Below are 144179 nucleotides of genomic sequence, written 5' to 3'. Positions count from 1 at the left end.
AAACATCAGTGGATTAGTACACAGAATATTTGTCCACATTGGTTATACATGTTCTCCCTACTCTTCTGTTGACATAATGGGATGCTGGGCAAAGGAAAGCTCTTTTTTGTTGGTCGTTACTAGACTCCCATTAGTGCTTTTTCGTTGGGCCACTCTTAGTCAGTATAAGCCAATTAAACTCAACTCCATGGTGGAGTTGACCTGCAACTGATGTGGGCGGACTGGATCTCCAACGTCACATAAAATTAAATAAATGTAATGGTAAGGCAGGTTTGGAAAGGAGAGCTCACCTCTTTGCTGTGCTATGGCCAAGATGTACCATAGGGGGGAGCAGCTGGTCGATCCAACTCTGTAATCTCAGGGCCTCTTTCACTACCATGAAAAATACTTCAAGAAGAGCAAACACACACATGTTGTCTTCACAAAAAGTCCTATTCTAGTTTGTAAATTACAATGTAAATCTGTTATGTTGGCTAAAAAACATCAGATCCTTCTCAGGAATCAGGGCTACAAATAGAGTACTATTACCGCTAGTTACCGTAGCTACAATACTGTACGACTGTTAATCTCAGTGTAATAAAAACCAGTTGAAGGAGGTAATAGAACTAGTGAATCTGGTTAAATATAGAGGAGGCCTGATACCTCTATCTATATGGATCTCATTTTGAGTGTCTAGACTCTAGAAACGAGAGAGCGACGTCTGCAGAAAATGTGTCTGTGCGTGCATGTGTGTGAGCTTGCATTTGTGTCGGGTCAAACAGGTGCAGGAGGTAAAAATGAGGACACTTGGCATACTACGGTTTATTGTAGAATGAATGAAAGTTCATATACAGCAGTTACATCTGGTGTATATTTGATCAATGTCTATTGGATCATTGTTATCAAGTAAACATATAGACTTTTAACCTTTCATTCAGAATTGTTTTGCAAACAGCAATACAAATCATACAGATGGGAAGAAGACTTGAACATTCTTAGGTCTCCTTGTCCTGGGATTTACTATGATCTTCTATGTTGCGTCATAGAGCAAAACAGAAAACATGTGCGTGTTTGTGAAAGTCTCAGCTCAAACCTTTCAGATGTTACAGAAGTTTTTGTAAGAATAGCCATTTTTGGGATTCGCCCTTGTCTCACAAACACTGTTCTAGTTCAGCCCCGTCAATCGCACATGCCAATGGTTAGGATTGGTGGATGCAAAAGAAATGGACAAATCCAATGTAAAAACAGGAGTCTGTAGCTCAAACACACAATATTTAAGAGGGGTTACAAGCACTAAATCACACCAGCGTGACCGTGACTCAAAAAAGCTTTCCCACAATATTCTGAAAATGTTGCTTTAAGGTTGTGAACACAAATGTGAACTACTATATTTTCTATCAAACAGCAATATTGGTCATTCATTTTAACATCACTTTATTGTAGGAACAGTGACCTAAAAAGCTGCTTCATTACATCATACGGTAGAGTTCATGCTCTGATGAAATGGTCAAGCCTTAGTACTTTATTGACAGAGTCAATTCATTTAGATTTTCTCAGATATCTTTATCTGTTTTAGCAATGACAGAAGTACTCATTAAGCATCGTTGTTGGTTGGCTGTGTATTGCTTTAACATGAACTGGAGTTAAGGTAGCTGGATCTGCAGCTGTGCTCCAGTACTCAGTGCTGCTGCAGCTGGTCTAGGTCACACACCTGGGCAGAGCGGTTCGGGTTAGGAGAGGTGATCCACACTTGGCAATTGTGCAAACTAGTTACACCAGAAAAAAATGAGGTCTTGATTTTAAATGTGTTGGTATAAAACAATACAATATAGTGCTAAAATAGTGTTGACAAGTACTATTTATACGGACTCTAAATACTTTCGACCTTGACTGAAATTTCTATGCCGGTGGTTCTAGAAGTCCAGAGGTTGGTTGAGACATAAAGTCATTGTTGATATTATGAAATTGTTCACTTTCTGTTGGTCCATGAGTTATACCTTATTCAGAATAGATACATATTTGTGTAGCATCCAGTATATTGCAAAGCAATAGCACTAGGCTATATCCCTGATGAGGGCTATCGTTGGTAGAGTAAGTTTCTCAAAACCAAGTGAAATGTAAAGAAAAAAGTGTCTGAACATTTCTACAGCATGCCTTTTACATCAACAGTAGAGATTTGGTTAAAGAGGAATAGAGGAATATAGAAGAATAGTTAGACATACCGCAATGCAGGTTGTGTTAGGAGTATAAAGTTACCATATACAAGTGACAAATACAGACAACAACTTCCAAACAATCAACAAGAGGATATAAAGAGTATTTCTTATTTGGGGAAAAATTACATATACATTGAATATCATCTCTACATTACAAGTGTGTGTGTGTGGCTCACTCTCTGATAGGCCTGGTGTGTGGCTGTGTGTTGTCACATAGGGGTGTTGATCAGGCAACACTCGGCCATGTTACTTCAGTTCCTCCCGTTCTCTGGCAGATGCTTGAAGGGAAAAGAAAGGACTTTTGCCGACCCTCAACTAACATACACCACAAGTCCACAACCACTCAAGATGACCCCATTGGGACTGGTATGGACAATGGTGTGTTTGATGACAACAGGTAGGACCGCAATATTCTGTCTACCCACTGTCATCAAGTTCTTCTCTGTTGAGTCCTCAGGAACAGCGTTAGACCCACCTTGACAACTAGTGCAAGTCAGAATGTTAAATTTGTGTTATTTATTTGCTTAATGGAGTGTTGAAGAGGCCCCTGTGTTTTCTTTAAGTTTCTTTATATAAAGTTCTTTAAAATATTTAAGTGATATGATGTTTTAGTCTGCGATGATTAAATAACAGTAAATAAACAGTATGCTGGATCAAAATTCACAGACCCTCAATATTGTCTCCAAGGCATGACGGAAATTCAAAAACGACCAAGAGCTATTCTTAAATCCAACGAGAGCTCTGCAGTTAAGATATTTATACATATTTCTGTGATTCATTACATATGGAGAAGCCACGTGAAACAGTTCAGCTGTCACGAACGTCATCAGGGAAATGACCGGACCAAGGTGCAGCGTGGTGAGCATACATTTCTTTTTTATTTTGAATGTAGCCAACAAGAACCAACGAACATGCCACTTACCAGTGCTATGCAGGTCACTAACAAAGACAACTACCCACACCTAACGTGGCAAAACAGGCTGCCTAAGTATGATTCCCAATCAGAGACAACCATAGACAGCGGTCCAAGATTGAGGACCATACCAGGCCAAAACATAGAAATAGAGAACATAGAAATAAAGATACTAGAATGCACACCCTAGTCACACCCTGGCCTAACCAAAACAGAGAATAAAAGCCTCTCTATGGCCAGGGCGTGACATCAGCAGTGTCTCGCACAATGTTTGCTTCATAATATCGCCTTTATAGATAAGTCTCTCCACTAACCTTTCATTTGTGTTTCTTCATGGTTTCAAGGCGCTGTCATTTAACATTTCCACTATTGCAAAACTACTTGTTTGATGATAGTGTTGGTTCGTGCCTGTTCAGGTTATTTGCTTCAAAACACTGGTGAAAGCATATTTATTTAATTACATTATAAGCAGATAATGTTTCAATCTTTTACGGATCTTTGTCAGGTGAAAATATTGTAGGACAGCGTATGTGTTACGGACATCCATCATGTCTTATTATTTTGATCTCTGTCCAGCATACACTTTTATTTTAATTTTATTTCACCTTTATTTCACCAGGTAGGCTAGTTGAGAACAAGTTCTCACACAAATGGCAATAGGACCTCATTCCATCAGTATTGTTTATATACTGTATGTCTCCTTTGATGTGGTGGCAGTTTGTTTAGCCGAACTAAACCTCCATTCACTTCTCCTATCCCAGTGTCCCGCCAGACACGTTCAGAGTCCGACTTCGTCCACTTCCCCCAGATAAACGACACAGAGGTCCTCACCTGTGAGTGTTCCAGCCGCTCCTGCCAGACGGTCTTCTGGTTCCCCACTCTCCACAACAACCTCGACTTCCAGTTCCTTCTCAGCCTCAACAATGCTGGCCGGACCAACCACGAAGCCAGTGTGGACAAACACCGGTTCCAGGCCAGTAAGCGGGACGGGGGAAGCAAGATGACTTTCACACTGCGCCTCATTAACATAAGTTCAGAGGACGCAGGGCTGTACACCTGTATGCTCCAGAACCAGAAAGAGAATGAGCTGTGGAGGCCAGGAGTTCTTCTCAGACCTGGAGGTGAGAGGAACCCATTCCCCTGCATGGCACTGATGCTTCCCATTCTTCTTATGGCTGATTAGAGATGAGAAGATGAGATGAATCCAGAATTCCTACATTTCTGACCTAGAACTAGTTACACAACAATGGAATGCACTCTCTTACACTATACTACTTTATTATTATTTTAATGGCCCGAGAACAGACCAATTTCTTGATTTTCAATATTCTCCCGAAACAGTTTCATTCAGATTTCGCTTTGTATCTCTTCACAGAATTGGGTTGGAATTCATTTAATTTCTAGTGAAGTCAGGACACCAGTGGGCAATTCAGCCTTGTTATCGAAAAGAAAAATCAATTAGAAGTGAATATTCCTCTGTGCCAGTTGAGTTAACGTCTAAGTTTCTTCATCTGTCCAAATCTCTCTCCATGATCTTTTGTGCATTTTGTCTCTCTCACAGTGTTTCTTATATCCATCACATTGTGTAATTTTGTGACCCACCAGAAACTCGGCCAACATTACCCCCGTCACAAAGCCTCAGCCCCAAGGCATCTGTCACGTTCTGACCTTAGTTCCTTTGTTTTGTCTTTTGTTTTAGTATGGTCAGGGCGAGAGTTGGGTGGGTTGTCTATGTTAGTTTGTCTATGATTTTCTATTTCTGTGTTTGGCCTGGTATGGTTCTCAATCAGAGGCAGCTGTCAATCATTGTCCCTGATTGAGAACCATATTTAGGTAGCCTGTTTTCCATTGTGTTTTGTGGGTGGTTGTTTTCAGTCTTTGTACCAGACAGAACTGTTTCGGTTGTTTCTTTGTTGTTCAGTTTTGATTATTATTAAAAATCATGAGCACTTACCATGCTGCGCTTTGGTCCTCACCTTCTTCCACTGACGACAGCCGTTACAGAACCACCCACCAAGCAGCGTGGTAACGGGCAGCAGCAGCAGCGGCCGGAATCGCAGGACTCTTGGACATGGGAGGAGATTCTGGACGGCAAGGGACCATGGGCACAGGCTGGAGAATATTGCCGCCCCAAGGCTGAGCTGGAGGCAGCGAATTGGGGGGGTGGCACACAGGGAGTTTGGCGAAGTCAGGTAGGAGACCTGCGCCAACTCCCCATGCTTACCGTGGAGAGAGAGAGACCGGGCAGGCACCGTGTTATGCCGTGAGGTGCACGGTGTCCCCGGTGCGTGTGCATAGCCCGGTGCGGTACATTGCAGTGCCTCGTATCGGCCGGGCTAGAGTGGGCATCGAGCCAGGTGCCATGAAGCCGGCTCAGCGCATCTGGTCTCCAGTGCGTCTCCTCGGGCCGGTGTACATGGCAGAGTTGCTGCCAGGGAGTCTCCCGTCTGCCCTGAGCTGCCAGGGAGTCTCCCGTCTGCCCTGAGCTGCCGGGGAGTCTCCCGTCTGCCCTGAGCTGCCGGGGAGTCTCCCGTCTGCCCTGAGCTGCCGGGGAGTCTCCCGTCTGCCCTGAGCTGCCGGGGAGTCTCCCGTCTGCCCTGAGCTGCCGGGGAGTCTCCCGTCTGCCCTGAGCTGCCGGGGAGTCTCCCGTCTGCCCTGAGCTGCCGGGGAGTCTCCCGTCTGCCCTGAGCTGCCGGGGAGTCTCCCGTCTGCCCTGAGCTGCCGGGGAGTCTCCCGTCTGCCCTGAGCTGCCGGGGTCTCCCAGTCTGTCCGGTGCTGCCGGGGTCTCCCGTGGCTGGGGTCCCCGGTCCGAGGTCGGCAGCGAGGGTCGCCGCTCTAAAGAGGCCACGGAGGCGGGCTAAGAGGCGGACAAGGACTATGGTGGAGTGGGGTCCACGTCCCGCGCCAGAGCCGCCACCGTGGAAAGACACCCACCCAGACCCTCCCCTATGGGTTCAGGTTTTGCGGCTGGAGTCCGCACCTTTGCGGGGGGGTACTGTCACGTTCTGACCTTAGTTCCTTTTGTTTTGTCTTTTGTTTTAGTATGGCCATGGCGTGAGTTGAGTGGGTTGTCTATGTTCGTTTGTCTATGATTTTCTATTTCTGTGTTTTGGCCTGGTATGGTTCTCAATCAGAGGCAGCTGTCAATTGTTGTCCCTGATTGAGAACCATATTTAGGTAGCCTGTTTTCCATTGTTTTGTGGGTGGTTGTTTTCAGTCTTTGTGTGTTTGCACCAGACAGAACTGTTCCGGTTGTTTTGTTATTCAGTGTTCAGTTTTGATTATTATTATTATTAAAAATCATGAGCACTTACCACGCTGCACCTTAGTCCTCACCTTCTTCCACCGACGGCAGCCGTTACAGCATCCTAAACAGCATCCCAAACGGCCGCTGCACCAAAAGCAACTATCAAACCTCAAAAGGTAAGATTCATAAGTTTAACAAGTCTGTCCAATAAGTTGTTTTATTGTAACAGGTTGAATGTTTTAAGCTAAATCCACAAATATTATCCCATTAATTAGTGGTCTCACTCTCTCTTTTGGAGAACCAGGGCTATGTCTGTAACCCCAATGTTATGTAACTAGTTACGTTGACACGATATACGTCCCAGCAGTTGAAACATTATTTAACAGGTTTTCTGTTGTGTTTCAGGCTGTGCCTCCAAGGTTCTCTGGCCGTTGGTTGGAGTGCTGCTGGCCCTGGCTGTGGCTCCAAGGTTCTCTGGCCGTTGGATGGAGTGCTGCTGGCCCTGGCTGTGGCTTTGATCTTCACACTGTACTACTTCAGCCGTGAGTGTCTTCTCTCCTTCCTTACCTGCCGAAAAAGTAATATAGAATAACCAACAAGGAATGAGCTCCAGTGCTGTTTGTAATTAGCATTGTCAATTATCAAAGATGCTGGTCATACAGGGCCAAAGACATACTTGAGATGCGGATGCTTAACTTGGACTTTTGTATAAAATGTGCATTGTTGTCAAAGGAATATTTGAGTTACAAGTATGGATAACAAATTAGGAACCCAGGCTCAGAGGCCTTAACAGACAAAAACAACATTTCACATGTTTGACAAAGCAAAGGCAATAAAGTTCACTTGGGCGTAAACAACAATATCCAAATGTATGCATTCTGTATGGGATATCGATATACATGGAGGCAGTAATGTATTCTTGTTTAGGACAGTTTTTGTATGTAGCACATAAAAAAGAAAATATATTATAGTTACTCTGCTGTTCTGAATTCGTTTATTGTATGTGCTACCGGACTACCCAAAAAGTGTCGACATCAGTATGCCAAATAAGTTCCCATGTAAACTTCACAAATCTGTGACATCTTCCACTTCTCCTCCCCTTTTCTCACAACACAATAAAATCTATCTTCCTGCTGCTGTATCAATCTCCGGGACTTACTCTTTTTCTCAGAAGTAGATCTGAGCCTGTATTCATAAAGTGTCTCAGAATAAGATCAGTTTGGCCTTTTAGATCACAATGAATACGATTACATGTGATTGATCACTTTCTCTATTTGACAGTGTCTTTGTCCCTGTATTCATCTCTGTGTATTTGACTTTCTTTGACTGTTTGTATCTGCCTCACAGGAAAGGACCAATGGAGTAATTCAGAGCACCCAGACTGCAGACTCAGAGACAGTGCTATATTTACTGTATGTGTCCTTACAGGGATCTCCTTCCACTTTATGAATCTGAAGACTGTTTTATTAGCATCTTACTTTTCTATTCTTTGTTCATTACAACGAAGAAACAGACTGAAGTTCCAACTGTCTAAAAGAAAACCTTTAGGATTCTGTTCACAATGTTAATGTCTCTGGCTATGGATTTGTAATAAAGGGAATGTATCATATATAAAACATTTATACTGAGCAGGTATTACTCTCATATGTGCTAGTATTGCACCAATGCTATGCATTCTGCTGCGGTAGCCTAATGTTATGATTATTGGATGTGTGCAACATGTATTGATGATAAATAAAAGCTGTAAAAAATAGAATTACTTCATGTCTACGTACTGTCATCTTATCACAGGGACCAGAGAAAAGTGTGTCTACAGCATAGTGTGTGTGGTATTTCCTTGTTTAGCTGTTGAGTTGGAGACTTAATCTCTGTTTAAACACAAACATAATCAAGCCTGCTCTCCACTATTTCACTTCACATTGCGGAGAGCAGGGACATTCTGTAACACTGTGTATAAAAAGTATGTATTGATAACCACAATATTAGTCTACAAGAAACACACAAAGATAACGACTGTATAAAACAGCATGCACACCTTTATCATTTGAATGGGGTGATAAAAACATATCTTTGTTGGTTCTTCGGTTCTCGACGAGTGAACAAGACCATTTCCTATGTGACCGAGAGCGCGCGCTGCGCACATTGAGATGCTATTGCTATCTCTCTCGTTCTTTAAACTTTGAGTCCATCTTGACGCTGAAACAAAACAACCGCAGCGCGACCACAGACCACGCCACAGGCAGAGAGCGCGAGATGGAGAGGAAAATAAAGTGAAAAGGCATGTGTACATTTGTCAGACATTACAAAACCCTCAACTTTATTTCAACTCCTGGCATTGCATTGAATGTATGTCACATTGTTTATTTTTTGTGTGTCCTAACAAAATAAATTGACAAAAGTTGACTGCAGTCGTTGATGGTGGAATTGGGCATCAGTAAAAGTGTACTTGTGTCACGTTCGATGGAATAATTACCGGACCAAGCTGCAGCGCGATATGGTTTCCACATATCGCACAAAACGATGTGCAACAAACGCACAAAACAACAAAGAACGAAACAAACAACGAACCGTAACTAAGAGTTGTACCATACACCAACTCAAAACAATATCCCGTAAAACACAGGTGGGAAAAATGCTCCTTAAATATGATCCCCAATTAGAGACAACGATAGACAGCTGCCTCTAATTGGGAATCATACCAAACACCAACATAGAAAAACTAAACTAGAACCCCACATAGAAAAGAATAACTAGAAAACCCCCCCAGTCACGTCCTGACCTACTCTACCATAGAAAATAAGGGCTCTATATGGTCAGGACGTGACAACATGTAATTTTTGTTCATAGTTAGACTTTATTTTACAGTGGTTATTACCTAATCACTTTGTAATAATTACAATTTGGTTTCTTTGGAATTAATTGAAAAAAATCATCACTACGTATTTGATATAGTAGCTGACAAACTGTTTCTTTGGCATTGCTATCATATTATTTTACAGTCCCCTAAACACCAGTAGAAACAGGACTGTCAAATAAAGAATTACTCAGTTCACTTAAATCAAGCATTCTATGTACTCTTTTTATCAACATGTTCTGGTTTAGTGTACACGTTCACAACAGTCCTAAGACATTGCATCTATCTGGAATGGTAAGTGGTTATCCTGAAGAGAGATGTGCTGAACATTGCATAGAATCTGAAGATATTCTAAAAATACCAATACATTTACAAGAAATATTAATGCTTGTTGCCGGAGCATAATAAAACTTGACATTGAAAACTATAACTGAAAAGTAATCCTGTCATTTAATCCATGATTTCTGTTTGAGCATAGTACAAATAATGTATATCACTCATATATATACACTTGAACAAACAATGTAATATCTATCAATGTAATATTAGGATCACATGAAACACAACAGCGCTCCTAAAATGTTTCTCTTTTATTTGATTTGAAAGATATTTGAAAAGAGAATGAAACAATGATATTGTGATCAGAACAATAGTAGTATATTTAGTTAAACACATATATAATATATAGTTAATCCTGTGTACAAAATCTAATGTAACTATGGTTGAAGATATTATTTTTTATATTTCTGCTATTCTCATAATTTGTAGCATTTGTAATCTCATAACTGTATTTATTTATATTTCCTTCTGACAATATAATTGTTAACTTGGGCTCATCCATTTATGTTACTATTGTTACACCAAAAAGCAATCAACAGCAGTTTCAAGAACCACTTTTATTTACATTTGTCATTCTTTCATTTTCCACAAGCTTAAAATCCATACAAATAGCTTTTTGAAAAATAACAATTATTAAAAGCCAATCATAGTACTGTACACAAAAGTCCCCTATATCAAACATTTGGTTAAATACTTTACCAAACATTTTTTTTAAAACATTTAGCAGACACTCTAATACAAAGTGACTTACAGGAGCAAGTTGCTTAAGGACGACACATCGACAGATTTTTCACGTAGTCGGGCTCAGGGATTCAAACCAGTGACATTTCAGTTAATGCCCCAACACTATTTTATTTTAGGGGGTGGACCAGCTTTAATATGCAGATAGATTGTTGCTTCCATCAATGTAATTGTCTGCATCATTTCCAATCCCCCATATATTTTGGGGGTAAATATATATATATAAATATTCATACATATACACATAAATACATACATACATATACACTCTTTTTGGGGGGGAATATACCTATTCCCAGCAAACCCTACCACCTCTCCCCAATTGGAGTAAACTAATAAACAATAACACTTAGGCTTCTACCTTCAGCTCATGCATATTATACACACTTTACAGACATTAATCCATTTTACAATAGTTATATTTTGTTTGTTTTTAGTCCTTCCTCTATTTCTGATGTCCATCCAGTTTGATTTCTATTTTTAACTGTGCTATTTCACCAAATTTCGGAACCTATATACATTTTACAGTCAGTATGCTTTACATTGGTTATATTGTTGTTGTTAGTCCCACCCTTCAGCTCCATTCAACCCGTCCCATCTATCTCAACACCATCCATTTTGGACTTCTATTTGCTATATCTTTTTCAACTGTGCTGTGATGCTTCACAAAAGTACTGAACCGTTCTATTCTCATAGCTACTACAGATTGTAAATTAAAGAAACATTTTTGCTAAAATAATGATTATATTATTGATCGATTGACTGTGCCTTTTCAAATCACCCAGTATTGTTATCTGCAGCTTTGGTTCTAGGAAAATGTTGCAATTCATCAGCCATTCCTGGACCTGTAACATTATATTTGTTGCAAGAATTTTGTAAAATCATCTAAATTTAAAAATTAGAAGTTTTGAATCCGGCGTCGTTTTGCGTGTGAATTCATAAACCGTGGTCCGTGGAGTCGGTTCATCGAAAATCTCTTCCCAACTATTTTGCAATTTATATGGCACATCTGTAAATGTTTTGGTCCTTAAATTAAATTGGTATATATTTTTATTCATCACAATTTTCTTTAACCATTTTTAGTATTTAATGCAGGGCCGACAGACAAGTTGCTTTTCCCCCCTTCCACTTGCATATTTCATTTTTGTGGTAATGCTGCAATTAGTTGGTTGTAATTTTGGGTAGAGCAGACATTTCCATATGTCGCATGTGTGACATAACTCCACCAGTCCAACTTATGATATCATTTACAAAAACTATACCTTTTTAAACATTTTAGCAATTAGCATATTTGAGTCTTTTCAGGTTGATTAAACTGAGATTGCAACCAACTTTCTAAGGCTTGTTTAAAAAAAAAACGATATATTGTTTTCAAATAACCAAATGTTAAGGCCCAACACTCTTAACCACTAGGCTACTTGCTATGATTCATTAAACAATGCTAGATGGAACATGTGTGGAACATGTGTGTGTGTGTGTGTGTGTGTGTGTGTGTGTGTGTGTGTGTGTGTGTGTGTGTGTGTGTGTGTGTGTGTGTGTGTGTGTGTGTGTGTGTGTGTGTGTGTGTGTGTGTGTGTGTGTGTGTGTGCGTGTGCGTGTGTGTGTGTGTGTGTTCTGTGTCTGTCTGTCTGTGCTGATTTATCTAGCTCTAATGATGACAGACAAGGCAAGCTATATCACAGCTAGTCAGCCATTGCTACTTAATGTATGCTTATTTTTGTATATTTTTTTATTTCACCTTTATTTAACCAGGTAGGCTAGTTGAGAACAAGTTCACCCAACTGTAGCTTCTGTCTCTTTCCTTCCCACAATGCATAGAGCCCCTATAAGGGCAGGGGAAATTATCCTTATACTGCTGCTGTTGCATCTCAAATGAGAGGAGCCTTCTTCTAACTACATTTGAATGGCAAGTTACTCACACACTCTGTCTAATGTAGTGCTAAATGTTCAAGGAACTCTCTCTCACAGGCATCCCCGGTCATCCCTCCAGACACAAACAACACACGCACGCACGCACACACACACACACACTGTTTGGGGTCGGAGAGCCCTCGTTGTGAGTGAGACAGGGAAGCCCAGGTAGGGGTAGAGAGAAAGCACTATGGACGGTTAGGTGAGTCAACACAGATACAAAGGAATAGAAACTGTCTGACTGGTTCTTCCTAGATACCCACCTTCTAACTACATGACCCACCAACACATTGCGCAATCTCCCTGTGGTTATGAGTTATTGTGTCACTTATAGTCCTACAGTATTAGGCAATGACATTCAACATGACATTCAGATCTTTTGTTACTTTAGGCTACATTAAAGCAAGTAAAAGTGCTCTTTCCTTTTCCAATGTCAAGGAAGAGCATGAGGTGACACAAGACATTATTGCAACATGAACAAGGTGAGAGGAGCACTTAATTACATCTCTCAAATGGAAACTCAAATGGAACAGTTGTTATGCCCACAGCCACCCCAGCTAGCAAATTTGGTTCCTTGGAAGTTGTGGGAACATATGTTCTTGGTTTCACATTGGTTGAGGGAACAAAGCCTCAGTGGTGTAAAAAATACCCACGTGTCATACTTGAGTAAAAGTAAAGATACCTTCATAGAAAATGACTAAAGTGAAAGTCACCTAGTAAAACACTACTTGAGTAAAAGTCTGAAAGTATTTGGATTTAAATATACTTAAGTATCACAAATAAATTTAAATGTAATAAATGTAATTGCTAAAATGTATCAATTGTAAAAGTATAAATCATTTAAAATTCCTTATATTAAGCAAACCAGACGGAAACATTTTCTTGTTTTTTTTTAAATTTACGGATAGCTAGGGGAACACTCCAACACTCAGACGTAATTTGCAAATGAAGCATTTGTGTTTAGTGAGTCCACCAGATCATAGGCAGTAGGGATGACCAGGGATGTTCTCTTGATAAGTGAGTGAATTGGACCATTTTCCTGTCCTGCTACGCATTCAAAATGTAACGAGTACTTTTTGGGTGTCAGAGAAAATGTATGGAGCTAAAAGTACATCATTTAATTCAGGAATGTAGTGAAGTAAAAGTTGTCAAGAATATAAATAGTCAAGTACAGATACCCCAAAAAACTACTTAAGTAGTACTTTAAAGTATTTTTACTTAAGTACCGGTAAAACGGAGCGTTTTTTTAAAAGTCCTGAGAAATTACAATTTCGCCTGTTCTGGGAATGTTTATTTTTAGGTTGCAGGTAGGCTCTGAGACCGTTTTACTCTGGTTCCTTGAAAGTTTTCCTGTGAGGTTTTATGCTCTGAGAACAGAAATTATGTTATTTTGAGGTTTTTCAATAACTTCCTTAAGACTTTCACTGAATGTTTCAATGAGTATTTTAATAACACTGCTAGCTTATTTGGGGTAAAAAAACAAACAAACATTTTTACTCCAAGCACAGACAGGACACAGAAATTCACTTCCTTAGGCATTAATCATATAAACGCATCTTTAAAAAAAAATTGTGACAAGGCATCAGTGAGATTGGAACTTGTAATTTTCGGTTCTTTATCCATGGAATTTATGGAATTAGTCCACTGCACCAGGATGGAGCTAGCAGGCCATTTTTTTTACGCTTAAGAAGCTGATCATTTTAGTCTATTTTAACTATTTTAACAGAGCCCAACACACTGAACAAGATAGAGGATAGAGAGAGTTTTGTAGAGGGAATTTTTTAAATAACATTCTTAGAATGTCCTCTGAACATTACTAAAGTTTTCTTGTGTTTTTTTTATGAAAAGTTTTCATAACGTTCTCTGAACAATTTGAGAACATTACTTTAAATAGAACCATCACAAAACCTGTAGAAAACCTGTAAAAAAGTTGAAGTACTGAAATTCCCACAGAAGAATGTTGTTTCTTAACATTCTCTGAATTATTTGAGAAAAGTCCCAATGTCAAACCAGTTGTATAACATTCCTAGAACAATACCAAACATTTAAATGAAATGTAACCACGTTTGAACCTTTAGGAAAATGTTTTGTTCAAGTAATGAAATACCAAGAAATTGTATTTTTGTTGTCAAGTTCTTAAATGTGCTGAAAATGTTCCAACGCAACTATCCTGCACGGAAAGGTTGTATGCAAAATAACTTTAGGACAACCACGCTCTCACCAATCTCTAAGAAACATGGTTTTCAGAATGTTATGTGCTAGTGTAATGTCCTTGCTTACATTTGGAGATGTTGGCCAAACTGCTAAATTAATGCGGCCGACAAATTCGACTATGCCAACAAATTGGCAAAAGACAGGTCATTATAACTATAGCCTGTAGGCCAGTAAGACTGACGTAATATCTATGTTGATAGGCATCTAGTCGCATGCGTATAAGGTGGTCAATGTGTCTACAATGAGTCTAGGCTACAATTTAGTTGTTTTTTTGAAAAATGTAAATGCCTCAAAACAAAATATTGGCTTCTGCAGGCGAGTTTCCTTGTTATTTTGACTCGCTTCCTCGTCGAAACCTAGGTCCCCACTGAGTCATTGACAAGAAGTGCAGCCATTTTCATTTTCTCGATTTGAATCATAAATGGAAGTAGACTGTTGGCTATTTTCGCAAAATTAGATTATACTATTTCTTACATTTAGGGGGCAATATAACAAAACATGTATTCACATCATTCAATATCTCCTCGTTATTTTTTTGCCTTTATAGTTTTTGATTGAAATGTTATCAAAATGAATATTTATTATATTTTATTTGCACAAGGGATGAAAACCCTAAATGATCTTATGAGCAGAGCCTCACCCTTTAAAACAAACTCAAACATGTATTTGCATGTTGTCTCAAATCATGTCATAATATTCTATCTATTATTTCTTGACCATCTGCTAAACAAAATTCTTGAGAATCCTCGACTAATACAAAGCCTACTCACAATTTGTGATAAGGAATATGGTGCTGCTGTTTTTTCTATTGTAAAAAAAAAACAGGAAATAGATTTGTTTCAAACCAGCCATACCTGTCTCTTTTTCAAACACCCAGGTTCAAGTCAATATTTAAACCTTTATTGGGAACAACTATGGCTGTGTGAAACGATTCCAGGGATATTTCTAATCTGCTATAGCCTATCTATTAAACTTTGACATAACATTACTGACATAGGCTGTAGATTAGTGAATCACAGCCTACGTTTGGCATGATATAGGCGTAGGCTACTACATCATGAGTACATTATGCTGCAAAAATAATAGTAATAAAACAAATAAATAAAATATACTATTTATTTTGTGTATTTTTGTGTATTTTTGGGGGGGGGGGGATGTATTTCCAAGTATCCAATAGCCTTAATAATTACAGGCCTATTGATAATATTCGGTTATTCTTGCAATATGATGTTTCTCAACAGGTCAGCACAGAGTCAAGTCCTCAAAAGTGTCTGTAATGATCTGTTGCTCTTGGATTAAATTCCCCCATTGAAATGTTGACTGCATTCGTATTTACCTTCATCACCTAGTTTATGTCGCCACATTGTGCTGTGTGAGTGCTCAGAGCGCGTACGGTTTGCACGCAAAACCAGTCGGTCGCGAAGCGCAGCGCGGATTGGTGGGCTCTGCTCGAGCAGCCTTGCAGACCACCTTTGAGTGCACGAGCTCTGTGCAAGACTCCTGCAATGACTTCTTTTTTACCAGTGATGAAAGAAGACTTTGGGCGGGTTTAGGGTCTTGTTGAGCTCCTCATCACACTTGTTTCTACATCCCACGAAGAAGAGCTTGAACGTGTAGCTGTGCAAAAATACATGAAAATGGTCCAAAAGTGGATGCAGACACTTGTTTTACTGTTCTTTTGTCAAGATAAATCAGACTTTTTCATATTACTATCCTGTAGTACGTTCATTCCCTTCAGATGATCTTTTTTAAGTCATCGATTTGATGTTGCCAGAATACTTGAACTCTCACAGGCCTAGTTCATACAGTGTCATTATATAGGCTTGCCATATAGCATTTTATATTCCAGTTTAATTTCCATTTGAATGGTCATTTGTGTCCAAATTAATTCAGTGTTGTAGTTTTGTCTGGAGTGTATTTTTAAAGTAAAAGTTATTGTTTAGGCTATAGCCTGGTAAACCATCATAAAATATATCACGTTCAGCAATTGCACTTTTAATTAATGACACAGGGAAGCAACACATATAGGCACAGACACATGTATACACACGATAACATACACATGTACAGGTAGATTTGGTACTGTATATATGTGGTAGCGGTGGAGTAGGGGCCTGAGGGCACACAGTCTGTGAATGTATTGTAATGTTTTTAAAATGGTATAAACTGCCTTAATTTTGCTGGACCCCAGGAAGAGTGGCAGCAGCTAATGGGGATCCATAATATACAGTGGGGCAAAAAAGTATTTAGTCAGCCACCAATTGTGCAAGTTCTCCCACTTAAAAAGATGAGAGGCCTGTAATTTTCATCATAGGTACACTTCAACTATGACAGACAAAATGAGGGAAAAAAATCCAGAAAATCACATTGTAGGATTTTTAATGAATTTATTTGCAAATTATGGTGGAAAATAAGTATTTGTTCACCTACAAACAAGCAAGATTTATGGCTCTCACAGACCTGTAACTTCTTCTTTAAGAGGCTCCTCTGTCCTCCACTCATTACCTGTATTAATGGCACCTGTTTGAACTTGTTATCAGTATAAAAGACACCTGTCCACAACCTCAAACAGTCACACTCCAAACTCCACTGTGGCCAAGACCAAAGAGCTGTCAAAGGACACCAGAAACAAAATTGTAGACCTGCACCAGGCTGGGAAGACTGAATCTGCAATAGGTAAGCAGCTTGGTTTGAAGAAATCAACTGTGGGAGCAATTATTAGGAAATAGAAGACATACAAGACCACTGATAATCTCCCTTGATCTGGGGCTCCACGCAAGATCTCACCCCGTGGGGTCAAAATGATCACAAGAACGGTGAGCAAAAATCCAAGGAACCACACGGGGGGACCTAGTGAATGACCTGCAGAGAGCTGGGACCAAAGTAAAAAAGCCTACCATCAGTAACACACTACGCCGCCAGGGACTCAAATCCTGCAGTGCTAGACGTGTCCCCCTGCTTAAGCCAGTACATGTCCAGGCCCGTCTGAAGTTTGCTAGAGAGCATTTGGATGATCCAGAAGAAGATTGGGAAAATGTCATATGGTCAGATCAAACCAAAATATAACTTTTTGGTAAAAACTCAACTCGTCGTGTTTGGAGGACAAAGAATGCTGAGTTGCATCCAAAGAACACCATACCTACTGTGAAGCATGGGGGTGGAAACATCATGCTTTGGGGCTGTTTTTCTGCGAAGGGACCAGGACGACTGATCCGTGTAAAGGAAAGAATGAATGGGGCCATGTATCGTGAGATTTTGAGTGAAAACCTCCTTCCATCAGCAAGGGCATTGAAGATGAAACGTGGTTGGGTCTTTCAGCATGACAATGCTCCCAAACACACCGCCCGGGCAACGAAGGAGTGGCTTCGTAAGAAGCATTTCAAGGTCCTGGAGTGGCCTAGCCAGTCTCCAGATCTCAACCCCATAGAAAATCTTTGGAGGGAGTTGAAAGTCTGTGTTGCCCAGCAACAGCCCCAAAACATTACTGCTCTAGAGGAGATCTGCATGGAGGAATGGGCCAAAATACCAGCAACAGTGTGGAAAACCTTGTGAAGACTTACAGAAAACGTTTGACCTCTGTCATTGCCAACAAAGGGTATATAACAAACTATTGAGATAAAGTTTTGTTATTGACCAAATACTTATTTTCCACCATAATTTGGCTGTTTAGCTGTTGAGTTGGAGACTTAATCTCTGTTTAAACACAAACATAATCAAGCCTGCTCTCCACTATTTCACTTCACATTGCGGAGAGCAGGGACATTCTGTAACACTGTGTATAAAAAGTATGTATTGATAACCACAATATTAGTCTACAAGAAACACACAAAGATAACGACTGTATAAAACAGCATGCACACCTTTATCATTTGAATGGGGTGATAAAAACATATCTTTGTTGGTTCTTCGGTTCTCGACGAGTGAACAAGACCATTTCCTATGTGACCGAGAGCGCGCGCTGCGCACATTGAGATGCTATTGCTATCTCTCTCGTTCTTTAAACTTTGAGTCCATCTTGACGCTGAAACAAAACAACCGCAGCGCGACCACAGACCACGCCACAGGCAGAGAGCGCGAGATGGAGAGGAAAATAAAGTGAAAAGGCATGTGTACATTTGTCAGACATTACAAAACCCTCAACTTTATTTCAACTCCTGGCATTGCATTGAATGTATGTCACATTATTTTTTGTGTGTCCTAACAAAATAAATTGACAAAAGTTGACTGCAGTCGTTGATGGTGGAATTGGGCATCAGAAAAGTGTACTTGTGTCACGTTCGCTGGAATAATTACCGGACCAAGCTGCAGCGCGATATGGTTTCCACATATCGCACAAAACGATGTGCAACAAACGCACAAAACAACAAAGAACGAAACAAACAACGAACCGTAACTAAGAGTTGTACCATACACCAACTCAAAACAATATCCCGTAAAACACAGGTGGGAAAAATGCTCCTTAAATATGATCCCCAATTAGAGACAACGATAGACAGCTGCCTCTAATTGGGAATCATACCAAACACCAACATAGAAAAACTAAACTAGAACCCCACATAGAAAAGAATAACTAGAAAACCCCCCCAGTCACGTCCTGACCTACTCTACCATAGAAAATAAGGGCTCTATATGGTCAGGACGTGACAACATGTAATTTTTGTTCATAGTTAGACTTTATTTTACAGTGGTTATTACCTAATCACTTTGTAATAATTACAATTTGGTTTCTTTGGAATTAATTGAAAAAAATCATCACTACGTATTTGATATAGTAGCTGACAAACTGTTTCTTTGGCATTGCTATCATATTATTTTACAGTCCCCTAAACACCAGTAGAAACAGGACTGTCAAATAAAGAATTACTCAGTTCACTTAAATCAAGCATTCTATGTACTCTTTTTATCAACATGTTCTGGTTTAGTGTACACGTTCACAACAGTCCTAAGACATTGCATCTATCTGGAATGGTAAGTGGTTATCCTGAAGAGAGATGTGCTGAACATTTCATAGAATCTGAAGATATTCTAAAAATAATCCTGTTTTAATAATCCTGATATTCTAAAAATAATTTCTATTTTTAACTGTGCTATTTCACCAAATTTCGGAACCTATATACATTTTACAGTCAGTATGCTTTACATTGGTTATATTGTTGTTGTTAGTCCCACCCTTCAGCTCCATTCAACCCGTCCCATCTATCTCAACACCATCCATTTTGGACTTCTATTTGCTATATCTTTTTCAACTGTGCTGTGATGCTTCACAAAAGTACTGAACCGTTCTATTCTCATAGCTACTACAGATTGTAAATTAAAGAAACATTTTTGCTAAAATAATGATTATATTATTGATCGATTGACTGTGCCTTTTCAAATCACCCAGTATTGTTATCTGCAGCTTTGGTTCTAGGAAAATGTTGCAATTCATCAGCCATTCCTGGACCTGTAACATTATATTTGTTGCAAGAATTTTGTAAAATCATCTAAATTTAAAAATTAGAAGTTTTGAATCCGGCGTCGTTTTGCGTGTGAATTCATAAACCGTGGTCCGTGGAGTCGGTTCATCGAAAATCTCTTCCCAACTATTTTGCAATTTATATGGCACATCTGTAAATGTTTTGGTCCTTAAATTAAATTGGTATATATTTTTATTCATCACAATTTTCTTTAACCATTTTTAGTATTTAATGCAGGGCCGACAGACAAGTTGCTTTTCCCCCCTTCCACTTGCATATTTCATTTTTGTGGTAATGCTGCAATTAGTTGGTTGTAATTTTGGGTAGAGCATACATTTCCATATGTCGCATGTGTGACATAACTCCACCAGTCCAACTTGATGATCATTTACAAAAACTATACCTTTTTAAACATTTTAGCAATTAGCATATTTGAGTCTTTTCAGGTTGATTAAACTGAGATTGCAACCAACTTTCTAAGGCTTGTTTAAAAAAAAAAGATATATTGTTTTCAAATAACCAAATGTTAAGGCCCAACACTCTTAACCACTAGGCTACTTGCTATGATTCATTAAACAATGCTAGATGGAACATGTGTGTGTGTGTGTGTGTGTGTGTGTGTGTGTGTGTGTGTGTGTGTGTGTGTGTGTGTGTGTGTGTGTGTGTGTGTGTGTGTGTGTGTGTGTGTGTGTGTGTGTGTGTGTGTGTGTGTGTGTGTGTGTGTGTGTGTGTGTGTGTGTGTGTGTGTGTTCTGTGTCTGTCTGTCTGTGCTGATTTATCTAGCTCTAATGATGACAGACAAGGCAAGCTATATCACAGCTAGTCAGCCATTGCTACTTAATGTATGCTTATTTTTGTATATTTTTTTATTTCACCTTTATTTAACCAGGTAGGCTAGTTGAGAACAAGTTCACCCAACTGTAGCTTCTGTCTCTTTCCTTCCCACAATGCATAGAGCCCCTATAAGGGCAGGGGAAATTATCCTTATACTGCTGCTGTTGCATCTCAAATGAGAGGAGCCTTCTTCTAACTACATTTGAATGGCAAGTTACTCACACACTCTGTCTAATGTAGTGCTAAATGTTCAAGGAACTCTCTCTCACAGGCATCCCCCGGTCATCCCTCCAGACACAAACAACACACGCACGCACGCACACACACACACACTGTTTGGGGTCGGAGAGCCCTCGTTGTGAGTGAGACAGGGAAGCCCAGGTAGGGGTAGAGAGAAAGCACTATGGACGGTTAGGTGAGTCAACACAGATACAAAGGAATAGAAACTGTCTGACTGGTTCTTCCTAGATACCCACCTTCTAACTACATGACCCACCAACACATTGCGCAATCTCCCTGTGGTTATGAGTTATTGTGTCACTTATAGTCCTACAGTATTAGGCAATGACATTCAACATGACATTCAGATCTTTTGTTACTTTAGGCTACATTAAAGCAAGTAAAAGTGCTCTTTCCTTTTCCAATGTCAAGGAAGAGCATGAGGTGACACAAGACATTATTGCAACATGAACAAGGTGAGAGGAGCACTTAATTACATCTCTCAAATGGAAACTCAAATGGAACAGTTGTTATGCCCACAGCCACCCCAGCTAGCAAATTTGGTTCCTTGGAAGTTGTGGGAACATATGTTCTTGGTTTCACATTGGTTGAGGGAACAAAGCCTCAGTGGTGTAAAAATACCCACGTGTCATACTTGAGTAAAAGTAAAGATACCTTCATAGAAAATGACTAAAGTGAAAGTCACCTAGTAAAACACTACTTGAGTAAAAGTCTGAAAGTATTTGGATTTAAATATACTTAAGTATCACAAATAAATTTAAATGTAATAAATGTAATTGCTAAAATGTATCAATTGTAAAAGTATAAATCATTTAAAATTCCTTATATTAAGCAAACCAGACGGAAACATTTTCTTGTTTTTTTTTAAATTTACGGATAGCTAGGGGAACACTCCAACACTCAGACGTAATTTGCAAATGAAGCATTTGTGTTTAGTGAGTCCACCAGATCATAGGCAGTAGGGATGACCAGGGATGTTCTCTTGATAAGTGAGTGAATTGGACCATTTTCCTGTCCTGCTACGCATTCAAAATGTAACGAGTACTTTTTGGGTGTCAGAGAAAATGTATGGAGCTAAAAGTACATCATTTAATTCAGGAATGTAGTGAAGTAAAAGTTGTCAAGAATATAAATAGTCAAGTACAGATACCCCAAAAAACTACTTAAGTAGTACTTTAAAGTATTTTTACTTAAGTACCGGTAAAACGGAGCGTTTTTTAAAAGTCCTGAGAAATTACAATTTCGCCTGTTCTGGGAATGTTTATTTTTAGGTTGCAGGTAGGCTCTGAGACCGTTTTACTCTGGTTCCTTGAAAGTTTTCCTGTGAGGTTTTATGCTCTGAGAACAGAAATTATGTTATTTTGAGGTTTTTCAATAACTTCCTTAAGACTTTCACTGAATGTTTCAATGAGTATTTTAATAACACTGCTAGCTTATTTGGGGTAAAAAAACAAACAAACATTTTTACTCCAAGCACAGACAGGACACAGAAATTCACTTCCTTAGGCATTAATCATATAAACGCATCTTTAAAAAAAAATTGTGACAAGGCATCAGTGAGATTGGAACTTGTAATTTTCGGTTCTTTATCCATGGAATTTATGGAATTAGTCCACTGCACCAGGATGGAGCTAGCAGGCCATTTTTTTTACGCTTAAGAAGCTGATCATTTTAGTCTATTTTAACTATTTTAACAGAGCCCAACACACTGAACAAGATAGAGGATAGAGAGAGTTTTGTAGAGGGAATTTTTTAAATAACATTCTTAGAATGTCCTCTGAACATTACTAAAGTTTTCTTGTGTTTTTTTTATGAAAAGTTTTCATAACGTTCTCTGAACAATTTGAGAACATTACTTTAAATAGAACCATCACAAAACCTGTAGAAAACCTGTAAAAAAGTTGAAGTACTGAAATTCCCACAGAAGAATGTTGTTTCTTAACATTCTCTGAATTATTTGAGAAAAGTCCCAATGTCAAACCAGTTGTATAACATTCCTAGAACAATACCAAACATTTAAATGAAATGTAACCACGTTTGAACCTTTAGGAAAATGTTTTGTTCAAGTAATGAAATTCCAAGAAATTGTGTTTTTGTTGTCAAGTTCTTAAATGTGCTGAAAATGTTCCAACGCAACTATCCTGCACGGAAAGGTTGTATGCAAAATAACTTTAGGACAACCACGCTCTCACCAATCTCTAAGAAACATGGTTTTCAGAATGTTATGTGCTAGTGTAATGTCCTTGCTTACATTTGGAGATGTTGGCCAAACTGCTAAATTAATGCGGCCGACAAATTCGACTATGCCAACAAATTGGCAAAAGACAGGTCATTATAACTATAGCCTGTAGGCCAGTAAGACTGACGTAATATCTATGTTGATAGGCATCTAGTCGCATGCGTATAAGGTGGTCAATGTGTCTACAATGAGTCTAGGCTACAATTTAGTTGTTTTTTTGAAAAATGTAAATGCCTCAAAACAAAATATTGGCTTCTGCAGGCGAGTTTCCTTGTTATTTTGACTCGCTTCCTCGTCGAAACCTAGGTCCCCACTGAGTCATTGACAAGAAGTGCAGCCATTTTCATTTTCTCGATTTGAATCATAAATGGAAGTAGACTGTTGGCTATTTTCGCAAAATTAGATTATACTATTTCTTACATTTAGGGGGCAATATAACAAAACATGTATTCACATCATTCAATATCTCCTCGTTATTTTTTTGCCTTTATAGTTTTTGATTGAAATGTTATCAAAATGAATATTTATTATATTTTATTTGCACAAGGGATGAAACCCTAAATGATCTTATGAGCAGAGCCTCACCCTTTAAAACAAACTCAAACATGTATTTGCATGTTGTCTCAAATCATGTCATAATATTCTATCTATTATTTCTTGACCATCTGCTAAACAAAATTCTTGAGAATCCTCGACTAATACAAAGCCTACTCACAATTTGTGATAAGGAATATGGTGCTGCTGTTTTTTCTATTGTAAAAAAAAAACAGGAAATAGATTTGTTTCAAACCAGCCATACCTGTCTCTTTTTCAAACACCCAGGTTCAAGTCAATATTTAAACCTTTATTGGGAACAACTATGGCTGTGTGAAACGATTCCAGAGATATTTCTAATCTGCTATAGCCTATCTATTAAACTTTGACATAACATTACTGACATAGGCTGTAGATTAGTGAATCACAGCCTACGTTTGGCATGATATAGGCGTAGGCTACTACATCATGAGTACATTATGCTGCAAAAATAATAGTAATAAAACAAATAAATAAAATATACTATTTATTTTGTGTATTTTTGTGTATTTTGGGGGAAAAATGTATTTCCAAGTATCCAATAGCCTTAATAATTACAGGCCTATTGATAATATTCGGTTATTCTTGCAATATGATGTTTCTCAACAGGTCAGCACAGAGTCAAGTCCTCAAAAGTGTCTGTAATGATCTGTTGCTCTTGGATTAAATTCCCCCATTGAAATGTTGACTGCATTCGTATTTACCTTCATCACCTAGTTTATGTCGCCACATTGTGCTGTGTGAGTGCTCAGAGCGCGTACGGTTTGCACGCAAAACCAGTCGGTCGCGAAGCGCAGCGCGGATTGGTGGGCTCTGCTCGAGCAGCCTTGCAGACCACCTTTGAGTGCACGAGCTCTGTGCAAGACTCCTGCAATGACTTCTTTTTTACCAGTGATGAAAGAAGACTTTGGGCGGGTTTAGGGTCGTGTTGAGCTCCTCATCACACCTGTTTCTACATCCCACGAAGAAGAGCTTGAACGTGTAGCTGTGCAAAAATACATGAAAATGGTCCAAAAGTGGATGCAGACACTTGTTTTACTGTTCTTTTGTCAAGATAAATCAGACTTTTTCATATTACTATCCTGTAGTACGTTCATTCCCTTCAGATGATCTTTTTTAAGTCATCGATTTGATGTTGCCAGAATACTTGAACTCTCACAGGCCTAGTTCATACAGTGTCATTATATAGGCTTGCCATATAGCATTTTATATTCCAGTTTAATTTCCATTTGAATGGTCATTTGTGTCCAAATTAATTCAGTGTTGTAGTTTTGTCTGGAGTGTATTTTTAAAGTAAAAGTTATTGTTTAGGCTATAGCCTGGTAAACCATCATAAAATATATCACGTTCAGCAATTGCACTTTTAATTAATGACACAGGGAAGCAACACATATAGGCACAGACACATGTATACACACGATAACATACACATGTACAGGTAGATTTGGTACTGTATATATGTGGTAGCGGTGGAGTAGGGGCCTGAGGGCACACAGTCTGTGAATGTATTGTAATGTTTTTAAAATGGTATAAACTGCCTTAATTTTGCTGGACCCCAGGAAGAGTGGCAGCAGCTAATGGGGATCCATAATATACAGTGGGGCAAAAAGTATTTAGTCAGCCACCAATTGTGCAAGTTCTCCCACTTAAAAAGATGAGAGGCCTGTAATTTTCATCATAGGTACACTTCAACTATGACAGACAAAATGAGGGAAAAAAATGCAGAAAATCACATTGTAGGATTTTTAATGAATTTATTTGCAAATTATGGTGGAAAATAAGTATTTGTTCACCTACAAACAAGCAAGATTTATGGCTCTCACAGACCTGTAACTTCTTCTTTAAGAGGCTCCTCTGTCCTCCACTCATTACCTGTATTAATGGCACCTGTTTGAACTTGTTATCAGTATAAAAGACACCTGTCCACAACCTCAAACAGTCACACTCCAAACTCCACTGTGGCCAAGACCAAAGAGCTGTCAAAGGACACCAGAAACAAAATTGTAGACCTGCACCAGGCTGGGAAGACTGAATCTGCAATAGGTAAGCAGCTTGGTTTGAAGAAATCAACTGTGGGAGCAATTATTAGGAAATAGAAGACATACAAGACCACTGATAATCTCCCTTGATCTGGGGCTCCACGCAAGATCTCACCCCGTGGGGTCAAAATGATCACAAGAACGGTGAGCAAAAATCCAAGGAACCACACGGGGGGACCTAGTGAATGACCTGCAGAGAGCTGGGACCAAAGTAAAAAAGCCTACCATCAGTAACACACTACGCCGCCAGGGACTCAAATCCTGCAGTGCTAGACGTGTCCCCCTGCTTAAGCCAGTACATGTCCAGGCCCGTCTGAAGTTTGCTAGAGAGCATTTGGATGATCCAGAAGAAGATTGGGAAAATGTCATATGGTCAGATCAAACCAAAATATAACTTTTTGGTAAAAACTCAACTCGTCGTGTTTGGAGGACAAAGAATGCTGAGTTGCATCCAAAGAACACCATACCTACTGTGAAGCATGGGGGTGGAAACATCATGCTTTGGGGCTGTTTTTCTGCGAAGGGACCAGGACGACTGATCCGTGTAAAGGAAAGAATGAATGGGGCCATGTATCGTGAGATTTTGAGTGAAAACCTCCTTCCATCAGCAAGGGCATTGAAGATGAAACGTGGTTGGGTCTTTCAGCATGACAATGCTCCCAAACACACCGCCCGGGCAACGAAGGAGTGGCTTCGTAAGAAGCATTTCAAGGTCCTGGAGTGGCCTAGCCAGTCTCCAGATCTCAACCCCATAGAAAATCTTTGGAGGGAGTTGAAAGTCTGTGTTGCCCAGCAACAGCCCCAAAACATTACTGCTCTAGAGGAGATCTGCATGGAGGAATGGGCCAAAATACCAGCAACAGTGTGGAAAACCTTGTGAAGACTTACAGAAAACGTTTGACCTCTGTCATTGCCAACAAAGGGTATATAACAAACTATTGAGATAAAGTTTTGTTATTGACCAAATACTTATTTTCCACCATAATTTGCAAATAAATTAATTAAAAATCCTACAATGTGATTTTCTGGATTTTTTTCTCACATTTTGTCAGTCATAGTTGAAGAGTACCTATCATGAAAATTACAGGCCTCTCTCATCTTTTTAAGTGGGAGAACTTGCACAATTGGTGGCTGACTAAATACTTTTTTTGCCCCACTGTATGCAAATATAAATGAATAAGACATCTTCAATAAGAAATAAAGTAGTTAGTAATTTGTTGAATCTCTAATTTGTACTTTCTTCCCTTCAAAAAAAAAATCACAAACGATATCAGAAACTCTCCAACGGAATTATCTAACAGAGAAAAGGGATGGTGACCATGCACCTTGCTTGGCCAGGTGAGTAGGCTAGCTAGGCTACATTACATAAATCAACTGTATCAGAATAATAAAGTTCTAAACATCAATGTTTTTTTAAATCAGAGGTTCTTTATAGCCTATTAACAGTCTGAAAGTTATCCATGCTAACACATTCACTTTTTAGCCCCTATGACAACAACTACACCAATGACCACAACCATAGAGCTAACCAACTACAACTGCCAAGTCGTGCAAAGGTAGAATATTTGACATTGTCAACATCACAATTATTCTTAATCATTATATAAATGCCCTCATATCTTTGCTAGTGTTGATTTGATTTGGATAATCAAAGTTGAATTTTCCATTATTGAATGGGGTTGAACATTGTAAATCATTTATCCCAAATGTCTTCCGTGTTTGACTTGTGTTTTTGCAGTGGGAAAGGTGGAACCTAGTGCTCCTGTGATTTGATTGTTTGGGCCCCATTTGGCTGCTGGCTGTGGCCTCCTCTTCAACATCACCATATCCCATTGCAACCCTGAGTCCTGCATTCACTCACCAATATAGCCCCATGTACCCATGAAACACACACCCACCAAACAAAACAAGAGTATTGAACCAACTGATGTAAATATGCTGCCTTCATTTTTCTGTTAGAATGTACACTCTATGACCAAAAGAATGTGGACAGCTGCTCGTTGAACATCTCATTCCAAAATCATGGGGATTAATATGGAGTCGGTCCCCCCCTTTGCTGCTACTCTTCTGGGAAAGCTTTCCGCTAGATGTTGGAACATTGCTGCGGGGACTTGCTTCCATTCAGCCACAAGAGCCTTAGTGAGGTCGGGCACTGATGTTGTGCGATTAGGCCTGGCTGTAGCGTTAAGATTTCCCTTCACTGGAACTAAGTGGCCTAGTCCGAACCATGAAAAACAGCCCCAGATCATAATTTCTCCAACACCAAACATTACAGTTGGCACTATGCATTGGGGCAGGTAGCGTTCTCCTGGCATCTGACAAACCCAGTTTAGTCCGGTGGACTGCCAGATGATTAAACGTGATTCATCCGTTTCCACTGCTCCAAAGTCCAGCGGTGGCGAGCTTTCATATAATTTCCACCACTCCAGCCGATGCTTGGCATTGGGCATGGTGATCTTAGGCTTGTGTGGGGCTGCTCGGCCATGGAAACCCATTTTTGGAAGCTCCCCACGAACATTTATTGTGCTGACGTTGCTTCCAGAGGCCGTTTGGAGAAATGTTGAAATGTTGCAACACTCACAGAAGTGTTGCAGAAATGTGACAAACTTACTTTTTGGAAAGGTAGCATCCGATGACAGTGCCACGGTGAAAGTCACTGAGCTCTTAACGCCATTCTACTGCCAATGTTGGTCAAATGAGATTGCATGGCTATACACCTGTCATCAACGGGTGTGGCTGAAATAGCCAAATCCACTAATTTGAAGGGGTGTTCACATACCGTTGTATATATAGTGTATTAACATTTTCATATACATTTCCATATATATATTTTAAATTAATTATAAAAAATATTAAATCAATATTTTTATTTGTTCATTTAAAACGTTACAATTATTTTAATTTAGAACGAAGCAATGCCCACATGACAAAAGACAGGACATTTTCCTTCTTTAATATGTCAAACATGAGTCCTATTATGATGTATGCAGCCTAGAAAATTAGTAGTTGAAAAAAGAGAAGGTCCACACTTTTGGGAGTTTTCTCCCCTAAAAGTCCAACTGAGTTTGTGGTTAAGAAAGACAAGTTTCTCTTATTTTTCTCATGTATTCAGGCCGAGAATGGCAACAACATCCTATAGCCAATAATAGACTTTTATAATCCTGGTTAGTGTTTATTATAAAGTAATTACAAGACAGCCCCCCCCATTGTTTGAGTGATTACATTAAAAAAACAAAACAATTGAACATATGACATTCACAATGTAGTTAGTGATGCTTATAACACAGGTGATTTATGTAGCTTACTACGTTGGTCTATTCTTCTCACAGACACAGAGAGACGGAAGACGGTGCGACGTCTCTACTATCAACCATTTAGTTTGTTCTATTACATACGTTTTTACTGAGACATTTGTTCCGTAACATCATTGAAATAGTAGAATTCTCGCTCTCTTCATTTAATCAACATAATAGCTTTATGGCAGGTTTGTGTAGATGTTTCATGTCGTTACTCAGTCTAATGACGAGATATGTATTGCTTATAGCTTAGTTTAAAATGATGTTATGAGATACTTTTCTCCTTATGACTTTCATGGCCTGTAAATTAAACCAAAGACAAAAGCTCTGCTGTGAAACTTCAATAAAACCAAGGTAACATTTTCTAACTCAAATTGTTGGAATTCTTCCCGATACTCATATTTACTTTCTTCCTAGACTTCTATGAATGTTTGGTAGAAATGTGCCATATAAAGCAATATTTTGGAATACTTGAATGATTGAACCATAGTGTACGTAATTGTGTGTGTTCTTGTTACTGTAGGACCATGTTAGAGTGAACCTCTATCTCCGTTACTCTCGATTAGTAACCTCTTACAAATCTGAATGAAAAGACAGAAATGGTGAAACCACATCGATTTTTATTATGTTTTATTTACGACACTCAAATTCTACTCCTCAAGCGCCGAAGGCCGTTGCACAAACAAAAGACAAAAAAAGAAGACTTGAGTCGAGGTTGAACACACGTTCCAAAACTCAAGAGGTGGAAGGAGCTTTGTCAAATTAAAAATTAAAAACACCTGCGCTGCTTTGTACAAGCGAAAGATGGTCCTAATATTACATGTGAAAATGTTTCTAAAATAGTATAACTTTCTTCCCTTTAACTGCAACACAGATATACAGTAAGTTCCCTATACCGAAAGACCCTCTTACACAAATGTATTATAATACTGTCATGTCTTGTTATAGGCATTCATTTATTTATTGACAATGTACATTTTAGGTTACCCCATGTTAGCTACAAAAAGTATTGTGTTTCTGTTTTCGATTGTTGAGGGTGACACAAGGAGTTACTCCAGACACATGAATGCTGAATACACACAACACAATTATTATAAATATTATTTGTATTTATTTAATTAAAATTCCCATTTCCAAAATATCTCTCAAGTTTAAAGTTTGAGACCTGCACCTAAATATGTAGAATTCTGTGATACCATCTTGGGGAAATAATCCACAAAGCTTTGGACTTTTTGACTAGAAGTGATAGCCCTTTAGACTGTGTAAATGACAGTGTCCTCATATCTAGAGCAAGTCTTTACAGTATACAAACAAAGACAGTTTACAGACATAGTGACTGCATAAGTTAACTTCTGTGTCCACTTTCTGAAACCAATAAATGTTTTTATAAGGCAAAGTACACACATATATAAACCCTTCTTAATATATTGCTTTACAGAAAGTAAATATATAGAATTGCTCACAGATCATTTCCTGTAAATCCTTTTATACGTTTCAATATTGAGCAGACTGTGCTGTACACTAGTGTATTATATGGTGGGTGTCCACTTAAGAGAAAACTCACTCTTCTGTGTACAACAATATTGGACAGACATCCCAATCCTACATAACCCCTATATACTGTTCCTAAACACATGACACTCACTATTACCCCCAACGCTGTAGCAATGTTGCAGCAACATCACTACAACGTTGGGGCAATGCAGACAGTTAGCTAGGATGGACAGTCAGCCACTTGAAAGGCAAAGCCCAGATTTAATATTCCTTACAGGATTGGACAGATTCTCTGTTCAATCCTGGGAAATAAGTCAGGACAAACTCCCTCCCTCGCTCGCTCTCGTTCCCTCTCTTTATTTTGCTCTCCTCGTCTCAAATGAAAGAAACCAAAACTAGTACAATCTTCTGTCATGTGCGAAACCAAGCAGGAAAGGCGTTGCACACTGTGGTGTGTGTGTGTGTGTGTGTGTGTACATGCGCATGTGTGTAAGTGTGTGGTCATGTTTGTTTTTTTATCCAGTATATGTTCTCCACCATTTAGAAAAATAGAATCATTCACAGCAGCTCCCTCGAGTGGCGCCACCATGTGGCAGGGGACATGTAGTGCGCTAGAAACCTGCAATATATCAGAAACGTACATCAGTCAATGTCACAGGAGAAGAATCAAAAACCTGTCATAATAAGTATGCCAGGCCAGTAGATTCAGACTAAAAAGTATGTATGCTAGTAATTTAGGGAATAAGAGACATGCAAGCATGCATTACAGTCACATTGTCTCCCAAGTGGCGCAGCGGTCTAAGGCACTGCATCTCCGCTAGATGCGTCACTACAGACAACCTGGTTCGAATACAGACTGTATCACAACCGGCCGTGATTGAGAGTCCCATAGGGCAGCGCACAATTGACCCAGCGTCGTCTGAGTTTGGCCGGTGTAGGCCGTCATTGTAAATAAGAATGTGTTCTTAACTGACTTGCCTAGTTAAATACAGGTTAAAAAATAAATAAAAACTGTTTCAATAAAGATGGTTGAGACTTGTAGTCCTTACATAGATGTCTAGCTCTTGCCATCCTTATTTGTGGATGCTGACACTACGTCTGAACTCAGCTGTCCAGGCAGATGGTCTATGGATGACGGATCCTCCTTCCTTTGTTTCTGAGGCAAAAGTTCAAGTCAATTAGAGGACATTGATATCAAATCACATGAATTGAGCATGGGCATGTATCTCAAATTATTATTAGGATCTAATTTCATTCATGTTTTCTATAGTATCCTTACCTTTGACTTTGACCTTGACTTGTTCTGCAACAAACAAAGTTGAGACCTTGGTCAGAGTGGATTTAACTTCAGGGGGCACCATGGTCATATGTGATATGGGAGACTTGTAAGAAGTCTGGTTAACACTAGAGGGCGCTGTAAGACAATCAACAACGACTGTCTCTATAACCAAATAATCAATGGTTAGACTAGGTTTCAATTAAATCGAGGGTTATAAGCGATGTATTTTAAATGCAATGTCTGATTGAGCTGACATAAGCAGCTTTTACCGTGAATGCAATCTCCGCGACCGCAGGAACATTGCCTTTTAAAGCTGAATTGCCTATAACCCGCAATTGGATTAAATCTCGGCCTTCGTTTGCTTTTCCTAAACTAGAAGTCTGCATTAGAAAAGTGTGTGAATGTTTTGAGACATAACTAATATGAAAGCCACGGAGACATACAACTACAATGGTAAAATGTTACTATTTTGACATAATTATTCTAATGAGACCATGTTGCTGCTAGATACCCTCCTCACCTTTGGCTTGTCTCCCTTGGATTTGAACTCGGGGGTGTCTGGGAGCAAGGTGCCTGCCAGGTCATCCAGGACAGGGGCAGACATGGGCTGGACAGAGAAACACAAACAGCCAGTCAATTCATTAACCTGCCAACCAACAGAACATCTCAGGGCCTGTATTCAAAAAGCGTCTCAGCGTAGGAGTACTGATTTAGGATTAGGTCTCACCCCTGTCTATATAATCTTATTCATTATGATCTAAAAGGCTAAACTGATCCTAAATCAGCCCTCCTACTCTGAGACTCACTTTAGTGGTCTGTTAGGTTGTTAGTGTGCAGTAGGTAAGTACCTCCAGTCTGGGCTGTCTCTGCTCTGCTGTCACGGCTACGGAGGCTGCAGCTGGACCAGCGGATGAAGACAAGTCTCTAGACAAGAGGTCAAGGGCCTTGCTGTCATCCATTGACGGCTGTAAAGAGAGAGGAAGAAGGTCACTTATGTACTGTACATCTGGTTTACATGACTTAAACATGACCTTTATGAGTTGCAACACAGTATGACATTGAATATGACTTATCTGTGCGTTTATAGATACAATTGGACAGAAACCTCACCTGCTTGGGTCTAACATCAGCCTGGACTTTGGCCTCTGCCATTGCCTTTGAGAATAAAAGAAACATAACCTTATTCAGCCTTGTTTACACCTTATATCCACCTCACATAACTTATTGGCACAGGGAATAAATTGTGTCTTATTATTTAGTCCAAAAGTGATCTGAATGGTACAGTACTATTTATGGTTTATTGCAAAATGTTCTGGGTGTGTAGTGGAGTGTAAATACACAAAGGTTGTTTACCCATTTATTTGCACACCACAGCATTTATGTTAACATTAGCACATTAGATTAGCATGTTCAGGATTCTCCATTTTATTTCCTACTACAACTATGGACATGTTACCTTTCGGTCTTTCTCTGTGGGCCGGTACTCAGCTGGAAGGCTGTCATCCCTCTCCCCCACTTTGGTAAGCTTCTCCTCTATAACCTTTTTCTCCTAGGATGAGCAGAGAGCAGACTGATGTCAAATAGCCAATATGAGCTAATGCTATCTGTTACAGGTTTAGTTGCATTGCGGTAAAGCTTCTATTTTGACCAAGGAATAATCTCGAAAATGCAGATTATTTAGCCTTTGTGCAACAAAACTGCCTAAGGCAATTTTCCGTCACACTTTAAACTAAGTATATCTTATGTAGGCTTAATGAAGCATGCATAAACCCTTTATAAAACCTAAGTACCTTGACGATGTCTCTGACTGAGACAGGAGCAGGCTCTGGGATAGGAGCCTTGTCCATCAGGGAGTCTGACAAGGTATCCAGAGCATCTACTGTCCCTCTAGATAGCTACACACACATACACTGACAAGTTACAATGGGAATCTGACTGACCCGATATCTTGGACGTGAATGAAGCATAAAACAACAATGATATCACATGAAGTGTGTCTCAGTACCTGGCGGTCAACAGCAGATTTGACTGCAGGAGCAACAGCTGGGGCTACAAAGTCCCCTGCCAGGGCATCCAAGGCAAAGTCATCTGAGGCCTGGAGTCAAAAGAGAGAGAAATGAAAAAACAAGAACACAGCATGTACATGTTAATTAAGCTGTTATACTACTGATAATGAAAAAACGAAGAGACGTAAGCAGCTAGACATAAAAACACATATTGGATGATCATAGATCTATACAGAGCAGACCAATCAGCGGATGGTTTGATAAGTGAACGATCAATCGTAGAGAGTGTTGTTCACCTGTGTGGGAAGAGCTGGGGGGCAGAGGACAGGAGCATGGACAGCTGGAGCCACACAGGAAGACATGAAGTCACCTGACAAGATATCCAGAGCCTCACCAGAGTCCAGGGAGGGCTGGGGGGAGAGAGAGAGAGAGATTCCCTCGCTTCAATAATTCCTGGTTCTCTTTAGTGCTGGTTCCTTCTGGTTCTTCTAAAAGTGATACAGAATTTGTCCTCTTATCTCCCAATGACTTGCATTCTGCCAATATGAGACTCACCTCTGGCTTCAGAGGAGGCAGGTCTTTGACTTTGTTTTCTGTGAACCTGTACTTTGGTGGGAGTGTGTCATCTCGCTCACCCACAAAAACTCCCTTCTTCGATGTGAGTTTGCCCTCCTGAAGAGCAGAAATTAACACAAAATAATGTCACACACAAGTTTCGCACCTGTGGCCATACGAAATACCACATTAACTCTATCCATCACAGCAGGAGTTTCTGTCATCTTCAGGCTAAACAATTCAGCTATGAGCCCCATAAATAAAGAATAAAGAAAGGGAATACAAGTCCGTGTGAGTATACCGTGACTATGTCCTCATGTCTGATCTTGGGAGGTTCAGGTGCTGGTTCTGGAGCAGGCAGAGAGTGTCCCAGAGCACTGAGAGCATCCAGGGACATGGAGCCACCCTGGAGACACACAGACAGAGGGGACAGAGAGAGAGACACACAGACAGAGAAAGGAACACAGAGGCAGAGAGGGGGGAAGTGGGACATAAGGAGGGAGATTAGATCATGTGATCAACAGTACACTGGTGGTGCATAGAACATGAACAACTGCAATACATCTCTACTGGTCTTCCGTAAAATACTAGTATTTCATTGGTTGTTAGATAGAAACTTTAGCCCTCAAATGACAAACCTCATCTGTCTTGGGCTTGGTGGCCAGTGGGGAGTCCAATCCTGACATCAGAGAGAAGTCATCAGCAAACTGAAACACAAACACAAGTCAATAGATAACAGCTTCACAACCCGACATAAGTATAACATAGAATAGTTGAAGAGTTTGTTGTCTATTTGCATGAATGTAGCATTTTTGATGACAAAGTACTCAACACAACAGTAGCACAGCGTCAGCTGCAACATAGGACATCCCAGTTTAACACTGGACATAAGCGTTTGTCACTGTTTATTGTGTGTTATGCATGGCTTATGTTATGTAGTCATGCAGGATGTAGGACCTACTTTCTTTGGTGTTATTTACCTTTTCCACCTTAGCTTTCTTGTCAACGGGGGGAGCAGGAGACTTGGTCACAGGTGCAGACTTAAACTCTTCAGCTTTCTAGAAAAAGAGAAAGATTATTTGGTTTGTTAAATACTGTTTCTTAGGTTCTAGTTGAGAGGAACAGGGTCCAGCTAATTTCAAGCTTTCACTAGAAAGCTGTCTTTACAGAACGTTAGCATGACATATCAGTTGTCATAAGCTATTACAGCTGACACTGTGTTAAAATTATATGTCATGGTCATCTTGTATGTATCATAAATACAACATGGCATTAGCATTAGCAGTAGGTGGCTAGCAAGTTAGCTGTCCAACAAGCTAGGCTACATTGTGCTATGTCAGTTGACATTGGTTCTCATAACAGTTTACCATCTCATGCTAATGACAGTTCTACGATGAAGGGTTGAAGAACAATAATTATCAGTCTTTCTTTACCTTGATGGGAGCAGGTGGAGGTGGAGCAAAGTTGGAAAAGCCAGCAGACAAGGCATCAACGGCAGCCAAATCCTCAACTTTCTGTCAACAGATGAAATATTATCAAGTTATAATGACCTCTCACTTTAGGGCTTGGCGATACATTGAAGTCATTCGATTAATTCGATTTTTTGTTCTTGCGCGATATTCCAAATGCCTGTACCGCAAGAATCGAGGTTGTTATTTATCTTTTTTAAGAGCGTTTACTTCCGCTTGTTCTCGTGTTGTATTTTTGGTCTCTTTCGCTCCTTCTGTGCGGTGTGCATCTCCCCATTTACACCAGAGGTCTATATATAATGAAGAGATGCACGTCTCTGCCTTAACAAGCTTAGGTCCAAAATAAACCCATAGAAACGCATTGATTGGGCTTATTTTGGACAGATTTGATCGAGAGCGAACCCTTTCGCTTTGCCTCTCTCTCTATGATTTACACACCTGTCCTCTCACGCCAACAAAGTTGAGAGATCACATCTTCCTCTCTGACAAGCGGTTTCAACTCGCCATTTGCATTTTAGTTTTGGTGCAACAGAATCGTCATATGGACACCAAAACACATTGAAACATTATTTTACTGTAATAGGGGATAAGTTAACTTTTCTAATGATATCCTTTTTATGTCTCAACTACTCAAATTGCGCGCAGAGCCGACACGTCTAAAACTAGACTATGAAAGAAATTGATTGAGCTCACGCATTGGGTACCGCTAGCAGCATTTAGCCACATTCTGTTGTACTCGCGGTCTCGCCAGTGTTTTATAAATGTACAATAAGCATAACAAACTATTATATACGGAATTGGCAATTCGTTCTCATTCTGAGAAATAAGGTAGACCATTTGAATTCAACATCTGAACAAAGTGGACAGGCTAACATGCTTTAAAAAAAGGTTGGAGACAGACAAAAGGGTGTGTTCATAACAGTTAAACTGTTCAACCTTGTTACCTAGCAAATAGATCCAAGCTGGCTAAACTTGAAATATAAAAAGATTAGCTAAAGATTAGATATTGAGACCTGTGCTCATTTTATTTAGCCTAATGCCTACTACAAGAAGTTAGTCATTATTAGTGAATGTGCATTATGCTTGGTTCTACTTACATTTGTAACAAAAAAGGGCATTTTCACAGACAGACTTGAAAGTCAGATCAGTAATTATAGCAAAAAAAGCAGGTTAAACTATTTTGATAAAATAATTAAATTATTAGTTGGTCTTATGGTTGTGGAAGGCTTATACACTATATACAGTGCATTCGGGAAGAATTCAGACCCTTTGCCTTCTTCCACATTTTGTTACGTTACAGCCTTATTCTAAAATGGATTACATAATTTCTCCCCTTATTAATCTACACACAATACTCCATAATGACAAAGTGAAAACAGGTTGGTTTTTTTGTTGCTAATTTCTAAAAAATAAATACCGTATTTACATAAAAATGTAAAATGGTACAGTAGACATCCTTCACTGCGTCCAATGCACTTTGAGTCTCTGTTACTGTGCCCATCTGTTAATTCATGATCTTGGATACATTGTGTGAAAACAGCGAAAAAATTACAATGACACAAACAAGTGATCAATGATAGCCCCCTAACCCCAGGGATAGCCCCACCCTCAAGAGCCTTGTACTGTAGCGTGGTTAATACACCTAAGTAAACTGGAGTCTACCTTAGTCTGTGGCCCCTTCAGAAAGGCATCTCCAGCTGCGGCAGCTGGTGCAGCAACAGCCGCAACCAACTTAGCAGGATCCTTTTTAGCCATGTCAACTTTGCTTGATGTGGTGGGCACACTCTATAAACGCATATGGTTCAAGCCATTAGACGAGGTGCAGAGAAGAGTTCAGAGTGCTGCGCATAATCTCACAGTCAGTTTACTGGAGTGATAGGATGATTGTTAGCAGCTTGTCTGTTATTGGTAATGTAAAGGAAAGGAGCCATGAGAAGAGAAGTACCTGACCAGAATTTGTTTTCACAGTTTAGTTGAGTAATAGGAAGGTAAACAAACCGCATCAACCTAAACCAGGTAAACAAACCCTGTCAACCTAAACCAGGAAAACAAACCCAGAAGTAATACTAGATATGGTGTGCTGCAACCAGAAGAAAAAGTAAAAGTGGAAATATATTGTGGCTTCTCTGTGGTGACAACAGATGTGACAGACATGGTTTGTCTTGACGTGTTGAGCGCAACAAAGTGTGGGCATGCTGGGAAGACTCAGTCATTGAGCTTAAAAGTAAAAGTGCCTGTTCACTTCCCACTTAGACACACAGACACCTCTAGGCCAGAAGTAAGGAAGTCCAAAGCAGAGATATGTTTTGAAATATATCGGCAGAGAGAAGAGGAAGATAGAATACCATATAAAGGGGTGGAAGAAAGACTAAAACCTCAAGATCACGGGAGAGATGAGGAAGACATAACACATGGAATAATGACCCAGGAAGAGTGTGTTGAATGGGGAAGTGAGCGTAAAGAGAGCCAGGTCGGGTAAAGAATAAAGATCCAAAGAGAGGCCCCACACTCCTCGACTGTCAGCCATCTACCTTGGCTGTCTGTTCCGGACACTCTTGAAGCTTTGGTACTTCAGCTTTCCATGGCGTTGTCACCTCCCCTACAATATTGCCTCCTCCTGTGGTAAGAGGTGTAGCTTTGGCTGGGTGCATGGGTGCTGGCTACAATCAAGGATGAGTTAATACTCAATGTATACAACAGAAAAATAACAAATTCAATGTATTGACACCCTGTAACAACGGTTAATGCAATAACACTGGTTAATGTAATAACTTATCTAAATGTAATAAATATAGATGTTTAATGTAATAAAATTGGTAAACTTAATAACTAATAATAGAGAGAAAAAGCAAGAGATGTTTTACCTCTTTGGCTGCCTTAGCTCCTGGGGGAACTACTTCCACCTGTACCTGTAACCCAGAGCAAGAGAGGTTAGTGAATATAACACTAGGCTACTATCTGTGATACTGCTCAGCTCCTATACCCAACTGAGCTTCTGGATGGCTGTGGGCTCAATTCAACCAAACCTACATAGGTAGAACTCATGCAGGAACAAGAGCACCCTCTTTCTAATGTAGTCAAAAAGAATTGCAGAATGGTAAATCAGGTGGCAGGTAGCTGAGCGGTTAAGAGCTTTGGGCAAGTAACCGAAAGGTTGCTGATTCGAATCCCTGAGCCGACTAGGTGAACAATCTGTCGATGTGCCCTTGAGCAAGGTACTTAACTCTAATTTGTCCTGTAAGTCCCTCTGGATAAGAGCGTCTGCTAAATGGCTAAAATGGTTCAGTAGACATCCTTCACTGCATCCAATGCACTGTGAGTCTCTGTTACTGTGTCACTGTTAATTCATGATCTTGGCTACATTGTGTGAAAACAGCGAAAGAATGACAAGGAAACGAATAAGTCATCAATGATAGCCCCCTAACCCCAGGGATAGCCCCACCCTCAAGAGGCTTGTACTGTAGCGTGGTTAATACACCAAAGTAAACTGGAGTCTACCTTAGTCTGTGGCCCCTTCAGAGAGGCATCTCCAGCCGCGGCAGCTGGTGCAGCAACAGCCGTAACCAACTTAGCAGGATCCTTTTTAGCCATGTCAACTTTGCTTGATGTGGTGGGCACACTCTATAAACGCATATGGTTCAAGCCATTAGACGAGGTGCAGAGAAGAGTTCAGAGTGCTGCGCATAATCTCACAGTCAGTTCACTGGAGTGATAGGATGATTGTTAGCAGCTTGTCTGTTACTGGTAATGTAAAGGAAAGGCGCCGTGAGAAGAGAAGTACCTGACCAGAATTTGTAGTCACAGTTTAGCAGAGTAAAAGGAAGGGAAACAAACCCCATCAACCAAAACCAGGTAAACAAATCCCATCAACCTAAACCAGTTAAACAATCCCAGAAGCAATACTATATCTGGTGTGATGCAACCAGAAGAAAAAGTGGAAATGTATTGTGGCTTTTCTGTGGTGACAACAGATGTGACAGACATGGGTTGTCTAGACCTGTTGAGCGTACCACAAATGTGGGCATGCTGGGAAGACTCTTAAAAGTAAGCATAAGAGTGTCTGTCCACTTCCCACTTAGACACAGACACCTTCTAGACCAGAAGTAAGGAAGTCCAAAGCAGAGATATGTTTTGAAATATATCGGCAGAGAGAAGAGGAAGATAGAATACCATATAAAGGGGTGGAAGAACGACTAAAACCTCAAGATCACGGGAGAGATGAGGAAGACATAACACATGGAATAATGACCCAGGAAGAGTGTGTTGAATGGGGAAGTGAGCGTAAAGAGAGCCAGGTCAGGTAAAGAATAAAGATCCAAAGAGAGGCCCCACACTCCTCGACTGTCAGCCATCTACCTTGGCTGTCTGTTCCGGAGATTCTTGAAGCTTTGGTACTTCAGCTTTCCATGGCGTTGTAACCTCCCCTACAATATTGCCTCCTCCCGTGGTAAGAGGTGTAGCTTTGGCTGGGTGCATGGGTGCTGGCTACAATCAAGGATGAGTTAATACTCAATGTATACAACAGAGAAAGAGCAAATTCAATGTATTGACACCCTGCAACAACGGTTAATGCAATAACACTGGTTAATGTAATAACTTATCTGAATGTAATAAATATAGATGTTTAATATAATAAAATTGGTAAATTTAATAACGAATAATAGAGAGAAAAGCGAGAGATGTTTTATCTCTTTGGCTGCCTTAGCTCCTGGGGGAACTACTTCCACCTGTACCTGTAACCCAGAGCAGGAGAGGTTAGTGAATACAACACTAGGCTACTATCTGTGATACTGCTCAGCTCCTATACCCAACTGAGCTTCTGGATGGCTGTGGGCTCAATTCAACCAAACCTGCATAGGTAGAACTCATGCAGCACCCTCTTTCTAATGTAGTCAAAAAAAAATGCAGAATGGTAAATCAGGTGGCAGGTAGCCGAGCGGTTAAGAGCTTTGGGCAAGTAACCGAAAGGTTGCTGATTCGAATCCCTGAGCTGACTAGGTGAACAATCTGTCGATGTGCCCTTGAGCAAGGTACTTAACTCTAATTGCTCCTGTAAGTCCCTCTGGATAAGAGCGTCTGCTAAATGGCTAAAATGGTACAGTAGACATCCTTCACTGCATCCAATGCACTGTGAGTCTCTGTTACTGTGTCACTGTTAATTCATGATCTTGGCTACATTGTGTGAAAACAGCGAAAGAATGACAAGGAAACGAACAAGTGATCAATGATAGCCCACTAACCCCAGGGATAGCCCCACCCTCAAGAGGCTTGTACTGTAGTGTGGTTAATACACCAAAGTAAACTGGAGTCTACCTTAGTCTGTGGCCCCTTCAGAGAGGCATCTCCAGCCACGGCAGCTGGTGCAGCAACAGCCGTGACCAACTTAGCAGGATCCTTTTTAGCCATGTCAACTTTGCTTGATGTGGTGGGCACACTCTATAAACGCATATGGTTCAAGCCATTAGACGAGGTGCAGAGAAGAGTTCAGAGTGCTGCGCATAATCTCACAGTCAGTTTACTGGAGTGATAGGATGATTGTTAGCAGCTTGTCTGTTACTGGTAATGTAAAGGAAAGGAGCCATGAGAAGAGAAGTATCTGACCAGAATTTGTTTTCACAGTTTAGTTGAGTAATAGGAAGGTAAACAAACCGCATCAACCTAAACCAGGTAAACAAACCCTGTCAACCTAAACCAGGTTTTAAAAAACCATGTCAACCTAAACCAGATAAACAAACCCTGTCAACCTAAACCTGTCAACCTAAACCAACTTAAACCATCAAACTAGAAACTGTAGCCCTCATATGACAAACCTCATCTGTCTTGGGCTTGGTAGCCAGTGGGGAGTCCAATCCTGACATCAGAGAGAAGTCATCAGCAAACTGAAACACAAACACAAGTCAATAGATAACAGCTTCACAACCCGACATAAGTATAACATAGAATAGTTGAAGAGTTTGTTGTCTATTTGCATGAATATAGCATTTTTGATGACAAAGTACTCAACACAACAGTAGCACAGCGTCAGCTGCAACATAGGACATCCCAGTTTAACACTGGACATAAGCGTTTGTCACTGTTTATTGTGTGTTATGCATGGCTTATGTTATGTAGTCATGCAGGATGTAGGACCTGCTTTCTTTGGTGTTATTTACCTTTTCCACCTTAGCTTTCTTGTCAACGGGGGGAGCAGGAGACTTGGTCACAGGTGCAGACTTAAACTCTTCAGCTTTCTGGAAGAAGAAGAAAGATTATTTGGTTTGTTAAATACTGTTTCTTAGGTTCTAGTTAAGAGGAACAGGGGAACGTTAATTTAAAGCCTTCACTAGAAAGCTGTCTTTACAGAAATTTAAAATGACATCACAGTTGTGATAAACTATTACAGCTGACACTGTCAAAATGATATGACATAGTCATCTTGTAAGCATCATTAATATGTCATGACATGATCAGCAGTAGGTGGCTAGGAAGTTAGCTGTCCAACAAGGTAGCCTACATTGTGCTTGTCATTATGACTGTGTTATGTCAGTTGACACAACTTGATATTGGTTCTCATAACAGTTTACCATCTCATGCTAATAACAGTTTTCCAATGAAGGGTTGAAGAAAAATATTATCAGTCTTTGTTTACCTTGATGGGAGCGGGTGGAGGCGGAGCAAAGTTTGAGAAGCCAGCAGACAAGGCATCAATGGCAGCCAAGTCTTCCACTTTCTGTCAACAGATGAAATATCATTGGGTTATAATGACACCTCACTTCTTCTTTACAGTATCACTGGTCGGGACCTCAGTCTCACCCAAAAGACTATGGGACTAATAATCATTCTGTAACCTTATGCATGATTTAGGGAACAGGGCTCTAATTGATTTATAAGTGATTATAACCTGTTAATAGTGCAAAGTCTCACCTTCTCCTGTTTCTGAGGGATGGGAGCCATAGAGCTTGTGAACCCAAAGGACAGGGAGTCCAGAGCCTCATCGGTGCTCATGGGTTTCTGATACAAGTAAACAAACAAGCAAACAAATAACCTCAGTTATACACAAAGCCTTACAGTAACAGTTTTGTCTTCAACTGCACCACTAGAGGGTGAGTCAAAATAACTCCAACCATTTAAAAGAGACCAGGAGCAAAATAACCGACACACCCACCAATCACATTTCCTAGAATCTAAATCACAACAAAGCACTCCGCAAAGGACTCCGAGCAGAATCTCTTTACAAAACATCAGATTTGGCAGGAAGCCTAGTGGTTAAGAGCATTGGGCTAGTAGGTTGCTGGTTCAAATCCCTGAAGTGGACTAAAATGTAACTGTAATTTAAAAAAAACGCTTTATGTCTAAAGTTGCCCGTTTGGTTAACTCACTTATTTTTTTTGACAACTCACACAACATACTTCAGGGGTAAAAGAGTTTGCCTTCTGTCCTAACAAGCGCTTAGAAGCAGAGGTATACTACACAGAGAACTGCAGTACAAAACAAGGTGTGGCCCAGAGGGTGAATGTGTGTGCAAGTGTGTATAAGTGAATAGGTGTGGAGTAATGAGTGATTGTGTGTTGACTATTTATCTGTTGTTAGTGTGTGGGTGTGTTTATAAAGGATGGGTTTAGCAGAACTAGAGCCAGCTGGTTGAGGTGGGTCTAATGTAGTTTGCAAATCCAACATCCCACAGAGCAATGCAACATTCCACACTGTAGGAGGTACCCAAAACTGTCAGCAGAGACCATGGGATGGCCTATGGTTTGTTTAGTGTGTGTGTGTGTGTGTGTGTGTGTGTGTACGCACATGCATTAGTATGTGGGTATGTGAGAAAGATTGAGAGGAGAAAGTCAATATCTCAATATTTCTCCCCAGCATACAGTGTATTCCCTAGCAGTAAATACAATGACTTACCGGGACATCTTTTGGCTTGACATCTGCAACTGGGGACTATTAAAAGTAAAATATACATTTTAATTCAATATAATAAAAGTTCATTAATGACATTTTAATTGAGTAAGCCTAGATTTAAGTAAAAGCTGATAATTTTCTCAAAATAATATTAAAGAGTGGTAACTATATACAGGCCTAGTCCAGAAATAAACACTAGTCCAAACCCTCTAGGGTTAAAGCCTTATTCGGAAATTGATTAAATTATTTTTTTCCCTCATCAATCTACACACAATACCCCATAATGACAAAGTGAAGATGTTTTTAGATTTTTTTGCGAATGAAAAAAACCCAGAAGTACCTTATTTACAAAAGTATTCAGACAATTTGCTTTAAGACCCGAAATTGAGCACAGGTACATCCTATTTCCATTGATCCTCCTTGAGATGTTTCTACAACTTGATTGGAGTCCACCTGTGGTAAATTCAATTGATTGGACATGATTTGGAAAGGCACACACCTTTCTATATAAGGTCCCACAGTTGACAGTGCATGTCAGAGCAAAAACCAAGCTATGAAGTCGAAGGAATTGTCTGTAGAGCTCCGAGACAGGATTGTGTCGAGACACAGATCTGAAGAAGGGTACCAAAACATTTCTGCAGCATTGAAGGTCGCCAAGAACACAGTGACCGCCATCATTCTTAAAATGGAAGAAGTTTGGAACCACCAAGACCCTTCCTAGAGCTGGCCGCCGTGCCAAACTGAGCAATCGGGGTGAGAAGGGCCTTGGTCAGGGAGGTGACCAAGAACCCAATGGTCACTCTAACAGGGATCCAGAGTTCCTCTGTGGAGAAGGGAGAACTTTCCAGAAGGACAAGCATCTCTGCAGCGCTCCACTAATCAGGCCTTTATGGTAGTGGCCAGACAGAAGCTACTCCTCAGTACAAGGCACATGACAGCCCGCTTGGAGTTTGACAAAAGGAATCTAAAGGACTCTCAAACCATGAGAAACAACATTCTCCGGTCTGATGAAACCAAGACTGAACTCTTTGGCCTGAATGCCAAGAATCACGCCTGGAGGAAACCTGGCACCATTCCTATGGTGAAGCATGGTGGAGGCAGCATGCTGTGGAGATGCTTCTCAGCTGCAGGGACTGAGAGACTAGTCAGGATCGAGGGAAAGATAAACGGAGCCAAGTACAGAGAGATTCTTGATGAAAACCTGCTCCAGAGCACTCAGGACCTCAGACTGGGGCAAAGGTTCACCTTCAAATAGAACAATGACCCTAAGGACACAGCCAAGACAATGCAGGAGTGGCTTTGGGACAAGTCTCTAAGTGGCCCTGCCAGAGCATGGACTTCTACCCGATCAAACATGTCTGGAGAGACCTGAAAATAGCTGTGCAGCGACGCTCCCCATCCAACCTGAGAGAGCTCGAGAGAATCTGCAGAGAGTGGGAGAAACACCCAAAATACAGGTGTGCCAAGCTTGTAGCATCATACCCAAGAAGATGGTCAAGACTGTAATCGCTGTCAAAGGGGCATCAACAAAGTACAGAGTAAAGGGTCTGAATACTTATGTAAATGTAATATTTCATTTTTTTAAATGTTCAGACATGTCTAAAAACCTGTTTTTGCTTTCTCATTATGGAGTATTGTGTGTAGATTGATGAGGGGGAAAAACAATTTAATCAATTTTAGAAATATGATGTAATGTATCAAAATGTGGAAAAAGTCAAGGATTCTGAATACTTTCCAAATGCACGGTATCTCTCTGTTGGAAGACCTGATAACCAAGGGGTTCCAGTCAAATGTCTCATGTCAAAGGGAGTACTGCAGTACAAAGCTAAAGATGCATGCAAACTCAAAGCTCTCTAACAGCAGAAGGCTGAGGGTTGGATTAAGATGCAGAAGTGATGATGATGATGAGGAAGAAGAACACTGGAGGGGGAGGGTGATTTAAAGACTGACCATGTCTTCAAATCGGTATCCTGGGGGCAGTGGGCAGTCGTTCCCCCCACAGATCACTCCCTTCTTTGAGGATAATCCATGCTGTGAGACATATACAACAACACACACTGTTTTACATGGTGACCGGGTGCACACACACAACCCATTCTAAATTGCACTGTGCACACACACACTCTGTGAAGGTTCTGTACCTCTATCACCTCTGGCCCGGTGTATACATGGGCTGCAGGGGCGAAAGACTCTGATGAGGGTAAGGAATCAGCCAGGGCATCGAACGGGTCCACAGCAAGCTCCTACACATGATGCAACAAAACTCAAACACAAGCAATGCAACTCCATGCCAATCAATTTAGTGAAAAATCAAACCCACATAGAGAAAAGATACATGGATGATTTACCTTTTTGGCTGCCTTAGCTCCTTGGGGAACTACTTCCACCTGTACCTGTAACCCAGAGCAGGAGAGGTTAGTGAATATAACACTAGGCTACTATCTGTGATACTACTCAGCTCCTATACCCAACCGAGCTTCTGGATGGCTGTGGGCTCAATTCAACCAAACCTACATAGGTAGAACTCATGCAGGAACAAGAGCAACCTCTTTCTAATGTAGTCAAAAAGAATTGCAGAATGGTAAATCAGGTAGCAGGTAGCTGAGCGGTTAAGAGCTTTGGGCAAGTAACCGAAAGGTTGCTGATTCGAATCCCTGAGCCGACTAGGTGAACAATCTGTCGATGTGCCCTTGAGCAAGGTACTTAACTCTAATTGCTCCTGTAAGTCCCTCTGGATAAGAGCGTCTGCTAAATGGCTAAAATGGTTCAGTAGACATCCTTCACTGCATCCAATGCACTGTGAGTCTCTGTTACTGTGTCACTGTTAATTCATGATCTTGGCTACATTGTGTGAAAACAGCGAAAGAATGACAAGGAAACGAACAAGTCATCAATGATAGCCCCCTAACCCCAGGGATAGCCCCACCCTCAAGAGGCTTGTACTGTAGCGTGGTTAATACACCAAAGTAAACTGGAGTCTACCTTAGTCTGTGGCCCCTTCAGAGAGGCATCTCCAGCCGCGGCAGCTGGTGCAGCAACAGCCGTAACCAACTTAGCAGGATCCTTTTTAGCCATGTCAACTTTGCTTGATGTGGTGGGCACACTCTATAAACGCATATGGTTCAAGCCATTAGACGAGGTGCAGAGAAGAGTTCAGAGTGCTGCGCATAATCTCACAGTCAGTTTACTGGAGTGATAGGATGATTGTTAGCAGCTTGTCTGTTATTGGTAATGTAAAGGAAAGGCGCCGTGAGAAGAGAAGTACCTGACCAGAATTTGTAGTCACAGTTTAGCAGAGTAAAAGGAAGGGAAACAAACCCCATCAACCAAAACCAGGTAAACAAATCCCATCAACCTAAACCAGGTAAACAATCCCAGAAGCAATACTATATCTGGTGTGATGCAACCAGAAGAAAAAGTGGAAATGTATTGTGGCTTTTCTGTGGTGACAACAGATGTGACAGACATGGGTTGTCTTGACCTGTTGACCGTACCACAAATGTGGGCATGCTGGGAAGACTCTTAAAAGTAAGCATAAGAGTGTCTGTCCACTTCCCACTTAGACACAGACACCTTCTAGACCAGAAGTAAGGAAGTCCAAAGCAGAGATATGTTTTGAAATATATCGGCAGAGAGAAGAGGAAGATAGAATACCATATAAAGGGGTGGAAGAACGACTAAAACCTCAAGATCACGGGAGAGATGAGGAAGACATAACACATGGAATAATGACCCAGGAAGAGTGTGTTGAATGGGGAAGTGAGCGTAAAGAGAGCCAGGTCAGGTAAAGAATAAAGATCCAAAGAGAGGCCCCACACTCCTCGACTGTCTGCCATCTACCTTGGCTGTCTGTTCCGGAGATTCTTGAAGCTTCGGTACTTCAGCTTTCCATGGCGTTGTAACCTCCCCTACAATATTGCCTCCTCCCGTGGTAAGAGGTGTAGCTTTGGCTGGGTGCATGGGTGCTGGCTACAATCAAGGATGAGTTAATACTCAATGTACACAACAGAGAAAGAGCAAATTCAATGTATTGACACCCTGCAACAACGGTTAATGAAATAACACTGGTTAATGTAATAACTTATCTGAATGTAATAAATATAGATGTTTAATGTAATAAAATTGGTAAATTTAATAACGAATAATAGAGAGAAAAGCGAGAGATGTTTTACCCCTTTGGCTGCCTTAGCTCCTGGGGGAACTACTTCCACCTGTACCTGTAACCCAGAGCAGGAGAGGTTAGTGAATACAACACTAGGCTACTATCTGTGATACTGCTCAGCTCCTATACCCAACTGAGCTTCTGGATGGCTGTGGGCTCAATTCAACCAAACCTGCATAGGTAGAACTCATGCAGCACCCTCTTTCTAATGTAGTCAAAAAAAATGCAGAATGATAAAGCAGGTGGCAGGTAGCCGAGCGGTTAAGAGCTTTGGGCCAGTAACCGAAAGGTTGCTGATTCGAATCCCTGAGCTGACTAGGTGAACAATCTGTCGATGTGCCCTTGAGCAAGGTACTTAACTCTAATTGCTCCTGTAAGTACCTCTGGATAAGAGCGTCTGCTAAATGGCTAAAATGGTACAGTAGACATTCTTCACTGCATCCAATGCACTGTGAGTCTCTGTTACTGTGCCACTCTGTTAATTCATGATCTTGGATACATTGTGTGAAAACAGAAAAAATTACAATGTCACAGTTTAGTAGAGTAATAGGAAGGTAAACAAACCCCATCAACCTAAAGAAAATAAACAAACCCCATCAAGCTAGAAACTGTAGCCCTCATATGACAAACCTCATCTGTCTTGGGCTTGGTGGCCAGTGGGGAGTCCAATCCTGACATCAGAGAGAAGTCATCAGCAAACTGAAACACAAACACAAGTCAATAGATAACAGCTTCACAACCCAACATAAGTATAACATAGAATAGTTGAAGAGTTTGTTGTCTATTTGAATGGATATAGCATTTTGATGACAAAGTACTCAACACAACAGTAGCACAGCGTCAGCTGCAACATAGGACATCCCAGTTTAACACTGGACATAAGCGTTTGTCACTGTTTATTGTGTGTTATGCATGGCTTATGTTATGTAGTCATGCAGGATGTAGGACCTACTTTCTTTGGTGTTATTTACCTTTTCCACCTTAGCTTTCTTGTCAACGGGGGGAGCAGGAGACTTGGTCACAGGTGCAGACTTAAACTCTTCAGCTTTCTAGAAAAAGAAGAGAGATTATTTGGTTTGTTAAATACTGTTTCTTAGGTTCTAGTTGAGAGGAACAGGGGAACGTTCATTTGACGACTTCACTAGAAAGCTGTCTTTACAGAACATTAAAATTACATCACAGTTGTGATAAACTATTACAGCTGACACTGTCAAAATGATATGACATGGTCATCTTGTAAGCATCATTAATATGTCATGACATGATCAGCAGTAGGTGGCTAGGAAGTTAGCTGTCCAACAAGGTAGCCTACATTGTGCTATGTATCATTATGACTGTGTTATGTCAGTTGACACAACTTGATATTGGTTCTCATAACAGTTTACCATCTCATGCTAATAACAGTTTTCCAATGAAGGGTTGAAGAAAAATATTATCAGTCTTTGTTTACCTTGATGGGAGCGGGTGGAGGCGGAGCAAAGTTTGAGAAGCCAGCAGACAAGGCATCAATGGCAGCCAAGTCTTCCACTTTCTGTCAACAGATGAAATATCATTGGGTTATAATGACACCTCACTTCTTATTTACAGTATCACTGGTCAGGACCTCAGTCTCACCCAAAAGACTATGGGACTAATAATCATTCTGTAACCTTATGCATGTTTCAGGGAACAGGGCTCTAATTGATTTATAAGTGATTATAACCTGTTAATAGTGCAAAGTCTCACCTTCTCCTGTTTCTGAGGGATGGGAGGCATTGAGGTTGTGAACCCAAAGGACAGGGAGTCCAGAGCCTCATCGGTGCTCATGGGTTTCTGATACAAGTAAACAAACAAGCAAACAAATAACCTCAGTTATACACAAAGCATTACAGTAACAGTTTTGTCTTCAACTGCACCACTAGAGGGCGAGTCAAAATAACTCCAACCATTTAAAAGAGACCAGGAGCAAAAGAACCGACACACCCACCAATCACATTTCCTAGAATCTAAATCACAACAAAGCACTCCGCAAAGGACTCCGAGCAGAATCTCTTTACAAAACATCAGATTTGGCAGGAAGCCTAGTGGTTAAGAGCATTGGGCTAGTAGGTTGCTGGTTCAAATCCCTGAAGTGGACTAAAATGTAACTGTAATTTAAAAAAAACGCTTTATGTCTAAAGTTGCCCGTTTGGTTAACTCACTTATTTTTTTTGACAACTCGCACAACATACTTCAGGGGTAAAAGAGTTTGCCTTCTGTCCTAACAAGCTCTTAGAAGCAGAGGTATACAACACAGAGAACTGCAGTACAAAACAAGGTGTGGCCCAGAGGGTGAATTTGTGTGCAAGTGTATATAAGTGAATAGGTGTGGAGTAATGAGTGATTGTGTGTTGACTATTTATCTGTTTTTAGTGTGTGGGTGTGTTTATAAAGGATGGGTTTAGCAGAACTAGAGCCAGCTGGTTGAGGTGGGTCTAATGTTGTTTGCAGAGCCAACACCCCACAGCGCAAAGCAACATTCCACACTGTAGGAGGTACCCAAAACTGTCAGAAGAGACCATGGGATGACCTATGGTTTGTTTAGTACGTTTAGTGTGTGTGTGTGTGTGTGTGTGTACGCACATGCATAGGTATGTGGGTATGTGAGAAAGATTGAGAGGAGAAAGTCAATATCTCAATATTTCTCCCCAGCATACAGTGTATTCCCTAGCAGTAAATACAATGACTTACCGGGACATCTTTTGGCTTGACATCTGCAACTGGGGCCTATGAAAACATAATTTATCATTGTAATTCAATGTAATAAAAGTATATGAATGATATATTCTAATTGAGTAAGCCTAGATTTAAATAAAATCTGATCATGTTCTGACAAAAGAATGACAAAAGAATATTAAAGTGTGGTAACTATATACAGGCTTTTTTGGCAAAGTCCAGAAACAAACCCTAGTCCATCATATAAATCCAAAATAAAAGGATAGACATGGTAGTAACTTCATCTTGTCATCTGATCAGCTTGGTGAAAATGTGCCCATATCGCTAAAACCTATCCATTCGTCTCAGATTAACACAAGTGTGCAGGGGATAGGACATGGTCTATGGGCTGTTTCTGGATGGGGTGTATCTCTCTGTTGGAAGACCTGATAACCAAGGGGTTCCAGTCAAATGTCTCATGTCAAAGGGAGTACTGCAGTACAAAGCTAAAGATACATGCAAACTCAAAGCTCTCTAACAGCAGAAGGCTGAGGGTTGGATTAAGATGCAGAAGTGATGATGATGATGAGGAGGAAGAACACTGGAGGGGGAGGGTGATTTAAAGACTGACCATGTCTTCAAATCGGTATCCTGGGGGCAGTGGGCAGTCGTTACCCCCACAGATCACTGCCTTCTTTGAGGATAATCCATGCTGTGAGACATATACAACAACACACACTGTTTTACATGGTGACCGGGTGCACACACACAACCCAATCTAAATTGCACTGTGAACACACACACTTTGTGAAGGTTCTGTACCTCTATCACCTCTGGCCCGGTGTATACATGGGCTGCAGGGGCGAAAGACTCTGATGAGGGTAAGGAATCAGCCAGGGCATCGAACGGGTCCACAGCAAGCTCCTACACATGATGCAACAAAACTCAAACACAAGCAATGCAACTCCATGCCAATCAATTTAGTGCAAAATCAAACCCACATAGAGAAAAGATAAATGGATGATTTACCTTTTTGGCTGCCTTAGCTCCTGGGGGAACTACTTCCACCTGTACCTGTAACCCAGAGCAGGAGAGGTTAGTGAATACAACACTAGGCTACTATCTGTGATACTGCTCAGCTCCTATACCCAACTGAGCTTCTGGATGGCTGTGGGCTCAATTCAACCAAACCTACATAGGTAGAACTCATGCAGGAACAAGAGCACCCTCTTTCTAATGTAGTAAAAAAAATGCAGAATGGTAAATCAGGTGGCAGGTAGCCGAGCGGTTAAGAGCTTTGGGCAAGTACCTGAAAGGTTGCTGATTCGAATCTCTGAGCCGACTAGGTGAACAATCTGTCGATGTGCCCTTGAGCAAGGTACTTAACTCTAATTGCTCCTGTAAGTCCCTCTGGATAAGAGCGTCTTATAAATGGCTAAAATGTAAAATGATACAGTAGACATCCTTCACTCTTTCCAAGATCTGTGAGTCTCTATTACTGTGCCATTCTGTTAATTCATGATCTTGGCTAGATTGTGTGAAAACAGCAAAAGAATGACAAGGAAACAAACAAGTGATCAATGATAGCCCCCTAACCCCAGGGATAGCCCCACCCCCAAGAGCCTTGTACTGTAGCGTGGTTAATACACCAAAGTAAACTGGAGTCTACCTTAGTCTGTGGCCCCTTCAGAGAGGCATGTCCAGCCGCGGCAGCTGGTGCAGCAACAGCCGTAACCAACTTAGCAAATCAAATCAAATGTATTTATATAGCCCTTCGTACATCAGCTGATATCTCAAAGTGCTGTACAGAAACCCAGCCTAAAACCCCAAACAGCAAGCAATGCAGGTGTAGAAGCACGGTGGCTAGGAAAAACTCCCTAGAAAGGCCAAAACCTAGGAAGAAACCGAGAGAGGAACCAGGCTATGAGGGGTGGCCAGTCCTCTTCTGGCTGTGCCGGGTGGAGATTATAATAGAACATGGCCAAGATGTTCAAATGTTCAAAAAAGACCAGCATGGTCAAATAATAATAATCACAGTAGTTGTCGGGTGCAGCAAGTCAGCACCTCAGGAGTAGATGTCAGTTGGCTTTTCATAGCCGATCATTAAGAGTATCTCTACCACTCCTGCTGTCTCTAGAGAGTTGAAAACAGCAGGTCTGGGACTCCAGTTTACTGGAGTGATAGGATGATTGTTAGCAGGTTGTCTGTTATTGGTAATGGAAAGGAAAGGCGCCGTGAGAAGAGAAGTATCTGACCAGAATGTGTAGTCACAGTTTTGTAGAGTAATAGGAAGGTAAACAAATCCCATCAACCTAAACCAGGTAAACAATCCCAGAAGCAATACTATATCTGGTGTGATGCAACCAGAAGAAAAAGACGAAATATATTGTGGCTTTTCTGTGGTGACAACAGATATGACAGACATGGGTTGTCTTGACATGTTGAGCGTACCACAAATGTGGGCATGCTGGGAAGACTCTCAAAAGTAAGCGTAAGAGTGTCTGTCCACTTCCCACTTAGACACACAGACACCTTCTAGACCAGAAGTAAGGAAGTCCAAAGCAGAGATATGTTTTGAAATATATCGGCAGAGAGAAGACGAAGATAGAATACCATATAAAGGGGTGGAAGAACGACTAAAGCCTCAAGATCACGGGAGAGATGAGGAAGACATAACACATGGAATAATGACCCAGGAAGAGTGTGTTGAATGGGGAAGTGAGTGTAAAGAGAGCCAGGTCGGGTAAAGAATAAAGATCCAAAGAGAGAGGCCCCACACTCCTCGACTGTCTGCCATCTACCTTGGCTGTCTGTTCCGGAGACTCTTGAAGCTTTGGTACTTCAGCTTTCCATTGCGTTGTAACCTCCCCTACAATATTGCCTCCTCCCGTGGTAAGAGGTGTAGCTTTGGCTGGGTGCATGGGTGCCGGCTACAATCATGGATGAGTTAATACTCAATGTATACAACAGAAAAATAACAAATTCAATGTATTGACACCCTGTAACAACGGTTAATGCAATAACACTGGTTAATGTAATAACTTATCTAAATGTAATAAATATAGATGTTTAATGTAATATAATTGGTAAATGTAATAACTAATAATAGAGAGAAAGGCAAGAGATGATTTACCTCTTTGGCTGCTTTAGCTCCTGGGGGAACTACTTCCACCTGTACCTGTAACCCAGAGCAGGAGAGGTTAGTGAATATAACACTAGGCTACTATCTGTGATACTACTCAGCTCCTATACCCAACTGAGCTTCTGGATGGCTGTGGGCTCAATTCAACCAAACCTACATAGGTAGAACTCATGCAGGAACAAGAGCACCCTCTTTCTAATGTAGTCAAAAAAAATTGCAGAATGGTAAATCAGGTGGCAGGTAGCTGAGCGGTTAAGAGCTTTGGGCAAGTAACCGAAAGGTTGCTGATTCGAATCCCTGAGCCGACTAGGTGAACAATCTGTCGATGTGCCCTTGAGCAAGGTACTTAACTCTAATTGCTCCTGTAAGTCCCTCTGGATAAGAGCGTCTGCTAAATGGCTAAAATGGTTCAGTAGACATCCTTCACTGCATCCAATGCACTGTGAGTCTCTGTTACTGTGTCACTGTTAATTCATGATCTTGGCTACATTGTGTGAAAACAGCGAAAGAATGACAAGGAAACGAACAAGTGATCAATGATAGCCCCCTAACCCCAGGGATAGCCCCACCCTCAAGAGGCTTGTACTGTAGCGTGGTTAATACACCAAAGTAAACTGGAGTCTACCTTAGTCTGTGGCCCCTTCAGAGAGGCATCTCCAGCCACGGCAGCTGGTGCAGCAACAGAAGTAACCAACTTAGCAGGATCCTTTTTAGCCATGTCAACTTTGCTTGATGTGGTGGGCACACTCTATAAACGCATATGGTTCAAGCCATTAGACGAGGTGCAGAGAAGAGTTCAGAGTGCTGCGCATAATCTCACAGTCAGTTTACTGGAGTGATAGGATGATTGTTAGCAGCTTGTCTGTTATTGGTAATGTAAAGGAAAGGCGCCGTGAGAAGAGAAGTATCTGACCAGAATTTGTAGTCACAGTTTAGCAGAGTAAAAGGAAGGGAAACAAACCCCATCAACCAAAACCAGGTAAACAAATCCCATCAACCTAAACCAGGTAAACAATCCCAGAAGCAATACTATATCTGGTGTGATGCAACCAGAAGAAAAAGTGGAAATGTATTGTGGCTTTTCTGTGGTGACAACAGATGTGACAGACATGGGTTGTCTTGACCTGTTGAGCGTACCACAAATGTGGGCATGCTGGGAAGACTCTTAAAAGTAAGCATAAGAGTGTCTGTCCACTTCCCACTTAGACACAGACACCTTCTAGACCAGAAGTAAGGAAGTCCAAAGCAGAGATATGTTTTGAAATATATCAGCAGAGAGAAGAGGAAGATAGAATACCATATAAAGGGGTGGAAGAACGACTAAAACCTCAAGATCATGGGAGAGATGAGGAAGACATAACACATGGAATAATGACCCAGGAAGAGTGTGTTGAATGGGGAAGTGAGCGTAAAGAGAGCCAGGTCGGGTAAAGAATAAAGATCCAAAGAGAGAGGCCCCACACTCCTCGACTGTCTGCCATCTACCTTGGCTGTCTGTTCCGGAGATTCTTGAAGCTTTGGTACTTCAGCTTTCCATGGTGTTGTAACCTCCCCTACAATATTGCCTCCTCCCGTGGTAAGAGGTGTAGCTTTGGCTGGGTGCATGGGTGCTGGCTACAATCAAGGATGAGTTAATACTCAATGTATACATCAGAAAAAGAGCAAATTCAATGTATTGACACCCTGTAACAACGGTTAATGAAATAACACTGGTTAATGTAATAACTTATCTGAATGTAATAAATATAGATGTTTAATGTAATAAAATTGGTAAATTTAATAACGAATAATAGAGAGAAAAGCGAGAGATGTTTTACCTCTTTGGCTGCCTTAGCTCCTGGGGGAACTACTTCCACCTGTACCTGTAACCCAGAGCAGGAGAGGTTAGTGAATACAACACTAGGCTACTATCTGTGATACTGCTCAGCTCCTATACCCAACTAAGCTTCTGGATGGCTGTGGGCTCAATTCAACCAAACCTGCATAGGTAGAACTCATGCAGGAACAAGAGCACCCTCTTTCTAATGTAGTCAAAAAAAATTGGAGAATGGTAAAGCAGGTGGCAGGAGCTTTAAGAGCTTTGGGCCAGTAACCGAAAGGTTGCTGATTCAAATCCGAGCTGACTAGGTGAACAATCTGTCGATGTGCCCTTGAGCAAGGTACTTAACTCTAATTGCTCCTGTAAGTCCCTCTGGATAAGAGCGTCTGCTAAATGGCTAAAATAGTACAGTGCATCCAATGCACTGTGAGTCTCTGTTACTGTGCCACTCTGTTAATTCATGATCTTGGATACATTGTGTGAAAACAGAGAAAAAATTACAATGTCACAGTTTAGTAGAGTAATAGGAAGGTAAACAAACCCCATCAACCTAAACCAGTTAAACAAACCCCATCAACCTAGAAACTGTAGCCCTCATATGACAAACCTCATCCGTCTTGGGCTTGATGGCCAGTGGGGAGTCCAATCCTGACATCAGAGAGAAGTCATCAGCAAACTGAAACACAAGTCAATAGATAACAGCTTCACAACCCGACATAAGTATAACATAGAATAGTTGAAGAGTTTGTTGTCTATTTGCATGAATGTAGCATTTTTGATGACAAAGTACTCAACACAACAGTAGCACAGCGTCAGCTGCAACATTGGACATCCAAGTATAACACTGGACATAAGGGTTTGTCACTGTTTATTGTGTATTATGCATGGCTTATGTTATGTAGTCATGCAGGATGTAGGACCTACTTTCTTTGGTGTTATTTACCTTTTCCACCTTAGCTTTCTTGTCAACAAGGGGAGCAGGAGACTTGGTCACAGGTGCAGACTTAAACTCTTCAGCTTTCTAGAAAAAGAGAAAGATTATTTGGTTTGTTAAATACTGTTTCTTAGGTTCTAGTTGAGAGGAACAGGGGCCAGCTCATTTCAAGCTTTCACTAGAAAGCTGTCTTTACAGAACGTTAGCATGACATATCAGTTGTCATAAGCTATTACAGCTGACACTGTGTTAAAATTATATGTCATGGTCATCTTGTATGTATCATAAATACAACATGGCATTAGCATTAGCAGTAGGTGGCTAGCAAGTTAGCTGTCCAACAAGCTAGGCTACATTGTGCTATGTCAGTTGACATTGGTTCTCATAACAGTTTACCATCTCATGCTAATGACAGTTCTATGATGAAGGGTTGAAGAACAATAATTATCAGTCTTTCTTTACCTTGATGGGAGCAGGTGGAGGTGGAGCAAAGTTGGAAAAGCCAGCAGACAAGGCATCAACGGCAGCCAAATCCTCAACTTTCTGTCAACAGATGAAATATTATCAAGTTATAATGACCTCTCACTTTAGGGCTTGGCGATACATTGAAGTCATTCGATTAATTCGATTTTTTGTTCTTGCGCGATATTCCAAATGCCTGTACCGCAAGAATCGAGGTTGTTATTTATCTTTTTTAAGAGCGTTTACTTCCGCTTGTTCTCGTGTTGTATTTTTGGTCTCGTCCGCTCCTTCTGTGCGGTGTGCATCTCCCCATTTACACCAGAGGTCTATATATAATGAAGAGATGCACGTCTCTGTTTGAATGTTAAATGACGAGACAGAGGCATTGATGCGAGTAACCAGTCTTGTTCAGTACATGACAACACATCCGGGTATCTCAAGCACCCCGGTAAAACACAAGAGTTGCAGTAATGAACATTTACCAACAGAAGGCATCACTGTGCCATCTTACACCCATAACATCTTCCATTTAATAAAATAGGAAAGGAGGTGTCAATTCACTAACAAAACAAACCTAGTAACAATTTCCAACATGAACAGTTTAGTAATTATTTTATTAATTTTTTTCCCAGGTAACAACACATTTTGATATTCTCTTCACTTTTATCTCTGTCAACAATCCCTGATGGGAAACCTACAGATGAAGTCTTTTTGGTGGCTGGGACAGACGCCCGCAGCGTGAAAAAACAGGGGGCTTGTCTGCGAGGACTGTGGGTTCCCGCACAGGCGTGTCACCTGAATGTCTAAGGGGAGAATTGATGGGCAAGGGAGCGGCCGACCTGTGATCCCCTGGCTCTTCGCCCAGTGCCTCAGGCCCCATGTGACTTGCTGGGGTTCTGTCTTTTGTCATGCGACCCCTTTGACCATCAGGGTTCTGAGTAGGTGCTGGCTCAGCAATCCGAAGGTACAGTGATCCATTCACTTCGACCAAGTAGGAGCAGAGGTTTTTTGCAGAGGTTCTTTGAGATTTTTACTGCGGACTCCAGCCAGACTCCTTCCCATTAGCTTTTGGGTGTCGTGGTGATGAAGTGACGTGCTCGAAATCCCATGCTGCAGCAAATTTTCGGAACTCAACTCCGGAGAATTGGGGTCCATTGTCTGAAATTACCCTATCTGGCTGGCCATAGCGGGCAAACTGAGCCTTGCAGCGTTTGATCGTTGTCTCTGCTGAGAGGTTGGGGAGGAGGTCGATCTCCCAAAAGTCTGAGTAATGATCAACTACCAGCAGAAAGTCTTTGCCACTGTGCTGGAAGAGATCTAGACTTACTATCTGCCAGGGGCGCATCGGTAGCTCGTGGGACATCATCGTCTCTCTCTGTTGCTCAATGGCATATTCATTGCAGATTGTGCATTTACTGACATAGTCTTTGATTTCACTCTGCATTCCTGGCCAATACAGTGTGTCACGTGCTTGTGTGTAACAAGCCTCACCTCCTATGTGACTTGAGTGCACGCGTGCCAACATCTCAGGGCGCAGAGACCGGGGAATAACGACTCTCTGACTCTTGAATATTACTCCGTTTTGAACACTGAGCTCCTCTTTGACTGGCCAATAATCTCTGACGGCTAAAGCAGTTTCTTCCTTGCAGTCGGGCCAGCCCATCAGAATCACAGACCTCAATGACTGGAGTTGCCCGTCCCTGTCTGTGTGCTGTCTGATTTGTATAAGGCGCTGGTCCGTAACATTAAGGTAGTCAGCCTGGTTGATGTGTTCAACATCCACTTGCTCTGTTTGTAAGCTGCACACTGCGTGTTGTTCATGCATGGAGCGTGTGTGAGTGCCTGATGCAGTAGCCCTGCTGAGCGTGTCACTCACATACATCTCTGGCCCTGGCTTATACACCACCTTGAGGTTGTAGTTTTGTAGGGCCAGTAGCATGCTCTGCAGTCGTTTTGGGGCATTCAGGAGAGGCTTGCTGAATATAGCAATAAGGGGCTTGTGATCTGTCTCTGCGGTAATATTGTCGCGCCTGTACAGGTAGTGGTGGAAGCGTTGGCATGCAAACACAATGCTGAGGCACTCCTTCTCTATCTGGGCATAGTTCTGCTCTGTTGGGGTGAGTGCCCTGGAGGCGAATGCCACAGGCTGGCCCTCCTGCATGAGGCAACAGCCAAGTCCATACTGGCTTGAGTCACTCTGAATCGTGACAGGTTTTGACACATTGTAGTATCGCAGTACAGGTGTCTGGGTGACCAGTTGTTTTATTTCCCTCATCGCTGCGTCATGTTTTGGGAGCCAATGCCAGATGGTGTCCTTGTCCATGAGCCTCCTCAGTGGCTCACACACTTCAGAGAGCCGCGGTAGGAATTTGGCCAGGTAGGTGACGAATCCGACGAAGCGCTGCACTCCCTTCACGTCAGATGGGTGGGGCATTTCCAAGACAGCCTTCACTTTTTCAGGATCCGCCTTCAATCCGGTGGAGGACAAGATGTGCCCATGAAAGCGGACCTCTGGCACTTTAAACTGAAGCTTTTTTATGCTTAGCCTTAGCTTGACCTGTCTGCATCTGACCATCAGGGCCAGCAGCTTGGCGTCATGGTCACATTCTGCCTCCTCATCACTGTCCCCACAGCCGACTACGAGGATGTCATCTGCTATGGGTTCCACGCCACTGAGTCCCATCAACAGCTCATGCTGTTTCCGCTGATACACCTCTGGAGCCACGGAGACGCCAAACGGAAGCTTCAACCACCTCTTCCTGCCCCAGGGTGTTCAAAAGGTGGTCATGTAGCTGCTGGGCTCCTCGAGCTTGCACTGCAGGAAGGCATCTCTGGCATCCACGAGCGTGAAGACTCTGGCCTTTGGGAGCTTGTAAAGAACATCCTCCAACGTGGGCATAATGTAATGTGAACGTCGCAGAGCCCGGTTGAGGTGTTTAGGATCAATGCATATCCGTAGCTTGTCTGGTTTCTTGACGATAACCATATTACTTATCCAGTCCGTAGGCTCGGTGACGGATATGATGTGGCCATCTGCTTCGTATTTGTCAAGCTGAGCCTTCGTAGCTGCTTTCATGGCCACTGGTACATTGCGGGGTGCACACTGGACAAGCTGGATTGCTGCATCCAACTCAAAGTGGACTTCCCCAGGAACTGACTCGACCGGACTCGACACCCATAACAGTCTCTGCCTTAACAAGCTTAGATCCAAAACCCATAGAAACGCATTGATTGGGCTTATGTTGGACAGATTTGATCGAGAGCGAACCCTTTCGCTTTGCCTCTCTCTCTATGATTTACACACCTGCCCTCAGACGCCAACAAAGTTGAGAGATCACATCTTCCTCTCTGACAAGCGGTTTCAACTCGCCATTTGCATTTTAGTTTTGGTGCAACAGAATCGGTCATATGGACACCAAAACACATTGAAACATTATTTTACTGTAATAGGGGATAAGTTAACTTTTCTAATGATATCCTTTTTATGTCTCAACTACTCAAATTGCGCGCAGAACCGACACGTCTAAAACTAGACTATGAAAGAAATTGATTGAGCTCACGCATTGGGTACCGCTAGCAGCATTTAGCCACATTCTGTTGTACTCGCGGTCTCACCAGTGTTTTATAAATGTGCAATAAGCATAACAAACTATTATATGCGGAATTGGCAATTCGTTCTCATTCTGAGAAATAAGGTAGACCATTTGAATTCAACATCTGAACAAAGTGGACAGGCTAACATGCTTTAAAAAAAGGTTGGAGACAGACAAAAGGGTGTGTTCATAACAGTTAAACTGTTCAACCTTGTTACCTAGCAAATAGATCCAAGCTGGCTAAACTTGAAATATAAAAAGATTAGCTAAAGATTAGATATTGAGACCTGTGCTCATTTTATATAGCCTAATGCCTACTACAAGAAGTTAGTCATTATTAGTGAATGTGCATTATGCTTGGTTCTATTTACATTTGTAACAAAAAAGGGCATTTTCACAGACAGACTTGAAAGCCAGATCAGTAATTATAGCAAAAAAAGCAGGTTAAACTATTTTGATAAAATAATTAAATTATTAGTTGGTCTTATGGTTGTGGAAGGCTTATACCCTATACACAGTGCATTCGGAAAGAATTCAGACCCTTTGCCTTCTTCCACATTTTGTTACGTTACAGCCTTATTCTAAAATGGATTACATCATTTCTCCCCTTATTAATCTACACACAATACCCCATAATGACAAAGTGAAAACAGGTTGTTTTTTTTGTTGCTAATTTCTAAAAAATAAATACCGTATTTACATAAAAATGTAAAATGGTACAGTAGACATCCTTCACTGCGTCCAATTCATGATCTTGGATCCATTGTGTGAAAACAGCGAAAAAATGACAATGACACAAACAAGTGATCAATGATAGCCCCCTAACCCCAGGGATAGCCCCACCCTCAAGAGCCTTGTACTGTAGCGTGGTTAATACACCTAAGTAAACTGGAGTCTACCTTAGTCTGTGGCCCCTTCAGAGAGGCATATCCAGCCGCGGCAGCTGGTGCAGCAACAGCCGTGACCAACTTAGCAGGATCCTTTTTAGCCATGTCAACTTTGCTTGATGTGGTGGGCACACTCTATAAACGCATATGGTTCAAGCCATTAGACGAGGTGCAGAGAAGAGTTCAGAGTGCTGCGCATAATCTCACAGTCAGTTTACTGGAGTGATAGGATGATTGTTAGCAGCTTGTCTGTTATTGGTAATGTAAAGGAAAGGAGCCATGAGAAGAGAAGTACCTGACCAGAATTTGTAGTCACAGTTTAGTTGAGTAATAGGAAGGTAAACAAACCGCATCAACCTAAACCAGGTAAACAAACCCTGTCAACCTAAACCAGGTAAAAAAAAAAAAAAAAACTGTCAACCTAAACCAGGTAAACAAACCCAGAAGTAATACTAGATATGGTGTGCTGCAACCAGAAGAAAAAGTAAAAGTGGAAATATATTGTGGCTTCTCTGTGGTGACAACAGATGTGACAGACATGGTTTGTCTTGACGTGTTGAGCGTACCACAAATGTGGGCATGCTGGGAAGACTCTTAAAAGTAAGCATAAGAGTGTCTGTCCAATTCCCACTTAGACGCACAGACACCTCTAGGCCAGAAGTAAGGAAGTCCAAAGCAGAGATGTGTTTTGAAATATATCGGCAGAGAGAAGAGGAAGATAGAATACCATATAAAGGGGTGGAAGAACAACTAAAACCTCAAGATCACGGGAGAGATGAGGAAGACATAACACATGGAATAATGACCCAGGAAGAGTGTGTTGAATGGGGAAGTGAGCGTAAAGAGAGCCAGGTCGGGTAAAGAATAAAGATCCAAAGAGAGAGGCCCCACACTCCTCGACTGTCAGCCATCTACCTTGGCTGTCTGTTCCGGACACTCTTGAAACTTTGGTACTTCAGCTTTCCATGGCGTTGTAACCTCCCCTACAATATTGCCTCCTCCTGTGGTAAGAGGTGTAGCTTTGGCTGGGTGCATGGGTGCTGGCTACAATCAAGGATGAGTTAATACTCAATGTATACAACAGAGAAAGAGCAAATTCAATGTATTGACACCCTGTAACAACGGTTAATGCAATAACACTGGTTAATGTAATAACTTATCTAAATGTAATAAATATAGATGTTTAATGAAATAAAATTGGTAAACTTAATAACTAATAATAGAGAGAAAAAGCGAGAGATGTTTTACCTCTTTGGCTGCCTTAGCTCCTGGGGGAACTACTTCCACCTGTACATGTAACCCAGAGCAGGAGAGGTTAGTGAATACAACACTAGGCTACTATCTGTGATACTGCTCAGCTCCTATATCCAACTGAGCTTCTGGATGGCTGTGGGCTCAATTCAACCAAACCTACATAGGTAGAACTCATGCAGGAACAAGAGCACCCTCTTTCTAATGTAGTCAAAAAGAATTGCAGAATGGTAAATCAGGTGGCAGGTAGCTGAGCGGTTAAGAGCTTTGGGCAAGTAACCGAAAGGTTGCTGATTCGAATCCCTGAGCCGACTAGGTGAACAATCTGTCGATGTGCCCTTGAGCAAGGTACTTAACTCTAATTGCTCCTGTAAGTCCCTCTGGATAAGAGCGTCTGCTAAATGGCTAAAATGGTTCAGTAGACATCCTTCACTGCATCCAATGCACTGTGAGTCTCTGTTACTGTGTCACTGTTAATTCATGATCTTGGCTACATTGTGTAAACAGCGAAAGAATGACAAGGAAACGAACAAGTGATCAATGATAGCCCCCTAACCCCAGGGATAGCCCCACCCTCAAGAGCTTTGTACTGTAGCGTGGTTAATACACCAAAGTAAACCGGAGTCTACCTTAGTCTGTGGCCCCTTCAGAGAGGCATCTCCAGCCGCGGTAGCTGGTGCAGCAACAGCCGTAACCAACTTAGCAGGATCCTTTTTAGCCATGTCAACTTTGCTTGATGTGGTGGGCACACTCTATAAACGCATATGGTTCAAGCCATTAGACGAGGTGCAGAGAAGAGTTCAGAGTGCTGCGCATAATCTCACAGTCAGTTTACTGGAGTGATAGGATGATTGTTAGCAGCTTGTCTGTTATTGGTAATGTAAAGGAAAGGAGCCATGAGAAGAGAAGTACCTGACCAGAATTTGTTGTCAGTTTAGTAAAGTAATAGGAAGGTAAACAAACCCAATCAACCTAAACCAGGTTTTAAAAAACCATGTCAACCTAAACCAGATAAACAAACCCTGTCAACCTAAACCATCAACCTAGAAACTGTAGCCCTCATATGACAAACCTCATCTGTCTTGGGCTTGGTAGCCAGTGGGGAGTCCAATCCTGACATTAGAGAGAAGTCATCAGCAAACTGAAACACAAACACAAGTCAATAGATAACAGCTTCACAACCCGACATAAGTATAACATAGAATAGTTGAAGAGTTTGTTGTCTATTTGCATGAATATAGCATTTTTGATGACAAAGTACTCAACACAACAGTAGCACAGCGTCAGCTGCAACATAGGACATCCCAGTTTAACACTGGACATTTGTTACGCGCGTTTGTCACTGTTTATTGTGTGTTATGCATGGCTTATGTTATGTAGTCATGCAGGATGTAGGACCTGCTTTCTTTGGTGTTATTTACCTTTTCCACCTTAGCTTTCTTGTCAACGGGGGGAGCAGAAGACTTGGTCACAGGTGCAGACTTAAACTCTTCAGCTTTCTGGAAGAAGAAGAGAGATTATTTGGTTTGTTAAATACTGTTTCTTAGGTTCTAGTTAAGAGGAACAGGGGAACGTTCATTTAAAGCCTTCACTAGAAAGCTGTCTTTACAGAACATTAAAATTACATCACAGTTGTGATAAACTATTACAGCTGACACTGTCAAAATGATATGACATGGTCATCTTGTAAGCATCATTAATATGTCATGACATGATCAGCAGTAGGTGGCTAGGAAGTTAGCTGTCCAACAAGGTAGCCTACATTGTGCTTGTCATTATGACTGTGTTATGTCAGTTGACACAACTTGATATTGGTTCTCATAACAGTTTACCATCTCATGCTAATAACAGTTTTCCAATGAAGGGTTGAAGAAAAATATTATCAGTCTTTGTTTACCTTGATGGGAGCGGGTGGAGGCGGAGCAAAGTTTGAGAAGCCAGCAGACAAGGCATCAATGGCAGCCAAGTCTTCCACTTTCTGTCAACAGATGAAATATCATTGGGTTATAATGACACCTCACTTCTTATTTACAGTATCACTGGTCAGGACCTCAGTCTCACCCAAAAGACTATGGGACTAATAATCATTCTGTAACCTTATGCATGTTTTAGGGAACAGGGCTCTAATTGATTTATAAGTGATTATAACCTGTTAATAGTGCAAAGTCTCACCTTCTCCTGTTTCTGAGGGATGGGAGGCATTGAGGTTGTGAACCCAAAGGACAGGGAGTCCAGAGCCTCATCGGTGCTCATGGGTTTCTGATACAAGTCAACAAACAAGCAAACAAATAACCTCAGTTATACACAAAGCATTACAGTAACAGTTTTGTCTTCAACTGCACCACTAGAGGGCGAGTCAAAATAACTCCAACCATTTAAAAGAGACCAGGAGCAAAATAACCGACACACCCACCAATCACATTTCCTAGAATCTAAATCACAACAAAGCACTCCGCAAAGGACTCTGAGAAGAATCTCTTTACAAAACATCAGATTTGGCAGGAAGCCTAGTGGTTAAGAGCATTGGGCTAATAGGTTGCTGGTTCAAATCCCTGAAGTGGACTAAAATGTAATTGTAATAAAATAAAAAAAACGCTTTATAACCAAACGGGCAACTTTAGACAACTCACTTTTCTTTTTTTTGACAACTCACACAACATACTTCAGGGGTAAAAGAGTTTGCCTTCTGTCCTAACAAGCGCTTAGAAGCAGAGGTATACTACACAGAGAACTGCAGTACAGAACAAGATGTGGCGCAGAGGGTGAATGTGTGTGCAAGTGTGTATAAGTGAATAGGTGTGGAGTAATGAGTGATTGTGTGTTGACTATTTATCTGTTGTTAGTGTGTGGGTGTGTTTATAAAGGATGGGTTTAGCAGAACTAGAGCCAGCTGGTTGAGGTGGGTCTAATGTTGTTTGTAGAGCCAACACCCCACAGCGCAAAGCAACATTCCACACTGTAGGAGGTACCCAAAACTGTCAGAAGAGACCATGGGATGACCTATGGTTTGTTTAGTACCTTTAGTGTGTGTGTGTGTGTGTGTGTGTGTGTGTGTGTGTGTGTGTGTGTGTGTGTGTGTGTGTTTGTACGCACATGCATTGGTATGTGGGTATGTGAGAAAGATTGAGAAGGAGAAAGTCAATATCTCAATATTTCTCCCCAGCATACAGTGTATCGCCTAGCAGTAAATACAATGACTTACCGGGACATCTTTTGGCTTGACATCTGCAACTGGGGCCTATGAAAACATAATTTAACATTGTAATTCAATGTAATAAAAGTATATGAATGATATATTCTAATTGAGTAAGCCTAGATTTAAATAAAATCTGATCATGTTCTGACAAAAGAATGACAAAAGAATATTAAAGTGTGGTAACTATATACAGGCTTTTTTGGCAAAGTCCAGAAACAAACCCTAGTCCATCATATAAATCCGAAATAAAAGGATTTTATTTATTTATTTAACCTTTATTTAACCAGGAAGGCAAGTTGAGAACAAGTTCTCATTTACAATTGCGACCTGGCCAAGATAAAGCAAAGCAGTTCGACAGATACAACGACACAGAGTTACACATGGAGTAAAACAAACATACAGTCAATAATACAGTATAAACAAGTCTATATACGATGTGAGCAAATGAGGTGAGAAGGGAGGTAAAGGCAAAAAAGGCCATGGTGGCAAAGTAAATACAATATAGCAAGTAAAACACTGGAATGGTAGTTTTGCAATGGAAGAATGTGCAAAGTAGAAATAAAAATAATGGGGTCCAAAGGAGCAAAATAAATAAATAAATTAAATACAGTTGGGAAAGAGGTAGTTGTTTGGGCTAAATTATAGGTGGGCTATGTACAGGTGCAGTAATCTGTGAGCTGCTCTGACAGTTGGTGCTTAAAGCTAGTGAGGGAGATAAGTGTTTCCAGTTTCAGAGAATTTTGTAGTTCGTTCCAGTCATTGGCAGCAGAGAACTGGAAGGAGAGGCGGCCAAAGAAAGAATTGGTTTTGGGGGTGACTAGAGAGATATACCTGCTGGAGCGTGTGCTACAGGTGGGAGATGCTATGGTGACCAGCGAGCTGAGATAAGGGGGGACTTTACCTAGCAGGGTCTTGTAGATGACATGGAGCCAGTGGGTTTGGCGACGAGTATGAAGCGAGGGCCAGCCAACGAGAGCGTACTGGTCGCAATGGTGGGTAGTATATGGGGCTTTGGTGACAAAACGGATTGCACTGTGATAGACTGCATCCAATTTGTTGAGTAGGGTATTGGAGGCTATTTTGTAAATGACATCGCCAAAGTCGAGGATTGGTAGGATGGTCAGTTTTACAAGGGTATGTTTGGCAGCATGAGTGAAGGATGCTTTGTTGCAAAATAGGAAGCCAATTCTAGATTTAACTTTGGATTGGAGATGTTTGATATGGGTCTGGAAGGAGAGTTTACAGTCTAACCAGACACCTAAGTATTTGTAGTTGTCCACGTATTCTAAGTCAGAGCCGTCCAGAGTAGTGATGTTGGACAGGCGGGTAGGTGCAGGTAGCGATCGGTTGAAGAGCATGCATTTAGTTTTACTTGTATTTAAGAGCAATTGGAGGCCACGGAAGGAGAGTTGTATGGCATTGAAGGTTGCCTGGAGGGTTGTTAACACAGTGTCCAAAGAAGGGCCAGAAGTATACAGAATGGTGTCGTCTGCGTAGAGGTGGATCAGGGACTCACCAGCAGCAAGAGCGACTTCATTGATGTATACAGAGAAGAGAGTCGGTCCAAGAATTGAACCCTGTGGCACCCCCATAGAGACTGCCAGAGGTCCGGACAGCAGACCCCCCGATTTGACACACTGAACTCTATCAGAGAAGTAGTTGGTGAACCAGGCGAGGCAATCATTTGAGAAACCAAGGCTGTCGCGTCTGTCAATCACCACATCCTCATCGGCAGAGTCGAAAGCCTTGGCCAGATCAATGAATACGGCTGCACAGTAATGTTTCTTATCGATGGCGGTTAAGATATCGTTTAGGACCTTGAGCGTGGCTGAGGTGCACCCATGACCAGCTCTGAAACCAGATTGCATAGCAGAGAAGGTATGGTGAGATTCGAAATGGTCGGTAATCTGTTTGTTGACTTGGCTTTCGAAGACCTTAGAAAGGCATGGTAGGATAGATATAGGTCTGTAGCAGTTTGGGTCAAGAGTGTCCCCCCCTTTGAAGAGGGGGATGACCGCAGCTGCTTTCCAATCTTTGGGAATCTCAGACGACACGAAAGAGAGGTTGAACAGGCTAGTAATAGGGGTGGCAACAATTTCGGCAGATAATTTTAGAAAGAAAGGGTCCAGATTGTCTAGCCCGGCTGATTTGTAGGGGTCCAGATTTTGCAGCTCTTTCAGAACATCAGCTGAACGGATTTGGGAGAAGGAGAAATGGGGAAGGCTTGGGCGAGTTGCTGTTGGGGGTGCAGTGCTGTTGACCGGGGTAGGAGTAGCCAGGTGGAAAGCATGGCCAGCCGTAGAAAAATGCTTATTGAAATTCTCAATTATGGTGGATTTATCAGTGGTGACAGTGTTTCCTATCTTCAGTGCAGTGGGCAGCTGGGAGGAGATGTTCTTATTCTCCATGGACTTTACAGTGTCCCAGAACTTTTTTGAGTTAGTGTTGCAGGAAGCAAATTTCTGCTTGAAAAAGCTAGCCTTGGCTTTTCTAACTGCCTGTGTATAATGGTTTCTAGCTTCCCTGAACAGCTGCATATCACGGGGCTGTTCGATGCTAATGCAGAACGCCATAGGATGTTTTTGTGTTGGTTAAGGGCAGTCAGGTCTGGGGAGAACCAAGGGCTATATCTGTTCCTGGTTCTAAATTTCTTGAATGGGGCATGTTTATTTAAGATGGTTAGGAAGGCATTTAAAAAAAATATCCAGGCATCCTCTACTGACGGGATGAGATCAATATCCTTCCAGGATACCCCGGCCAGGTCGATTAGAAAGGCCTGCTCGCTGTGGGAGCAGTGTTTCAGGGAGCGTTTTACAGTGATGAGTGGAGGTCGTTTGACCGCTGACCCATTACGGATACAGGCAATGAGGCAGTGATCGCTGAGATCTTGGTTGAAGACAGCAGAGGTGTATATGATATCTATGAGGGTGCCTGTGTTTAAGGCTTTGGGGAGGTACCTGGTAGGTTCATTGATAATTTGTGTGAGATTGAGGGCATCAAGTTTAGATTGTAGGATGGCTGGGGTGTTAAGCATGTTCCAGTTTAGGTCGCCTAGCAGCACGAGCTCTGAAGATAGATGGGGGGCAATCAGTTCACATATGGTGTCCAGAGCACAGCTGGGGGCAGAGGGTGGTCTATAGCAGGCGGCAACGGTGAGAGACTTGTTTTTAGAGAGGTGGATTTTTAAAAGTAGAAGTTCAAATTGTTTGGGTACAGACCTGGATAGTAGGACAGAACTCTGCAGGCTATCTTTGCAGTAGATTGCAACACCGCCCCCTTTGGCAGTTCTATCTTGTCTGAAAATGTTGTAGTTTGGAATTTAAATTTCAAAATTTTTGGTGGTCTTCCTAAGCCAGGATTCAGACACAGCTAGAACATCCGGGTTGGCAGAGTGTGCTAAAGCAGTGAATATAACAAACTTAGGGAGGAGGCTTCTAATGTTAACATGCATGAAACCAAGGCTATTACGGTTACAGAAGTCGTCAAAAGAGAGCGCCTGGGGAATAGGAGTGGAGCTAGGCACTGCAGGGCCTGGATTCACCTCTACATCGCCAGAGGAACATAGGAGGAGTAGAATAAGGGTGCGGCTAAAAGCAATAAGAATTGGTCGTCTAGAACGTCTGGAACAGAGAGTAAAAGGAGGTTTCTGGGGGCGATAAAATAGCATCAAGGTATAATGTACAGACAAAGGTATGGTAGGATGTGAATACAGTGGAGGTAAACCTAGGTATTGAGTGATGAAGAGAGAGATATTGTCTCTAGAAACATAATTGAAACCAGGAGATGTCATTGCATGTGTGGGTGGTGGAACTAATAGGTTGGATAAGGTATAGTGAGCAGGACTAGAGGCTCTACAGTGAAATAAGCCAATAAACACTAACCAGAACAGCAATGGACAAGGCATATTGACATTAAGGAGAGGCATGCTTAGTCGAGTGATCAAAAGGGTCCGGTGAATGGAGAGGTTGGTTGGGGGTCACGGCGATTTAGACAGCTAGCCAGGCCATCGGTAGCAAGCTAGCATAGGATGGAGGTCTGTTATTAGCCACCTCTTGCTTTCCGTCAGTAGATTAGTGGGGTTCCGTGTGGTAGAGGGGATTAATCCAAATCACACAACAACAACAAAAATAAAAACAATAGATATAGTTATAGAGGCCCAAGAAGAAAACATAATAATAATAAAAATAATTAAATAAATTGTCCGATTGTCTATTCAGATAGCAGCCGATAAGACAGCTAACGGTTAGCAGGCCGCAGATGGGCGTTCAGGTAACGTCGTGACGGAGGAGCCAGCCGGATAACTCCTTCGGGTAGATAACGTCGGCAGTCCAGTTGTGAAGGCCCGGTGGGGCTCCGCGTAGGCAGTAAAATGGGTCCGGATAAGTGACTGCAGCCCAGGAGTGATTGATGGAACTCGGGAGTGATTGACGGAGCTGGCTAGCTCCGGAATAATTGATGTTTGCTCCGCAATCGACGAAAGCCGATAGTCACACGGATAGCAGCTAGCTAGCTGTGAGATCCAGGTATGAATGTCCAGAGAGCGGTTGAAATCCAGGGACATGGAGAGAAAAATTGGTCCGGTATGTTCCGTTCTGAGCCGCGCTGCGCCGTACAAAACTAGCGATAGATTTTCGAGCTAAAGGATAGCTGATGACCACAAACCGTGGTTAGCTGAATACTAACAATTTGCCAGTAAAGAAGCTAACTAGCTTCTGAACTAGCTTCTGATTAGCTTCTGGATTAGCTTCTGGGCTAGCTTCTGGCTAGCTCCTGGCTAGCTTCTGGCTAGTTTCTTGGAGTTTCTGGCTAGCTTCTTGGAGGATTACAGATTTGAGGTAAATAATACTTTTTTATAAATATAAATTGTTGAGGCGGGTTGCAGGAGAGTGTTTTGAAGATGAGTTGATGGAAAATTTAAAAAATGTATGTGAAAAAAGTTGTAAATATATATATATACGGGACACGACAAGACGAGGACAAAAGACGTCTGAACTGCTATGCCATCTTGGAATTAAGGATAGATATGGTAGTAACTTCATCTTGTCATCTGATCAGCTTGGTGAAAATGTGCCCATATTGCTAAAACCTATCCATTTGTCTCAGATTAACACAAGTGTCCAGGGGATTGGACATGGTCTAGGGGCTGTTTCTGGATGGGGCGTATCTCTCTGTTGGAAGACCTGATAACCAAGGGGTTCCAGTCAAATGTCTCATGTCAAAGAGAGTACTGCAGTACAAAGCTAAAGATACATGCAAACTCAAAGCTCTCTAACAGCAGAAGGCTGAGGGTTGGATTAAGATGCAGAAGTGATGATGATGGTGAGGAGGAAGAACACTGGAGGGGGAGGGTGATTTAAAGACTGACCATGTCTTCAAATCGGTATCCTGGGGGCAGTGGGCAGTCGTTCCCCCCACAGATCACTCCCTTCTTTGAGGTTAATCCATGCTGTGAGACATATACAACAACACACACTGTTTTACATGGTGACCGGGTGCACACACACAACCCATTCTAAATTGCACTGTGCACACACACTCTGTGAAGGTTCTGTACCTCGATCACCTCTGGCCCGGTGTATACATGGGCTGCAGGGGCGAAAGACTCTGATGAGGGTAAGGAATCAGCCAGGGCATCAAACGGGTCCACAGCAAGCTCCTACACATGATGCAACAAAACTCAAACACGAGCAATGCAACTCCATGCCAATCAATTTAGTGAAAAATCAAACCCACATAGAGAAAAGATACATGGATGATTTACCTTTTTGGCTGCCTTAGCTCCTTGGGGAACTACTTCCACCTGTACCTGTAACCCAGAGGAGGAGAGGGTAGTGAATACAACACTAGGCTACAATCTGTGATACTGCTCAGCTCCTATACCCAACTGAGCTTCTGGATGGCTGTGGGCTCAATTCAACCAAACCTACATAGGTAGAACTCATGCAGGAACAAGAGCACCCTCTTTCTAATGTAGTCAAATCTCAAAAGGCACTTGCACATCTGAGCTAACTTTGTTGCAGGTGCATTGTAACAATTGAATAACATGAGAAAAAATAAGAAACCCGCACACTGCTCTTCATAGAATCACTGCTCTTTATTAAGCTTTTAAGCATCGGCCTCAAGGCCTTCGTCAGAGCAGTATGCAGGTTTCTTCTTTATTCTCCTGTAGTCAAAAAAAAATGCAGAATGGTAAATCAGGTGGCAGGTAGCCGAGCGGTTAAGAGCTTTGGGCCAGTAACCGAAAGGTTGCTGATTCGAATCCTTGAGCCGACTAGGTGAACAGTCTGTCGATGTGCCCTTGAGCAAGGTACTTAACTCTAATTGCTCCTGTAAGTCCCTCTGGATAAGAGCGTCTGCTAAATTGTAAAATGGTACAGTAGAAATCCTTCACTGCGTCCAATGCACTGTGAGTCTCTGTTACTGTGCCCCTCTGTCAATTCATGATCTTGGATACATTGTGTGAAAACAGCAAAAGAATGACAAGGAAACGAACAAGTGATCAATGATAGCCCCCTAATCCCAGGGATAGCCCCACCCTCAAGAGCCTTGTACTGTAGCGTGGTTAATACACCAAAGTAAACTGGAGTCTACCTTAGTCTGTGGCCCCTTCAGAGAGGCATATCCAGCCGCGGCAGCTGGTGCAGCAACAGCCGTAACCAACTTAGCAGGATCCTTTTTAGCCATGTCAACTTTGCTTGATGTGGTGGGCACACTCTATAAACGCATATGGTTCAAGCCATTAGACGAGGTGCAGAGAAGAGTTCAGAGTGCTGCACATAATCTCACAGTCACCGTCTAGTAGAGTGATAGGAAGAAAGTTAGCAGTTTGTCTGTCATTGGTAATGGAAAGGAAAGGTGCCGTGAGAAGAAGTACCTGACCAGAATTTGTTGTCACAGTTTAGTAAGCTAATAAGAAGGTAAACAAACCCCATCAACCTAAACCAGGTAAACAAACCCTGTCAACCTAAACCAGGTAAACATACCCAGAAGCAATACTATATATGGTGTGAAGCTACCAGAAGACAAAGAGGAAATGTATTGTGGCTTTTCTGTGGTGACAACAGATGTGACAGACATGGTTTGTCTTGACGTGTTGAGCGTACCACAAGTGTGGGCATGCTGGGAAGACTCTTAAAGAGTAAGCTTAAGAGTAAGAGTGTCTGTCCACTTCCCACTTAGACACACAGACACCTTCTAGGCCAGAAGTAAGGAAGTCCAAAGCAGAGATATGTTTTGAAATATATCGGCAGAGAGAAGAGGAAGATAGAATACCATATAAAGGGGTGGATGAACGACTAAAATCTCAAGATCACGGGAGAGATGAGGAAGACATAACACATGGAATAATGACCCAGGAAGAGTGTGTTGAATGGGGAAGTGAGCGTAAAGAGAGCCAGGTCGGGTAAAGAATAAAGATCCAAAGAGAGAGGCCCCACACTCCTCGACTGTCAGCCATCTACCTTGGCTGTCTGTTTCGGAGACTCTTGAAGCTTTGGTACTTCAGCTTTCCATGGAGTTGCTGCCTCCACTACAATATTGCCACCTCCCGTGGTAAGAGGTGTAGCTTTGGCCAGGTGCATGGGTGCTGGCTACAATCAAGGATGAGTTAAAACTCAATGTATTCAACAGTATTCAATGTATTGACACACTGGAACAACGGTTAACGTAATAACACTGATTAATGTAATAACTTCACATTCAGTATATCACATAGAACAAGTTTTTAAAAACATACAGTCAATAATACAAACATATAGTCAATAATACAGTAGAAAAATAAGTATATATACAATGTGAACAAATGAGGTGAGATAAGGGAGGTAAAGGCAAAAGAAAAGGCCATGGTGGCAAAGTAAATACAATATAGCAAGTAAAACACTGGAATGGTAGATTTGCAGCGGAGGAATGTGCAAAGCAGAGATAGAAATGATGGGGTGCAAAGGAGAAAAATAAATAAATACAGTAGTGTGTCGAGGTAGTTGTTTGGGCTAAATTCGAGATGGGCTATGTACAGGTGCAGTAATCTGTGAGCTGCTCTGACAGCTGGTGCTTAAAGCTAGTGAGTGTTTCCAATTTCATACATTTTTGTAGTTTGTTCCAGTCATTGGCAGCAGAGAACTGGAAGGAGAGGCGGCCAAAGGAAGAATTGGTTTTGGGGATGACCAGAGAGATATACCTGCTGGAGCGTGTGCTACAGGTGGGTGCTGCTATGGTGACCAGCGAGCTGAGATAAGGAGGGACTTTACCTAGCAGGGTCTTGTAGATGACCTGGAGCCAGTGGGTTTGGCGACGAGTATGAAGCGAGGGCCAGCCAACGAGAGCGTACAGGTCGCAGTGGTGGGTAGTATATGGGGCTTTGGTGACAAAACGGATGGCACTGTGACAGACTGCATCCAATTTATTGAGTAGGGTATTGGAGGTTATTTTGTAAATGACATTGCTGAAGTCGAGGATCGGTAGGATGGTCAGTTTTACAAGGGTATGTTTGGCAGCATGAGTGAAGGATGCTTTGTTTGCGAAATAGGAAGCCAATTCTAGATGCAATTTTGGATTGGAGATGCTTGATGTGAGTCTGGAAGGAGAGTTTACAGTCTAACCAGACACCTAGGTATTTGTAGTTGTCCACATATTCTAAGTCAGAACCACCCAGAGTAGTGATGTTGGACGGGCGGGCAGGTGCAGGCAGCGATCGGTTGAAGAGCATGCATTTAGTTTTACTTGTATTTAAGAGCAATTGGAGGCCACGGAAGGAGAGTTGTATGGCATTGAAGCTTGCCTGCAGAGTTGTTAACACAAAGAAGGGCCAGAAGTATACAGAATGGTGTCGTCTGCGTAGAGGTGGATCAGAGATTCACCAGCAGCAAGAGTAACATCATTGATGTATACAGAGAAGAGAGTCGGTCCAAGAATTGAACTCTGTGGCACCCCCATAGAGACTGCCAGAGGCCTGGACAACAGGTCCTCCAATTTGACACACTGAACTCTATCAGAGAAGTAGTTGGTGAACCAGGCGAGGCAATCATTTGAGAAGCCAAGGCTATAGAGTCTGCCGATGAGGATCTGGTGATTGACAGAGTCGAAAGCCTTGGCCAGGTCAATGAATATGGCTGCACAGTATTGTTTCTTATCGATGGCGGTTAAGATATCGTTTAGGACCTTGAGCGTGGCTGAGGTGCACCTATGACCAGCTCTGAAACCAGATTGCATAGGGGAGAAGGTATGGTGGCATTCGAAATGGTCGGTAATCTGTTTGTTGACTTGGCTTTCAAAGACATTAGAAAGGCAGGGTAGGATAGATATAGGTCCGTAGCAGTTTGGGTCAAGAGTGTCCCCCCCTTTGAAGAGGGGGATGACCGCAGCTGCTTTTTATGCTTGTGAGGGTGACTGTATGATGTGCATGAGTTTGTCGGTGTTTGTAATTGCTGGTGGTTGGTGGTTTGTGCATCGAATTAAGGGAAGTCAATCAAAACATTGATTTTGGTATGTTATTACATGATTATTGAAGTTATTCATTAAAATAAGTTGACTCACCTGACAGTGTAATAACCACAGTATAACCTAATAATTTATTAGACTAAAAAAAATTTTTTTTTTACGTTATCCAGCAAGTTATTACATTAACCGGCTGCATTACATGAAAAAAAATAATTAACCGGTGTTATTACTTACATTGACCGTTGTTTAACATTCCTTAAATTCAATTATGTAAAGGTGAAAGGGGTCCAGTGAGGGTGAGGTGCAGGGGTTGTAAAAATGTAAAGTAGGGTCAAGTTGGCCCTGGACACTGCTTTAGGATCATTTTTGCATTTCCTTCTCCTAAGATTAAAATTACTTTATTGGTCAATTGCACATGAGGTCCAATCGAAATTTGACTTCTGCTTTTAACCCTACCACTCCAAAAGAGAGACATACATACAAATACAGTTTCTTTTTCCTCAAAAGAATGGCGCTGGAAGGTATAGCAGCCGTTTTACAGGCTATTGACCAATTGTGCGATTTTGTATATTTTGTAGCTTATCTTTATTTTTTTTTGTACATAATGTTTCCACTATCGCTTCCAATTACTGAAAAAGAGCTTCTGGACATCAAAACAGCGATCACTAACCTCGATTTGGATGAGGCTTTCTACTTCAATTAATAGGAGGTAAATGACATACTGCTCATCCCAGACCAGGCCCAAATCCCCCAACACTCAGAAGAGGAAGGCGTCATAGAGGCCGGCGTGAGGGATACTTGACGAGACTACGTCGGTGACTGGTAAACCGCGTCTACCATCCGTTCTATTAGTGAACAAGCAATCACTGGACAATAAACTGGATGAGCTCTTTTCGAGACTATCCTATCAATGTGATATGAAGAACTGTAATATCCTACGTTTCACTGAGTCGTGGCTGAACAAGGACATGGAAAATATAAATCAAGCTGATTTTTCTATACATCGGCAGGACAGAACAGCAGCGCCGCCGGGTAAGCTCGGGGGTGGTTAACAACAGCTGGTGTGCATTCTCTAATATTAAGGAAGTCTCAAGGTTCTGCTCCCCTGAGTTAGAATACCTCATGATAAGCTGTAGACCATGGTATTTACCAAGAGTTTTTATCTATATTTTACTTACCTGTCTATTTACCACCACAAACCAATGCTGGTACTAAGTCCGCAAACAACGAGCTGTATTGGGCCATAAGAAAACAAGAAAATTCTCACCCAGAGGAAGCGCTCTTAGTGGCCAGTGATTTTAATTCAGGGAAACTGAAATCTGTCTTCAAAATTTCTACCAGCATGTCACCTGTGCAACTAGAGTTGCGAATAAAAACTTTAGATCAATGTTACGCCACACCCACAGAGATGCATACAAAGCTCTCCATCGCCCTCCATTTGGTAAATCTGAAAATAACTATCCTCTGGATTCCTGTTGACAAGCAAAAACTCAAAACAGGAAGTACCAGTCACACACTCAATACGGAAGTGGACCGATGAGGCAGATGTTAAACTACAGGACTGTTTCACTAGCAGACTGAAATATATTCCAGTATTTATCAGATGGCATTGAGGAATTTACCACATCAGTCACTGGCTTCACTAATAAGTGACAATGTCGTCCCCACAGTGATCGTTTTCATCCTCTCCCTGATCCAGTCTGTAATACCTACATGTTTCAAGCAGACCACCATAGACCCACAAGGTAACCTGTCTAAATGACTATCACCCCGTAGCACTCACATCTGTAGCCATGAAACGCTTTGATAGGCTGGTCATGGCTCACATCAACACCATCATCCCAGACACCCTGGATCAATTCCAATTCGCATATTCCATGACGCAATCTCTAATTACACTCCACACTGCCCTTACCCACCTGGACAAAAGGAACACCTCTGTGAGGAGGCTATTCGTTGACTACAGCTCAGCCACAGCGGCCTCCAAGCTCATCAACAAACTAAGGACCCTGGGATTAACACATCTGCCATGCTGACCCTCAACACGGGGGCCACTCAGGGGTGCGTGCTTAGTCCTCTCCTGTACTCCCTGTTCACCCATGACTGAGTGGCAACGCACAACTCCAACATTAAGTTTGCCGACGACACAATGGTGGTACGCCTGATCACCGATGACGGTGAGACAGCCTACAGGGAGGTCAGACACCTGGCGGTGTGGTGCCAGGACAACAACCTCTCCCTCAATGTGAGAAGACTAAGGAGCTGATCATGGACTACAGGAAACTTAGAACCAAGGAAACCCCCATTTACATTGACAGGGCTATAGTGGAGCAGGTTGAAATCTTCAAGTTCCTCTGTCTCCACATCTCAAGGGACCCATCATGGTCCAAACACACCAACACAGTCGTGAAGAGGGAATGGCAATGCTTGTTCCCCATCATGAGGCCAATTTTTTTGGGGCATGGGCCCTCAAATTCTCAAAAAGTTATACAGCTGCACCATTGAGAGCATCTTGACTGGCTGCATCTCCACTTGGTATGGCAACTGCTTGGCATCCGACCGCATGGCGCTACTGAGGATAGTGAGTAAGGCCCAGTACATCGCTGTGGCCGAGCTCCCTGCCCTCCAGAACCTCTATACCAGGCGGTGTCAGAGGAAGGCCCTAAAAATTGTCAAAAGACTCTAGTCACCCAAGTCATAGACTGTTCTCTGTGCTACCGCACAGCAAGCGTTACCGGAGCGACAAGTCTGGGACCAAAAGGATCCTGAACAGCATCTACCCCTAAGCCATAAGGCTGCTGAACAGTTAATCAAATGGCTACCTGAACTACTTGCATCGACCAGCTTTTTTAAAAACTGACTCCCTTGCAATGGCCCTATGCACACTCACTGGACTACCCACACGCTCACACATACTACACTCACACACAAACTACGCTCACGCACATACTACACTCACACACATACTACACTCACACACATACTACACTCACACACATACTACACTCACACACATACTACACTCACACACATACTACACTCACACACATACTACACTCACACACAGAGTACCACTCAAAAGTATGGACACACCTACTCATTCAAGGGTTTTTCTTTATTTTTTATTATTTTCTACATTGTAGAATAAGAGTGAAGACAACACTACTATGAAATAACACATATGGAATCATGTAGTAACCAAAAAAGTGTATAACAAATGTTATATTTGAGGTTCTTCAAAGTAGCTACCCTTTGCCCCGATGACAGCTTTGCACACTCTTGCCATTATCTCAACCAGCTTCATGAGGTAGTCACCTGGAATGCATTTCAATTAACAGCTGTGCCTTCTTAAAAATTAATTTATGGAATTTATTTCCTTCTTAATGCGTTTGAGCCAATCAGCCAATCAGTTGTGACAAGGTAGGGGTGGTATACAGAAGATAGCCCTATTTGGTAAAATACCAAGTACATATTATGGCAAGAACAGCTCAAATAAGCAAAGTGAAATGACATTCCATCATTACTTTAAGACATGAAGTTCAGTCAATGTGGAAAAGTTCAAGAATTTTGAAAGTTTCTTCAAGTGCTGTCATCAAGCGCTAAGATAAAACTGGCTCTTATGAGGACCGCCACAGGAAAGGAAGACCCAGAGTTACCTCTGCAGCAGGGGATAAGTTGGAGTTAACAGCCGCAGGAATTGCAGCCCAAATAAATGCTTCAATGAGTTCAAGTAACAGACACATCTCAACATAAACTGTTCAGAGGAGACTGTGTGAATCAGGACTTCATGGTCAAATTGCTGCAAAGAAACCACTACTAAAGGACACCAATAATAATAAGAGAATTGCTTGGGCCACGCAGCACGAGCAATGGACATTCGACCAGTGGAAATCTGTCTTTTGGTCTGATGAGTCCAAATTTTAGATTTCTGGATCCAACCGCCGTATCTTTGTGAAAAAAAAAGAGTAGGTGAACGGATGATCTGCACATGTGTAGTTCCCACCGTGAAGCATGGAGGAGGTGGTGTGATGGTGTGGGAGTTACTTTACCATGCACTTAACCAGTATGGCTACCACAGCATTCTGCAGTAATATCTATCCCGTCTGGTTTGCGCTTAGTGGGACTATCATTTGTTTTTCAACAGGACAATGACCCAACACATCTCCAGGCTGTGTAAGGGCTATTTGATAAAGGAGAGTGATGGAGTGCTGCATCAGATGACCTGGCCTCCACAATCAACCAACCTCAATCCAATTGAGATGGTTTGGGATGAGTTGGACTGCAGAGTGAAGGAAAGGCAGCCAACAATTGCTCAGCATATGTGGGAACTCCTCCTAGACTGTTGGAAAAGCATTCCAGGTGAAGCTGTTTGAGAGAAAGCCAAGTGTGTCCAAAGCTGTCATCAAGGCAACGGGTGGCTATTTTGAAGAATCTAAAATATCAAATATACTTTGATAGTTTTAATATTTTTTTGGTTACTACATGATTCCATGTTTTATTTCATAGTTTTGATGTCTTCACTATTATTCTAAAATGTAGAACATAGTAAAAATAAAGAAAAACCCTTGAATGAGTAGGTATCCAAACTTTTGACTGGTACTATATATTGATGCCACACACCCACTCACACTTTCACACTCTTCACACACACTGTTACTATTCTGTTTATTATCTTTCCTGATTGCCTTGTCATTTTTACCCCTACCTACATGTACATATTATCTCAATCACCTCAACCACATCGTAACCCAGCCCATTAACTTGGTACCAGTACTCCCTGTATATAGCCTCGTTATTATCTTATTGTGTTACAATTTCCTTTTTTCCCAGCACATTGTCTTACTTTCTAACTCTGCATTGTTTGGAAAGGGCTCGTAAGTAAGAAGTTCACGGTTCACCCATTGTATTCGGAGCATGCAACACAACAAATTCTATTTGATTTGGATTGCTTTGACAGCTTTTGGAGAGGTGCGGGGAGCTGCCACACACGCCTCAATTTGCCAGCTCACTTCCCGCCAGATTTTTCCCCTCGCCCACGGCAGTTAAGGTTAAATTATGTGAGGAGAGTAAGTTGATCCTAGATATGTGTATACGGGAAACATCTACCCGTAACTTAAAACCCAACAGCCATTCAAATCAAATCACATTTTATTGGTCACATAGACATGGTTAGGGAATGTTAATAGACTGTAGCGAAATGCTTGTGCTTCTAGTTCTGACAGTGCGGTAATATCTAACAAGTCATCTAACAATTCCACAACAACTACCTAATGCACACAAATCTAAAGGGATAAAATAAGAATATGTACATATAAATATATGGATGAGTAATGACCGAGGGGCTTAGGCAAGATGCAATAGATGGTATAAAATACAGTATATACATATAAGATGAGTAATGTAAGATATGTAAACATTAATTAAGTACCATTATTTAAAGTGACCCATTTATTAAAATGGCCAATGATTCGAGTCTGTATGTAGGCAGCATCTTCTCTGTGTTAGTGATTCAGAAGATACATACACAATAAGATTCAGAGGATGAAACCATGAACTATATTTAGGGGAGGGGTGTTTTGAGTTACCTTTGGGGTGTCTTTAGGGCTGCCTTTGGTCCCAGATGTTGGTATGTCAATAATAGTAGCACCTGCTGGAGAGACGAATGCCGTCTACAAACCAAGAAGCAGGCGCAGAACATATTATGGAAATGTGGTTGAGAAAGCGAGGCAACAACACATTTATGCACCATTCCAATGGACAGTGAAGAGTCCTAATCCCATTCTCCAGCATGTAAAATAGCACAATCAATAAGCTCTTTGCGGTCATGGTGAAGGTTGAAGTAAGCATATCTGAATGCACCATAGGTAAAGCTAAGAAGAAGTCAATGGTAGAGAGCCCAAGCAGCTGCAGACTTTGTGAATTAAGTGTTTCAGAAGATGAAACTGAGCATGAAGAGAAGAGAGGGATAAGAGAGGTTCCATGTAACAGAGTACACTACACCCATGTTAATGAGGGAAGGGGGTTAAGAACATCAGAATGCGCCAAGGTTGTCCCAAAGGAATCTCCAAAGACCCAGCTAAGACAGTCAGTCTACCTCTGGCATTGCCACTTTGGCCGTTCCTCTTTGTGTTGTCCCTGCTGTAGTAGGACTTCCTCCCGCTGTGGCACCACTTGCTGTGGCACCACCCATTGTCACGGACACCGCCCCTGGCTTTGTAGCCATGGTGGAGGCAGCAGATGCACTCTGTAATGCAACGAAGCTAGGTTACATTTGATTACTTTCAGCTTGCCTTATCCAATTGCTTACCGATTTCATTATGTGCCTTGTGATCGAACAACAAACGACTGATCATCAAGTATGTACAGATGCATACGGTACTATACATAATCGTGTGCGTACAGATGTAAGATCTTAATTTGAGCCAGTTTGCTACAGCAGGATAATAATCCTGCGGCAACAGAAAATTTGAATTATAATGTGGATTCCATTACATTTTTGGAGGGGTTGATCTGAAAAATGTTAGGGAAAATCAAGTCAGAAATGTAAAAGTAGAAATTACAAACTTCAGAACCCTTTTTAAACCTCAAATACACGACAAGTCTTAAATGTTCTGCATTGCAGAAAAGTTAACCTGCAACAGGGTGATCAAATTAAGATCCTACATCTGTAGATACAGTGGGGCGAAAAAGTATTTAGTCAGCCACCAATTGTGCAAGTTCTCCCACTTAAAAAGATGAGAGAGGCCTGTAATTTTCATCATAGGTACACTTCAACTATGACAGACAAAATGAGAAGAAAAAAAATCCAGAAAATCACATTGTAGGATTTTTAATGAATTTATTTGCAAATTATGGTGGAAAATAAGTGTTTGGTCACCTACAAACAAGCAAGATCTCTGGCTCTCACAGACCTGTAAACTTCTTCTTTAAGAGGCTCCTCTGCCCTCCACTCGTTACCTGTCTTAATGGCACCTGTTTGAACTTGTTATCAGTATAAAAGACACCTGTCCACAACCTCAAACAGTCACACTCCAGACTCCACTGTGGCCAAGACCAAAGAGCTGTCAAATGACACTAGAAACAAAATTGTAGACCTGCACCAGGCTGGGAAGACTGAATCTGCAATAGGTAAGCAGCTTGGTTTGAAGAAATCAACTGTGGGAGCAATTATTAGGAAATGGAAGACATACAAGACCACTGATAATCTCCCTCGATCTGGGGCTCCACGCAAGATCTCACCCCGTGGGGTCAAAATGATCACAAGAACGGTGAGCAAAAATCCCAGAACCACACGGGGGGACCTAGTGAATGACCTGCAGAGAGCTGGGACCAAAGTAACAAAGCCTACCATCAGTAACACACTACGCCGCCAAGGACTCAAATCCTGCAGTACCAGACGTGTCCCCCTGCTTAAGCCAGTACATGTCCAGGCCCGTCTGAAGTTTGCTAGAGAGCATTTGGATGATCCAGAAGAAGATTGGGAGAATGTCATATGGTCAGATCAAACCAAAATATAACTTTTTGGTAAAAACTCAACTCGTCGTGTTTGGAGGACAAAGAATGCTGAGTTGCATCCAAAGAACACCATACCTACTGTGAAGCAAGGGGATGGAAACATCATGCTTTGGGGCTGTTTTTCTGCAAAGGGACCAGGACGACTGATCCGTGTGAAGGAAAGAATGAATGGGGCCATGTATCGTGAGATTTTGAGTGAAAACCTCCTTCCATCAGCAAGGGCATTGAAGATGAAATGTGGCTGGGTCTTTCAGCATGACAATGATCCCAAACACACCACCCGGGCAACGAAGGAGTGGCTTCGTAAGAAGCATTTCAAGGTCCTGGAGTGGCCTAGCCAGTCTCCAGATCTCAACCCCATAGAATATCTTTGGAGGGAGTTGAAAGTCCGTGTTGCCCAGCAACAGCCCCAAAACATCACTGCTCTAGAGGAGATATGCATGGAGGAAGGGGTCAAAATACCAGCAACAGTGTGTGAAAACCTTGTGAAGACGTACAGAAAACGTTTGACCTCTGTCATTGCCAACAAAGGGTATATAACAAAGTATTGAGATAAACTTTTGTTATTGACCAAATACTTATTTTACACCAAATAAATTCATTAAAAATCCTACAATGTGATTTTCAGGATTTTTTTTCTCATTTTGCCTGTCATAGTTGAAGTATACCTATGATGAAAATTACAGGCCTCTCTCATCTTTTTAAGTGGGAGAACTTGCACAATTGGTGGCTGACTAAATACTTTTTTGCCCCACTGTAGGTATGCAGTGCATGCCTGTGTATGATACAAGTGAAACCTGATTAGCTCAGTAGGTCAAGCCAAAGGAATTGAGTAGCTCAAGCCAAAGGAATTTTAAGGGCACCTCAAGGTCAAGTTCTTATAAGGGGTAACTATAAAAGCTCTAGTCTAGGGGAATGGTATTTGACTCAAATAACCTTAAAACACCCTATTCAATCAGCATTATCCCATACACTCAATAATGTATGTCAGCTTAGGTGACATACAGTGCCTTGCGAAAGTATTCGGCCCCCTTGAACTTTGCGACCTTTTGCCACATTTCAGGCTTCAAACAGAAAGATACAAAACTGTATTTTTTTGTGAAGAATCAACAACAAGTGGGACACAATCATGAAGTGGAACGACATTTATTGGATATTTCAAACTTTTTTAACAAATCAAAAACTGAAAAATTGGGCGTGCAAAATTATTCAGCCCCCTTAAGTTAATACTTTGTAGCGCCACCTTTTGCTGCGATTACAGCTGTAAGTCGCTTGGGGTATGTCTCTATCAGTTTTGCACATCGAGAGACTGAAATTTTTTCCCATTCCTCCTTGCAAAACAGCTCAAGCTCAGTGAGGTTGGATGGAGAGCATTTGTGAACAGCAGTTTTCAGTTCTTTCCTCAGATTCTCGATTGGATTCAGGTCTGGACTTTGACTTGGCCATTCTAACACCTGGATATGTTTATTTTTGAACCATTCCATTGTAGATTTTGCTTTATGTTTTGGATCATTGTCTTGTTGGAAGACAAATCTCCGTCCCAGTCTCAGGTCTTTTGCAGACTCCATCAGGTTGTCTTCCAGAATTGTCCTGTATTTGGCTCCATCCATCTTCCCATCAATTTTAACCATCTTCCCTGTCCCTGCTGAAGAAAAGCAGGCCCAACCCATGATGCTGCCACCACCATGTTTGACAGTGGGGATGGTGTGTTCAGGGTGATGAGCTGTGTTGCTTTTACGCCAAACATAACGTTTTGCATTGTTGCCAAAAAGGTCCATTTTGGTTTCATCTGACCAGAGCACCTTCTTCCACATGTTTGGTGTGTCTCCCAGGTGGCTTGTGGCAAACTTTAAACGACACTTTTTATGGATATCTTTAAGAAATGGCTTTCTTCTTGCCACTCTTCCATAAAGGCCAGATTTGTGCAATATACGACTGACTGTTGTCCTATGGACAGAGTCTCCCACCTCAGCTGTAGATCTCTGCAGTTCATCCAGAGTGATCATGGGCCTCTTGGCTGCATCTCTGATCAGTCTTCTCCTTGTATGAGCTGAAAGTTTAGAGGGACGGCCAGGTCTTGGTAGATTTGCAGTGGTCTGATACTCCTTCCATTTCAATATTATCGCTTGCACAGTGCTCCTTGGGATGTTTAAAGCTTGGGAAATCTTTTTGTATCCAAATCCGGCTTTAAACTTCTTCACAACAGTATCTCGGACCTGCCTGGTGTGTTCCTTGTTCTTCATGATGCTCTCTGCGCTTTTAACGGACCTCTGAGACTATCACAGTGCAGGTGCATTTATACGGAGACTTGATTACACACAGGTGGATTGTATTCATCATCATTAGTCATTTAGGTCAACATTGGATCATTCAGAGATCCTCACTGAACTTCTGGAGAGAGTTTGCTGCACTGAAAGTAAAGGGGCTGAATAATTTTGCACACCCAATTTTTCAGTTTTTGATTTGTTAAAAAAGTTTGAAATATCCAATAAATGTCGTTCCACTTCATGATTGTGTCCCACTTGTTGTTGATTCTTCACAAAAAAATACAGTTTTATATCTTTATGTTTGAAGCCTGAAATGTGGCGAAAGGTCGCAAAGTTCAAGGGGGCCGAATACTTTCGCAAGGCACTGTAACTATCATGGTTAAATGTGACTATGTTGACATAACATACCACATTGAAGCACATAGTCTGCTTTGAAAAATAGCTTTGCATGTTCAACCAAAGCCTCTCCCTGGGTTACACGCAGAGGCAGAAACCAGGATAATAGACATTTTATGTTGCATTGTCATGGAAAAGGCCCAAAAGGGTAGTTGAGCGACACATGAATACGCCACCACAGGTTGGCATCTCTGCCCTGTGCCGTCACCATGGCATTGTCTGGGCATAGAAGATAGGACTTTTGGAATAAATTCAGGGAAGAGATTCAGGCAACTGACAACATCTCTGGGGAAACCAGTTCTGCAATCCCTTTGTCCCGAGTGGTCAACGACACAACGAACACAACATTGAAGCCAACATAATGGAATTCTTTGCCCTTGACAATCAACCGTTCTCTGTCGTGGGTGATGTTGGCTTTCACCGACTGGTTGAGCACCGGTACACACTACCGAGTGCGCTATTTTTCAGATGTTGCCCTACCGGAGTTACACAGCAATAGCATCACTGCTATTAGCTTCACGACATACATACTATGGAACGCCGATTGTGTCTTTGCGTGTCAAAAAAGATACAGTAGCACTGTCAAAGCTGTACAAAAAAGTCTGGAAACAAGCGAACAGCGGCCACGAACGATGTGTTTACAATACCGCGCAGGTAATAAAGCATAATTTGTCTGACCTCAACTTCTGGGGTAGCTAGCTTCAGCTTGGTACCTAGCTAGCATCAATACAACCAGCCTGAAAACAATAACCAGTAGAAACTGCAGTCATTTTCATTATTCTTAGCAAAGATTTAGGAATCCTTGTGAGTAAGTATTAGCTAGGTTGGCACTTGTTGTTCGCCTATTGAAATTGAACTTCAGTTCATGAAAATAAATAGCAGGCCAGCTTCTCTGTATATATCAATGATGTCGTTCTTGCTGCTGGTGATTCTCTGATCCACCTCTACGCAGACGACACCATTCTGTATACATCTGGCCCTTCTTTGGACACTGTGCTAACAAACCTCCAAACGAGCTTCAACGCCATACAACACTCCTTCAGTGACCTCCAACTGCTTTTAAATGCTAGTAAAACTAAATGCATGCTCTTCAACCTATTGCTGCCTGCACCCTCCCGCCCGACTAGCATCACTACTCTGACCTAGAATATGGGCGGTTCTGACCTAGAATATGTGGACAACTACAAATACCTAGGTGTCTGGTTAGACTGTAAACTCTCATTCCAGACTCACATTAAGCATCTCCAATCCAAAATTAAATCTAGAATCGGTTTCCTATTTTGCAACAAAGCCTCCTTCAGTCATGCCTCCAAACATACCCTCGTAAAACTGACTATCCTACCGATCCTTGACTTCGGCGATGTCATTCACAAAATAGCCTCCAACACTCTACTCAGCAAACTGGATGCAGTCCATCACAGTGCCATCCGTTTTATCACCAAAGCACCATATACTACCCACCACTGTGACCTGTATGCTCTCGTTGGCTGGCTCTCACTACATATCCGATGCCAAACCCACTGGCTCCAGGTCATCTATAAGTCTTTGCTAGGTAAAGCCCCGCCTTATCTCAGCTCACTGTTCACCAAAGCAACACCCACCCGTAGCACACACACTAGCAGGTATATTGCACTGGTCATCCCCAAAGCCAACACCTCCTTTGGCCGCCTTTCCTTCCAGTTCTCTGCTGCCAATGATTGGAACAAATTGCAAAAATCTATGAAGCTGGAGTCTTATATCTCCTTCTCTAACTTTAAGCATCAGCTGTCAGAGCAGCTTACCGATCACTGTACATGTACACAGCCAATCTGTAAATAGCACACCAGACTACCTCATCACCATATTATTACTTACACTCTTGCTCTTTTGCACCCCAGTATATCTACTTGCACATCATCATCTGTACATCTATCACTCCAGTATTAATGCTACATTGTAATTATTTTTGCCTCTACGGCCTATTTATTGCCTACTCTTCTACATTTGCACACACTGTACTTTTGTGTTATTGACTGTATGTTTGTTTATGTGTAACTCTGTTGTTGTTTTTGTCGCACTGCTTTGCTTTATCTTGGCCAGGTCGCAGTTGTAAATGAGAACTTGTTCTCAACTGGCCTACCTGGTTAAATAAACGTGAAGTAAATAAATAAATAAAACTAAACACTGTTGCCCAAAGCTAACATTATAAGCAGCCAGCTAGCTTAATCTGGCTAGTGAGGCTGGAACGGAATAGGTTGTGTTGTGAAGCTAGCCACAATAAGGATTAGGCACAATAGTGGAATTTGTGGTTTGTCTTCAAAATAAAAGTATGTAATTGACAGTGATGCAAATGAATAAAAGTAGTAGAATTATGCAATACTTTTATCTTGAAGGCTAACTGCAAAGTCCTGTATCGTCGCTAATCCTTATTCTGGCTAGCTTCACATAGATGGGTCCGACCACCATTAATCAAATAAGAGTGGTCTTATAAATTGGGGTTATTTAAGAGCTATATAGTAGCTAACTATAGATACTGAAACGTGTCGTTTTGCTATGTTTTTGGGGAAGAACATTGTTTGCAACCATGAGCTAGCTATCTTTTTTTTATGACCAGCAAGCACTGTAGGTGCACGAGACAACTTTACCATCATCATTGCATACATATCGATGAATCGTTGAGACATATGAAATACGAGTGATTGTGTAATCAATGTGTAATAACTACGTAAAAAATTAATGAACGCGTTAAATTATTATGTGACGTGCAGTCATATTCAGGTCCTGATTGGTCAACAAGCTAATTTGACACATCAAATAGTGTTACTTGCCTAGTGGTTAGAGCGCTGGGCCAGTAACTGAGAGGTTGTGGATCAAATCCCCGAGCTGACAAGGTAAAAATCTGTCGTACTGCCCCTGAAAAAGGAAGTTAACCTACTGTTCCTAGGTCGTCATTGTAAATAAGAATGTGTTCTTAACTGACTTGCCTAGTTAAATAAAGGTAAAATAAAAAATTCTAAGTGTTATTTGAGGTGTATCTTTTTTGACATGCAAAGACCCAAACGGCGTTCCATAGAAATCCTGGTTGAGAATGAAACGACTAAACAAATGAAACAGCACAGCAAGTAAGTGAAACAAATAGGTTTTGATTATGTTTTATTGGTAATGGGGACATACGTAAATGCCAACTAAATAACTTTTGTGTGTGTGTGTGTGTGTGTGCTTGTAGCTTTTATTGAACTAAGCAAGTCAGTTAAGAAAAAAATCTTATTTACAATGACGGCCTATCTCGACCAAACCCCGGACGACGCTGGGCCAATTGTGCGCCGCCCTATGTGACTCCCAATCACGGCCGGATGTGATACAGCCTGGATTCGAACCAGGGACTTTAGTGACGCCTCTTGCGCTGCGATGCAGTGCCTTAGACTGCTGCGTCATTGTGTGTGTTAACTATTTAACTGTACTAGAAAGCTTAAAAGGCCACAAAAAAATGTAATATCTGTTATCAGTATCATTTTTTGGCAAGGAAAATATTGGATATTGGTATCGGCCAAAAATATAATATCGGTGCCTCACAAGTTCCACTCCCTGCAGATTTGGGTGTGACCAATCCTTTGCCTGATTAGGCCACACTGAACAACACTACTCTGTTGAAACAGGAAAGACATTAACAGTACCAAATATGGCCCAAAGAAGGGGTCAAATAGACTAGAAGCCAGATTGGACTAAGACCTATCCCAAAGAAAAGGTGACTGCAGGCTATGGACTGAGCAAAGGAAGAGGTGTGTATGTGTGTGTTGACGTTACCTCAAATTGTGCTGGATTCACAGCCACCTGTGCCACTGAAGTGGGTGAATACTGTCTAGGCTGTGACTGGAGAGAGAGAAAAAAACCCACAATTAACAGGAATCGTTATCACTCATAGCAGAAAACACAGACTTGATCATTGTCAGAATCATTGATACCATAATGCATAATCCTGGCTTGAAATAACTCTGAGCAAAACAAAACAAAAAGCATTCCATGCTGCTCAAATGTCTGGAGAAAATAATGAATGATGCAGTACCATTTCCTCAAACACATTCTCCATGACAAGAGAAACATCACATGAAGCAATCCTGTTCCATTGATAAACTGACCAATGATTCTACGTACAGTATATTCACTAGCGGTGGGCCACCGATGCTAAATGAATAAGGGAAACACTGGTGTGTGTGTGTGTGTGCCATATAATTTGATCAAAACAGTTTGTCTAAAGACTTCTATACAGCTGTTTCTCATAATATTACATAACCAGGTGGATCCCATTTCCCACTGTGTTTTGTATATGGAATGTACACATTGTGGCTGAAGCAGTGATAGTTAGTTACAAACATTACAGGTTTAAGAAATGCAGTAAACAAGGTGGAATATGTTAAACAGTGCCCTTTCAGTGGTGGTGAGCCACAGGGCAAGAAGCCTACACCCTCTCCACCCATACTGGCTAGCAGAATGTATTTCTTATTCCCAAGAATGTGTGTGAGTGTGTCATGCCCTGAAAAGTACTGTATCTTTAAGTTTCAGAGCCAACCAACCAGTCATGCCGGCTCAGAATAATTCTACATGTTACAGAGAGATGGCTGGGAGATAAAGACAGTCAGACAGAGAGACAGATTGAGAGAGAGAGTAAGTATGACAGAGAGGTTGTGGCCTTACTAGTCAAACTGCATACTACATTCTTACTAGTGAAATACTGTACTATAGTATTCAGACAAACTTTATTTTGCCATACTACACTACTTGGAGACGATTACTGTTGTTCACTCTGACGATATTACTTAATCTATGTCCAGTGGGAGGACAGTGGTGTTGACATACTTGACAAAAACCTTGTTAAAACCTAGTTAAGAGCTTTAGCAAGGCTGTGACCTTGCCCTTCAGCCAATACTAAGCCAAATTAGGCCTAGGCCAAGTTCAAATACCTTATAAGTGCTTTCCTCCCTCCTTTTCCTTGAGGCAATCACTGATTTGTTCAGGATTAAATAAGTGAAATCATGATTAACAGCCTGCTGTTTTTCACCAGCCCAATCGTGTGTTGATCAGTTAGTGATGATCAGTAATGAACATCAAAGAAGGAAGGGAAGGAAGGAAAGAAGGAAGGATGCATGTTTAAAATATTGGAACAAGTCCCCACTCGGGTTTGGAGAAAGTAGCAAGGGAGGGGCGGAAAGTAGGCTGACGAGTCACGCTGCCCTCCTTTCTGATAAATATTTGGGCGCTAGGCAACACACCAGAATCCGCAGGCAAATGAAAGGATAGACAAAGAAAGAGTGGTGTTTTGGCATGGCACATGGGCATACTGACTGGCTCATCTTTTGGAAACCAAAGAGATAATACTAATTATATCTGTGTCTATCTCTATGTTGACTAAATATCCCAGAGACCTCTATTTAAATGCTGTTGAAATATTACCCATGTTTACTTTAAATTGAATTGCAGACTATGGTTGATAAAAACAAATACTTTGTTGAGGTGGAAAACAAACACAAACCAAAGATTTTTTATGAAAGGCATTTGGCTGCACTTGAAGTCATTTGATCATGGCAGCCAAGGAACATGGCAGTCTCACTGCCAGCTTTCTCCTCTTGTCTTTCAACCAACAGCACACAACACAGGAAGTGTTTTTTTTTGTGTGTAAAAACAAACCACACTTCTCATTTCTAATGTAACACAAACTCTTTATGTAGTATCAAAAAGTACACGCTCAAAAGACATATTTGTCAAGTCAAGTGAAAGATCAGTTAGACTCACTAAACAACGGTAATGATGAACAGCATTTAGGTTTTATTTATTTCCCCAAGACAAAACAAGATTATTATTATTGTTTACATTGCACACTTGGCCAATATCCATGCATTTTCACCTCTGGTGAGTGAACTATCAATCAATCAAATGTATTTATAAAGCCCTTTTTACATCAGCAGATGTCACAAAGCACTATACAGAAACCCTGCCTAAAACCCCAAACAGCAAGCAATGTAGATGTAGAAGCAGTGGCTAGGAAAAACTAGGAACCTAGGAAGAAACCTAGAGAGGAACCAGGCTCTGAGGGGTAACTACTAGCTAGACAGGTTAGGCTAGCTCACCTAACTACCCAGACACTATATTAGAGGCAGATAGATTAACAACAATCAATCTTACAGCACACACCCATGAAGAACCACGCAATGCATTGGGAGGGTAGAGAATACAGGGCAGGTACCAGTCAGCATGAGAGCATGCACTCAGGCATCGTCTCCGTGACAACCGGGAAAGTGCAGATGAAACCAGCCAACCACATCAATGCAACTATCAGACTCCAACCTAAACAGTGTCATAAAATGCCAGTAGCAGTAACTTTTACTGCTGATTGTGATAGGAGACTGAGTCTAAACTATTGAAGGTAGGCATACTTCATTAGTCTAACCCAGTATTGACATTTTTACTGACTAGACATTGTTGTTACTGCTGCTAAAACACTACTGACGTTAAAGGCCAAACATTGTTACCATAACAAAAGTGGCAAAACTTCTGTATTACTGCTTATCAGTTAGTAGAAAAATACAACTATTGTTTAGCAATGAGCTAACCAGACATTATTCCATCAAAACAAATAGTAGCAAAACCGCTATCATTGCTAATCAGAGAGTACCAAAACACTGTTACTGAAGTCCAACCAATCCAAAACGGCATAACCTTATCTGAGGGTAAAACATGGTTTATTTTGCTCACCAGATTCTGATCAAGAGTTCCTCCAACTCACACCTGAGACTCACCAAAAGTCTCAGTGTTAATCTATCTGCGTCAGAGAACGACCAAGCTCCTTTTCGGTCTGATATTGGCCTTTTCTAATCTATCAGCCCACTACATAGCAAAACTACTGGTATGCCAGCCACCACTCACTGCCTGAGCATTACACAATGCAGAATGTCTAGCTGGGAAAATCAACAGCAAGCTAGCTCATTCTCAAAAAGTATTGCACCACATGCACCATTTTTGGCAACGAGCCATTTGACTTGAGGTGTAACGCTAGATATTATACTGGAGTGCTGACCTGGCCAGCAGCAACTGTATCCGTAAATTGAAAGTTTATTGTCGGAATATATATAGGCAATAGGTTTAGCTCTCTAAGAATCTTCCTGTATGTTTATGGACCAAGAACGCTATAGATCAGCGTGAATGTGTGCGTTTTTACTTCTCAAACTATGTTTGGGCAGATTTGAGTCATTCAGCTTGAACGTGCATCGTCGTTTCATCTTTTTTTCGAATAAAAATAATATATACGATCACGATAAACAAAAAAAATACTACTTTCAGAAGCATCCGTGATCACAAGTCATGTAGTTATGTTGGACTCATTTGCATTGAATTGGTGTTATTTTATATTCTCAAACTAACAGCAGTGCCTATACAGTATGATGTCATACAGGCGTGACATGTTGGAGTGACGTTTCTATGCAAATGTTTATTTATTTATTTATTATTTCACCTTTATTTAACCAGGTAGGCCAGTTGAGAACAAGTTCTCATTTACAATTGCGACCTGGCCAAGATAAAGCAAAGCAGTTCGACACATACAACGACACAGAGTTACACATGGAGTAAAACAAACATACAGTCAATAATACAGTTGAAAGAAGTCTATATACGATGTGAGCAAAATGTTGTTGATCAGTAGGCTAATATAAGTCCCAATGGAAGGCAAACAGATTGTTTATCACCAAGCACCATAGACTCAATACCTCAATGCATGCACACACTCCTATTGAATATACATCCACCTGTATTGTGAGTAGGCCTATGCCATCTTCATTGACCCAGTTAATCAAGAGTGTACCATTCAAATAAAAGTACTAACATTATGTTATGCAGTTAGCTCACCAGATGTAATCTATCTATCTATATATATATATATATACATATATATATATAAATAAATATTGATGTTGATGATCCAGGTCTAATGCTTTATAACTTGTGTATGAGCCTTTGTAATGTGTAATAATAATAATAACAAGGTTGTATATGTCATTATAATTGATCAAATGTCTCAAACTGGCTGTTATTTTGTCCGGGTCATTATGTGATGCTTATATGACATTATAAAGGGGTCATGACAAGTCATAATGCATTATACCTGGATGCACAAGTCTTACTATGATTTCTTCTCAAGAACTGCTACGCTGCTGGGTTTTTCACACTCAACAGTTTGCGTGTAGATCAAGAATGGTCCACCACCTAAACGAAATCCAGCCAACGTGACAACTGTGGGAAGCACTGGAGTCAACATGGGCCAGTATCCCTGTGGAATACTTTTGACACTTTGCAGAGCAGCAATACTCAACTGGTGGGTCACTGGAGGTTTTGACTGGGCTGCGTGAGTTTTTAGCAGTGTTATTTAGTGGATTTGGTTGATGTTCTGGTATCAAACCAGTGCGCTTAACATTCTTCATCAAGAATATGGGCAAAATGAAATTATTATTGACAATGAAAAGGTGGGACTGTTGTTCCCTTGTCATATGATTGGTAAATTTACTATCAACATAGCATTAAAAATAATTGTCCAGATTCCATTTTGGCAAATAAAAAAAATCTTGAATATTGGATCACGACCTAAACAACCTGGTTAAATTTGGGTACAGAGGCAAACCCAGTTGAGAACCACAGTTGTAAAGTCCATGCCCCAACGAACTGAGGCTGTTATGAGGGCAGGGGGTAATGTATAATTACTGTTTAAGTACATACATATGTACATACTAGTGATGCGCAGGTTGACTCAACCTGGAGTCTGCGCCGGCGGGTTTAGGGTCATGAAATATTGTGTGAATGAAGGGCGGACGGTTGGCGGCCTGGTTGAATAAAGAGAAAACAATGCATTGAAAATCCATAAGTCTATAATTCCTATCTATAGGCTACTTTGAAGATTTTCTTTCATTATTTTTATCTGGCATCAGTGTGTAAGCCTAAGCTTTAGGGCCTAACTGTACGCGCAGCAAATACACGACAAATGCTTTTGGGAACTTGGGCAGAAAAAATGTACGTTGATCCACTGAGGCAAAAAAGTACAATGTTGGAGTTTAATTCAATATGAGAAAATCTGCGAAATGGAGTTGAAAATAAAGAAAAGGTGGCCAGAACAATAGCCTAATGTTGGATAAAGATGTTGTGTGATGATTGTGAGGCGCTGTACAAATTTGACAGTCACAAGATGGGACGTCAATGGTACACTAATGTTCAGATTGGTTAAATGGAACAGTAACTAACAAATGCACACTGACTGTAGGTCTATAACATCTCACATAGCCTTAATATTATCTCCTGCAGAATTAAGCATTTCTTGCAGTAAAATTATACACCAAATGTACATTTGGACTCGGGAACAGGAGTGAAGAAATATGATTTATTTTTTCAGCATCAATGAGAGAATTAATGCGCAGTTAGGGACCAAATGTAAAGATTGTGGTGCTATCTATATCAGCATCATAAAAGCTATTTCAACCACATAAAATATGCATCCAGGCCGAATGGAAATCTTATCAGAAACAAGTTGGGTCGTTTACACAGCTTTTAATTCCCTTCAAACTGCCATCTGGAATTTTTGTACAGAAAACCTTTCCGTTTCTTTTGTTATTGCATTTTCTCCCTGGTCCCTAAACGTTTTTGCTGTGTGAGAGAAGCAGAGATGAAAGAGAACTTCATTGATGTCAACTAAATTCAAACAATAATTATATTGATGTATGTACATTGATGAACATATTTTCTGGTGAGCAAGGATTTATTTTGTCTTCTAGGGCAATAAGTAGGCTGATAACAGAAGAGAAGCTGCATGTATGTAATTCACAGGAGGCTGCTGAGGGGAGGACGGCTCATAATAATGGCTGGAATAGAGTTAATGGAATGGTAAAAACCACCTGGAAACCATGTGTTTGATGTGTTCAATACCATTCCATTTATCCCGTTACAACCACCCATCCTCCCCAATTATGGTGCCACCGGCCACCTGTGATCGAATTATAGACAAGTTGACTACCAAATAGCCTACCAAATGTCGGACATTATGAACAGAAACATAGTCTTATCTAAATTAGGCTTAAAAAAAGAAATAATCCCACACCCCGTCAAAAAATTGTTCCAGCACCTGACTGTACAGCTCATTTTCTATTTTAGCGGGCCTCAGAATTTCACTTTAAATCACATATAGTCGGGCGATTGCGGGCAAACAAACAGATGAACAAGTACACACACACAGCAGTGAACCGCAGTGTAAAGCTAAGGGTTATAGTTACTGTGGATAGCAGTAACAACAAGCATACAGTTCCAGCTGATAACTAGACACCAATATCAGCGAATAGAGATAGTTATAGGACATAACATTGTATCGGTCCCATTATGGCGTGTGTAAGAGCCTGGGCAGCAACATTGAGGCCATCTCCATTTTGAGGCAGTACATTTTCTTCTTCTTCTACTTCTATGGTCTTGGTAAACAAACTGAAAGGGTGCATACTGCCACCTGGTGTGTAGTCATAAGTCAAATGTTTGCAATGGAAACTATTTACTCAAAACTGAAAATATTTGTGACCCATTTCAGGAAGCTAGGCATATGTCGCACGTCACTACTTCATAGGAGATTTTTGGCATTTTTGGGCAGAAATGTCTTCTCTGAACTTTCATGTGTCTTAATAACAAACTTGTATTTAATCTGTAAATACAAATACAATTGTTAAAGTACGAGACTAGTTGTTTTAGCCACGGAAAAAGTCAGGAACCTTCCGCTAGCAATGATTGGCTGAGATAATGGACGAGCTGAATTTGGATTGGTCTGCCATGTAGCATGCTTTTGCCTATAATGTGAGCTGCTCAGTATGTATTGATAATCCTTTCTACCGCAGATTTTTTGAAAGATATAACGTTAGCCATCTAGAACTACAAAAGGTTTTATTACTTTTCTCAACTACATTGATGCTCTGAATTTAGCAGGTGCTATCGACACAACAAATCAGTTGGAAAAAGTTGTGATGGGCTACTTTCTGCACAAGCCACGGTCAGTGTGAACCGGTGTGACTTGACACAATGCTTTCCAAATAAGCTGTAGCTAGAAACAAAACTGTGTTAAATGGTTCCAGTCTGCCGTGAAGCGTTCATCCATGTATACGGGCATTATACGTTTCAAATTTGGTCAGAAAGTTGTTTTCATTGCAAGTTAAAATGTACTGATAGCTAGCTAGCGAATGTTAGTTTGCTTGTTCGCTAGCTAACATTACATGTATGATCCATGTAGTAATATTATTCAAATCAGAAATCCATTTGCATTGCTAGTTATAACCTAATGTTAGCTAGCTAGCTAACATTGAACCTAGTTGGTTAGTTTTAGCTACCTGCAGATTCATATGACAGTTTGACAATCAGTTTTTATTGGAAGTAGTATGAGTCGGGTTAATGCCCGTTCATTGTTTAGCTAGCTAGCTACATGACTAAACAAAAGACTCTACTTCGCCAGATGATTACATGACTCATCAAGTTAGCCTGGTGTGCTTAATATTAGGACAGTTGAGAAATAAATATATTAGGCCTAGCCTATAGAAAGCTGATGGGATCCTCCTCTTTTTAATAGAGGCCATCACTCTTATCTTGGACAATTGCATAGCCTATAGAAATGTGCAACATGAGCTCATGAAGTGTTTAATTAGATTTTTGAATATATTTGCATTCATGTCAGAGTGATTAGGGACAATAGAGTGCTGAGTACCAGGCAGTTAGCAAGTATGGTAGGCTACTAATGACCATCAACAGCATCAGAGCTTGGAGAAGCCTAATTACCGTGACTAAATGGTCACATGGAATTTCACTGCCTTCATGACTCGTGACCGCCGGTGTGGCGGTAATATGGTCACCGCAACAGCCCTAGTGTAGACAAAGAAGAGCTCTCCAGTAAGTGTACCAAAACAAAAATGGGGTTGCAAGTTTATCAACTTTCAAAGCAGAATGACTTTCCCATTGTTCCTCAACTGCAGTGTATGATGTATAATTTTCTAGCTCTGAGTTTCTACTTTTATGCAATGTAAAAAAACATTTTAAATGTTGGTACATTGGACCGAATCCTGGTGGTGGGTCACATTTTGCAACGGAAACGAGAGTTTCTATTGGACAAATTCAGGTAGGTCCCTCCCCGTTTTGTTCCTAATGAATACACCACTGGAGTGTATTGTTTGAACAGGTATAAAGCCAAGGTTGGCAATTTACTGCCACCTGCAGTTATGGAATGTTTGCTCACAAGTATAATTCTTTGACCGATCCCTCCAGAATTATGCGATCCTTCCTCAACCCACAGGAAGTCCCACCCAGTTGACTACTTCAAAATGGTAAAAGTCCTCAATGGTTCTGTCCATGCTAAAACAGACTTTCGGGCACTAGAGTGCTCAATCTCTATGGTTTGTTCCTCCTAGTGGTTTAATTGGAGCTTATTCAACAATAGGCTTGTTCCTCCTAGGGGTTTTATAGGAGCTTATTAAACAATAGAGTTGAAAGAGGTTGTCTTTGCTCTACTGAGCTGAGTTATGAAAACTGATTACTAATACTGGGCCCCACCCAACAGAACGACACGTGAAAAGGGCTGGGCTTGGCAATGCGGCTAGCTGGGCTCCCGAGTGGCGCAGCGTTGTAAGGCACTGCATCTCCGTGCAAGAAGCGTCACTACAGTCCCTGGTACGAATCCAGGCTGTATCACATCCGGCCGTGATTGGGAGTCAAATAGGGCGGCCCACAATTGGCCCAGCATCATCCGGGGTAGGACATCATTGTAAATAAGAATTTGTTCTTAACTGACTTTCCTAGTTATAAATAAAGGTTACATGTACACTTACAATTCCAAAGCAGTTGGCTAACCTGGGCACAATGTACGTCATTACTTTGATATTGACCCAAACCCTAATCACAACTAGGCTAGCTGCTACAGTGATCTCAAAGGAGTTGGCTAACCAGCATAGGCTACAAAGTACTGACCTAGCTAAATTATTTAGGGACAATGATGTCTAGTTGTGTCATATACTAGTTTGGTTGGTGTTATAGCTATAGTGCAGTAAATTGGAAAATAGACATCAATGGCTAGAATGCACTCCAAAGGTCACATGCATTCAACATGTGAGACCTCATGACATGGCCTATGACTGCCTGTCTAACAGTATAACTTTAGAGCGTCCCCTCGCACATACCCGGGCGCGAACCAGGGACCCTCTGCACACATCAACAACAGCCACCCACAAAGCATCGTTACCCATCGCTCCACAAAAGCCGCGGGCCTTGCAGAGCAAGGGGAACTATTTTTTTTTATTTTTTTATTATTTTTATTAACAACAAATCAATACATAAAGCACATGAGGGAACACAAGCATACACAGATTACAAACAATGGACAATCGAGCTAGGGGGTACAATATCACATTACAATTACACAAGGACCTTAAGGGACATGCATATACTTACAATTCTAACAGCTTTTTTGTTAGTAGAGCATTTAACCGTCTTAAAATACAGTTCAATTTTTTTTTGTAGGGTACGAAAATGTGGTTTTCTGTTTGTAAATGTACATTTGTGTATATGAAATTTGGCCAAAAGAATAATGAAATTAATTACATAAAAATGATTCCGCTTATTTCTATTGCACAACTGTTTCTGGGTGGTCATTACAAAAGGAGCAATTTGAGCTGATGTTTTCTTTAAACTTCTTCATATAGTGGTTGACAGGATAATATTTATGAATAATTTTAAAGGAAACTTTTTTATTTTACCTTTATTTTACTAGGCAAGTCAGTTAAGAACAAATTCTTATTTTCAATGACGGCCAAGGAACAGTGGGTTTTAAAGATAAGTCCCTCTGTAGACATTGATTTAGTTTCTTCTGGGTTTTTTTAATAAGAGGGTTAAAATTTAGTAAGCCTCTAGACTTCTGATCCTTTGTAATGGTTATGCCTAAATATGTAAGTTCTTCTTTTACTGGAATACCATAATATGAAGGTGTCACACAATCTTTGACAGCTATGAGTTCACATTTATTAATGTTAAGATATAGACCAGACGCTTTGGAAAAGGATTGTATCACATTGATCGATATTGGAATTTGGTTAGCGTCTTTCAGAAAAAGTGTAGTATCGTCAGCCAGCTGGCTTATAATAATTTCTTTACCAGCTATGGAAATACTTGTACAGGACTATTATTTAAAGAATTTGCAAGAAGTTGAGTGATTAATAAAAACAGGTACGGAGAGATAGGACAACCTTGCCTAATTCCTCTCTTTAACTCAAATCTAGGTGAGGTGCCATATTTCAATTTGATAGCGCTGTTACCATTTGCATAGAGAGTCTTAATAGCCTTACAGAAAAAATCCCCAAAGCCAAGTCTCTCAAGGGAGTGGAAGAGAAACTGATGCTCTACTGTGTCAAATGCTTTATAAAAATCTAAAAAATAATATGAAGCTATCCTCAGTTATTAGGTCTGAGTAGTCAAGTACGTCTAATACTAGTCTGACATTGTTAGAAATATGTCTGTTCCTCATGAAGCCAGACTGTGTTTCATCAATGATTGCATCCAGGACTTCTTTAATTATTTTTGCAAGTAGTGAGGCTAATATCTTATAGTCATTATTAAGAAGACAAATTGGACGCCAGTTATCGATGAGCAGCACTTCTTTTTTAGGTTTAGGTATCAGTGATATTAACCCCTGACTCATTGTAGGAGGGAGAACATTGTTTTTAATACTCTCTAAAAAGACTTCAAATAGGAAGGGAGCTACTTGTTCAGAAAATAATTTGTAAAATTCTGATGTAATTCCATCAACACCTGGTGATTTATTGTTCTTTAGATGTTTGATAGACTCTATAATCTCTTCAACTTTGATGGGTTCATCACACTGATTAGATTCTATATCACTGATAGAGTGAACATTATTCAGTGAGTTAAAAAACATATCTGTGGATTCCTGACGGTACGTAGAGCTATACTATTTTCTGTAAAAATTGCTGCAGTATTTAGCGATTAATTTTTGGTCATCTGTAATAACACCATCAATGATTAAACTTATGGATAGTGTTATTTTCAGAGTGAAATTTCTCAAGTCTAAAGAAATAGGATGAATTCTGTTCTCCCTCCTCAATCCATTTTTTCCTAGATCTAATAAAGGCTCCTTCTGCTTTTAATTTATATATATTATCCAGTTTATTTTGTAACTCAATTAGTTCCATCTTCTCCTCCCCCAAGAGGTCAGCTGGGGACCTCTGAGAAAGGGAAGTTATCTTAATGATCACCTTTTCCTCCTTAGCTCTTCTGGTCTTAGCAAGATTACTACCATATTTTCTAAGATATCTGGACACCTCAAATTTAAAGAGCTCCCAGTTCTTGCAATAAGATTTTTCTTCACAAGCCCTTTCCCAAAAGTGTGAGAGCAGATCTTTAACCTCAAATGTAACTATATCATTATTTAATAATGAGCTATTTAGCTTCCAGTAGAATGCTCTACCAAGGTTCGTATCAGGGGTAAATATTTTGATATCAATGTAAATAGCCTTATCGTCTGTGAGGGTAGTAGTACAAATATTTGTAGTAACACACTCACTATCAATACATTTGGATATAAGCCAAAAATCTATTCTGGATTGTCTGGAGCCTGTTTTGTTACTCCAAGTGAATGATCTTTCGGCCGGAAACCTCTCTCTCCATATATCAGTAAGATCAAACTTTTCCATAAAAAGTATTAAACCCAAATTCTGATTGGTTGGCCTACCTGGGGGCCATCTATCAGTTGAATTATCTATTGTAATGTTAAAGTCCACTCCTATCAATAATAACGAATTGGGAAATTTAGATAACCAATGAAGTATATGTTTCTCTATAGAAGCAAGGGGAACTACTACTTCAAGGTCTCAGAGCAAGTGACGTCACCGATTGAAACGCTATTTAGCGCACACCACCGCTAACTAAGCTAGCCGTTTCACATCCGTTACACCTGGACGTATGCTTTGTCTTGCAAAGATGTCATTCAGTAATATTTGACTCTGTCAAACACCGCATACTTCCTGGGGTGGGTATAATTTTTGTTACATTCCAACAAGAATGTTCCAAAAAACTTCGTAAATAACAAGGATGCCAGCAAACATCGCATACAAAGTAACATGATCAATTCACCTAGCTAACTACCTGCCGAATAGGCATCAACTCACCACGTTGCTTATTCTTAATGTTTGTCCATAGGCTACCAGAGTGAGGACAGACAATTTTCGGAATAAACGCGGTGAGTGAAAAACTTAACAAAATTGCCCACTCCCTACCCGGTATCTTATTCTGCCGCTATACAATTTTGTATGCGTTGTTTGTTGGCAACCTTGTTATTTACGAGGTTTTTGGAACGGATTCCGGTTAGAACGTTTCACAGATTATAACCACCCTACTTCCTGTTGTCATAAGCATAATTAATATTATTTTTCACAATGGATCGTCTCGTATTTCAAAATGTCACATCAGCAATATGGTAATTGACTCAGGCAGAATGTGTGTGTGTGTAAATAAAATTATGTTCGCTCTTAGTTTCAAAGGCTCCAGTTGTCTCTGCCCTGTCTGAATTTCTAGAATCTGTGAATGTTGAGAATGTTTTTGAGTGTAAATAAAATCGACACCTTCAGTAGTACTCTGATGACAGCAAGTCTAATTGAATGACTAAGCAATTTGCCTCCAAGCAATGCATACACATCTCTGTATTTTCCCCTAGGTCACGTACAGCTGTATTGAGCTCTTTGCCAAGTTTCTTCGATAACATGTAAAGGACATGTACAGATCAGAAGCCCCATGGTCTCGTCTGAGTGATTTAAGTAACATATGTGGTGGATATGTCTGCTCATGAAAGATAAAACAGAACGTCACTCATCAGAAGTGTCTGCCACTTCGGTGATATTACAAACCCTCAAACTAAATCGATAGAGTGGCACCAAGAGAGAAAACCACAACACATACACAGGAAAACTGTGTTTAGGTACATACCATAGATTTGAGTGTATCCTGTATTTATCTGGGTAATCCCAAACTGTCCCGGGGCCAGGTTAATTTAGATTCACTTTGGATTAAGTATACGATTGACACACAAAACACAGACTAGAGAAAACAAACTTCTGCTCCTCCGACTAGGATAAACCCGAAAGGTCAATTCTGTTCAATCCCCTCCCCCTTTTCCAACAAGGAAGTGACGCTCCCTGAAAGTGACTCAGCCTGGACCTGATTGGTCGAAAGAGGACACTGCCCTCCTTTCATAAGGATAGCCAAGCAAGACCCGTCAATTTCCATTTGTAAGGGAACGTTTGGGTTGAGTCTTCTGACTGGGGGTGTGTGCGTATATGGAGGTAGGCGCAGCAGCACAGAAATACAGATACAACAGCCTACATGTAGAAACAAGTAATGAGGTCACTTCCAGGTAAAAGGTCCCTTGAGCAGCAACGTGAAGTTCATGGGAGCATGTCAAATTGGGTGTCAAATGAGAGCTAAGAGTCTATTTCTTTATTTCTAATTAAGGTATATATATATATAAATAAACCATTTTCCTTCCTAAAAATAAGGAACAGCAAAGGCTTTGAGTTTGGGTCAGATTTAAAAGGGGTCTTAGAAAACATCTATCAGAAAAAAAGTGTTAAGGTTTTAGAAATACATCAAAACGCGATAATGTTGAAAGACCCCTGCCAACTAATATCAACACTTATATTTAGTTTTGGATAAATGTTTTTGCCTTCTGTAAGTGAAACATTGTCTTGTGCCTTGAAATTCCGTTACCAAAAACCCACATTTACAGATATTTTCTCATGTCTCTCTCATGAGGGAGGATAATGAAAGTTCACAGTAGTAACAAGTAAAGGTAAACCTAGCAATTAATTAGTGTTTTTACTGATATCAATTTTGTTTATTAATTTTTAACTGATTAAGACTCAATTCGTTACCATTGTTTTTGAAAAATAGGTAACGTAATTTCTGCAATTGAATTGGCTACAATGGGAAATCATAGTAATCACAACAGTCGGGTTAACAAGTTTGGACAGCAGAGTACAGTAAAGAAAAGTAGAGTATAGTACACAGTAGAGCACACGAGCTGAGTACACTATAAGGTACTGTGTTGTACTGAACTATGCTCTACTTTACTGTACTTTACTAAACTCTACTGTACTATACTCTACTGTAATCTACTGTACTGAACTCTAATCTACTTTACTGTTATATGCTGTGATGTACTCTACTGTGCTGTACTTTGATGTCCAAACTTGTGAAACTTGGTTCCGATTTGGTCCAGTCCGAACCAACCAAATTTGGTCTTGTTTGGAACAGAGCTCATTAATATAATAGCCAGTGTTTAGAATAATACTGAAATATGCACAAAGTAGGATATTGCATATTTACACCTTTGTGTACCTATTTAGGATACATCACCATGAAGAGAATGACATTCATTTGCATAATTATGCATTTCTGCGTAGTACAGATCAAGGACCCATGATGTCATTTTGTTACAGCAACTCTGTTACCAGGTGTAAATCCAATTCACTTACTGTAGTTCAATGACCAATGTATATTTTTTCACAGTCCATTTGTCATGTCATAGCTGACCCCAATTCTATCTACAGACATTGTTGAATCTTAGTTTGGAGCAGATATTTACGTTTTTGGAAAACGTGGACACAAAAAAAACTGAGGGAGATTTGAACAAATTTCGGTTACCAAACTTTGCACCTAAACACTTCTTCCAGTAAATGTGCTCTTGTAAAATGTTCTGTGTATTGTTAAAAGTAGTCATTGTGTGTAGAGTTGTATGCTTTGTTAAACTTTGAAATCAATGTTTTTTGTTTGGTATACATTTTTAAGTGAAAAATCTGAACAGTTACTGTGGAATTGCCCATGATGATAAAGTAATAAAATATGATATGCTATTTAGCTGACACTTTTATCCAAAGCAGTCTTACATGCATACATATTTCATATAGGTTGCCTAAGCAGGAACTGAACCGACGACCCTGGTGTTGCCTGGCCATGCTCTACCAACTAAGCTACAGAGGACCAAATCCTATGTGGAGTGAAGGTAATCGACATATAGTTGATGGTGATAGAGATGGGTATAGCCAAAGCAGTCTGGGCAGAGGTGGTTTGCTGCAAGGTCTGTCTGTCTGGCAGCAATAGGGTGTGTCTGATACACTCACTGCTTAGGAATCTGAACTGCAGTGTCTAAAAAACAGCCAGAGCGAGAAAAGTGGGAGAAAGTGAGAGAACATGATGAGGGAGAAAAGAGAGGCATATAAATACAGACAGAAAGATATTAAGAACGAGACAAAAGGAGAGAGAAATAGGGAGTGAAAGAGAGAGAGGGAGCATCGCATGCAGCCTCTAGCACAAACTGCACCCTTTATACAGAGAAGCAATGGTTGGGGGGAGAGAGAAAGAGCAGAGCTAAGTGTATGCTAAGGAAAAGCGGGAGGAGGGAGGAAGGGGAAAGAGAGCAAGGGGACTGGAGGGGGGATGAGAGAGAGGACATTTTAGAAAATAATGGAGACCCAAACACAAGCACAGCCACGCTGTCTCTCTATGCAAAACAATTGTCAAAGACCTTATTGTAGCTACTATGAAAACACACAGAAAAATGTAGCAATGGGACATTAGCCAAGCCTTAAGTAAGAGTGTGGAACAACATGTTTACACACTACCATGTCATATGAGCTTTGATTTAATTGATTCATAAACATATTGCAAAACTTGTTTGCTTGACTCCTCAGATAGAAGGCAACTTCTTAAACAATCTATTTTCTAAGATGAGGAACCACTATATGTAAAAGTGTTAAACTGAGTAGAGCCTGTCTAGCAGGGTGGCTCCCCCTAGTGTCCAGACACAGTATGGCACCTGGGCAAAATGAGTGGAAGTTATTGTAAACTACAGATCTGAGTGTGTTTTAAAGTGAACAAATTCTATTTCATTCTAAGGGGAAATCCTCAGAACCATTGTAGTGTGACATCCCTTCAATGCACCTTATCCCTTCAAGCTTAATTTGTTATTGTTACTTTGTATCTGTGAAGGTGTTTTAATGACAATTATACAACGGGTGGGTCTAATCCTAAATGCTGATAGGTTAAAACCACATTCCAGACAGAGTCTATTCTACAAGTTACCACCAGCTAAAAAATCTATGATGTTAAAATGCCTATTTACTCTGTTCCATCTGACCAATATATCCTCCAAACACCAGCTTCTCGGGCATTTTCACTTAAAGATATAATCTAAAGTACAATACATGTAATGTTCTCAGCCAACGTTTGTTGACAATGAAACATGGAAGATAGAAAGGGCTAGATGAAAATGAACAGATCAGGCAGAACTTGTTTTGGGTGGTCCATGTTGCTCTGGGCGGTTTTATGATGACGCAGCTACAGACAGGGGACCTGATGAAAGGTTCCACCCAAGTAAAGCTCACACCCTGATGAGTTGTTTGCTGTTGCCATGCCTTTCACTTGTTTTATGTAATAACATCATGTAATACCTATGCAGTGTTTCCCAGACGTTTGTCCTGGATCTGAAGGCTCTGCATTGTGTCTGTAGTCCTCCAACCGGATTGGATCTAAAAAAAACATCCTTAAAGGAAAACTGAACAGACCACTGAACTCTCTTCTTGCTATGTACTCGCTGCCCTTAGCATTTATTTGTGTTTTATTTGTGTTGAGGGATCTGAGGAAAAATCGCCTCCATTTTTATCTTCCCTACTGACTCTAGCGTTTTACACAGTGCGTGCATTTCCACTAGTGTGTGTGCATGCGTGCATGTGTGTAGGCGTGGCATGCTTACACTGGGGTGGAACAACTCGGGTGGGAACGACTCACTCGGTAACTCTTGGTAACCTTTGGGCGCTTTCTTAAAGCATTGACAGCAGTCAAAAGCAGGCTGTTGCAGTCAAGGGAGAAACAAAAAGTTGCTGGTTAGTTGTATTCTAGGCTCACAAAATGGCAGTGGTAATATGCTTCCATTGTTTCTAAAAGTTTTTTGTTAGAATGTCAAAATAAACTCTAACCTCCATATTATCCTTACACACTCACAAACTGGATATCCCAATGGTTGGCGAGAGAGCTTTCTTATTTGAATCTGTCATAACTTGTAAATCTCGCTAGAAAGTTTGCTCCGTTTCAGTCACATCCACGTGAGTTGAGCAAACCCCCTAGTTATTGGTAGACAATTGTGTTCGAGAGCATAAAATTCATGATGGATACATGAGTCAGTCCGCAGTCGACCTCGACCATGGCCATTATGTAGGCGATGGATGCATGGTGCTGTTGATGAGGAACAACTGCAGAAACTTGCAGCAAACATAAAAAACTGCATTACCCTCGATCATGTGGTTCTTGTAACGCTCATGCAGATGTAGTTCAATAACTTTTATCCTCATAATGCAACACACATTGAAAGTTGCTGATTAGCAACTGCACAATATTGATGCTCTCCAATGCACCCCTTATCTCTGTTGACAACTGAGTGGTTGGCCAAAGTATGGCCCACCCATCCCAGGGGAGTAGACAAATCAGATTACTTGGCCTGCATCAGGAACAAATCAGTGCAGGTGAGAGGGTCCAGTCGATAAGGTTTTGTTTCTAGGGAGACACTAGGCAAACAGTGTGTACTCAGCAACGTTATACCCTAGCTAACAATCATGGGCCGGAACAAAGCACAGTCAATGAGGGTCTAAACAGAATAAAATACAACAAAACACAGAATAAACTACAATATATGTATAATATATCTAATATATGTATCTCTACAGGTCAAAATGTGTGTTTGGAACAAAGGGATGAGCCTTCTCATAGAGAAAACTGGAAGTTACTCAATCTGTTCAGGAGACCAGCCTTGTTCAACAATAGATAAAAGCTGTCCTATATCTCTCTCCTACAGTACAGAGTACAGCCAATCAGGCCACTATATGTAGTTCATGTACATTCAACACCATAAATAACAATAAGTATGTTGTCTGTCAGGTAGTGCCACCCTAAATACACACAAAGAATCCCAATTTCACGATGGAGACACATATACTTTCAAACAGATAAGTACACATAAGTATACTTTTTATTGAATAATATCACAAAATACACACATGTAAACACACAAATGTGTGTCAGGGCGGCAGGTAGACTAGTGGTTAGTGTTGGGCCAGTAACCGAAAGGTTGCTAGATTGAATCCCTGAGCTGACAAGGTACAAATATGTTGTTCTGCCTCTGAACAAAGCAGTAAACCCACTGTTCCTAGGCCGTCATTGTAAATAAGAATTTGTTCTTAACTGACTTGCCTAGTTTTTAAATAAAGGTTAAAAAAATGTACACACACTAGTCAGTCTTCACATTGTCACAGCTGTCAAGTCATTTATCTCTGATAAGTAAATAAAACACAGATGTGTAGTTCTGTCATGCAGGTGAATACTCAAAAGACAATTGTCTTGAAAAATCTCCTTCTGTTGAACATGCATTGACTGACTGGCTACATAAGTGTCAATGTCTCTCTCTCTCTCTCTCTCTCTCTCTCTCTCTCTCTGTCTGTCTGTCTGTCTGTCTGTCTGTCTGTCTGTCTGTCTGTCTGTCTGTCTGTCTGTCTGTCTGTCTGTCTGTCTGTCTGTCTGTCTGTCTGTCTGTCTGTCTGTATGTATGTATCGTGTCTTTGGAATCCATAATTTGAAGACTGTTATTTTTATCAAATAAATTCTCTGTAATTATTATTATGTGATTAAACTAATCAATAAAAACTCATATGTAATTAAGTAGGAAGTCGGGGCACCAAGGAAAATCTTCAGATTGCCAAGTTAGAATTTTCCTAATATAACTTTTCAGATATTTTAATATCTGATCAATTAGTCTTCTAATTAATGAATTATTCTTTACCTCACGTTAGTCTCATTGTCACACCCTGACCATAGTTTGCTTTGTATGTTTCTATGTTTTGTTTGGTCAGGGTGTGATCTGAGTGGGCATTCTATGTTGTGTGTCTAGTTTGTCTGTTTCTGTGTTTGGCCTGATATGGTTCTCAATCAGAGGCAGGAGTTTGTCCTTGTCTCTGATTGGGAACCATATTTAGGTAGCCTGTTTGGTGTTGGGTGTTGTGGGTGATTGTCTCCTGTGTCAGTTTTTGTACCACACGGGACTGGTTGCGGGTTTTCACATTTATTGTTTTGTAGTTTGTTCATGTATAGTTTTTCTTATTAAAAAAACCATGAACTTGAACCACGCTGCGTATTGGTCCGCCTCTCCTTCGACGGAAGAACCCCGTTACAGAATCACCCACCACAACAGGACCAAGTGGCGTGGTGACAGGCAGTTGCAGCAGGAGCAGTGCGAGGAGTACTGGACATGGGAGGATGAGTTGGATGGAAAAGGACCCTGGGCACAGCCTGGAGAATATCGCCGCCCCATAGAAGAGCTGGAGGCGGCGATGGCGGAAAGGCGCTGGTATGAGGAGGCAGCACGGCGACGTGGATGGAAGCCCGAAAGTTAGCCCCACAAATTTCTTGGGAGGGGGGGGGCACACAGGAAGTGTGGCAAAGCCAGGTAGGAGACCTGCGCCAACTTCCTGTGCTTACCGGGGGCCTAGAGAGACGGGGCAGGCACCGTGTTATGCTGTGAAACGCACGGTGTCCCCAGTGCGGGTGCATAGCCCGGTGCGGTACATTCCAGCTCCGTGTATCGGCCGGGTTAGAGTGGGCATCGAGCCAAGTGCTATGAAGCCGGCTCTACACATCTGGTCTCCAGTGTGTCTCCTTGGGCCGGCTTACATGGCACCAGCCTTGCGCATGGTGTCCCCGGTTCGCCTGCATAGCCCAGTGCGGGCTATTCCACCTCGCCGCACTGGCAGGGCGACCGGGAGCATTCAACCAGGTAAGGTTGGGCAGGCACGGTGCTCAAGAGCTCCAGTGCGCCTGCACGGTCCGGTTTATCCGGTACCACCTCCACGCACCAGCCCTCCGGTGGCAGCCCCCCGCACCAGGCTGTCTCTCCGTTTCATCCCTACAGCTGCTCCCGCCTGTCCGGCGCTTCCGGAGTCTCCCGCCTGTCCGGCGCTGCCGGAGTCTGAGGCACCAGAGCCCCTCAGCCCTGAGGCGCCAGAGCTTCCGCCCCTCTGTCCCGAGCTGCTCCTCTGTCCCGAGCTGCCCCTCTGTCCAGTGGGTTCATTTAGAGGGGTCGCCGTGGGTAGGAGGCCACGGAAGCGGACAATGGGGCGGACTAAGACTATGGTGAAGTGGGGGCCACGTCCAGCACCAGAGCCGCCACCGCGGACAGATGCCCACCCAGACCCTCCCCAATAGGTTCAGGTTTTGAGGCCAGAGTCCGCAGCTTGGGGGGGGGGGTGTACTGTCACACCCTGACCATAGTTTGCTTTGTATGTTTCTATGTTTTGTTTGGTCAAGGTGTGATCTGAGTGGGCATTCTATGTTTTTTGTCTGTTCCTGTGTTTGGCCTGATATGGTTCTCAATCAGAGGCAGGTGTTAATCATTGTCTCTGATTGGGAACCATATTTAGGTAGCCTGTTTGGTGTTGTGGGTGATTGTCTCCTGTGTCAGTGTTTGTACCACACGGGACTGGTTTCGGGTTTTCACATGTATTGTTTTGTAGTTTGTTCATGTATAGTTTCTCTTATTAAAAAAACCTTGAACTTCAACCACGCTGCGTATTGGTCCGTCTCTCCTTCGACGGAAGAACCCCGTTACACTCATTCCAAACGTTTTAAATTGTTGGTTATCTGCACGAACCCAGCCTTTACTATGAATCATCCATACATCAATTGTCTTAATTTATTTACTAACTAAATAATCACAGAAATGCATAAACAAACAACAATTATGGTTTCAAGGAAATGATAGGGGAGGTTCCCCAGTGGGCTAAGCCGATTTGGTGGACAAAGGGAAGTGTGTGTGGACTGAGAAGGGCGGGAATTACAAGAGTCACTACACAGTTGATAATTATTAATTGAAATGCTAATCCTTTGCACATTAACGCTCACTCATTTGGGAATAATTGGGATCATATATATTTACGTTCAGTGTGTCGTCGTGATCCCTGTTTGAATCGTCCGTCTTTCTGTTGGGAAGTTCATCTGATCGTCTCTGCTCCCATGAAGTCTCTCGTGATATCGATAGTCTCAGAGTTTAACCATTTCCAACCGTGTAGCCAATGCTCCACGTGGTTTGGTTAGGAATTCAACAACCATAGCATATATTGAGGTTTTTGGTGGTCTCTACTCAAACCTTTGCTCCCTCAGCTGACCGAGAGTATGCATGGCCTAAAGAGGATTTCTTCAGGTGGGGATTTTATTCGGAACAGTAGAAAAGGGCTGTCCCATGAGCCAGATCATGTCTGTGCTCACAGGGGCGGGCCAATGACTTAGTTAAACTTTGAAGGGAATACAATTATCTTACATTAATGGTTCAACATCACCATACATCATTTCACAAATAGTTTCATCTTTACTCATTCATTTTATACAATAATTAGATGCAAACATAACGGAAGGTCCTGTATAAACAGAGTTCTGGTAATGTGGCTGTATTGTCTTTCAATGAGGTCACAACATGAAACAAAACGGACTGGGTCGTAGCAGGCTTCTCCACCGAACAGTCACCAAAACATGGATATTGTTCAGTTCTCAAGTTCTGTGATGTAGAAGAAGTTCCTTTGTTCTACTGTGAAACTCTCTCTCTATATATACTGCCTGGCAATGAGGAGAGAGTCTCCTCTAGGAATTTAGACCTGAGATAACAGAACCTGGGTGTAGGGGGAAGAGAGAGTTGGTGAGAGAGAGGGGGATGGTACTCGCTATACTCATGATATATGTCTGTCTGTCTGTCTGCCTTAATTTAATTCAGGGTTAGCAGTGTGGTTAAGTTTAAAATCAGATTTTATGACTTTGTGGCTGTGCCAGCTAGTGACCACTCCACATAGCTGCCTCCAGTGCATGAGTAATTTCAATAAATGCCAACCTGCATTACCTCAACACTTTACAGGGCGTGTGATTACTCAGGACATTGCCTGTCCATTCCTGTTAAATTAAAATATATCTGGTACCAGCAAATAGAGCTGTCCTTTTGCCAAGATCACCTATCAGTGGCAATGAAGGAAAGGAACAAGGGAAGGATGCGAAAGGAAGCAAGGAAAGGAAGTTATCTTAGAGTATTGGGACAGAGCCAGGGTTTGCCTCAACCATAATAGATGGAAATAGACAAGAGAACAAACGAGCAAGTGAAGTCAAATGCCATGTTGTTCAACGCCCTGGTAAACAGCACATTCTCAGGTAAGCCCAAAGGCTTGGAAACCCTCCCAGAGGTGCTTTTATACAACCAGAGCATGAGAGAGCCACTGAGCATGTCATTATTGGATCATCAGTCAGGCTCAAGCCAAACTGACGGTGGAACGAGAAATCTAAAGGCTGGACTGTCTTTCTGATGCACACAGAAACACATAGTACTGAATGTATTCAAAGGGAAACACAAAAACACACACACACACACCTCAGGATATCACAGATATTTCCACATGCTGGAATACAGATCCCTCCCCTCTTTACAGCTCTGGTCAGCACAACAGACAGACACATCCACACATTAGAGCTCTGGTCAATACAACAGACACATCCACACATTAGAGCTCTGGTCAATACAACAGACACATCCACACATTAGAGCTCTGGTCAATACAAGACACATCCACACATTAGAGCTCTGGTCAAATCAACAGACACATCCACACATTGCCACAAAACGGGCCTTTACTTAACTGGATCTATAATAGGCCTTTACATTTTTGGTGTGAATATGTTCCTATATTCATTGTGTAACATGACTTGAGATCCATGTAAACAATACTGTGTCGATATATTAGATGTTAGAGAAGCAACAGATTTAAATACATACAGCATATATTGTGAAAAGCATGTTTTGTACAGCTTAAAGTTATATAGTTACATGCTGAATGTGTGATTAGGAAATGTATTGGGTATGTGTATCACAGACACATTTCCCCTGTGGCTGTTTCCTGTGTGTGTGATGAAAGCAGCAGATGATTCTGAGCCTGAATGGCAGAGGGCACAGTCAGTATGTTGACAACAAAAGTCTGGGAAAGTACCCCAACTAGCCCAAAGCAGAGCCAAGAATCCCCCCAAAACACAAGAAACAGAGCAAGCAAATAGTCAAATGCCATGTTGTTCAATGCCCTGGTAAACAGCACATTCTCAGGTAAGCCCAAAGGCTTGGAAACCCTCCCAGAGGTGCTTTTATACAACCAGAGCATAAGAGAGCCACTGAGCATGTCATTATTGCAAATTTATAACACAAAACTGATACTTGTGTTATCATACAAATACTACCAGAACACATGCACAAATACTAACATACCCAACTCATAAGCAACTGTAACTAAAAAAAAACATGGGAACTATTTTCAAAAACATGCCTGAACATATTCCACTATTAGAATTATACACATGTAACAGGGTTGGTCATGTTTCCACTCCCCACTGCAGAAATATGTATTCAATGTTCTTGTATTTCTATTGGTTAATGTGTCTATCATAATAAACACCTATTCAATGTTGCACCATGACAAATAACCAAACATTAAGGAATAGAACATTATCTGCTCATACTGGCCCTTAAGTCACAAAGTAAACCCATAATGCATGACCAGGTAATTTATTTATATTTTACCTTTATTTAGCTAGGCAAGTCAGTTAAGAAGAAATTCTTATTTGCAATGACAGCCTAGGAACTGGATTAACTGGTTAACTGCCTTGTTCAGGGGCAGAACAACATATTTTTACCTTGTCAGCTTGGGGATTTGATCTAGCAACCTTCCCGTTTCTAGTCCCAACTCCTTAACCGCTAGGCTACCTGCCACCCCAATAATAATAATGTATGACCAGGTAATGTATTACCAGGTAATAATCCATCTGCAGGTAATAATGTATGTCCAGGTAATAATGTATGACCAGGTAATAGTGTATGACCAGATAATAATGTATGATCAGGTAATAATGTATGTCCAGATAATAGTGTATGACCAGGTAATAATGCATGATCAGGTAATAATGTATGTCCAGGTAATAATGTATGACCAGGTAATAGTGTATGACCAGATAATAATGTATGATCAGGTAATAATGTATGTCCAGATAATAGTGTATGACCAGGTAATAATGCATGATCAGGTAATAATGTATGTCCAGATAATGGTGTATGACCAGGTAATAATGTATGTCCAGGTAATAATGTATGTCCAGATAATGGTGTATGTCCAGGTAATAATGTATGTCCAGATAATGGTGTATGTCCAGGTAATAATGTATGTCCAGGTAATGGTGTATGACCAGGTAATAATGTATGTCCAGATATAATGTATGACCAGATAATGGTGTATGACCAGGTAATAATGTATGTCCAGATAATGGTGTATGTGCAGGTAATAATGTATGTCCAGATAATGGTGTATATCCAGGTAATAATGTATGTCCAGATAATGGTGTATGACCAGGTAATAATGTATGTCCAGATATAATGTATGACCAGATAATGGTGTATGACCAGGTAATAATTTATGATCAGGTAATAGTGTATGACCAGGTAATAATAATAATGATGGTAAAAATAGTTAAATATATTTGATTGGTTGATTGTATCATACCCTAACCAACACAAACACACACACACACACACACACACACACACAAAAATGGGCAAATGAATAAACTACAGAGACTGACGCATTGACATAACTGGAAGCAACACACTTTGCTGGGCCATGTGAAGAGCACAGACCTTGTCTTCGCCTTGGTGCAATATCCTCTATCCATGACAACAGTACAGACTGTACTGTTCTTCTGTTCAGAGGTTGACAGACTTCAACTACCATGACTTTCAATGCTTCAGACATAGACACACTGACACAACTGGAAGCAACACATACTTTTGCTGGTGCTATGTGAAGAGCACAGCAAAGCTTTTGTCTTTGTCTCAGTTTAATATAATACAGACTGTTCTGTATTCCAACGCCACTTCTCTTCCCTCCTCCTCTAAGCTCGAGCAGGGTGTATTCATTACGTCTTGCAACAGAAACCTTTTACCATTTAATTAAGAACCAAATGGAAGCAAATAGAGAAAACGTAACAAAACGGGGAGGTACTTACCTGAATTTATCCAATAGAAACTCTTGTTTTAGTTGCAAAACATTTTCCATTCGGAGTAAACGGTTTCTGTTGCAAAACGTTTAATGAATACACCCCAGGGAAAGATGTCTGACTTGGATTAATGCCAGCAAAACTTTTTGCCTTCCCATGTAAGCACGCTACTAAACATACAAAACAATACACACACACACACACACACATTAAAGAGCTCTCATTCACAAATACAGACACGCACGCATCCATGGACACCTTTTCACGGACGTAAACTTTCTTTATGCTAAAAACACACTTGCTCCAACTTGTGCACACACACACACACAGACACCTCTCTAACCTGTGAGCAGAGTTGCATTATGAAAGCTCACCTGTTGTTCCACGGCCACATCCTGTAAGGCTTGATTGTCCCGAGGAGCTCGGATCACGCTGAGTAACTGGCCCATGTTCACCGTCTGTCTGTGTGAGTGTATGTGTCTGACTGTTCCTACTCTGTACCTACTCTGTGAACTGCAGCATGGTTCCCAGCCTTGATCAGGGAAGGGGAGGGAACAGGGAGAAGGGGCAGGGAGCAGAACAGGGGTAAGGGGAAGGGGAGGGAACAGGGAGAAAAGGGGAGGGACAGGGAGCAGAGCAGGGGTAAAGGGAAGGCACACATAGCAGTCAGTAAGACCTGGGTTCAAATCATTTCAAATCATTTTTCAATCCTTTTTTTTATAGCTTGCATGGCTTAAAGAACCAATGAAAAAAGTCAGACTGCAAACCCTGCCCATCTGGCACTCAGTTAGACAAAATAAACGCTCAAAAGTATTTAAAAGATGACAGATAGTATTTGAACCCAGGTCTGCATTTAGTAGAGCTTGAGCTATAAAGAGAAAGAATCTGATAGAGGAGTGACACCACCTGACAACCGGCCACATCTGAGTACCTTCTCAGAGAAGACCGACATGTGTGAGCACACACATACACCAATAAATAAAAATGCACATACATGAACACACCCAAACACACAAATGTGCATACACGCACTGTGCTAAAATGCACTGACAGGAAAGAAACCCATAAAACCATAAATTCACACATAAACCTATACAGCAAACAGCCTTATCCACAGAGGAAAAGCACACGCCCTCTTCCACATGGAATACAACTTATACAATCACTAAGCAACAAGAGATAAGTTGTGCAAACAACAGGACAAGCTCATTACGTGGAGGAGGAGGAGGAGGCAGGGGCATTTTTTCTATCAAAATATGGCCAAGTTCAACTTGGACTTTCTAGACTGTGTTATCATAACCACCAATGGTTAGAGGCTCCTGGAAGAGGATAGCATTCCACTGTCGGGAGACTAGCACACAGAATCAAAACAAAGAAGTCACATAGCTTCTATTGCAGCTTCTCAGTAGCTATGCTTAGTTCTTGGGTGTGCAAAGATCTGCGACAAATAGCTCTGTGAGGACTGGAGGTATGGGTGTTTCCTTTACCTGTCTTCATTCGACTCGCTTGTCTTAAACCAACAACTTTTAATTTGATGTGAGTCCTCAATGTGACGCCTATTCACAAAATTTGAATAGTTCGTATGTCAAAAACATGGTGTTCGTCCATAGTCCTGGTCTATATACAATGCAATGTGCTTTGAGTGGACTGTAGATAAAGGGAACGCAAACAAGTTCGACATAAATGTAAATATCCACCTGCCTTGCATGCAGGTATTGCACGTGAAGGCATCCGTTCTAGTATCTATTATCTTTCCGTCATGCCAAAAGCAGAATTTAAGACAAGATTGTGGTGTAATTATAACTGCTGAGAGTGCACAGAACAATCCCCTCACTCCATTTTATCGCAGAGAAATATACCTAATCCATGACCTCACTATGTTCCTGTGGGTAATCTTTGGGTGGGGAGGGTAGACAATGCAGTCTCTGAGTGAGTCATTGTGACAGAATGACAGAACACTTGATCTGTGTCCTTTGTCCCTCAGAAGTGAATTACCAGGTGTAGTCTCCGTATTAAACTACTAGCTAGGTGTAGTCTCAGTATTAAACTACTAGCTAGGTGTAGTCTCAGTATTAAACTACTAGCTAGGTGTAGTCTCTGTATTAAACTACTAGCTAGGTGTAGTCTCCGTATTAAACTACTAGCTAGGTGTAGTCTCCGTATTAAACTACTAGCTAGGTGTAGTCTCCGTATTAAACTACTAGCTAGGTGTAGTCTCTGTATTAAACTACTAGCTAGGTGTAGTCTCCGTATTAAACTACTAGCTAGGTGTAGTCTCTGTATTAAACTACTAGCTAGGTGTAGTCTCCGTATTAAACTACTAGCTAGGTGTAGTCTCTGTATTAAACTACTAGCTAGGTGTAGTCTCCGTATTAAACTACTAGCTAGGTGTAGTCTCAGTATTAAACTACTAGCTAGGTGTAGTCTCAGTATTAAACTACTAGCTAGGTGTAGTCTCCGTATTAAACTACTAGCTAGGTGTAGTCTCAGTATTAAACTACTAGCTAGGTGTAGTCTCCGTATTAAACTACTAGCTAGGTGTAGTCTCCGTATTAAACTACTAGCTAGGTGTAGTCTCTGTATTAAACTACTAGCTAGGTGTAGTCACTGTATTAAACTACTAGCTAGGTGTAGTCTCCGTATTAAACTACTAGCTAGGTGTAGTCTCCGTATTAAACTACTAGCTAGGTGTAGTCTCTGTATTAAACTACTAGGAGCAGTTCTAATACTGACCACGAGGCACCTTAGTCAATAGTTACAGTGCCTTGCGAAAGTATTCGGCCCCCTTGAACTTTGCGACCTTTTGCCACATTTCAGGCTTCAAACATAATGATATAAAACTGTATTTTTTTGTGAAGAATCAACAACAAGTGGGACACAATCATGAAGTGGAACGACATTTATTGGATATTTCAAACTTTTTTAACAAATCAAAAACTGAAAAATTGGGCATGCAAAATTATTCAGCCCCCTTAAGTTAATACTTTGTAGCGCCACCTTTTGCTGCGATTACAGCTCTAAGTCGCTTGGGGTATGTCTCTATCAGTTTTGCACATCGAGAGACTGAAATTTTTTCCCCATTCCTCCTTGCAAAACAGCTCGAGCTCAGTGAGGTTGGATGGAGAGCATTTGTGAACAGCAGTTTTCAGTTCTTTCCACAGATTCTCGATTGGATTCAGGTCTGGACTTTGACTTGGCCATTCTAACACCTGGATATGTTTATTTTTTAACCATTCCATTGTAGATTTTGCTTTATGTTTTGGAACATTGTCTTGTTGGAAGACAAATCTCCGTCCCAGTCTCAGGTCTTTTGCAGACTCCATCAGGTTTTCTTCCAGAATGGTCCTGTATTTGGCTCCATCCATCTTCCCATCAATTTTAACCATCTTCCCTGTCCCTGCTGAAGAAAAGCAGGCCCAAACCATGATGCTGCCACCACCATGTTTGACAGTGGGGATGTTGTGTTCAGGGTGATGAGCTGTGTTGCTTTTACGCCAAACATAACGTTTTGCATTGTTGCCAAAAAGGTCCATTTTGGTTTCATCTGACCAGAGCACCTTCTTCCACATGTTTGGTGTGTCTCCCAGGTGGCTTGTGGCAAACTTTAAACTACACTTTTTATGGATATCTTTAAGAAATGGCTTTCTTCTTGCCACTCTTCCATAAAGGCCAGATTTGTGCAATATACGACTGATTGTTGTCCTATGGACAGAGTCTCCCACCTCAGCTGTAGATCTCTGCAGTTCATCCAGAGTGATCATGGGCCTCTTGGCTGCATCTCTGATCAGTCTTCTCCTTGTATGAGCTGAAAGTTTAGAGGGACGGCCAGGTCTTGGTAGATTTGCAGTGGTCTGATACTCCTTCCATTTCAATATTATCGCTTGCACAGTGCTCCTTGGGATGTTTAAAGCTTGGGAAATCTTTTTGTATCCAAATCCGGCTTTAAACTTCTTCACAACAGTATCTCGGACCTGCCTGGTGTGTTCCTTGTTCTTCATGATGATCTCTGCGCTTTTAACGGACCTCTGAGACTATCACAGTGCAGGTGCATTTATACGGAGACTTGATTACACACAGGTGGATTGTATTTATCATCATTAGTCATTTAGGTCAACATTGGATCATTCAGAGATCCTCACTGAACTTCTGGAGAGAGTTTGCTGCACTGAAAGGAAAGGGGCTGAATAATTTTGCACGCCCAATTTTTCAGTTTTTGATTTGTTAAAAAAGTTTGAAATATCCAATAAATGTCGTTCCACTTCATGATTGTGTCCCACTTGTTGTTGATTCTTCACAAAAAAATACAGTTTTATATCATTATGTTTGAAGCCTGAAATGTGGCAAAAGGTCGCAAAGTTCAAGGGGGCCGAATACTTTCGCAAGGCACTGTACCTCGAACCCACGCCACTCCCATTGCACCATATACCTCAGGACACAGGAGTGTGAGAAACGAAGTAAGACCAGATGACTGAGATTGTGAAAGAACTCTATGGTACCTGTAAAATGATATTGAACGAACCAAGCAGTGAATTATATCTTCAGTGCATTGGTCAGGCAATAGATACAGTATGTAAACACATAGGCTGGGTTTAGACCAATGACGTATATAAACTCTGAATAGTATGCATTGGCCATTGAGAGGAATGAATGGAATTCTACAGTATTTAAATTACATTTTTCAAAGATAAATGTACCTGTATTTTTGTTGTTGTCATGGGGACAGTAACATTAGTACTCTCAACAACAAAAATACTTTAGCTCACATGATATGATTTAAAAGTGTGCATTAAGGTGTCTAATGTTTTTTTAAAGTGTCAAAAACGAATGTAGACGAATGTAAATGCATTTCTATAGCTTTCAAAATATTTTTTTTTACAATTGAGGAGTGCTAATATCACTGCGTGGTGGCTTCAATACAGCACCCCCTGTCAGTCATCCAGAGTTTTATACACAATTGTTTTTATTTCCAATAATTGGTATTTTGACCAATAACATCAGATAATTTCACATCAGATCCTTTTCATAGCTGATCTAAGTGGTCAAAAGACCAATTAGTGAAAGAAAGATCAGAAGTGGGATGCCTGTTTAAATGCAGCCAGAGTAACCATTTTAGAACCTGGAGGCACCTGTTGCTATTGCAGATCCCACTTCTGCCACCAGTTGCATCTAAATGTGGCCTCACTACTCTTACAGCTTACATATTCAAACATACATAGATAGACACTGAGACACACAAACACACATTCCAGACTTGTCTTGTCCACACATCATCAAGCACACTCACGCTTTCAGACATACCTTTAAAGATTTGTTGTGTAAGATCACCAAGCCTGTAAAACCAGCTGTTGCACCTAGGGGAACAACATAGACATACTGGAACCTGTTTTGTTTTTACTTTATTTTCCCTTTATTTAAGCAGGGAGTCACCATTGAGACCAGGGTCTCTGTCACAAGGGAGCCTTGCCTACACAATTTCTTATACAAAATGTAAAATCAAATACAATATAAAACAATTAAAATACATCACAACACAAATATTCAACAAAAACAATTACATTCCTTAATTAGAAGGTCCCCAATCTATATTTTAAATTTTCAGAGTGGCACCAGAACATCCAATTTAAATGTATTTTTTAGTTGGTTCCAGAAATGAGGTGCTTTAAAACGGATTTACCTAGTTCAGTGGAGACCCGAGGAACCTCAAGAGTTATACCAAATCTGTTCACAAGGTTGGTTCTTTTATATCTTAACAGAGAAGTTAGCTAAGACGGTAGCTTGTGTAGTCGAGTTCTGTAAACAAAAAGGGAATAATGAAGTGATCTACGGGACTTTAATGAGGACCAGCCAACCTTTTAATACAGGATGCAGGGTTGAGTATTAAACCTGTAACCTGTGATAAAGTGAAGGGCGCTATGGCAGATGGATTCCAAAGGTCTAAGGCTGCTGCAATCTGATAAATGGTGTCACTATAGTCAAGAACTAGCAGGAAAGTTGACTGTAAATTTTGCTTCCTGCTATTTAGGGACAGGCAAGATCTCTTTAAAAAAAATCCCCACTTGAATTCTTAGCTTATTAACTAGCTCAGCTGTTTTTTAGTTTTTACATAAAGTCTGTCAATCCAAATGCCGAGATATTTATAGGCGGGAACCCAATCGATGGAAAAACCATCTAATGAATAAATATGTAGTCCATTTGAAACATTTTTTGCAAGAATTACAGAACAATGTGTTTTTAGTCTTGCCCGCATTAAATACAACTTCTAAACCAACCAGGGCTTTCTGTACGGCAACAAAGTCAGATTGCAGCTCGAACATTTTTTTTCTCTTCACATTTTCAAACAGTCCATTTAAATTGTCCAACGGTGCTATACATTTGGGTGAGGTTTTTTTTCTTGCCTGAGTAGCCTCATTTCACTGCCAAAAATAAAATTAAACCATATAGTGTTCAGCGAAATAAAAGCACAATGTCAAATACAGGGGGCCTAGTCAAATAATTAACGTCCATTCACATTAACCTTTACTCTTTCACGGGAATTCCACGGACGGTCTGTATGTAGTCAAACGTAGCTGCTGCTCATGTGGGTATCTGTACTGATGGCGCAAAAGCCAAGACAGGGAGACATAGTGGAGTGGTAACGCGTGTGGAAGCAAATACACTGAGAGGCTCTTGCTGCCAGGGGAAGGCCTGACAGCTTGAAAGACGTTTTGGACACTACAGTGAACATTTTTTACTTTGTTAAAGCAAGGCCCCTGAATTCTCTTGTATTTTCTGCACTATGCAATGATATGGGCAGCGACCACGTACCGCTGTTACAACATACTGAAGTGCGCTGGTTATCAAGTGGCAAAGTATTGACACGTTTTTTTTGGAATTGAGAGACGAGCTTTAAGTTTTTTTTACTGACCATAATTTTTACTTGTCTATACTGCTTGCATGATGACGAGTTTCTCATACAACTGGCCTGTCTGGGTGATGTTTTTTCTCGCCTGAATGATCTGAATCTAGGATTTACAGGGACTTTCCGCAACTACAGTGCCTTGCGAAAGTATTCGGCCCCCTTGAACTTTGCGACCTTTTGCCACATTTCAGGCTTCAAACATAAAGATATAAAACTGTATTTTTTTGTGAAGAATCAACAACAAGTGGGACACAATCATGAAGTGGAACGACATTTATTTAGATTTGCAGTGGTCTGATACTCCTTCCATTTCAATATTATCGCTTGCACAGTGCTCCTTGGGATGTTTAAAGCTTGGGAAATCTTTTTGTATCCAAATCCGGCTTTAAACTTCTTCACAACAGTATCTCGGACCTGCCTGGTGTGTTCCTTGTTCTTCATGATGCTCTCTGCGCTTTTAACGGACCTCTGAGACTATCACAGTGCAGGTGCATTTATACGGAGACTTGATTACACACAGGTGGATTGTATTTATCATCATTAGTCATTTAGGTCAACATTGGATCATTCAGAGATCCTCACTGAACTTCTGGAGAGAGTTTGCTGCACTGAAAGTAAAGGGGCTGAATAATTTTGCACGCCCAATTTTTCAGTTTTTGATTTGTTAAAAAAGTTTGAAATATCCAATAAATGTCGTTCCACTTCATGATTGTGTCCCACTTGTTGTTGATTCTTCACAAAAAAATACAGTTTTATATCTTTATGTTTGAAGCCTGAAATGTGGCAAAAGGTCGCAAAGTTCAAGGGGGCCGAATACTTTCGCAAGGCACTGTATATTCAACGCGCGGGACAAAATTGAGGCTATGATTAAGAAGTTGGTGCTCTTCTCTGTCTGCATTAACAAGGACAACACACAGGTCTTTCCATCATTGTATGATTTTTTGTGTGCAAATGAACTCAACCTTATGTAAAATGTGATAAAGCGAAGCACCTTAGTGAGTTGTGTGCGCAATTACACAGGTACTTTCCCAAAACGGATGACACAAACAACTGGATTTGTTATCCCTTTCATGCCCTGCTTCCAGTCCGCTTACCGATATCTGAACAAGAGAGCCTCATCGAAATTGCAACAAGTTCTGTGAAAATTTAATCAGAAGCCACCTCCAGATTTCTGGATTGGGCTGCGCTCAAAGTATCCTGCCTTGGCAAATCGCGCTGTTAAGACACTGATCCCCTTTGCAACCACGTACCTATGTGAGAGTGGATTCTCGACCCTCAATAGAATGAAAACTAAATACAGGCACAGACAGTGTGGAACATGATTTAAGACAGACTTTTTCCAATACAACCCAACATTGCAGAGTTATGTACATCCTTTAAAGCACACCCTTTTCATTAACCTGTGGTGATTTATTCACAATTTGGGTTTTATGTAAGGTTTTATGTAAGATGGTTAAATAAAGAGCAAAATTATTGATTATTATTTGTGCGCTGGTCCTATAAGAACTCTTTGTCACTTCCCACAAGCCGGGTTGTGACAAAAACGCACTCATTCTTATGTTTAATAAATGTATAGTATAGTGTGTGTGGCAGGCTTACAATGATGGCAAAAAAAACATTTGAGTGCGGGCTGACCCTAGTGCGAGAGGGGGTACGCAGCTGGAGGTTGAATGTTTGAAGGGGTACGGGACGATAAAAAGTTTGGGAACCAATGATCTAGAACAAGCGTAGCAGCTGAAACTATGCAATGTCCAGGTCTAAATCCAGACTGGTGAACATTTAGAATAGAATTAGAAGTTTAAAGTTATTAGCTGAGAGTTGGCCAAGGATTCTAAAACTTTGGAAAAGCAAGATAACTAACGTCCAATTTCTCTAAGTCAGAATGATCTCCTAATTTGTGTAGGGGGGACATGAGCCATTTCCTAAATCTTAGGGATAACACCAGAAACAATTGTCAAGTTAATATAGGTTAAGTATTCTGCAATAAGTAGGGATCAAGATAATCATTGATTTTTGCAAGGCACTTAGTACATCATATACATAAAATGGTTAAAATGAAACTAGAGAATGTGTATCTGGGATTGCATAATTTAATATAGTCTGTTTTGAGGTGAATAAGGTACTCCCAGAAACTATTCTTTCAAATTGATGGCCAGCTGAGGCAAAATGGTCATTTAAAAACCCCAAATGGTGGCGTTTTGTTTCAGAGATTTGACTACTTTTGTCCACCAAGTGTCGGTAATAATCATTGTGAACTACCACCAGCTCGATTTGAATCACTTGATAAGATATATTTAAATTAAAGTCAATAACATGAAGCAAATCTAAATTCTCTGAAGGGAATTAGTGTGCACATATTTGAATGTTGTGCATGTATGTACTTTTGTATGTGCCCTCCATGCATGTCTGGGTGCATTATTGAAAGCTAGAAGATTGTGACAGTCTGCTCTGGGGCAGGTTAGTGTCCACCCTGGTTCTATAAGGGCACAAGGTGAGACCCAGATGCAAACACGGGAGGCAGATGGTTAGAGTCTTTGTAGTTTATTTATAATCCAAAAGGAGTAGGCAAGAGAATGGTCGTGGACAGGCAAAAGGTCAAAACCAGATTCTGAGTCCAAGAGGTAAATAGTGGAAGACAGGCTCGATGTCAGGGCAGGCAGGTTGGTATGGTGTCCAGGAAAACAGGCAAGGGTCAAAACCGGGAAGACAAGAAAAAGAGAATAGAAAACACGCTGGTTGACATGAAAACATACAAGACGATCGAACTGGCATAGAGAGACAGTAAACACAGGAATAAATACACTCTGGAAAATAAGCAACACCTGGAGGAGGTGGAGACAATCACAAGAACAGGTGAAACAGATCCGTGTGTGACAGTACCCCCCTCCCCCTTTAGGGACGCCACCTGGCATCCTACCTGGGCACATACCTGGCTGACCAGGGTGTCGGTGGCGAGGGGCTCTTTTCCAGGTATGCCGACAGAGATCGACGAACATCTGGGCTGAAGGTATGTTGACCTCCACTTATTGCTCTGGAAAGAGCAGGGGCTGATATCCCACGGAGCATTCGAAGGGGGACAGTCCAGTAGCCGAGCAGGGGAGAGTCTTCCTGGCATATTCCACCCAGACCATTTGCTGACTTGAGGCAGTGGAGTTACTGGCAACAAGACACCGGAGTACCATCTCCATATCTTGATTAGCTCGCGCCGACTGGCCGTTGGACTGGGGATGAAACCCGGAGGACTTGCTGGCTGACAACCTGATAAGGGTGCAGAACGCCATCCAGAATCGGGACGAAAACTGAGGACCCCGATCTGAGACAATGTCGACCGGGAGTCCATGGATTCGGAAGACGTTGAGCTGGGCCGTCTCCTTGGCGGAAGGTCATTTAGGAAGAGGGATAAAATGGGTGGCCTTGGAGAACCTGTCAACCACCATCAGGAGTGGGGTGTTGCCATCTGACGGAGGAAGCCCGGTAACAAAATCCAGGGAAATATGGGACCAGGGGCGATGAGGAACAGGAAGTGTCTGACGGAGACCAGACGGAGCTTGACGTGGAGTCTTGCTTTGGGAACACACCATGCATGCAGCGACAAAGGCCGAGACATCAGGAGCCATGGTGTGCCACCAGAAGCGCTGTCGGAGAAAAGCCAGGGTATGACGAGCACCAGGATGACAGTTAAGCCTGGGGGAGTGATCCCATTCCAGGGCTTGGGACCGAATCAGGAACGAACATCCGGTTAGCCACGCCTCCCCAGAGTCCAGCTGGGAATGTTGTGCTTTGCGAAACAGAGCCTCAATACCCCAGACAACCGCAGCCGCCAAACATGAGGCATTTTACCAGCTGATTAGCTGTTATTGTCTCACCCGTTGTTGTCTTAGTTAACTCTCCAAATCAACACCTGTGATTACGTTATGCCTCGCTGTATGTCTCTCTCATTTGTCAATATGCCTTGTATACTGTTGTTTAGGTTAGTTATCATTGTTTTAGTAAACAATGGAGCCCCTAGATCCACTCATTATACCTCTGATACCTCCTTTGTCCCACCTCCCACACATGCGGTGACCTCACGCATTATAACCAGCTTATCCAGAGATACAACCTCTCTTATCATCACTCAGTGCCTGGGCTTACCTCCGCTGTACCCATACCCCACCATACCCCTGTCTGCACATTATGCCCTGAATCTATTCTACCACGCCCAGAAATCTGCTCCTTTAATTCTTTGTCCCCAACGCTCTAGGCGACCAGTTTTGATAGCCTTTAGCCGTACCCTCATCCTACTCCTCCTCTGTTCCTCGGGTGATGTGGCGGTAAACCCAGGCCCTGCATGTCCCCAGGCACCCTCATTTGTTGACTTCTGTGATCGAAAAAACCTTGGTTTCATGCATGTCAACATCAGAAGCCTCTTCCCTAAGTTTGTTTTACTCACTGCTTTAGCACACTCCGCCAACCCTGATGTCCTTGCCGTGTCTCTGAATCCTGGCTTAGGAAGGCCACCAACAATTCTGAGATTTCCATACCCAGCTACAACATTTATCGTCAAGATAGAACTGCCAAAGGGGGAGGAATTGCAATCTACTGCAGAGACACCATTTGTGAATTGATTGACATTATCCTGACCAACGTGCCCTCTAAATACACCTCTGCTGTTTTCAATCAGGATCTCAGCGATCACTGCCTCATTGCCTGTATCCACTCTGGATCCGAGGTCAAACGAACACGCCCCATCACTGTCAAACGCTCCCTAAAACACTTCTGCGAGCAGCCCTTTCTAATCGACCTGGCCCAGGTATCCTGGAAGGATATTGACCTCATCCCATCAATCGGGGATGCCTGGTCATTCTTTAAAAGTAATTTCATCACCATCTTAGATAAGCAAGCCCTGTTCAAAAAATGCAGAATTAAGAACAGATATAACCCTTGGTTCACTCCAGACCTGACTGCCCTTGACCAGTACAAAAACATCCTGTGGCGGAATGCAATAGCATCGAATAGTCCCCACGATATGCAACTGTTCAGGGAAGTCAGGAACAAATACACGCAGTCAGTCAGGAAAGCAAAGGCTAGCTTTTTCAAGCAGAAATTCACATCCTGTAGCTCTAACTCCAAAAAGTTTTCGGACACTGTAAAGTCCATGGAGAACAAGAGCACCTCCTCCCAGCTGCCCACTGCACTGAGGCTAGGTAACACGGTCACCACTGATAAATCCATGATCATCGAAAATTTCAATAAGCATTTCTCAACGGCTGGCCATGCCTTCCTCCAGACTACTCCAACCCCGGCAAACAGCTCCGCCACCCCTGCATCTACTCGCGCAAGCCTCCCCAGCTTCTCCTTCACCCAAATCCAGACAGCAGATGTTCTGAAAGAGCTACAAAACCTGGACCTGTACAAATCAGCTGGGCTAGACAATCTGGACCCTCTATTTCTAAAACAATCCGCCCCCATTGTTGTAACTCCTATTACCTGCCTGTTCAACCTCTCTTTCATATATTCCGAGATCAATAAAGATTGGAAAGCTGCCACGGTCATCCCCCTCTTCAAAGGGGGTGACACCCTAGACCCAAATTGTTACCTATATCCATCCTGCCCTGCCTATCTAAAGTCTTCAAAAGCCAAGTTAATAAACAGATCACTGACCATTTCGAAATACACTGTACCTTCTCCGCTATGCAATCCGGCTTCCGAGCCGGTCACGGATGCACCTCAACCCCGCTCAAGGTACTAAACGATATCATAACCGCCATCGATAAAAGACAGTACTGTGCAGCCGTCTTCATCGACCTGGCCAAGGCCTTCGACTCTGTCAATCACCGTATTCTTATCGGCAGACTCAATAGCCTTGATTTTTCTAATGACTGCCTTGCCTGGTTCACCAACTACTTTGCAGACAGAGTTCAGTGTGTCAAATCGGAGGGCATGTTGTCCGGACCTCTGGCAGTCTCTTTGGGGGTACCACAGGGTTAAATTCTTGGGCCGACTCTTTTCTCTGTATATATCAATGATGTCGCTCTTGCTGCGGGCGATTCCCTGATCCACCTCTACGCAGACGACACCATTCTGTATACTTCTGGCCCTTCCTTGGACACTGTGCTAACTAACCTCCAAACGAGCTTCAATGCCATACAACACTCCTTCTGTGGCCTCCAACTGCTCTTAAACGCTAGTAAAACCAAATGCATGCTTTTCAACCGTTCGCTGCCCGCACCCGCCCGCCCGACTAGCATCACCACCCTGGACGGTTCCGACCTAGAATATGTGGACAACTATAAATACCTAGGTGTCTGGCTAGACTATAAACTCTCCTTCCAGACTCATATTAAACATCTCCAATCAAAAATCAAATCTAGAATCGGCTTTCTATTTCGCAACAAAGCCTCCTTCACTCACGCCGCCAAACATACCCTTGTAAAACTGACTATCCTACCGATCCTCGACTTCGATGTCATCTACAAAATAGCTTCCAACACTCTACTCCGCAAACTGGATGCAGTCTATTACAGTGCCATCCATTTTGTTACCAAATCACCTTATACCATCCACCACTGCGACCTGAATGCTCTAGTCGGCTGGCCCTCGCTACATATGCGTCGCCAGACCCACTGGCTCCAGGTCATCTATAAGTCTATGTTAGGTAAAGCTCCGCCTTATCTCAGCTCACTGGTCACAATAACAACACCCACCTGTAGCACACGTTCCAGCAGGTATATCTCACTGATCATCCCCAAAGCCAACACCTCATTTGGCCGCCTTTCCTTCCAGTTCCCTGCTGCCAGTGACTGGAACGAATTGCAAAAGTTACTGAAGTTGGAGACTTTTATTTCCCTCACCAACTTTAAACATCAACTATCTGAGCAGCTAACCGATCGCTGCAGCTGTACATAGTCCATCTGTAAATAGCTCACCAAATATACCTACCTCATCCCCATACTGTTTTTATTTTATTTACTTTTCTGCTCTTTTGCACACCAGTATCTGCACTTGCACATCATAATCTGCTCATTTATCACTCCAGTGTTAATCTGCTAAATTGTAATTATTCGCTCCTACGGCCTATTTATTGCCTACCTCCTCATGCCTTTTGCACACATTGTATATAGACTTTCTTTTTTCTACTGTGTCATTGACTTGTTTATTGTGTTATTGGCTTGTTTATTGCTTACTCCATGTGTAACTCAAATCAAATCAAATTTTATTTGTCACATACACATGGTTAGCAGATGTTAATGCGAGTGTAGCGAAATGCTTGTGCTTCTAGTTCCGACAATGCAGTAATAACCAACAAGTAATCTAACTAACAATTCCAAAACTACTGTCTTATACACAGTGTAAGGGGATAAAGAATATGTACATAAGGATATATGAATGAGTGATGGTACAGAGCAGCATAGGCAAGATACAGTAGATGGTATCGAGTACAGTATATACATATGAGATGAGTATGTAAACAAAGTGGCATAGTTAAAGTGGCTAGTGATACACGTATTACATAAGGATACAGTCGATGATATAGAGTACAGTATATACGTATGCATATGAGATGAATAATGTAGGGTAAGTAACATTATATAAGGTAGCATTGTTTAAAGTGGCTAGTGATATATTTACATCATTTCCCATCAATTCCCATTATTAAAGTGGCTGGAGTTGAGTCAGTGTCAGTGTGTTGGCAGCAGCCACTCAATGTTAGTGGTGGCTGTTTAACAGTCTGATGGCCTTGAGATAGAAGCTGTTTTTCAGTCTCTCGGTCCCAGCTTTGATGCACCTGTACTGACCTCGCCTTCTGGATGATAGCGGGGTGACAACTCTGTTGTTGTCTCTGTCACACTGCTTTGCTTTATATTGGTCAGGTCGCAGTTGCAAATGAGAACTTGTTCTCAACTAGCCTACCTGGTTAAATAAAGGTGAAATAAATAAATAAATAAATAAATAAATAAATAAAAAGGGAGACAGGTCTCTTATTCCGAGGGTGTGGCAGCAGAACTGTACCGGCGGGAAAGGGCGTCCGGCTTCACATTTCTGGACCTTGGGCGGTAGGAGACGGTGAAATTAAACCTAGTGAATAACAGAGCCCACCAGGCCTGCCTAAAGTTAATGCGCTTGGCTGCGATATTCCAAATTCTTGTGGTCGGTCCAAACCAAAAATGGATGTTCCGCCCCTTCCAGCCAATGCCTCAACTCCTCCAGGGCCATCTTTACTGCTAGGAGTTCCCAGTTGTCAACATCATAGTTCCTCTCCGACGAGTTGAGATGATGGGACATGAAGCTTTTGGTCCTGGACGGATCACTGGGAAAGAACGGTCCCTACTCCCACGGTGGAAGCGTCAACCGCCACCACAAACTGACGGGTCGGATCCAGATGGATGAGGGCAGTGGTGGTTCATTGCTTCAAATCCACAAAAGCCTTATTTGCTGCTGGGGACCATGTGAACGGTACCTTGGGAGAGGTGAGTACAGAGAGGGGAGCCGCAAGGTTGCTGTAGCCCCGAATGAAATGGCGGTAAAATTGAGAAACCCCAGTAACCGCTGTTGCTGCACCTTGGCCGTGGTTTGTGGCCAATCCACCACTGCTCACTTTTTCCAGATCCATCTGAATATTCCCTTCAGAGATGTATCCCAGAAAAGTGATTATGGAGCAGTCCTCTCGGAAACACCCATCCTCAGGGACTTCCGGGTTCCCTCAGAGGTAAGCGAGCCACTGTGGATTAACTAGTGTGCCCGAGACCAGACCTGTCACTCCTGCGTTCCCTTAGGCGTCCATAAATTCTAATGGTGAGGGCAATGAGGGAGTCGAGGTCCACCGGTAGTTCCGAGTAGCTAGCTCATCTTTTTTTTGTTGTTGAATATTACCCCCTTTTTCTCCCCAATTTCGTAGTATCCAATTATTAGTAGTTACTATCTTGTCTCATCGCTACAACTCCCGTGTCAGAGGAACACCGTGCACTGCGCCCGGCCCGCCACAGGAGTCGCTGGTGTGCGATGAGACCAGGGTATCCCTACCGGCCAAACCCTCCCTAACCCCGACGATAGGCCAATTGTGCGTTGCCCCACGGACCTTCCAGTCGCGGCCGGATGCGACAGAGCCTGGGAGCAAACCCAGAGTCCCTGGTGGCACAACTAGCGCTGCGATGCAGTGCCCTAGGCCACTGCGCCACCTGGGAGGCCCCAGCTAACTCATCTTTTACCACCTCAGATAATCCGTGAAGAAAAGATATGGAAAAAGAGACTCCGGATTCCAGGTACTCTCGACGGCCAACATGCGAAAATCAACTGCGTAGTCTGCCACACTACAGGAGTTGATGTAATTCATGACGTTTACTGGCCGCCTCTCTCCCGGATACTCGAATACCTTCCTCACTTCTGCCATGAAATTCTCTAGATGACAACACATGGCGGATTGTTGCTCCCAAACTGCCGTAACCCAGGAAAGCTTCCTTCCCGACATTAGCGTAATAACATAGGCTATCTTAGATCGGGCTGAAGGAAACGAAGATGGCTGTAGCTCAAAATTAAGAGAGCCCTGACAAAGAAAACCCCAGCAGGTACCAGGATCTCCAGAACATCGCTCCGGTGGTGGTAAGCGGGGTTCTCGGGGAGCCGGGGTAGGCTGTACAAGGTCACCACTAATAGGGAAAACAAATTACTGGGTGATTGGGCTTTCTCAGAGGTAGCAGACAGCCTCTGGGCTAACTCCCTGATTTGCTCCATAATCTCCTTAAACCCTTGGTCATGGCGTTCCGTCAAGGAACGGAGCCCTTCCAGATGGTCTTGTAACAGCTCCTCATGTCTCCCAATAGTGGATCCCTGCAGGGAGACAGCGTGGCGGAGCTGGTCCAAGTCTGCTGGGTCTGTCATGGCCAGTTCATACTATAAGGGCACAAGGCGAGACCCAGATGCAGACACAGGAGGCAGGTGGTTAGGGTCTTTGTCACACAAGGTGCACCTGTGTAGTGATCATGCTGTTTAATCAGCTTCAGATTTGAGTGAAATAAGCTTTTTGTGCATATGGAATATTTCTGGGATCTTTTATTTCAGCTCATGAAAAATGGGACTAACACTTTACATGTTGCATTTATATATTTTTTCAGTATATGTTTAATGCAAGCAATAAGCAGAATACATTATTGGTGGCCTCAGTGCCTGTGTGGTTCAGCACACATATGCCAGAGTCAGCATGGGTTCCAATCTAAGATCAACAAAATCGTTTTTGGATAAGCTCAAATGCACAAATATATTGACAGCTTTATAAAATGAATTATTAAAGCCTCATAATACAGGCTTTCATTCCACAAGGATGACATCAAATGCCGGCATCAAACTGAAAGTACAGCAGTCAATCACCTGATGGCCCAAATCAGCTCATCAACTCGGCCAGGGAAACACAAACAGTAGCCTGTTATTGTTTTTCACACCTTTTAATGGTTGACAATGGATAGGCTAATGGCTGGCCTACAGAATGTATTGGAATATGATCTAATAACAAAGGGGATATTGCAACCATTGATGGCACTAGATTAACGCCAGCTGATGTCTTGTTAAACCATCAATACGTGATAAATTCACGGGCACAGCTGATCTTAATTGCAAACATCATTGGTCATCTCATTCCAGATCCCTAAAAGATGCTGTCGGTGTTAGTCTAGCTTGCAACCAAAGTCTTTCTGGTTGGTTTTATCATCGGAATAACTTAGTTATTTTGGAACAGACTAAGGATGATTTATCCATTTGACAAGCATTCCTTATAATATAAAGTATTTCCTTGTTTACAAGGGCAAATCTACTGTGGCAATTTACCCAACACATTGTATGAATGAAACTAATGTTGGTGTAGCCTACTGTTATTATTTTATTTGTGTCCTATACATGTTATCCATGAAATACAACTGTCTTTAAAATAAAAGTGTCTGGTATGGTCATTTCTTATCAAGATCGAGGGTAAAATATCCCTGTACTGTCCATATTTTAAATGTGTAACTAAGTCAAGTCAATTTTGTTATTTTTCAAAGCAACGCTCCACGCTCCATTGGCTACCTCACTATTCTCAATGTCATCTTGTTTTACATCTGATATTATAGGCCTGTGTGTAATTTGTTTTGATAGGCTAGAGTAGGCCATAGTTTAGGTGTAGCCTGCTGTGCGGCTGCATTTTGGATAAACTTGACATCTGTATGTCGTAGTGGAGACCAATATCTATCTTGTGTTATTTAGCTATATGAAATGCCACATGTTAATATGTATGGATGCATTTCAGATACATTTGTGTAGATTGGAATGTTGTTGTAACATGACCTACAGGCCAGCAATAGCAGTAGAACATGTATTAATAATCTGTCTTGTGCTTTTTTTAACCAGCTGGCACTGGTCCGAGTGACTCGACTGCCCCTGCACGGAAAGAAAACTGTAGGTTTTCAAGCTCATTTGAATTTCATGATGCGCAGAAAAATATCTGTGACAAAAGAATGATCAAATTAAGACCCAACATCTGTACTGGGCTGTGTTCCCTTGGCCTGGGCTGCGTGTTTCTGTCTGTGTAACTGGAGTCTCGGGTGAAGTGGGGCTCCTCACTATATTTAGATACATGTCGTTCATTACAGTCCCATACTGCTCCTGTCACCAGACCTGGAACCACTGCCAAACGCTATGTCATAAGTCCCCTGGTCCCCTCATAAATCCCTTCAGCTAGAAATGAATACAGGTCTATTCAGGAGTATTTCTGTCTGTAATAAAGCCCTTTTGTAGGGAAAAACTCATTCTGATTGGCTGGGCCTGGCTCCTCAGTGGGTCATCCTATGCCATCCCAGGCCCACCCATGCCCAGTCATGTGAAATCCATAGATTAGGGCCTCATTTATCTACAAGTCCATGCTAGGTAAAGCTCCGCCTTATCTCAGTTCACTGGTCACGATGGCAACACCCATCCGTAGCACGCGCTCCAGCAGGTGTATCTCACTGATCATCCCTAAAGCCAACACCTCATTTGGCCGCCTTTCGTTCCAGTACTCTGCTGCCTGTGACTGGAACGAATTGCAAAAATCGCTGAAGTTGGAGACTTTTATCTCCCTCACCAACTTCAAACATCAGCTATCTGAGCAGCTAACCGATCGCTGCTGCTGTACATAGTCTATTGGTAAATAGCCCACCCATTTTCACCTACCTCATCCCCATACTGTTTTTATTTATTTACTTGCTCTTTTGCACACCAATATCTCTACCTGTACATGACCATCTGATCATTTATCACTCCAGTGTTAATCTGCAAAATTGTAATTATTCGCCTACCTCCTCATGCCTTTTGCACACATTGTATATAGACTCCCCCCTTTGTTTTCTACTGTGTTATTGACTTGTTAATTGTTTATTCCATGTGTAACTCTGTGTTGTCTGCTCACACTGCTATGCTTTATCTTGGCCAGGTCGCAGTTGCAAATGAGAACTTGTTCTCAACTGGCCTACCTGGTTAAATAAAGGTGAAATAAAAAATTAAAAAATTCATTTTTTTATTTAGATTGACTGATTTCCTTATATGTACTGTAACTCAACAAAATCTTTAAAATTGAGACTAAAAACTTGTACAGAAGTAAGAACCAAAAAAACAAAGTCCCAGAGAGCCTTGTGAAACCAACTCACTGAGATTAGTGTGAAATTAGCAGCCTGCATGAACACCTGTTGCACCACTCATTCCTGTAACTGAGCACATGCCTCTTTACCCCACTCGAGGGCGATAAAGTCTCCAGAGTGAAAGTCTGGCTGTTGACTCCCAGGCGAACATACTGTACAGTTCTGTGAAAAAGTATTTGCCCCTTTTATAATTTTCTCTACTTTTGCATATTTTTAATACTGAAATTCAAATCTTCAACCAAAACCTAATATCAAGGGAGCCTGAGTGAACAAATAACACAACAATTGCATAATTATTTCATTTATTTCATAAACAAAGATATGCAACACCCAATGCCCCTGTGTGAAAAAGTAATTGCCCCCTTACACTCAATAACTGGTTGTGCCACTTTTAGCTCCAACCAAAAGCTTCCTGTAGTTGTTGATCCGTCTCTCACGTCGCTGTGGAGGATTTTGTCCGACTCATCCATGCAGAACTGCTTTAACTCAGTGATATTTGTGAGTTTCCAAGCATGAGATACTCGTTTCACATCCTGCCACATCTCAATTGGGATTAGGTCCTGTCTTTGACTAGGCCATTCCAAAGCTTAAAATTTGTTGCACTTTTTGTTCATGGTCCCCCATTTTAGAAGAGCAAAAGTATTGGGACTAATTCAACTACGTGTATTAAAATAGTTAAAATTAAAGCATTTGGACCCATAAGTTTACAACCAAAAGGACAAAAAAATGCTTCACTGTCCTGTCACATCTGCTCCTGCAATGCCCTCTAGTGCTCATCCTGTGTCTCCTTGACCTGCCACCCCAGTGCTCTCTCCCTCTGTGTGTGTGTGTGTGGGGGGGGAGACAGGCGTGCCGGATTCAGGGCAGATCCCCACCAGCTGCAACCTGTTCCCTAATCAAGACCTCTGCATATACTCAGTCCTGCCTCTTCCACACTGCCAGATCGTAATCTCTGCTCAGTCAGTCCATGTTTCTAGCCGGTTGTTCCTGGTTTCCCTTGCCTGATGCTGTTTTCCGCTCTGCTACAGTTCTGTCCGCTCTGACTCTGGTCCCTGTCTCCAGTCCCACTTCTTGTCAGTCCTGCTACTCTGTCCTGGATTCCCCACTCTACGGCTCCCTTGGATTCCACTCCGGACCTGCTTACTGTGGTCCTACACCTCTCGCTCCAGCCTCAGCCTCGGCACCTGGTTTCCTGCAACCCGCCTTAGCTTCCCTTGGCCTGCACTCAATCTTTCCCCTGTGTTTCAATAAATACCTTGGTTACCTCATCCCAGTCTCCGCATCGGAGTCTGCTCTTGGGTTCACCTGTTCTGCTCTGCATGACAACTTTTTACGGGAAAGGTCTTTAGTTCTCAGTCAGTTATTCATCACATAAGTGTAGTTGAGTGCACCACATATGCACTAACAGTGGTAATTGGCATGTGTATCCGCACCATGATGTGAACATTGTTTAGAAGGGTCTTACCTGAGCCTTAGAGGCTGCAGCAGCTCGATTATTATAGGGCCTGTCATCCACCTGCTGCTCTCCAAGTGTGGTACTAGAAGCTGTTCTCTGCTGCAAAAGACACACACATGTTCCTGTTCAGAAAGCTATACTGGAAATATATAAATACACGTTGAAATGATTTAAAATAAATCCCTAAAATAAATTTTTTGATACTAAGTGCATTAATTCCATTAACTGGGAATTATAAATATTGAATTCAATTGAATTTCACAGATGAAATGTTTTTACAATTCCATACAAACAGTCCAAACAATTTAATTCCAATTAAATTCCAATTCTGTGAAGATTGTTGAAATTCAAATTGAAATACAATAACTAACTGTACCCTTGGAAAGTTCTAAGGTCTGCTCTTGTTGTTGGCTATCTACCCGAGCATTCCGTTACAGCCACAGAAAACCACCTGGGTCTGGGAAGGAAGTGGTCATCTCCACCTATTGTTGTCTGATAGGTTACTAGCATTGTTTTGGATATTACAGTAAAGTCCCTAACTTTCAGTAAAGCCATAATTGTTATGAAGCCAATGAAGTAATGCTCCATTTTCTTTGAAAGCCGGGAACGTCGGGTTGATTCCTGCTGGGGCCACCCATACAGACAATCTATACACGCATGACTAAGTCTCTTTGGATAAAAGCATCTGCTAAATGCCATTTATTATTAATATTATTATACCCATTTATTATATTCTAAGAGTGACATTTTCCTGTCATAACAGCCAACTTCAAGCCAACTAACATAACCCTGTCAAATTATACTGTAAAAAGTTCAATCAAAATTCAGATGGTGGTATGTAACTGCCATATTGGTGTCACAAATTATTTTTTTATTTAACCTTTATTAACAAAAATTATCTCCTTATGTGCCAATATGTGCAAGTGAAGATGTAAATAACAAATAATGAATCTGTCTCAATTTGAACTTGCACACTCAGGAGATGTTCAGAGACTGGATATACTGTAATGTTTTATCCAAATAAGAGTTAAAGGTGATCGAGTGATCAACACCAATGTCTCTCCATACCTGTAAAATTCCAAGCAATGGTGCCTGCAGCTGAATGTGTATTTTATCATATATAAAGTTTAAACAGTCACACACCCTACTAAATAATGTTCTAGCCTGTCAAGAAATGTGTCCCAACCCTTTTTTATGCTACATAACATGTGATTCATTTCACATCAATAGGCTTCTTGTGTATTCTACTACTCATTGTAAACTAATAAATCAACTTTACCAAGACAATAGTTGGAATGGCTGTTTTGTTTCCAACAGTGGAAGTATTTTAAGTGTCTTTAATAATGCTGCCTCAGATGGAGATGCACATGCCCAGATATATTACTGCCTGAAGGATATTATGTTAATTTAGACGTTGAATGAGAAATAGCTGGCTAATAGCCATATACTCACAAGGCTCATCCAATAGGCAGCATACGCCATGGGAAAAACTGTGAGAAGCAGTTAAGATGAGAATAATCGACTATAGCCTACGGATACCGCTGTCCGAACATGTGTAGCATCTAGTCTAGCCTGTTTCCCGTGTCATTTTTAGGCAGAATTATTTCCCATGCGTTTCGGGAACATAACCACTCCCTTATGTTCAAACAATGTTACAGTAGACTGATAACGATCTTACCCTAAACGAAGTGTCTACATGGGGCGGTTGTGGTGTCGTCAAGAGACTGCTAGGTTTGCATTCTACGGCATTTGGCTTTATTTTTTAGATAAGTTTAACCGACGAGTCTATCGTTTCCGCATAACCAATTGACAGTCGAGTGTTGAACTGCATTCACAGCCTTTCATCCAAAACCATAATATGTGTATTGGGTTGCGCAATTCGTGCGTAAATGCAAAATCACGTTTTTTTAAAAGCTTCAAACAAAGCAAGATTCTTGTAATATAGCCTATTCCTTTATCCATAAGGATATCAGCAAATAGTTTCTCAAAGTTTGTTACAAAAACTATGACCTTTACCTGGCTACGAGTTAGATGACGCCAATTGAGGCAAAACTCGCGCTTACTCGTTGGACATTCCTGCATCCAAACGCATGCATGTGTTGGAACGTTGCTTTATCGATTGCACAGTTATGGCCACCTCTAGGTCTAGGTCTCTTAATTTTAAAATAGTTGACTGAAAAAGTAGCCTAACCTGCAAAAAGAATTTTAAACGGAAAACTCACCTCCTGTGACTTTTTATGATGGCCATGGGCATGGCTTCTCTTTTTGTGCGGCATTGCTGGAACGCAAATATCTTATTTTCTATTGCCAAAGGTTAACGGTGGCCCAACAGATATACTTCTGTGAACAGAATGAGTCAAATCTGCCCCTCTGTTGTGAAAGTACTTGCCCCTCCCGCCAAGAACTATTTCTTCACCTATGTTTTTGCTACGTTGCCTATGACAAAATCTATTTGCTCAAATGAAATCAGTGTGTGTGTGTGAGTAAATCAGGGGGTTTAAGTGCTTAAAGGGGCAATATCCAGTTATTACATCATTTTTTAAACTTATAAATTAATGATATGTAACCATTGATTCTTGAAGAATATAAATGCCTCATGAGCTTAGTTCGACTGTAGTACCCCATCAAAACCCCAAATATACGCTTGTTTTACTTCAATGCTTGTAAACAAAGTAAATGTAAACAAACACTACATAGCCTCAAAACATGGTTAGAACTATACGTTTGCTATCATGGATCGTCAGTCATTGCATCCATAGCTCTGTCTATGAATTTGAGATTAGTTACATTTCTCCGGCCCCATTCCCCAGCTATCTACCGAAACAAGGCTTCAACTGCTGATTAACGCTTTACGAAACTGAGGCTTTTGTATTTAGTTTCTTATCAGATATTACCCCTCCTTGCTGTAGTTCCCCAGTAACTGTAATAGCTCAACAAACACATACACAGTAGCCTAATTTGAAACCACATCCCAATCATGTGTTTAGTGGAGTAAAAAAGTAAGACAGGGAAGGGTCAAAGCCAAATCCTCAAGCATAGGTTATATTTGGTATCCTGAGTGGCGTAGCGGTTAAGGCACTGCATCTCAGTGCTTCAATTATCACTACTGACACCCTGGTTCAACTCCAGGCTGTATCACAATTGGTTTGGCTGATCTATCAAACAACTGATGTGGCTCTACACATATGCTCTTTATGCAATCACATGTTATTGATGACAGCTTCACTAGTGTATTGTTGGTCTAATAGTCAGTTGTCTTTTTATCTAGATTGTGGATTTTTCTTTCTTTCGCTTAGGCTACTAAATGGAAAGAGAAGTTCTCTCGGTTGTAAACATACTCTTTGAGCTTTCACAGTCTTTCAGACCAGAGTGAGAAGCCTGCGCCATCGTCTTGGAACACCTTACAAAATACTTTTAAACTGGAAAAACTTGTCCCGATTGGTGTTTTTAAATCACTGATGACGGATTGTAATTCTTTTGTAATGACTTGGTGCTGCCTATCTTGGCCAGGGCGCTCTTGAAAATAGATTTTACTCTCAATGAGCCCTTCCTGGTTAAATAAAAATAAAAATTACAGCCATTTGGCAGCACCTCTCACCTCCACCCTGTTCCACTGAACCCCTGAGACAGAGGCAGCATTCTGGGAACTCAAGCCCCGTTTCACTTCCTCACCTAGCCAGACCCAGAACTCCAGTTCATCGTCGAGGTGGACACCTCCGACTCCAGGATGGGTGCTGTTCTGTCTCAATGATCCCCTCTGATCAGAAGCTCCACCCATGTGCATTCTTTTCCCGCAAGCTCTCACCTGCAGAAAGAAATAGGCATCTGGAACTCTTGGCAGTGAAGCTAGCTCTTGAGGAATGGCGTCACTGGCTGGAGGGCTCGGTTCTCCCCTTCATTGTGTGGACGGACCACAAAAACCTGTCCTACATCCAGACCGCCAAACGTCTGAACTTCCGGCAAGCCAGCATTGTTCTTTGGGAGATTCAACTTCACACCCACTTATCGCCCCGGATCTGGGAATACCAAGCCTGACTCTCTCTCCCACCAGTTCACCACCGACAACACAGGTTCCGAGCTAGAGACCATTGTGCCATCCACCTGCATCGTTGCTGCTGTCTCCTGGGAGATCGAGTCCCGTATTCACCAGGTTCAGCAGAAACATCCTAACACAGGTAATGGTCCTAGAAAGGCTCTATTTGTCCAAACTGAACAGGACATCAGTGGGCCTTGTCCGGGCACAAAGATATTACATTTTTGGCCAAGGTTCATGATTGGGATAGCCTATCCATTGCTGTGAGCAATACAGTGCAGCTTAATTTTATATACACCATCCCAGCAGTACAAAAACTCTTGAAGGAAGTACATCCTCTTAGAAATACAACTTTGCCCTGTGCTTCTCCAAGCATGCACTTCACCTAGGCCTATAGACTATATTATTTAAAAACATGGCTGACATTTTATGGGCTCTTAACCAACAGTGCTATTTTGTTTGTTTTTTCGCATTGTTTATAACTGATCTTGTACATATTGCTGCTGCTATGGTCTCTTATGACCGAAAATAGCTTCTGGACATCAGAACAGGGATTACTCACCTTGGACAAATAATATTTCTTAAATGAGTCGGACGAAAGGGATTTATTCCAGACACCCGAACAGGCCCTCATCCCCGTCATTCGCAGGAGAAAGAGACAGAGGTTTCATGGAAGGAGATCGGGGTGCTTTGTGAGGATCCGGCTACGAGTGGCTAATCTGCCTTTGCCATCGGTATTACTGGCCAACGTACAATCGCTTGATAATAAAGTGGATGAACTACAAGCATGTATATCCTACCAATGGGACATTAAAAACTGTAATATCTTATGTTTCACCGAGTCGTGGCTGAACGACATGAATAAGATATAGTTGACGGGTTATATACTGTATCAGCAGGATAGAACAGCAGCCTCTCGTAAGACAAGGGGTGGTGGTCTATGTATATTGTAAACAACATCTGGTGCACGATATCTAAGGATGTCTCAAGGTTTTGCTCGCCTGAGGTAGAGTATATCACGATAAGCAGTTGACCACACTATCTACCTAGAGAGTTTTCAACCATGTTCTTCGTAGCTGTCTATTTACCACCACAAACTGAAGCTGGTACTAAGACCGCACTCAATGAGTTGTATACGGCATAAGCAAACAGGAAAACGCTTATACAGAGGCGGCTCTCCTAGTGGCCGGGACTTTAATGCAGGGAAACTGAAATCCGTTTTACCTCATTTATACCAGCATGTTAAATGTGCAACCAGAGGGGAAAAACTCTAGAACACCTTTACCCCACACACAGAGACGGTTACAAAGCGCTACCTTGACCTCCATTTGGCAAATCTGACCATAATCGACCCACCTGATTCCTGCTTTCAAGCAAAAATTAAAGAAGGAAGCACCAGTGATTCGGTATATAAAAAAGTGGTCAGATGAAGCAGATGCTAAACTACAGGACTGTTTTGCTTGCACCGGCTAGAATATGTTCCTGGATTCTTCCAATGGCATTGAGGAATACACCACATCATCAGTCACTGGTTTCATCAATAAGTGCATCGATGATGTCGTCCCCACAGTGACTGTACGTACATACCCAAACCAGAAGGCGTGGATTATAGGCAACATCCACACTGAGCTAAAGGGCAGAGCTGCTGCTTTCAAGGAGCAAACTCGAACCTGGAAGCTTATAAGAAATCCCGCTATGCCATCTGACAAACCATCAAACAGGCAAAGAGTCAATAAAGGACTAAGATCGAATTGTACTACACTGGCTTCGACGCTCGTCGGATGTGGCAAGGATTGCAAACAATTACAGACCACAAAGGGAAGCACAGCCGAGAGCAGCCCAGTGACATGAGCCTACCAGACTGGCTAAATTGCTTCTATGTTCGCTTCGAGGCAAGTAACACTGAAACATGCATCAGAGCATCAAAAGTTCCGGACGACTGTGTGATCATGCTCTCCAACGCCGATGTGATTAACACCTTTAAACAGGTCAACATTCCCAAGGACACAGGACCAGACGGATTACCAGGATGTGTACTCCGAGCATGCACTGCCCAACTGGCCTGTGTCTTTACTGACATTTTCAACCTCTCCCTATCTGAGTCTATAACATGTTTCAAGCAGACCACCATAGTCCCTCTGCTTAAGAACATTAAGGTCACCTGCCTAAATTACTCTCTATTATTATCTATGCATAGTCACTTCAATAACTCTTCCTACATGTACATATTACCTCAATTACCTCGACTAAACTGTGCCCCCGCATATTGACTCTGTACCAGTACCCCCTGTATCTGGCCTCGCTATTGTTTTTTTACTGCTGCTTTTTAATTATTTGTTACTTTTATTTCTTAATTTTTTAAAGGTATTTTTCTTAAAACTGCATTGTTGGTTAAGGGTTTGTAAGTAAGCATTTTCACTTTAAGGTATACACCTGTTGTAATCAGCCCATGTGACATGTGATTTAATATTAACTCTGAATGCTGATTGGCTGACAGCCTTGGTATATGAGACGTTAGCCACAGTATTTTGGCCATACACACCACACCTCCTAGTGCATTATTCCTTAAGTATAGGCTATGGATTGTTTGATTGAGACCACACTAGGCGCACTTGATATTGCACATCCAGGGATGAGGGGCAGCATTGGGCAAACATCGAGATATAACAAGCAACTCATTCTCAAACACTGAACAATATGACATTCAGGCCTCTATTTCCGTCTGGCGTTAAGACGGCGCTTGTGTCAAACCCCCGTTAGTTTGTAATTTCGACCTGTTAAAGCCAGTGCTCACTGATAGGCATATTTAAGACTAACCAAAACCTGGTTTTAGCGGTAATGCGGTAGTTATTGGCAGGAATTTTGACAGCAGAAATGCAGCTTATCCAGCCATGACGCACTTTGCCCATATGCGCATGGAACAAGAGTAGTGTGCTTTTGGTGCCTGTATACCTCATATTTAGAAACATAAAAAACAAATGTTTTTACCATTTAGTTTTATTTTATTAAAATAACAAGCCTAGCCTCCCCTCTCAATGAAGGCCATTTTCTTTTTGTCCTGCCCAATGCAATCAAGTAGGCTAGTCAATACCGTCGATAAAGGGGTTGGTTCGTTACACCACTTGGAAATAAATCTTAATCACCAGCTTTATTAAAATATCAAGTTTGAGAGGAGCAAAACAGTGAGCTGACATTTCCTTTTTATCTACAGTATGTATTGTTGGTAGGCCTATATTAAATGCATTGGAGGTACTTAAAACCCCCTCCATGATGTAGGCTACATGTTTCCATGCCCATCATGAAACTAAATGAGAACCTTGGTGAATACCGGTAAACCTCGTATATAGAAGATATTTTCCTGTAACAATTGCTTGTTTCCCAGTTCCCATTTTTAGGAACCAAATCCCTCCATAGGCTACTCTTACCCTAGGCCAACTATAAAGAAGGCTGGTTCAATTGTGATGGGTTTTCTTTTTATCCTGGTGATTTTAGGATATAGCTGTGCCCTGGACACAATATGTGAGTTGATTGCACCCCATCTATCTTCAGAGCTCGTACTGTTAGGTGACCTAAACTGGGACATGCTTAACATCCCGGCAGTCCTACAATCTAAGCTAGATGCCCTCAATCTCACACAAATGATCAATGAACCTACCAGGTACAACCCCAAATCCGTAAACACGGGCACTCATAGATATCATCCTGACCAACCTGCCCTCTAAATACACCTCTGCTGTTTTCAACCAGGATCTCAGCGATCACTGCCTCATTGCCTGCATTCGTAATGGGTCTGCGGTCAAATGACCACTCCTCATCACTGTCAAACGCTCCAAAAAACACTTCAGCGAGCAGGCCTTTCTAATCGACCTGGCCCGGGTATCCTGGAAGGATATTGACCTCATTCCGTCAGTAGAGGATGCCTGGTCGTTCTTTAAAAGTGCTTTCCTCACCATCTTAAATAAGCATGCCCCATTTAAAAAATGTAGAACCAGGAACAGATATAGCTCTTGGTTTACTCCGGACTTGACTGCCCTTGACCAGCACAAAAACGTCCTGTGGCGTTCTGCATTAGCATCGAATAGCTCCCGCGATATGCAACTTTTCAGGGAAGTTAGGAACCAATATACACAGGCAGTTAGGAAAGCAAAGGCTAGCTTTTTCAAACAGAAATTCGCATCCTGTAGCACAAACTCCAAAAAGTTCTGGGACACTGTAAAGTCCATGGCGAACAAGAGCACTGTCATCCCCGTCTTCAAAGGGGGACACTCTAGACCCAAACTGCTACAGACCTATATCTATCCTACCCTGCCTTTCTAAGGTCTTCAAAAGCCAAGTTAACAAACAGATCACCGACCATTTCGAATCCCACCGTACCTTCTCTGCTATGCAATCTGGTTTCCGAGCTGGTCATGGGTGCACCTTAGCCACGCTCAAGGTCCTAAACGATATCATAACCGCCATTGATAAAGACA

General features: G+C 41.6%; 2 protein-coding genes across 51 annotated transcripts in view; one reads left to right on the top strand and one right to left on the bottom strand.

The window, feature by feature from the left end:
* LOC112254940 overlaps positions 1-4836 on the top strand; it is a 5312-nt gene extending 476 nt beyond the window's left edge. Inside the window, exons 2-5 of the mRNA XM_024427931.2 lie at positions 2471-2592; positions 2986-3053; positions 3870-4229; positions 4714-4836. Coding sequence (XP_024283699.1) covers positions 2471-2592; positions 2986-3053; positions 3870-4229; positions 4714-4775 — 612 coding nt within the window. The 3' untranslated portion in view covers positions 4776-4836. The remainder of the gene's footprint in view (positions 1-2470; positions 2593-2985; positions 3054-3869; positions 4230-4713) is intronic.
* Positions 4837-29691: 24855 nt separating this feature from the next.
* Positions 29692-138047, bottom strand: cast (calpastatin). 50 transcript variants are annotated; one of them, XM_042324698.1, is made up of 68 exons: positions 137897-138047; positions 135684-135773; positions 89291-89356; positions 81424-81573; positions 80915-80998; positions 73355-73483; positions 72486-72608; positions 71656-71700; positions 71449-71550; positions 71260-71340; positions 65901-65936; positions 64871-64957; positions 64596-64676; positions 64120-64197; positions 63771-63839; positions 63328-63450; positions 62696-62740; positions 62363-62491; positions 61460-61582; positions 56968-57048; positions 56515-56592; positions 56179-56247; positions 55570-55614; positions 55238-55366; positions 54378-54500; positions 53744-53788; positions 53412-53540; positions 51640-51684; positions 51433-51534; positions 51242-51322; positions 50647-50682; positions 49663-49749; positions 49388-49468; positions 48909-48986; positions 48568-48636; positions 47948-47992; positions 47616-47744; positions 46758-46880; positions 46124-46168; positions 45917-46018; positions 45726-45806; positions 43779-43814; positions 42798-42884; positions 42523-42603; positions 42047-42124; positions 41705-41773; positions 41208-41330; positions 40583-40627; positions 40251-40379; positions 39393-39515; positions 38759-38803; positions 38426-38554; positions 37557-37679; positions 35859-35939; positions 35406-35483; positions 35064-35132; positions 34727-34831; positions 34426-34542; positions 34167-34280; positions 33870-33959; positions 33655-33759; positions 33321-33413; positions 32975-33019; positions 32713-32829; positions 32385-32471; positions 31865-31888; positions 31635-31741; positions 29692-31204 (listed from the first exon to the last, which is right to left on the bottom strand). In XM_042324698.1, exons 1-67 carry the CDS (start codon positions 137948-137950, stop codon positions 31643-31645), a joined length of 5790 nt encoding a protein of 1929 aa, XP_042180632.1. In that variant the 5' UTR covers positions 137951-138047; the 3' UTR covers positions 29692-31204; positions 31635-31642. The 50 variants fall into 50 exon arrangements, with proteins under 50 accessions (XP_042180632.1, XP_042180635.1, XP_042180628.1 ...); XM_042324701.1 differs by lacking the exon at positions 137897-138047 and adding an exon at positions 137127-137240; XM_042324694.1 differs by lacking the exons at positions 135684-135773; positions 137897-138047 and adding exons at positions 106347-106442; positions 115075-115232.
* Between the last annotated feature and the right edge of the window lie 6132 nt (positions 138048-144179).

Source organism: Oncorhynchus tshawytscha, linkage group LG07, assembly GCF_018296145.1.
Source record: "Oncorhynchus tshawytscha isolate Ot180627B linkage group LG07, Otsh_v2.0, whole genome shotgun sequence".
NCBI classification, from domain to species: Eukaryota; Metazoa; Chordata; class Actinopteri; order Salmoniformes; family Salmonidae; genus Oncorhynchus; species Oncorhynchus tshawytscha.
The sequence above is the reverse complement of the archived record's forward strand: the minus strand, read 5'-3'. Positions and strand labels throughout refer to the sequence as shown.

Coding starts and splice junctions, on each gene's coding strand:
- cast (XM_042324694.1), bottom strand. CDS start 115,149: ATGGGCCAGTTACTCAGCGTGATCCGAGCTCCTCGGGACAATCAAGCC. Junction 38,804..39,392: donor TGAAGGGGCCACAGACTAAG/GTAGACTCCAGT, acceptor TCTGGGTTACAG/GTACAGGTGGAAGTAGTTCC. Junction 35,484..35,858: donor CTCCACCTGCTCCCATCAAG/GTAAAGAAAGAC, acceptor CTCTTTTTCTAG/AAAGCTGAAGAGTTTAAGTC.